Below are 144,179 nucleotides of genomic sequence, written 5' to 3' on the forward strand. Positions count from 1 at the left end.
GTGAACCTTAACATAAATTTATTGAGTTAAGAAAAAAGAAGTTTAACTTTTTCCCCAATCTTGGGGTTCTTTTTGCCTGCACCGTCTGAATTTCCGTGAATGTGTAAATGAAACAACACAAGAAAGTAGTCCTTGTGGTGTCCCTGACCTGACCAGAAACAAGTATCAGCAATAACATGAAAGAGCTCAGTTCTGAAGAACCCATCTAGTTTGGTTAATTTAAATAAGCATTTGAATTTTTCAGGTGCTTATTCAAATGAAATGTATTGATGGTATCATGTCATGAATGAAGACTATCATGTAAATTGTAGCTATCTATAGTACCTAATGGCCTGCCCTTCAGTTTTTAATGTATTTATCCTCACAAGATATCTGTGAGCTAGGAAAATGCTTCTGTCCCATCTTACGGACAAGGAACTGAAGCACTGTCTTGCCCCACATGGGAATACCCTAAATTCTCTGTGCAGCATTAAGGGCAAGATACTTAAACTACCGTTGAAATCCTTTAAAACATGTGGTTTAAATACAGCAGAATGTGTCTTGAGTGATATTTTTTTTTAAAATAACCTAATCAATAATCTGCAGAGTTGTCCTGAGTGAGCCAAATGCTGTTTAAGTCATGCTGGTGCAATTTCAGCACAGATAAATTGCCTTTTGTGGAGTTGTTCCAGATCTACATAAGTGAAACTGTGCAGTTTAGCCTATAAAGTTGGAGATTCTCTAGGATTGTTCTTACACTATATGCTTTACTTAATAAAGGTGACCTTATACACAGGTTGCACTACACATTTAAAGTAATAACACCTTGGTAATAACACCTCCATTATAAACAAAAGCAATAATGTGTCCCAGGGATTTCAGGGCTGGATTTTAATCTGCCAATGGGATAAATCAGAGTGGGGTTCTAATACCAAATCAAAATCAGTGCCTGTGGGCTTGTTTATCATGATGACCATTCCATTCAAATTCCCCAAAATCCATCCTGCAATGACATTATATAATAAGCCTATTCCCAGACACATTAATGCTCTGAATCAATTTACATCTGTTATTGTTACTATTATTTTTATTGTTTCATGGATTGTCATAGGGTTACGGGCAAACAGAAAAAATATAGTTGCAAAAGAGCTGCAGCTTTTGCTTCAGCCTCATTTAAATGCACGTTGCTGGAGAAATGTCACAGAGCCTTTTTTCAGAGACACCAAATCCTTTTATATAATTTAATTCTTTATTACAATAGACTATTTATCATTCTCATCATTTTATAGTCACTAAATATAGCCATTTTTCCTCTTTCAGAGTATTTATAACAATGTCAACAAAATGGACCCTATGTAACTGACCTTTAAAGGGTTTTTTTCCTTACCTTTCCCTTCCTTGAACAATTATATTTAACTTATTCCATCAGTTTTCCTATATCAGAGGCAATTTTTAGCAGATTCAATAACTATTCAGACAGAACAGTGTTCATGGCTACACTGCCTGTAATGCTGCAGTCTGAATATGATCCAGCATTTGAAATAAAAAACCTTCTAATAAGAGCATTTATTTTAATATTACTGTTAATGTGCTAAAAATATAAGAGCAAATAGACATTCTTTGTTGTGTTTTCTGGCTGCAAGTTTTGTTGCGAGACAGTAAAGAAGATTTCCCCATAGGCAGGGTGACTTTGACTGTCAAATAAAGAATGCGTCAGAAGGGCTTAAATGCTTGGGTAATATATGAACATAGACTGTAGGTATGTTTTTTGTACATACAGTTTAAGACATCTACAGCCTGGTTTTCCAAAGTACTGTGAAGTCAAATGGAAGATCTGGTTTCTCAGCAGTGCTGAAATCAAAACCAGGTTATTTTCAAATGGGCACCCTAATATCAAGAATAATGAAATAAGTAGCTACTCTTGAAAATGTTGGCCCTTTTATTTATCATGTATCACATGATTGATTAGAAGGCTGTGAACTGAAAGAAAACAATAGGGAATTGTGAGCAGGTCAGTCATGTGCAAATTGTACACTCAGCGTAGATTGTCTGAGTCAAGCACAGGCAACAGAAGGCCTGGGCTAAAGGGGCTCAGCTCTCCCAAATGTGAGGCAGCAGGTAGAGCTACAAGGCAGCCCAGCTATGGGCTCTGGGCAGCTGCAGCAGGGGTGGGGAGGAGGGCGCACACAAGCAGGATCACAGCCCAGTGTATGGATCACTAGCAGCACAGCAGGCAAGTACCAGTCTACTCTGAAGGGGAAGAGGCTTGGCAGGGCAGATTGAGGCCCCCACATTGAGAGAGGGAATGGGGCACAGGCAAGAGCAGGAGCTGGAGTGAATGGGCCCTCAGCTGGGTTGGGTCATGGGACAATCGGAGCCTGGGCAGCTCGTCCAGGGGTGCAGGGGGGTTCCTGCTACTGTGCACATCCCAGCAGAGACCCAGGGCCATGTGCCCCCCCAATTTGTGTGTGGGGTGGAGGCGGCTGCCATTGCATGTTGGGCTTTTCTCCCTGCTGCAGCTGCCCCAGGAGCAGCTCAATGCCACATGTCTGCCACTGCTGGGCTGCGCCATGTACCCTGCCCATCTGGAGGCGGGACGCACATGGCATTGTGCTGCTCCCGGGACAGCTGCAGCAGGGAGCAAAGCCCAGCATACAGTGGCAGCTGCCTCTGTCCCGCGCACAGATATGGGGGGAGCATGTGCCCCCTGGGCCTCTGCCGTGGTGCGCACAGGAGTAGGAGCCCCCCCGATGAGCCGCTCGGGCTCTGATTGTCCCTCCATCCAGCTCAGCCGGGGCCCCATTCACCCCAGACCCTGTCTCTGTCCCACTCTCTCCCTCACTGCTGTGGCCTTGATCTGCCCTCCCACAGCCTTTCCCCTTCCCCCACAGACTGATCTGCTGAGTGGTGGGGTGGGAGGGGGCACACATGCACTCAGCCTCCCCAAATTATTTTTTCTCCCCCTGCCTATGGATCTAGATCACTCACTAATCAAATATACCTTTGTGCTTTTTAAACCACATTGCTGCAAGCCATTTCCCTAACCCTGCAGTCCAGTCAGGTTAAATAACAACATCCAAGTGGAGTCCCACAGACACAAATGTCATTCTCATGGACATGGGATTCCAAGCAGGGAATGTGTTTTCAGATGAAGTAGAAGGAAGACTTCAGTGTTCTCCTGCTCATATATTTTAAATCAAAGACCATCTAGCTTGACTAAATGTTACATTCTCTCTTTTATGTGTAAAGCTCCATCCTTTAAAATTCCAGGAGGTAATTATCTATTTTCAGCTACTGCCTTCCTTTAATTGTTTGAGATCAAGCTTTTCAGGCTCTCTCAACTGTCTAGATATTTGATTAGACTGCTTTTGCAGACAGTAAATATCTGTGTTTTTAATCTGTTAAACAGGAAATGAATGGCTGTTCAACTGCTGCTGTACTCAAAACTAAAGTTCACAGAGAGAGTGTTGTTGAATAGCACAGTGTCATGTCACTACAGCAGGCTCATATGTATGATAGGCATAGTGCTAATATCAGTGATTTCTTAAAATGAATGCAAATTGTGAAATTTAAAAGAAATCAGAGTAATACAGCGTCAAGAATCATCCTACATTGACTGGATTTGTTGAAAGATGCTTAGTAGACCTAAGCTGGCATTAGAGGTGCGTTAACCGCGAACTCTGTGCCTAAGTATCCAGTCATTTGAACAGTCACTTGGATGTTTAACAAATACTGTTTTGATTGCATTAGAACAACTTTTAATTAAGAAACTAGGCTCCGTTTTACATATTTCCCAGTATTTCTTCATCTGCTTTGGGTTGTAAATACTGAAAAAAATAGGCTTTTTATGGTTTCTCATACTTCTGCAATGATATTCATTCAAACCAGAAAGGAGGAAGGCGCCTGAAATATAAATACATAAAGTTAACTAAATTCCTGATACATCAGCTGTTTATTTTGAATTTGGGGTAGTCTTAGTTCACCTAAAATATCTCAGCTATACCATAACATTTGCTTTCTGCAAATGGAAGAGCCCCTGTAACAGGCATCGATTCCGAGCCAAGTTGCGGCCCGCTCACCTGTTCCTGCGGCAACCGCCCGCCTTCTCGCCTGCCACGTCTTGATGTTAATTAATTAATTAGCGGGAGGCTGCCCATTATAATGCCCCGATGCCAGGGGGCGCTCTGCGGCTCCAACCTCCCCTAATACCGCAGCCCGAGCCTCACAGATGTAATTGCTGTTATCTCTATTCTTCCCCCTTTCGAGGGCTCACTGTGCTGCCCCCTTTCTGGGGCTCACTGTGCCCACCCTTGGGCTTAATCGCCCCTCTCTGGGGCTGGGGTCTATGCACCCCGTAACCTGGCTGTGCCCCGCTTGGGCTTACAAAATGGCCCCCTTCCTGGGAGCTCGCCCCACCCACGCTGGGGCTTCAGAAATGCCCTTCCCTAGGGCTGGGGTCTATACACCCCATATGCTGTGCCCTCCTGGGCGCCGGGGTCCCCACACACTGCTGTGGGTCCCTATGAGTAGGTTGCACCCTCCCTGGCGCCTAGGTTGCGCCCACACTAGCGCCGGGGTCCTCACTTTACCGTGAGCCCCCTATGAGGCCTCCTCCATCCCCTAATAGCCTCACCCAAACCACCGGTCTAATAAACAACACAAAGCACGAGCCCCTAGGCTGCAACATAACTATAAGCCGCCTGGCTACAACCACACTGCTCCAACATCTTGGAGCTGACTCTCAAGCAGTACCTGTGGTTGCTTCTCGCATCTCTCCTCCAGGAGCTTCTGGCTTCTGGCAGGGAACTCCCAGCTTGGCCTCAGCCCTGGGCTTTATGAGGGCCAGGCCCTGCCCCCTTCTGGCCAGCTAACTCCCATTAGTTGCCCCAGCGACCCGCAGCTGTGCCCATTATGTTCGGCCAGGGCTCTCTCTCCCTGGCAGTTTTCACTTCTTAGGAGCAAGGCACTGACGTGCCCTGTGACAGCCCCCTATCTTAGTTAAGAAGATATTTTCCTACCTGTATCATTAAGTACCTATTTAAAGTGTTTACCTGCTGGTTTACCTTTTAGCCATTCCATTTTTAGCATTTCCAGGAATAAGTTCATTGGACTAACTTATGAATCAACTGACACCTCATAAAAGCATATTGATTCCAACAAGGGTTGCAGGTCGCAAATTAGAATAATTTGGTTTCAAATATTATTGTTAGAATTAAGGCTGGTCACGTGGAACTGGGATGTCATTCTTTGGGTGTGTCTAAACTACAGTCACTGTGTGGACATACCTGAGTTAGCAATGAAGCATGCACTTCCAGCAGGGTAGCCATTGTATCTAGCTAGTGAGTGACTTGGAACCTGGATTCAGTGAATTTGAGCTCTGATTTTGGATCCTCAGTTTCTCTAGTGGGCAAAGAGTACTTATGTGAACACTCATCCACTGCAGCTCTAGCAGTGATTGTACAAAGCTTATCTCAGGTTAACTTCCTGAATATTTACTCAACTTTGGTTGTTTTTGAAATCCAAACGCTGCACTGCTGGGACTACTCAGCTAAGTACTGCAGTGTAAATATCCACTAAGCTGTTTTCTCTGCACAAATGATATTCTCAGGAGCCTGGTCACAGTGCCTTTGTTCATCCATGTGTTTTTTAAAATCAGACGTTGTAGGTGGATGTTGGCAAGAAACATGAATAGCCTACCTGTTTCCTATTTGTTTGATTGCTGTATTTACTGAGCTTGGCTTTCCTCAGTTGGACTATTCTGGACCTAGAGAGAACTGAGTCCAAGATAGCTACAGATCAAGCAAGCATACACAGAGAGAATTGAAAATATGCAGCATTATGGATTGAGCATAGGTCCAATTCATGCAATCAGAACTAAATTCTGTCGAGTGATACATGAATACAACTCCTATTTAGATCAGGAATCGCACACATGTATTTTCTGAATTTGCTATATGGTTTCTGAAAGGAGCGTTCCTCCTGGGACCCCAGCTTTCTCAAAGAAATTAACTGTGTGATGAAAATTCTGCTAAGACAGGTGAGTTACGTGTGACTTCCTTTAAAGTACGCTCACGCACCTCCTTCACTTTTCTGAGGGTTAATATTTAAACATAAAGCAAAGCTTATTTGCCTCTTCTGAAGTATTTTTAATAGTTTATTCTCAAGTATAAAAAAAAATATTATAACCAAACCTGATTCTTGTGTGCTTGTACCCAATTTGTTTCTGTGAATGCAGGTGGGAAAAAGCTCTGAGTACACCAAGCAGAGGAATGGACCTTATGAGCTCAGCCATTTTGTAAAACTAAAGTTTTAGCTGTGAACAGAGCCATTGCAGTAATATCCAGTATCCAGGATGACTCAGTTTCTCATATTTCTCTCCAACAATTGAGCCTTTTTATGTTGTAAACTCTTAGCAGCAGAAAGTAGATTTGTATAGTAGCTAGCATATGGTAGGGTCTCAATCCTTATGAGTTATAAAGATGATTCATAATTAAATGGCCCCTTTTACTTGAGGCATGTTCCTTGGTGGCAGCATACAGATTCATAGGGCTCCTATAAGGAGCTGCAAGGAGGCTGCTGTGATGCACTGTAATTACAGCACATTGGAGCAGACTCAATCACTATGGTAATTCCTGTGCTCCAGCAGACTCGATTAGTGGCAATTACCATGCTCCAGCAGACTGCAGTGTCACGTCTATCAGTGTCCCCATACTGAAAAATGGCAATGGGGTACTTTAAACTAAAGCTTGTTCAATGAGCTTTAGATCAAAGTGCCCTGCCACCATTTTTCAGTGCAGGAACACTGATACACGTGACACTCTGGGTACTTTTAATTAATTAAAGCGCCCCACCTCCCAGAGCATGCCTATAAATACTCATAGATTATAAGGCTAGAAGGGACCATCCTTTTTATGTAGACTAACTTCCTAATAACATAAGCCACATGACTTCCCTTAAGTAATTACTGTTTTAGAAAAATATTCCATTTTGATTTAAAATCTTCTAACGATAAAGAATCCAGTACAAACCTTCTTAAGCTGTTTCAATGGTTAATTATCCTGTTAAATATTTGCATATTATTTGCAGTCTAAAGTCAGCTTCCAGACTTCAGATCTCATTATACATATATTTTTGTTAGTCTGAAGAGCCTTCTGTTATAAAATTTCTTTTCTACATGTAGGTACTTAAAAATGATGTACAAGTTACCCCTTTTACCTTCTCTTTGTCACTGGTATTCTGTCACCTGCAATGGAGATCTTTTGGTTTCTGACTGAATTCAAGATAGTAGTTTTGCTCTGGGTTGAAAATTTGCTACTTCGGAGAGATCCTTTATCCTTATGCCATATAGTTGCTGTTAATGCAGGTACTCAAGCTAGATCTGGTCTGCAGAGGATTTAATTAGATTCATTGATTTATTGGGATACACCAAGAGCCTTGATAAGTAACTGTTCTTATTTTTTGTATAACCCTAATAATAAATAAATAAGTAAAAACCATGACTGTTAAAAATAATGGCCTAAGAGGGATAGAACCCCATACTGTATGCTTTACTTGGGGAAAAAACTTCCATTGAAGAGTTCAAGTTTAGGACCAACTTATAAAATTGCCAGGTGTCTATCTTTTAGGTTTCCCAAATATTTTAAGACACAGCCCAATCTTGAAATCATTTTGATTTCATCCTCCCCCAACACTTGCTAGCTAGTTATGAAAAGAAACCAGGCAGCAGACTATCCAGTGTCAAGTCTAATCAAGTCATATTTTTATACTGCAGTGCTCTTGTTCTAACATCATTGAAATTATGCATGATTTGCTGTGACAATATATTGGTCTACATGCCATCAAAGTCTCATCAAATTTCATCTCCTGTGTAAGTTTAAAAGGATTTTATTGAACAGTCCAGGTTCATCTGAGGAAAAATGCCAAGCATACATAACAAGCAGCCCTGAAAGTTTGTACTGAATTTCTCTTTAAAAGTGTATTCCTTAAATTAAGGGGAAAACATATTTAAAAAAAAAAAGATCTTTTTTGTGTTTTCTACTATATAGCTACATATATAGTTATATTTATACACAGCCTTCTAAGGGTCAGCTGTTTTTCTAATCAAATGTTTAACTCACTGGTTGAATCATTTGATTTTAGGAGTGCATTATCTCTTCTTCTATAGCACAAAATACAGAATTATTCTATAAAAGATAAGCAAAACTCCTCAAATGTAAACAGAAATTTGGAAATGTTTGGATTCAGTTCTCAATTTCTTGGTTCACTATGAGTCTAGGATTACAAAATGATCAATGATTTTTGCATATTTTGCTTGAGATTTTTTCAAAGAGCTTAGTTCTTTTGAAAATGTTTATTATCCACCACATGAAAATAAGGGTATTTTAGCACTCAAATTACCATTTACTGTTGACAGTTTTGGCCACTCTCTCTAACATTGTTTATAACATAATCAAAACAGTTTTTGTTTCTCTAGAATCAAAACCAGTCCCTTTCAGATTCTCAGTATATTGTTTCTTCTATTTGGACCCATGACAGAATAGGGAAAGAAATTATTAAAGAATATTTAAATACTTCAATGCATTAAAATCAGCAGGGTCTGAGGAAATTTACTGTAAAGTTCCTAAGGAACTGATTAAAACCATTTCTGAATAATTGAAAATTATTCTTGAGAAATCAGCTAAGACAGATACGTTTCTAAAGTACTGGAAAAGGCCAAACATTGAACACAGACATGCATTGTTCATGATAAGAGTGTTTAAATATGTAAGCAGCTATTATCAAGGTGATGGTTCCCCATATGTAACAAAGGTAGGACAGGTAGTATATGGCTTAGTTTGCAGTAGGAAAGATTTGGGCAGTGCTGTAGCAAGGCGGGGGTGAGGGGGAGGGAGGGGCAGGGCAGGGCAGGGGGGAATGAGGAGACTGCTGTGAGCGCCAAAGCAAAGGGGCGCCAACAGGCGCTGCCCAGCCAGGGTGGAGCACAGGATGAAGCTATGAGCAGTTCATTTGACGGGGTGTGGGTGTGCAAGTATGGGGGGAGGGCGGCCCCTGCCACTGTGTGCACTCCCAGGTAAGCATGAGGAGACATGTGCCCCCCAGATCTTTGCACAGGGCGAGGGCGGGCTGCCACTGCGGACTTTGCCCTGAGCATCAAACTTTGTTGCTACAGCACTGGATTTGGGTATGATAGAGCATTAGGAAAATCTTTCCAACCTTAAAGATAGTTAAGCACTGTAACATGTTACATAGGAAGCTTTTTGAATCCCAGTGGATGTTCATTTGGAACAGGTTAAATAAGAATAATTTAGAAGCCCCTTGTTCCTGCCTCAAAGCAGGTAATATATTAATGACCTCTTGAACTTCGAACCCTCACACTTCTTTGCTTTTCTCAGTTTTTGGGTATATTCCACATTAAACTCTCAAGGTAAGGTAAGGAGTGGTTGGTTATTTAGGTTTGTAAAATTAGAGTGTAATAAATATTCTGCACAGGGACATAGGATCTATACGAGTCTCTTGGGCCACTGAAATCCAGTCCCCTGTGTGCAAAACCAACCGTTTATTCCAAGATGCCTTTAAAAAGTGTTCAATCACACCCCCCATACACCACAACCACAAAATAAATTTTGAAAAAAAAAACAAAAAATGGCCTGCAGCATCCACAGGTAAGAAGTAAAGGAAACAAAGGTATTTTAAAGGCCTGGTACTGCTGCAATAGCAGGGAAGTAATTTGGTTAACTAGAGGATCCTAGGAATGGGACCAAACTTTATGCTACAGAGGAAAGCAAAAACAACTGTGTTAATTGTCAAATGAACCTGGCACAAGTTCCCCCCAACCCTATCCTGATCAGTTTGACCCTGAGTGGAAGAGCAGGACCCTCTAGCCAGGTATCTGAGAAGTTTCTAAGCAATAACAGGAGCACCAGTTCACCCCAGTCAAAACTTCCTCCCTTAGTTCCTGCTAGTATACTTCCTGCTAGTAAACCTCTTCATTGTGAAAAAGAGCCTCTAGCATATGCTCACAAAGTATCTATGAGGAGACAGTTTCCTTCCTGTCCCCTACAGATGACCAGAAGAAGCCCTGAATTGTGGAATTACTAGATACTGCCACAAAGAGAAAAAATTAACTTTCAGTTATAACATGGTAATTGCACGTACTTGAATCCACATATCATATACAATGAGTGTTCCAAGAACCAGCTGTGCTATCAGGTTATCCCTTCCATAAACTGATGGAAGTTTCATAAAACTTGAAGTGATTCAGATTCTTCCCTTCCCCCTGCCATAGCTGTGCTCAGAAGACCATTCCTGAACTGTACTTCTCTAACTATTAAGGAATCTTCTAATTTTCAAACTAATTTTCATAACCAATTGGTCCTTTGATATTGTACTAATTTTGTATTTAAATAGCTCTTCTCCCTCCCTGGTATTCACCCTGTGAATGTATTTCTAAAAAGTAATCTTATGCCCTTTCAATAATAACATGCAATGTATAATTAATAACATCATGTCTGTCTCATTCTCATCTCAAAAATTTACTTTCTCAATTTTTCACTTAATTAGCTTCTGAACCTTTGCAGTTTAAAATAAGCTCTTCCTCTGAACCAAAATAGTCTCAAATTACTAGTTTGGACTATTTTTTTTATCTGTGTGCTCACTTCTGTAACTCATGTTTTCTGCTCCAAGTGTTTCTCTGTAATACATCCTTTCTTAATGAGGTGAATTCCAGTCCTTTGACCCTTGGGAGTACTCCTTGCTGCTCTTCATAAAATCCCCTGTGCTATCACTGTGAAAAAGAAATATCTTCAAATTAAATTTCATCCCAATTACATAACTGATCTGTAATCCAGAACTCCTGGAATTAAGAGCAAGTTCATGCACTTTCTATTTTTTTGACACATGGCCTGAAACTGATTCTCTAGACTGCCTCTAGAATACCATGTCACCTTTTCAAATTTCTGGCTCATCTCACATTGAGCTCCTTCTTCTGGCATCCTAGCAACGTCGTAATAATGGCACGTGTTTGTCCTTTCTGAGGAACTAGCTGCAAGCTGGAGATTGTCTTTTATTTTAAATGTAGAGGTTTTTCATTGCATTTAATTTGCCCTCAATTAAAAGGGCAAATTCTGAACCTGTGAACACATCTACGCATGATGCTACATCACTATAGTGACATGCTATGGCAACGTAACATCCACAGGTGTCTACACATGACCAGCAGCTACTTTGCCATAGTGGCACACTCCCCTGTTATAGTGTGTGCTATGGCAAAGTAGCTGCTAAAAATAACTGTGTGCCACATGTATAGCACGGTATGGGCGGTTACTGCGTCGTGCTTTAGTACTTCCTTAGTATGTGTAGATGCATGTTGTACATATGTGTAGTACTTTTGGAAGTACTAAAGCATGGCACAGTTACAACATGCCATAGGGCAATGTGTAGACATGCCCTGTAAGAACTAACAATTATCTGACAGAATGGTGATAGCATGAGCAATTTCCTGCTCTTCCCATTCTTTTCTTTTTCTCCTATGACCTCTCATTTTGTTTTTCATCCATTTCCTTTTTTATAATCATCTGTTTCCCTCAGAACAGCACAATTAGTGGGCATTATAATGTGAAGTCACAGGTAGGCTACCCTTTAAACACTGAGTAGCTGGTGTCAGGAACCCAAAATAAGCCATGATTGCGTATATACAGTAGAATCATATAAAGTCAGGGTCGGAAAGGACCTCAAGAGGTCATCTAGTCCAACCCCCTGCTCAAAGCAGGGCCATCCCCAACTAGATCATCCCAATCAAAGCTTTGTCTACCTAGACATATATTGCGATCATCTGTCTTTTGGGGTTTATTCAAACTATGTGCTGCCTAGTAAGTACAGATGAATTTCTAGGAATCTGTACAGATAGAATAGAAACAAGGAAATAACCCCCTTTTTTTTAGTAAGGACAACAGATTTGGTTGTTTCTTTTATTAAGCTTTTATTTAGTTGAATGTTGCTTATATCTATTCAGCAAACTCACCACGCCTGGCAGTGGTGCCCTTCAACATACTGAGCTACTTGGGGCAGGCTACCTCTTAAATCAGAAGCAATGTGTATGGCTCTGCATGGTGCTTTGGGTGGGCTAATTAACACATCTGGGTGACAGCATCAATTAGCTTCCACCATGCTAATTAGCCCAGTTGAAATGCCACGCAGACTTATCTACATTGTTTCAAATTTAGGAGACACCCAGACCAGAGCCATGCAGCATGCTTCATATGGCCACAGTGGACCATCATAAAGGAATGATAACATTGCACATTTTTACAATATTCAGTGTTCGGTAGTTTCTAAAGATAGCATTTTGACACCTTATGGTTACCAAAGACACATGAAAAGAAAGCTAAGCTATATCTATTTAGGAGTTTTGGCTACATCAAGTGTATAGTCCAACTGGACAGTCTGGCCAGCCTTACTCTTTGTATGTAGAACATTTTAAACTGGGACAATGCCTACTAGTCCTCCAAAACTCCCTTCACTTTTCCTTACCAGATTAAATCTGTCTCATTCCCTGTGTGGCATGGATTGCTCTGACTGTATATCAGTCTGTGCCTGGCCTCTAATAGTTTGTGGGAAAAGATGGTTCAGGAAGAATGAGATTTGTTGGTTTTATGAGGTAATATTAGGTGTGCATTTCAAAGATATTATTGCACAAAGTCAGAGGAGATTTATGCATAAGATTCCTTTTTAGGAAAGAATAATTATGTTTCCTTTCTGCTTTATCCCCAATTTCACTTTTCATTAGCCTCATTACCATGTGCATTATAATATTTTTGTCGCAGGGCACCTCGGTGCTCTGCTCCTAGAGAGGAGAAACTGCCAGGGAGAGAGCCCTGGCAGAGCCAATTGAGCACAGCTGTGGGTTGCCGGAGCAACTAAGGGGAGCCAGCTGCCTGTAGGGGGCAGGGCCTGGCCCTTATAAAGCCCAGGGCTGAGGCCAGGCTGGCAGTTCTCTGCCAGCAGCTGGAGAGGCAGGAGCTCCCTCAGCCAAGATATGGGGAGAAGCCCAACTTGCAAGTACAGCTCATGATAGCCCTGAGAGGATTGGGCATTATGGTTTAGCCAGGGGGCTTTATGTTTGCGTTACAGCCAGGAGGCTTGAATTTGTTTAGCTCTGTTATTACAACTGGAGGCTTGGGTGAGGCTGTAGAGGATGGAGGAGGCCTCATAAAGGGCCCCATGGGAGTGTGGGGGCCCCAGTGCCCGAGGAGGGTGCAGTATCCTCATAGGGACCCCAGAGAGTGTGGGGTGCCCTAGCGCCAGTGAGGGCGCGGGCTAACGCCAGGAGGGCGCATTAATTTCATAGCGCCAGTGAAGGTGCAGCTTGCACGCCAGTGTGGGAGCGACTGGCGGCGAGGAGCGCGGCCAGTGGGTCGCGGGCACAACCAGTAGGTTGCAGATGGGGGACATAGACCCCGGATTGCGTGCGGGGTACATAGACCCCAGCCCCAGGGAGGGGTGATTACTGAGGAGCACCATATCGCATTATTGAGAAGCCCAGTGTGGGCACGGTGAGCCCCAAAGAGGGGGAGTGCTATACTGCATGATTGAGGAGCCCGAGAGAGGGGCCATACTGAGGAGCCTGAGAGGGGCGATATTCAAGGAGCCCAGAATGGGCGTGACGGACCCGGTGATAGGCCTGCCCCGCAGGAAACCCAGAAAAGGGCTAGGTGCTGCGGTTGTCCCCGGCAAAAGGGGATAGTAGCGCGGTGAGCCTGCACCAGAGAGGGCAGTAGTGCAGTAAGCCCAGAAGACCGGTGGCCAGAAAGGAAGTCCCAGAGCAGATGAGGGTCCCAGTGAGGGACATTGTGTTAGGAGGAGTCCTGGGAAGCGGGCGTGCGGACATGCCAACGTCTATTACATCTGCGAGGCTTGAGGCGTGGTATTAGGGGCTGGTAGGAGTCACGCATAGCCCATAAGGCTAGGGTGTCTGAGGAACACCCACCATATCAGGAGACCCCCAGGGGTCCCGGAACACACGGGGACAGAGGTCCCAAGTAGCCGTGCCCAGGGAGTCATAGGCAGCCTCCCTATTACATTTACCAACAAGACGTGGCGGGCGAGATTAAGAGGGTGCCTTGGGCAGGCCTGACACGGAGCGAGGGACCTCGAGGAGATCACGGCCCCCCGAGAGAGACCCTGCCGTGACAACTTTATTTTGCTTGAGGCACAGAGGATGTGTCTGCATGTGCATTGGATCCAGGGGCAGTTTCCTTGTGACTAAACTACTCATGAGTAAATGCTTCTGGGCAGGTGTCTGCACTTCCTGTGGTCTTGCAATGGGCTCCTGCTGCCACCAGGGGGAGCTCTAGGCTTCCCCTGGGTGCTAGCCTAGGGGTTGGCAGGGCGCACTGGGCCAGGAGACCATGCCAGGGCTGGGACATTTTACCCTGCCTGTGAGGGGCTACCTGCCCCCAGGGCAGGAACAATGTCCCCTGCCCCAGCAGCAGGGAGCTCCTGGCCCTGGCTCCCAAGTCAGGAGCAGGGGACTTGCAAAAAGAAGCAGGGGAGGGGCAGGTCCTACCCACTGCCCTTATCTGCCAGTGGAGTAGCCAGCAGCTAGCTCACTGCTAGCTGCCCACCAGCAAATTAGGGCAGGGGTCTGGGACCTACCCCACCCCTGCAGCTCTTTCCAACCCCTGTGACTCACTCACTTGATTGGGGCACAGGGCTGAGACCTACTCCTGACCAGGACAGATTCTAGCCCCAACTCCATGATCATTGGGTGGAGTCTGGAGGGCCTATTCTCCTCTCATCTCTGTGAGCATGGAGCTGGGTGGAGAGCAGGCTGGGTAGCCTGCTCCCTGCCCAGCTCTGTGCTCACAGAGATGAGCAGGGAACAGGCTCTCTAGCCTGTTCCCCACCCAGCTCCACAATCACAGAGCTGAGCAGGAAACAGGCTCCCTCGCCCCCCGCGGAGAGCTCCCAGTGCCAGCTCCATGACCACAGGGCTGGCGCTGGGAGATCCCTATTGCCCAGGGCCAGCTCCATTGTTGCGGGGCTGGCAAGGAAAGATAAGGATCTCCCAGCCTGAGCCCTGCAACCACAGAGATACGAATCTCCAGTCTCTGCTCCCAAATCATGATCTCAAAGCAGGGAGCTTGGAGTTCCTTGCTGCGGAGGCATAGTTCCCACCTGGGCTCTGGTGGTGGTGGTGGTGGAGCTTGCCCTGGCAGCAGGCAGCTCCCAGGAGCAGGGAGCAATTTCTTGCCCCCTGGTGGCTGGCTGACCAGGTGATTTGTTCCCAGTCAAGCAATTACTAACACAAGTTCTACTGCACAGTTAGCAATTGCAAGTAAATTTGCAACTTGCATTTGGAGGTAGCAAATTTATGCAGAATTAGTGAGGTTTACTATGCAGTAAGTTTATGCACATGCAGAAGCACATGCTTACAGCTCAATAAATGACACTACTGTGGAATAAAGCATCTTGTGTAGATGTACCCAGAGAGTATCAGGTACTAGTAATGAATGACCCTGAGTTCACTCTAAGGGAACTGCAAAGGCATTAGTTTTCAGTGACTAATAAATGATACGTCACATTCACAGGTTACTTTTTAAAGACATTTCAGACTTGTTTGAAAAAGCTTTTGCTGCAATCAGCAGATGATGCGAAGATATCAAAGTACTGTCTGTTTATTCATTTATGGTGCAGAATACAACTATCTCAAGAGAACTGGGCAGTGAACCCTCCCCACTTAGGCTCCTGTGACAATCTGGGAAGCTAGAAAATTCCTTGTGCTACTTACTAACTTATCCACAAATTAGACACTTAACATGAACCCCTCAAACCAATGCTGGTTACAGGAAAGAAAGTCCTATAGTATGGATAAAATGGTGCAGTGTGGTATTTAAACAAGGCATAGTAAGAAAGAGTAATAACTGAAATAATAGACCTATATGTATGCACATATATTGTCAAATTATGGCAAATTAAAAAAAAATGTGATAATTAGCAGTAGGTTAGCAAATCCTAAAAATGTATGAAATATTTTCCTTTTACTGTAGTATGGCAAGAGATAGTGCAGAAACTTCTGTGCATTTTCATGGCTTTTGTTTGGCCAGTTTTACAATGGCATTGATTCCAAACTGGTCAATTGGAGTTGTCATTGATTTTAGTGGGGCTGAGACTGCACTCTATGGGAGCATCCAGATGAGTGAGGACGTGCAGGTCTGCAGCTCCACACACCACACATGCAGGCATTCCCTGCACTGCTACTTTGCAGTGTGGGATTTTTTTTTTTGACCCTGGGAGATCCTGGGGTCAAAAAAACTCGTGCCAAAAAAAAGCGGGGTGGCCCATGTGGCAGTAGCATGTGCCATCCAAAACCGGAGCCTGGCCAGCCGGAGCCACATTCCAGCTTCTGGCCATGCTTCCTGCCATCTCTGCAGCTCCCAGAAATCCCCCAGGCCCCAGGTAAGGCCACTGGGGCCAGCACAGTTGCTGGCCTCAGTGTCCCCTACCCCAACTGGGGTAACTTGGCACATACCAGAGCTTGCGTGGCATAGGTGTTCCCCAGGGACAAGTAGCAGTGGCAGAAGGTGTGCTGCTGCTACTTGTCCTTGGGGAAACAAATGTTCCCGCTTGTCTGGATGTGCCCTACATGGATGATTGTTATTATGAATTGAAATCTTGGTGCTAACCCCTCCTCCAGTGAGCCAGGTCTTAGGCTAATAGGAATACTTTTTTTTCTGCTTTGCTGACTGAAGCAGCATAGAGGCAGTGTGATAAGCAAATGCTTGTTAAATCATGAATGGTTTTCCATAACATGTAAGTCTTTTGCAAACATTGGAACAAATAAGAGGGGAAAGGAGAATCATTTATATTTACAAGAGTCAAATGTGTGGCATTTATGGGGAAATATAATCCACAACTTCTGGACTCATATTTGAGTTGTAGAATGCTTAAAAACTCTGAGAAACTCATGTAATCTCAAATTCTATTGGATCTATTTATCTCTGCTCTTTCAGTACAGGCCAGATCACACGGAATAAAGGCATTTATTTATTTATTTTTATTTGGCTAACATGAGTCATTACACTTTCTGTTAATATTCATAGTAAACTGATAAAAGGTTAATGATACTTTTCTTAAACAACTCTACCTTCAGTCCTTATCTGTTGGCAAAGCATCAAGTACTTTTAAGTGAAAAGCCTTATTCAGGCATATGAATGGCAGAGGCATTAGCAAAGGTTGTGTGTTTTCCTTCCTCTTACATTTGCCTTCCTCCTTCCTACATTTGCCTCCAGAGGAGTAGGGGTGCACTGCTTTTAAACCTATCATTTACAAAATTCTGGATTTTCAAGCAAGTAGCTTTCTGATTTTCCACCAGTGTCCTGTTAATGGAAAATATCTTGTGTGCTATTTCATAGAAATATTTCAATTGTACACAATTTTGCAAATTCAACAGGCACATTTCATAATAAAACTTTATTAAAAAGTGTTTCTCCTACCCAGATGTACACTTTTTATCGTACATACGGTCTATGTATGAATCAGTTTATTTAGAAATTCCCTGCTGTTTAAATCATTCCATATTAGATCATTGTAGAGAGAGAGTTCCTGATTTGATCTAACACTGGCTTTACTCTTGTGTAACTTTTTTTTAATTCTGTGGGCTAACATGCAAATTACAGCATGGAACTGAGTCTATGGAAAGATGTTGCCAAATTAAGTGGATCAGCTATGACAGGATGTGATCTGGCACAGCTAACCCACATCACTGAGTGGAACAGATGTCACCTATTGTCCTGCAGGATTGAAACCCTGCTTCTCCCAGGAGCAACTATGAAGGGCCCAATGCTGTGGGATAACACTCACAGGACATCTTTGTAAATAGTGAAATCCTTGGTTTCCCCACTTGCAGAAGCATGCCAAGGAATTCCCCGCCATGTCCTGACTCAGATCACATCTCTGCAAACAGGTAAAGCTCAAGGTTTCTCTATTTGCAAATATGCATCCTGAGTCAGGGCACACAAGTGCAATAAGCATGCCTGGGGAAAACCCTGCTTAGGGATTCTCAGGGCAAGTGTCTGCAATGGGGGAACTCAGGCAGGTATGCCCAGGGCTTCAGGGGCTCAATCCTTTGTGCCCTAGGAATGGGAATTCCTGGGATGTGCAGAACTCCCTGAAGCCCTGGTAGTGCCTGTCTGAGGCAGCTGGAGATCTTAGGCAGCTCCAGGCTGCCCTTATTTTCCTGTTTTGAAGCAAACAGGGATCTGCTGCAAAAAAGCAGTATACATTTATACTACCTATTGTTGCTGCCACAATTTTTGGCATTTGTGGTGTGACAAGAGACAGACGTCTGTTTGCTTCACTTTCGTGCTGTTATAAAAAAAATTATGGCAGCACAAAGGTGACATCTGTTTCCAGCCTGAGAGCAGAATGAGATACTATCTCTCATTTTTACTTGCTTTGAAAGAGGTTGCCATTTCAAAGAATATATGTGCAGAATAATTTCAAATTGTGAGTAGCCAAGTAAGTGGTGTTGATTAAATCCTCCAGGATGGAAAGGAGGAATAATAGACTCCCATGTTTTTTTTACATTAGGTTTAAGTATTTTATAAAATTTTCAATCAGACTGTGAATGTAGGCATCACATTTATTGTGACTATCAATGTTCATTTTTAATCTCTACTAATATCGGACCAACGTGGGTTGTAAACTTCCAGGGGATCTGCTTCATTCCTACTGGGTCATAGAACTGAAGACTGGTTGATAACTTAGAATCATAGAAAATTAGGGTTTGAAGGGACCTAGGAGGTCATCTAGTCCAACCCCCTGCTCCAAGCAAGACAATCCCCAACTAAATCATGCCAGCCAGGGCTTTGTCAAGCTAGGCATTAAAAACCTCCAAGGATGGAGATTCCACCATCTCTCTAGATAACCTGTTCCAATTCTTCACCATCCTCCTAGTAAGGAAGTTTTTCCTAATATCCAAACTAAACCTCCCTTGATGCAACTTGAGATCACTGCTCCTTGACAGTAGAGTATTGCATGAAGAGTGACAATCACTCCTGTGAACAGTCACTGTAATGTCAGTGCAATCTATTATAAGTCATATTTTGAAGGCCTAAGAAGGACTTAAGTGGAACATCTGCCTTGTGCTGGCCCCAGAGCTGGCTTCTATCTATTGTGAGTGGAACAGGAAAATCAGTTAGTCAGTCTTCAGTTCATTTTAACAAAGTGAAAATGATAAAAATAGGGCAGGATACCTTAAGAATCTTGTAGGGGGAGAGAGGTGTCAGAGAAAAAGTCACAGCAACAGCCTCACAAGGCAATGTACAATCTACAGGTTTTTTTTTCTATTATTTTTGTCACTAGAAGACTACATTTCCACGCTGACCTGATTTAGGCCTTGAAATACCCATGCAACACCTAAAAGTAATTACTTTTTGAGCAGCACCCCTTTGATCTGTAAATCATCATATATAACCAACTGGCTCCCAGTACTAATATCTCATGAAAATAGGTATTTGTGTTTATGTGAAACAGGCTGTACAAACATTAGAGGAAAATATATGCATGACTCAGGTTGGAAGAACTGCTTGTACACAATATAAAACAAATACAATTACTTTAAAATGCATTTTCTTATTTATTAAAATATTTGAGATATTTATGACTTAAAAAATGAATGATCTCCCCAACCACCTCATTTGAGGTTGATAAAGTTGAACATCTAAATAGTAGGGCTGTGTGAAACGGCAGCTTTCCGTTTTACCAGCGTTTCGACATTTTGATGGAAGAGCGTTCCATTTCAAACTTTGTTTTGATTCAGAACAGCTGTTCCGTTCCGTTCCATCGAAACAGGGTCGAAACAGAAAAGCTGTTTCGATGTTTTGCCCATAGGATATAATAGGGAAAGTCAAAACAGCCTATAACACTGTCATTTCTGGCCTGATTTGGATGAAACTTGCAAGAATGGTAGCCCCTTCTGAGGGCATGAAGTCTGCCAAGCTTCAATGAGATAGGTGAAGAGGTTCAGGGAAACTGCACCCCAAATTTTTGAAAGCAAAACTCATGTCACATGTGTGCGTTAAGCCACAGTGGGGTCAAAATTGCAGGCATGCTAGCCCCTGATGAGGCCACAAAGCCTGCCAAGTTTTAAGGACATAGGTGCAGGGGTTTGGGGAAAACTGTACCTCAAAATGCAGATAAGCAAAACTCGTGACATGGGTGACAGTGTGTGTGGGCAGGGAGAAAGCTGCAGACATGCTAGCCCCTGCTGAGGCCACAAAGCCTGCCATCTTTCAAGGAGATAGGTACAGGGCTTCTGGGCTCTGGGGCCCTGCACCTCTAGTTGCTGACATGCAAAACTCATGTCATGGGTGCTTGTGCAACTGACTGTCTTAGGGCATTGGGAGGGGCGGAGGGGGGATACTGTAGGCCTGGCTGCTAGGCCCTGCTGTGGCCACAAAGCCTGCCAGCTGTTAAGGAGATGGGTGCAAGGGGGTTCTGGGGCCCTTCACAACTAGGGTGTCCAGGCTGTGGAATAAGCTCCTCCAGAGGTGGTGCAATCGCCTACTCTGGAAATCTTCAAGAGGAGACTAGACAGTCATCTTGCTGGGGTCACCTGACCCCCAATTCTCTTTCCTGCTTGGTGCAGGGGGCTGGTTTTACTGGAGATGCATCAATTGATGCATGCCAGGATATTGCTGGCCCTGCTGGCTACAGCATCACACTGCCAGCTCATGTTCATACTGTGGTCAATTATTACCCCCAGGTCTGTTGTGGCAAGTGACAGGGGATCTTTAGTCCTGCTGCCTGATGAGAGGCAGCAGTTGCATAAGCACCCATGTCACGAGTTTGCCTGTCAGCAGCCAGAGGTGCAGGGCCCCAGAACCCTACTGCACCTATCTCCTTAACAGCTGGCAGGCTTTGTGGCCACAGCAGGGCCTAGCAGGCCTACAGTTTTCACCCCCCTCTGCCTCAGGACAGACACAGTCCCACAAGCACCCATGACATGAGTTTTGCCTGTCAGCAGCTAGAGGTGCAGGGCCCCAGAACCCAGAAGCCCCTGCACCTACCTCCTTGACAGCTGGCAGGCTTCATGGCCTCAGCAGGGGCTAGCATGTCTGTAGCTTTCACCCTGCTGCACCTTAACTCACACAGTGTCATCCATGTCATGAGTTTTGCTTTTCCGCGGCTTGAGGTACAGTTTCCCCCAAACCACTGCACCCATCTCTTTGAAACATGGCAGGCTTTGTGGCCTCACCAGGGGCTAGCATGCCTGCAGTTTTGACCCCACTGTAGCTTAACATGTACATGTGACATGAGTTTTGCCTTCAAGACAGTGTCCCTGAACCCCCTGCACCTATCTTATTGAAGCTTGGCAGGCTTATGGCTTCAGAAGGGGCTACCATTCTTGCAAGTTTCATCCAAATCGGGCCAGAAATGACAAAATTACGGGCTGTTTCAACCTACCCCATTATAGCCAATGGGCAAAACATCAAAACAGCGAAACATTTCGACTTGCCTCGTTTTGTTTCGAGTCTGTTTTGACAATACCTGTTTCATTTCAACTTTGCTGTTTCAACCTTGAAATGAGTCGAAATAGTGTTGAAACAAAACTGGCAGCGAAATTTTGCACAGCCCTACTAAATAGGGGCTTGAAGACCCTAACCAAATGGTCTGGTTTTGAAAAGTGTTTAGTGTCTATGTGCTTCCATTTAAATCAATACCTATAGGAACCAGATAACTTACAAGTCTAAATAGCCACTTAAAAGTGTTTAGCTTGAGGTACCAAGCTTTGAATAATAAAATGCCCGCAAGAAAAAATAATTAGGACTGTTCTTAGTATTTGAAAATGAACGGAGGCTTTTAAAAGCTTGCAGAGGCACTTAACTCCAGCTACTGTGTATTTATTTAGGACTTGTTTATCCATAAGTAATACTGTACATTATATATAAATACTTAGTAACCACTGCTCAGTACTCTCTTGTGTAGATACAGCCACTGTGTAGTGAAAGAGACTCATTTAACTGTTATGTATTTAGTCTTTTGGCATGAAATAGCACAGATCACTAAGGAATAGCTGTGGGAAAACCAGATTTGGCAGTACTAATCTATGTGGTCCTTCTCTGGCTCTGTATTTTCTCATTGGTTCTGGCAGTTTGGGATCCAGAAGAGGGCTGGAATAATATTTAAGATTCAAACTGGGCCAAGTTGGGGATTTAACTTTGAATTCCTTTACTTCTGGTCTTGATCCAACTCTCTCTGAAGTAACAGGAAAGATTCATATTCATTTCAGTGGAGGTTGGGTCAGACCTTATGTCTGTTTCACTTGAATCCTTAGAGACAAATTCTTTGTGCAGCTAAATCCAGTCAACCTCCCTGAAATTGTGAGTTCTACTGCTGTTTCTAGGAGGAAAAATTGTCATGTAATATTTTTAATATTGTTTTGTGCTATTTTTATTTCCATTGCCCTGGTGTTTATAAACAGTACTGGCAGCTCACCAAGACAGTATTTCATTGGTTAGGATTTGGCTTCTTTATAACCTGTTACTTTGACTGTTTCTTGAGTGGTGGCAAGTCATTCCTATGTTATCTCCTCATATGAAAAAATACAGGAAGGTATTCAGGAAAAAGAAACATAGAGGGCCCTTACTGAAGTCTGATAGAGATTTCTATCTCTTGCACATTCATATGGACCCAGGCATAATGTGACCTTTAACCTTTCACTGTTGATTCTTTCCTTTAATTCATCTTTTTTTCCAATCTTATTTTGTCTCCATTTCTCTTCTTTGATAACATTTTTCTCTTCGTTTCTAATTGTTTATTTAAATCCCCCTTGACTGTTATTTTACCATTCTCTTAGATTGTTTGAATATTGCACACAAAGGTATATGCCATTTACACAACTGTATATCATTTATATCATTCAGTAAAGTGACATTTCCATTTTTAATGTGCAAACAAAAATATGTAATTAATTTTTCTAATGGTTTAAATGATTAGTGATTTGGCAGAAAGTCCAAATTAAAAGGCAAATCTCAAAATCTGACCTTGGCGCACTAAATATTGTTAATCTACCATGTGGATATTTTGTAGTGCACTTGATATTGGTTAAGTTGTTTCACATATTTATCATTACTTTAATTATAAATGTGTTGCTTATTGGTCTGACTGCTTAGTGGTTCTGCCTCTAATACTGAGTATAGTACACTCTCATAATGCATTCCATCCCACACTTATGCGTGGCTCAACTATGCCTTGGTAAACAGATTACCTACTGAGCAATTGTATCATGCAGCCAAGTTTCTCTTCAGGAAAACAGAAATATGAGAAAGATGCTAAGGAGTTGAATTTGGATCTTCTTGTAGAGATTTTGAGAAATGTGATCTTAGTTTTAAGAGGGAAAGTGGTAAGGTATGTGTATATGTACAGAAACAATATACTGCCTTTCCCCTGTATATTGTACATAAAATATTGTAGTGTCATAAATGGTTGTTCAGTCTTCAGTATTTGGCACTGGAACATGGCAGATGCAACACCCTTTTACAAGTTGCATTATCTTTTACAGGGTGCAGACAGTCAGTTCTAATGGCTGATGTGATAAGGAAATGAGAAGGATAAGCTGGCACTAGCTTATTTTAACTTTGGGTGGTACAAATATTTGTGACAGTAAAGCTACAGATGTCACATTTTTCCTGGGAGAAATCATTTCATCCTGAGACAGAATGCAATAGTTCAGACGCCCACATCCATTGTCTCGGGACAAACCCTAAAAAGGTTCATGAAATAAGACATGCTAACAGTTTGTCCAAGGTCATCACAAAAATTCGCCTGAACAGTAGTCCTGAGCTTGCATCATTGAATCAGTGGTATAAATGCAGCAGAGGATTCAGACAATCACTAAGCCCTGATTAGAAGGGCAATTTGTGCACATGCCAGTTCTAGGACTTTCCTGGTTTGGGACAAATACAGGCACAATTTGTCCTAGGGCAAATGCAACGTCTGATCCTACCCTGACATATCTCTTCTCCCTTTCCTTCCAGTGACTGCTGAGGTTGAGGCAGTGTTTGGCTTTTGAGGTCTTCCTGTACCTGCATGTTTATGTTGGATTGCCACCCCTGGTCTGGACCTAAATGTTTTGTCTTTGGGTGCACCCAGATGAGTGCGCATGTATGGTTTGCAGTGCCTCAAACCTGTTTGTAGCTCCAAAAACCACATGTGGCAAATGTGCAACTGTTTGCTGCGCTGCAAATTTACAGCATGGTGCCGGAATTTGATACTGGAATGTCCCAGTACCAACCCCCCCCCCCCCCCCCCAAAACCTGCTGTAAAAAACGATGTAGCTAACATGGTGGGAGCACGCACAATCAGAAACGGAGCCTGGTCATCCAGAGCCATGCTTTGCTTGCTGGCTAGGTTCTGTGCAGCTGAATTGGTGCCACTGCTGCCCCACGAGGCCCCCAAAACCCCAGGTAAGGTTGCTGGGACCAGCACAGGTGCTGGCTCCAGCCTCCCCTAACCTACTCAGGACAATTTGGCATGCACAAGAGCACACTTGCAGCGGGGTGTCCTGAAGCACAAAGCAGCAGCACAATTGCTGCTGCCTTTTGTGCCCCTGGGAACACATGCTTCTGCACATGGGAATGTGTCCTTTCAGTTAAGAGGCTTTTAACTAGCAGTGAATTCATTGGTAACTGGGAGGTCCTGTGAGGCACAAGGCAGCTCACAGGCCTACTTGGAATGCTATGAAAAGTAGAGATTTGAACAGACTGCTCTGTTAGTAGTTACTTTACTTTAAATTTTCTCTCACTTTTTTCTTCCTTTTGTGCGCTGCAAGTGTCTTTCTAGTACCATCAGACATATTGGATGTCTAAGGGGTAAATTCAGCAGTTAAAAAACAATTTTTCCAACTATTTACTTGGTCTAATAAAAGATTTACCCAAAGAACCTTGTCTGCCTATGTCTTTAGACCAGCACAGCTACAACCAACAACCCTAATGTTGTTTTAGGCATTATTGATGGTATGGCTTCTGCCATGTATTTTATTTATGCTTCTCCTGTGACCGTTTGAAAAAAAGTTTTGGAATATATTTGTACGTTTTCCAATTTGATCACAAAAATAATCCAGAGAGATTACTTAGTTTAATAATTTGTCATGCACCTGCTGCTGTAGCAAACAAGCATACTGCACAGAGCCATGAGCATCATTATAATCAGGAAAGTTAAGAAGGAAGAAAACAATTATACTCAACTCAATTTATCATTGAATTATACCTACTAATCTCAAACTTTAGTTTCCAACAATGTTTCAGAACCATGGGTAATGGAAACTACAGTGGCCTACTTGTGTAGTTATGTTAGAAGTTCATTCAATTAAACGTGGAAATGCTATCATTGGGATTAAATGCTAGAAAGAAAACACCACCTGATAAAGACATCCTAGCTTTCATGTCTCTGTGACCATTTGACTTAACAAGCAATTACTTCTGGTAATGCCAAGTAACTATATTCATTCATATGCTCATTATTGTGCTGTTACAGTTGTGTCTTCCACTGGAAATCCCTTGCCACTTGAGTCAGGCTACCAGGCTACAGAAATACACCAAACAGATTCCACTAGTTTCTACTTGTCAAGCACTTGGTTTTAATAAAGAAACAAATAATATAAGGGTGCATAAAGTGGGACCCAGGGGAAGGCAAAGACTATCAAGGTACAGAATATATGAGCAGCTGCTGTCACTAAAAATATAATTGCCTCAGTTAATTGAGGCTTTTTCATAGCAACCTACAAACTGTAAGGGAAGAAGATAGTCTGAATATGCCTTGTTGTTTGGATTCAACAATGCAATAGTATCTAGAAGTCCCTGCAGTAGTGGCAACAATAAATAAAGGGTTGTGTTGCTCAGTTTATCAGTTTACTTGATATAAACAAATAGGCAAGACCAAAAGTCTGTCAAGGTAAGGCTATTTGAATAGACATTTGAATACAGGTTCCCCTCGCCAACCATGGTTTTGCCACCCATGGTTATGAGTATCCATGGCTAATATTCTGTATGCCATTTTGGCTACCATGGTAGACAGTTTTGAGTAACCACAGTTTCCCATAGCCATGCATCAGCCTGCCAACCCCCTCGCCCTGTTCCTGCCTCTCCTTACCACCCCCCTACAACCCCTTGTTCCCCAGTGGGAGGTGGTCCCCAGCCCTGCTGGAGGTGTGTGAGGTGGCGGGGAGCTGCCCTACCCGTGGTGGCAGAGAACAGCATGCCCATTCACCACTGTTCCCTGCTACCTTGCTTCCCTCCCCCATGACCTGGCGCAGCAGGGAGCAGAGAATCCACATCTCCTTGCCCACCACTGCTCACCCGAGTGACGCACCTTCTGTGCCTGCCACTGGTTTGAGGGGCACAGCCCTGCACCGCTGCCCTCAGTGCAGCCCCATGTGCAGGGGGTGCATTGCCAGGGCAACATGGGGAGAACAGCGGTGAGCGAGGAGATCCCTGTGTAGCTTCTCTGCTCCTTGCTGCACTGGGTCATGGGGGAGGGAAGCAGGGTGGCAGGGAACAGCAGCCCTGGCTAGGCTGGGTTGTGGGACAGTCCAAGCCCGGCAGCTCATTCAGGAATGCAGGTGGGTGGCTCCCGTTGCTGCTAGGCTTGGATTGTCCCATGACCCGGCCCACCCAGAGCCCCATCCACAAGCTGCTGACCAGCCAATCATGAGCCACCAGAGGTGGGCACAAAAATCCCCCACCCCACCATTCAGATGGGTGGGAGCGGGGAAGTAGTGGTGTGTTGTGCAGGGCTTGCCAGCACATCCCTCCCCTTCCTCTCCCCTCAGCTTCTCTTCCCCCTTCCCCCAGGTAAGAGGCGAATGTGCCAGAGGAGATGCTGCTGCTGCACCCTGGGCATGCTCCATCCCCACCTGCTGGCATGTAGCCTCTATAATCTAAGTACCCCTGTATCCTGTCCAAGTGCTCCTACGCCTGGTTGACAACCCTGTGTACTAAAAGTAAGTAAAAATGATTTTTATACACTATACTGTACAGTATTCAAGTCCCTAACCCCATTTTTCCCATAAGCTTTTAGTTTTGCCAACCATGGTTTTGCCAACCATGAGAGCTTTCCACAACCTAACCCCCACAGTTGGTGAGGGAAACCTGTACCTCATTTACCCAAATCCAAGATGACTAGGAATTTAAGATGATCACCCCAGTAATTATATTCTGTATATGGAAAATATACAATTTTGTTATAATTTTCCTTGTATCTAATTATTGAAGGGTCATCTTAAATTTGTCCCCCCACCCCGCCCTCTGCTGAAGACAGGAAAACGACAACAGGGAGGCAAGCGTTGGGTGGGGGACAGGCAGCCTGACCCCACCCCTTGCCCCCATACACCTTGACTCTACCTGCTGCCTGCCCCCCACCACTTGGTCTCCTACAGCAGGGGTTTTCAACCTTTTTTTGGTCAGTGTACCTCTGGCAGCCAGCTGAGAAGTGGGGAGTCCCCTGGCAGCTGATCAACGATCAGGGGGGTTCCCCAGCAGCCAATGGATGACTGGGGGGCATGGTGGGGGGCAGGCCTGCATGCCTACATGGCGCATGACCGCAAAACCAGAAGTGCCAGCAGTGCATGGCGGCAAAACCAAGAGTGCCAGCGGCATGCAGAATGCCAGTGGTGTGTGGCAGCAGAAGCGGTGCAGTGCTGGTGGCCCCGCCGCCCGTTTCTCCATGCTGTGCGGGCCGGGCCCCAAGCCCGCCCTCGTCGCCATGTGCGGTGGTGATTCCGATCCCATTCTGGCCACCATGGGCGAACCGGGGTCGTACCGGACCCGTCTCCGGTGCGCACGGGCTGTGGCCGTCAGCCCAGACTCGCGGGGTGGGAAAACCGCGGGATGGTTTTGTGCACGTGAGTTAGAATTAGTCACGGAGGCGTAACGGTTGATTGAAAAGATTGTTTACTTACACCCAAAGATGGTATCGGTGTAGGCTGGATAAGTTTCCAGGCACAGCTCCCGCTTGAACCCTCGTTGGAGGACTCTGACAAAACGATTGCTCCCATGAAGTTTGCTAGGCTCCGCAGGTCCGGTCAAGTTGAATTTGAAAAGTTTCCCCGGAGCTATTCAGGCTCCGCGGGTCCGATAAGTTTTCCCCGGAGTTTGCTAGGCTCCGCGGGGTCCGAAATTATAGGAAAGGGATACGTCTAGGATTGCGCTCGGCGACAGGGAGAGGCGAGAAGCGAAAGCTCCATAGGCTCGGCTCTATTGCCTCTCTCTGCCTGCTTAGGGGAGGCGCGCCAGGTCCGCGAGGGTCCACAGCTCTTGGAGATCTTCACACACAATATCTCTCTCTCCTCCCTCCTCCAGCTTGGGCGGAAACTACCCAAGCCTTATGTACGGCTAGCAAGCCAATCGCTAGCCGCCACATGTGCCTAAATTAGAAGTCGGCCAATAACATGGCGTAGACTCTAATACAAAGGGCGGGAACTTCTTTGCGGTGAGCATCACTACGATGCAAAAGGAATGCACACTGCAAAGAAGCTGTAATTTGGCGGGAAATCCCCCGTTGCACCAGAGCTCTCTCTAGCAGCAGAGAACTCTACCGTGCAAAGAAAGCAACAAAAATGGCGGGAAATAATTTAGCGGTGCCGAAGCGCACACACAAACAAAAAATCACAACTTTGGGTTGTGACACATGCCACTTCCACATACCCCCTGGGACCTTCCCAAGTACCCCCAGGGATATGCGTACCCCCAGCTGACAACCCCTGCCCTACAGCCTTTGCCCCCTGGTTGTCCCTGCCACAAGGCCTGCAGCTCCTGCCACCTGGCCCCCTACCACTTGCCTCCCTTGCTTTCTGTCCCCCTGCTTAGGCCTGGCTCTCGCTATAGTTGCGCCCCCTGGTGCCTCTCCCCCACCACTTGCCACCCCTGCTGCTTACCCTCTCCCCTGTGTCTGCCCTCCTGAAGTGCCTAGAGCAGTGCTTCCCAAACTTTTCCTCACCATGACCCCATTTATGATCCCATTTCCTCAGCATGGCCCCTCACTCCCAATCCACTGTCTCCCAGGGCCAGGGCCTGCTGCCCCCTGCCACCCCACCCCCCAAGTAGTGCCTGAGCCCCAGCTGCCACCTGTGGGAGGTGGTGGCTGCTGCAGCCAGAGCAGAGTGCAGTGCCCAGCTTCCTTCCCACCATCCCCTGGAGGAGAGCCCATGGTGCAGGGGAGTATGAGGGCTGCCTGCTGTGGGCTTGGAGCTCCCCGTCTTGCTGCACTACCCCTGGAGGCTCCATGGCCCAGTGGATGGGACCCGGCATGGGAGGGAGCGCTGTGCCACTGTGGTTGCTAAGGTGAGGTGCCCCCTGCCCACCTGGCAGCAGTGTGGGGCACAACTCCATACCACTGCTACTGCTATGCCTCACCTTGGCAGCCAAGGTGGCATGGGGCAATAGGGTATTTTGGGAGGCTGTATATATGGGGGGAGTTATGGGGGGTGGGGTGTGGGGTGTGAGGGAGCGTGGGGAGTGTGGAGACCCCCTCCCCCCACACTTACCTCCATGGGGTACAGCCCCTCTGCCAGTGGCACCAGCATCAGCAGGCAGTGGACACTCATGGTCCTCACAGGTGCTGCCACCTGGCAGCATGCAGCTCCAGCCAGTGCTGCACATGGCAACAAGGAGCTCAGCCAGACTGGCCTGCCTTTATCATGCAGGGCTCCCCACACTGCATGTGCAGCTCCCAGCACTTGTGTGCCACCAGGGGAAGCCTGAGTGATGGAGCCTTCCCCTCCCCCTGCTGTGCAGGTCCTGGGAATCCACCACAAATGGAAGGGCACCTGTACCCTGCTTCCTGGTGGAGCCTCAGGACCTGCATGGCAGTGGGCAGGCAAGACAGCTAGCTCTATCACATGGGGCTTCCCTCAGTGGTGCATGAGTGCCGGGAGCTGCATGTGTACCATGGGAAACCCCACATGATAGAGGCAGGCCAGCCTGGCTGTGCTACTTGTCACCATGTGCATCACTGCCTAGAGCTACATGCTGCCAGATGGCAGCATCTGCATGGGCCATAAGCACTCTGAGTGCCTGCTGCTGCCACTAGTGGTGGGGACTGTGCACCACAGGAGGAGTGTGTTTGGGGGGGGGAGGGTCTACACCACCTTGACCCTCCCTTACACCCACATCCTGCTCACCCGGGCTCTGTACTCCTGCCACCTTCCTGGTCATGGGCTCTGTGCTACCACCGTCCCCAGGCCCATGCTCCTTGTCTCCACCCAGCTGCAGCTCTCCCTCTGTCTGCTCCCACTGCTGGGGCTGAAGCTGCAACTGAAGTTAAGTGGGGGGGAGAGGGCCTGGCACCAGGGCAGATGTGGCAGGCGAGGGAGGGCAGCATCAGTGGCTGGGGTAGAGGCAGCAGGTGAAGAGGCAGCAGCTGCACCTCCAAGTCTGAGCTTGAACAGGGATCAGGGTCAAAGCTGGAGCCAGAGGCAGTGCAAAATGACCTTGATATTTTGTTCAGCTCAGTAGGGAAGTCAGTACTCTTCAGTAGTGCATGAAAAGTATTTAATGTGCAACACTTAAGAAAGGGCTTACGGGAAATAAGTCAGGATCCAAAAGAGTCCATTTCAGCAAGGAAAAGGAATACACATTGGCTGGTACAAAATTATACTGCCATCAGCCTCTATTAAATACCAACAGTGCAATGAACAATAGCTCTGTGGCACTAACTTAAATTACAAGGTGTTATTGTGTTCTACGTGTTATAGAAATGTACTCAATAAAAGACAAGGTGGCACTTGTTGTACTAGGTTGTTGCTAATTCTCTTTTTGCATTGTCACTTGCCAGTCAAACTCTGGCTCTTCCATTCAGAGCTCAGCCAACAAGCTGCTCTCTCTGCCACCCCATATATCTAAGATTAATGGGAACTGTTTGAAATGTTTTTCTGCCTTTGCTGGAACATAAGTCAGGACAACAACCTTACTGCTTCACTGAAATACAAAGCTGTGTGACTGTTCACACAGACCTTCCAAGCAGTAAGAAATCTAATGGGGTGGGAAAATGTCATCTGGTAAGAACTTCCTTTGTAATATCCTTCAGTATTCCATGACAGCTGTTGAAAACAAAAGAGCTGACTGTAGTATGTCCTGCACCTGTGATCTCTGAAGCTGAGAAGTGTTCGCTTTGTTTGGAAGTGGAAGCCAAAGAAAACTCAGGTTGTATTAGTGATTAAGACAGTCTCTCCAAGTCAATATAACCCTGTGCTGCAGCTAGACTTTACTTCAAGGTCATACCTTTTTAGCTGATAGATGTACCATTTACTGTGAAGATAACCAAAGGCCCTAGCCACTTGACAACAAAAACAAAAAAACCACTTTGTTACTATTTCCAAGAGCTGATATTAAAGCTAAAACTACATGAAATATTCACCATGAATTCACGAGATCAAAGTCTATGATCAAGGTTGCTGGATTCATAAATCCTAACTCATGTCTGTGAAAGGTTTTGTAGATATGGACTGAGTCTTGAAGGTTACTGAAGAAGATGCTGCTGACATGTATGCCTAAACCCATCAGGATTGACCTTCATTGTATGACATGTCTGGTGAACCTAGGTCAATGTCCCCATATAAGTTCAGGGAAAACATGTGGCAATGGAAGACAAGAGATTTGAGGAGAAAAACATTACATGACCTCAGAGCTTCTCCCTCACACCTACAAATGTCCTCCTGGAACCATGAGTATACATCAAGTAGCTCTTTGAAAGCCATCCAACTTGTAACACTGGTTTCAGAGAAGCCTCTCTTAAAGATGGTCTCTAGAGCAGTTATTTGTATAGGGCTACAGAAGCACCTAGCACACCCACTCATATCTCCTCTACTTCCATGGCATTCAGTTAAGCTGAAAGAGCACAGAACATGGACTTATGGACACACCAATAAGAGTATTATTAAATTGGTGTGTAGTGCTTAATAATCAACAGTGAAGGAGAACAGCAAAATGAGAATAAAAGGCCCCAAAGTATAAAATTAGTAAGAATACTACTAAGAAAAAATAGTAATATGGGTCAAGAAAGGATGGAAAAAAGGAGAGAACAGAGAGAAGAGTTAGAAAATGAGTAGATAGTCAGAAAAAATAGATGGAGCCTGTAGAACTAAGATATGATTAAAAAGATTCATGCATGTACTAAACCACTATTGCTTTGTACCAATCCCCCACCTCCAAATTTCCAGACCCATAGCCTGCAGGCCAAATGACATGGTGCCATGTGCTATATCTGTCCGCTCCAGGGATTGACCACCCCCAGTCTAACCTATTAGGGCCATGTCCCCCATTACAGAGGAAGCAAACTCCCCAAACTCCCCTCCCCCCTGCCTTGCAGTGCTCTGTGACATTCTGACCCTGGGCTGAAATTCTTTTCTGTCCCCAAATATGGCAGTTGATCTGACCCTAAGCTGAGGGGCAAGACACTCTAGCCAGAAATCTCTAGGGTTAAGCCTCAGCAGGAGCATTGACACATCCCAATGAAAATCCCCAGCCTTGGCTACAGCCAACACCACAATTTTCCCGAGGAAGGTGAAACCCCTACCTTCCTGGCCCTGTGTAGCTATCAGTGAAGCCCAGAAGCCTAGGAAATACCCATAGTAGAGCATAGGTATAGCTACTCCTAGATCATCCCTGACCAATGCTTGTCCAGCCTTTTCTTGAACACCTCCAGTGATGGACATTCCACAGCTACCCTGTCTGTGACACTGCTGGTTTACAGATAGGCAGGCAGATTCTTCTTTGAGAATCTCTGGCAGGACAGGATGGGGGGCTGCCAGGGGTAAGGCTGGAGATTGGCTGTCAGGGCACTAAGGTGTGGGGGTGAGTCGGGGACTCCTGGTTGGGGCAACATAATGTAAAAACCATTGCTGAAGTTAAGCAGGGTTGCCAAACCCGTGAAGATTCTTTTTACTGATAATCTGAAAACTTTTTACTGATAACCAAACTTTTTTGCTATTGTGATATTAAACCCCTAAATCTGAACACAGTCCTTGTCTAGGACCTGGAAAAAGGGTTACCTTCAAAGTATGTAAAACATATGATGTCACAGGTGGTGGTTGGTACAAACATCTCATTAAAAAAAGTCTGGCCATCATCAAAAGCACAAAAAAAAAATTTCTTGGGTGGCAACCCTGTTCTTGATATCCAAACTAAATCTACTTTGCTACAACTTTAAGCCATTGGTCTACATTCTGCTCTTTTCAGTGAGAGAGTAACAGTATTTTCCCTCTTCTTTCCCTCCCTTCTGCCAACCAGCCAGGCATTGCTATTTTCTATTTGTGTTTTTGATTACTCTTCCCAAGGTGTACCACCTTGTGTTTATCAGTTGGGCTGTGCGAAGCTTCAGATCTGGAGAAGATTCAGATGCTTTGGACGCTAAAGCAGCATGTCTCGATTGAAGTGCTGGCTTCTTTAAGCTTTCCGAAGTGGTTTGGAGCTTCCGAACTGCTTCAGAAAAGCTTCGGCGCTGCTTTGGAGATCCGGCCATAGGGTATAATGGGGAATCAATGAAATATCTATAACTTTGTTGTGTTTTGTCTGATTTGGATGAAACATGCCAGGATGGTATCCTTTTCTGAGTGCATGACACTTGCTGAGTTTCAAAGAGATAGGTGCAGGGGCTTCTGGATTCTCAGGCCCTGCACCTCTAGCTGCTGACAAGCAAAACTTGTGATATGGGTGCTTGTGCAACTGTGTCTGTCTTGGGGCAGGGCGGAGGGGGGAGGAACTACTGCAGGCCTAGCTGCTAGGCTACTGTGTTACCAGTTACCAATCAATCATGATTCACTCAGGGACCAACTCAATACACAGTAGCTAGCTAATGTAACATGTTAATTAGCAAGGATTAACACCTACAAAACCACAAATTAAAGAGAGGAAATAATCAATACAGATAATCAACTGCCCCAAGACAGAGACAGTCAGTTGCACAAGCACCCATGGCATGAGTTTGCTGACAGATAACAGGCATGAGTTGTCTGTCAGCAGCTAGGGGTGCAGGGTCCCAGACCCCTCTGCACCTATCTCCTTAACAGCTGGCAGGCTTCATGGCCTCAGCAGGGGCTAGCAGGCCTATAGTTTTCACCCTGCTGTGTCTTAACACACACAGGGTCATCTATGTCACGAGTTTTGCCTGTTAGCAGCCAGAGGTGCAGGGCCCCAGAAGCCAGACTCCCCCTGCATCTGTCTCCTTGAAACTTGGCAGAGTTTGTGGCCTCAGCAGAGGTAACTACCCCTGCAGTTTTCACCCCACTGTGGTGTAACATATACACGTGACATGAGTTTTGCTTTCAAGAATTTGGGGTGCAGTTTCCCTGAACTCCCCAAATCTATCTCCTTGAAACTTGGCAGGCTTTGTGGCCTTACCAGGGGCTATCATCCCTGCAGTTTTTACCCCATGGTGGCTTAATGCACACACGACATGAGTTTTGCTTTCATGAATTTGGGGTGCAGTTTCCCCCAAACCCCTGCACCTATCTCCTTGAAATTTGGCAGACCTCATGCTCTTAGCAGAGGCTACCTCCCCTGCAAAAAAAATCATCCAAATCAGACAGAAAACAACAAAGTTATAGATATTTCATTGATTCCCCATTATACCCCATGGGTGGATCTCTGAAGCAGCCCCTAAGCTTCGGGGTCTATTCGGCCGAATCGAAGCAGGAAACCGATCCAGAGCTCCAAATTGAATCACTGGCATGTGAAGCAGCTGGATCTGAAGCTGAATCAAATAGCTGCCTATTCGCACAGGCCTATTTATCAGCATTGAACTTCATACTGTTAGCTCCAGCCCAGCTTTCAAATCCATCAAGATCCTCCTGAATTGCACTCTTGTCCTCCAACATGTTCACAATCTGTCCCAGGTAGTGTCATTTGCAAGTTTGCTCAAGAACCAAACTATTCCAGCATCCAAACTCTCTTCTCCAGTAGCCAACTCTCTATTCCAGCATCCATTTGTTAGTAAACAGAAATCTTGGTGTTCTGGAAAGAAAGGAGAAAGGTATAAACCACCTTTAGAATACTAAGTAGAGACAGTCTGTTCTTACTTCTCTATCTCTTGACACCAATCTGAATTTGGAGCAAATCTGAGAAGAAACCAATGTAATTGTCAACATCTGAAGTCATCTTTAATGTGTAACAAAGACCCATAGAGATTTCCTGACAATGCAGTTTGTTTGCAGAGACTGGTGGGAATCAGAAAGAAAAGGTTTTTTGTTTTTTTTTTTTTCCTTTGTAAAGTGAAATCATGCTGAGCTCAAACAGAAATGGGGTTTTTCTTTGATTTAGCTTGTGATCTCTTTGGGAAAATAGGCTACTTGAAGCTCTGGGGTTCCCTAAACCAGCAAATGGAATAGTTCTGTATGTCACTTTTAAATTGCTATATCATTTGGTTTTAAGTTTGTTACTTTAAGGATATACAATAGTCATTTGATTTGATTTCAGTGCTATCAGATAATTCTCTTTACAAACTAGGCATAGCAGTTGATGAATAGACCTCAGCTGTGCACCACTAAAAAAGAAACAATAAAAACCAGGAAGGTAAAACTTTTATGATAAATATGGGAACAGTAAGTCAGTTGTTTGCGTAGCCACTTATCAATGTAATAATAAATGTCACATACAAGCCCAAATTTAATCCCACTCCCCATTTTTTAGTTTAGTGATAAATGCCCATTGGCAGTTATATAACTGAGAACAGTGAGCATTGTTCAATAAATTATGAAGAAAACAAACTCAGGCATATGCAAGATGAGTTTAGCTGCGTGGGAGAGAAGTTTTCCTTCTCTCTCCAGTTCAGCAAAATAATTTCCTGTTGAGCAAAGCACATTAAGCAGGAGATTATTTATTTAAAATTAAAGTTTTGATTCATTCCTTTGTTGTCTTGAAGATTTTTGTGTAGGATTTCAACTAAAATGAATGTACCAAATCTTCCCTTGAGGTATTTGCATGCAAATTCTTCTGCAGCTAGTGACAGATATGTATGTTTACTGGGTGCATCTACACCAGATGCTACTGTGCAGTGATTACTGCACATTTACTTGGTACTTGCATTAGCAAGTACTAACTACATGTGCGGTAACTGGACTTACTGCTCAGTAGTGTCAGCAAATGTCTTTTAGATGATGGTACTGCACAGTAGCCTAATAATACTGTGCAGTAGTGTATTAGCATTGTCCATACTGTGACATACTACTGCGCAGTATTTTTCAGCTAGTGCATAGTCAGCATCTCATGTAGACATGCCCACTGAAACCAGTATTTGGCCCACTGGGAGTTTCCTGTATGGACACATGGCAAGGCCTTTTTTGCCATTGAAGTCAAACTTCGATGATATGGGAATTTATACACATTTTCTTTCTCAAGTTCTTGAGCATATAGATTTGTGTGAGGTTCAGAAGTCAGAAGAGATTGTGCATATCCTCTTCTCATGGCAAATTACCACACTTAGTCTGCATTTTTTTCTCAGAAAAGCTGACACATAGTGTTATTATTATTGTAAGTGACTGGTCCCCTTCCCTGCTGGGACTAGGTTTTTTTTAGAAATACTCTGGCCTGTGGTTGTATGGAAAAATGACTGTGGCCTGCAGGACAGATCACAGTGCCACTAACAGTCTGAAGAATTAACTACAAACACAATTCTTTGAAAATTGTAGTTTGAAAAGAAACTAATATGATAAAATTTTAAAGAGAAAAATACAGCATCTGAGTATTTGATTGACCTATTTGAATGTATTCTTCTCAGTTGGTGACAAGGGCCAGATACAGACATGACACTTTTATTAGTATAAAATCAATAAAGCTCATATACATTTCCTGGTGTTGTTCCTGGGATTTTTTTCTGGATCTGCCAGATCCAAAGTCATGTCTATGGCAAGGGGCTTTGTACTGGAGCCACTGCATAGGATGGAGGCAGTCATCTAGTCATGAAAGAGTCTTAGGATGGTCATAAATTTCCCCAAGCAGCCAATATTCTATAAGATCTTCCATAGAGCCTCATGGTTAATAGAGTTGAAGACTGATGACTGATGAGATCATCAGATCCACCCCACAGCATCCAGTAAGAAAAGCACTTGCCAGTCTGCCGACCTCTGAAGAAGTCCACCAGCAGATAAGACAGATCTCTCCCCGGAGGCAGAAAAATGACAAAAACAGAAGGAAAGAAAACAAGACTGAGAAATCTGCAGGTCGACTCTCCCTTTAACCACCACCTGTGACATCTGCCAGGGAATCTGTGGCTCTAGGATTGGCCTTCTTAGTCAACAATGGACTCATCTACAACTCTTTACTTGACCTGGGGGCAGCATTCCCTCTAAGCTGTGTGGCATGCATGGCCGCGCAGGTGCGCTTATGCCACAATGCTAGGTGCACCTGTACGGCTGCGCATGCCATGTAGCTTAGAGGGGACACTGCCTGTGGGAATGATCATCCTTAATCATGAAGGATCTCAGCCAACAACTGGTATAAGTGACTGGAAATCAGTGTGTACCCATAACAGGACAGAAGTTCAGTGAACACAGATTAGTTTAAAAATGGCAAAACCCAGCCTGAAATTTGCCCCTCTCCCCGCAAAGGGTGAAGAACTGTTCTGTTTGCTACTGATCTGAACTGTGCTGCTTACAGAAAACAGCGTAACGTAGATCAATTTCACCTTGGGCTTTTTGAATGTCTGTACCTAGCGAAGAAGTAGCACTCCTGCACACCTTATGTTCTGTTTGTTTAAGGTACTAAGCAAGCTTCTTTGTTTAATTCCCACAAGACAAAGTTTACGCTTCTCAGTCTTAGATCCACACCTAGCCTGAAGTTGGACAAAAATAAAAAGTTACAGAAACCAACTGGGGGCTGTGGCTTCTGGATCTGTAGCTAATCACACCCTTTGTCCCCTCTCCCCAAACAATTTCACCTTCACCCATTGCTGCCAGGAATCTACCCTGAGTTGAACTGCACTTCAGCTTGTCTGTGCAAGTCTAAAAAGTTCTACATTTGCACAGCCCTTATGTATACACATTGGCCTTAAATGATAAAACCACTGGCTGCAGAACTAGCAGGTGTTTGTGGGTCCTGCAACTCTTCAAAATGGTGTGCCAGCACTGCACACCTAGAATTACAGCACATGGCCTGGCTTCATCAGAGCAGATGTATGTTTGCTGGCTAGTCCCAGAAGTACTGAGAGATGGGGGATGGTCCTTCCAGTTGCTTCCTGGAGATTCCAGAGGATTACTGGATTATTAGAGAACAAGCCCAAGTACTTTCTAGGCATGTCTACACGTGTCCCTATGGTGCCTTTGTTACTGCGCCATCATTTAGTACTTCCTTTTGGAAGTAGCAAATGATGGCACAGTAACAGCCCAAACTGCTCTGGGCGCACTGTGCATGGTTATTTTTAGCAGCTACGTTACCATAGCAACATGCTATAATGAGGGAGCGCTTTGCTACGGTAACACAGCGTCATGTGTAGATGTGCCCTCTGTTGACCTCAGTGGGAGATTATCACTGACTATCTAATTCCATGAAAATCTCCCATAATAAGACAGAGATCATGAGAATCTGGGTCCTGATAGGGTCTCCTGCATCTCTCCATAACAGAAACATTATGCACAAGATAGTAGTGTGTCTAGATAGTTGTACAGTGTGTAAATCAGCCTCCTGTCAATCTGTTATATTTAAAGGTCCAGTTTTTTCATTTGTCTTTTTGGAAAAAATCAATTTATATTTTAATCTATATTTAACCTAAAAAATTTAATCTTTTCTGCCTTTTACTCATCCTTTACCATCCAATAAGACAGAAGGCAGGGCAGGTGGAACCATAGGGCACCTATATATGAGCACGGAGGTTGCTCCGACGTCCTGGAATTCCAGCACGTCAGAGCGGACTCGATTCATTGAATCTGCTGGAGCCCGGCAATTACCACACTCCAGTAGCCTCCTTGTGACTCATGTATCAGTGTCCCTGTGTCTAAAAATGGGGGAGGGGGGCACTTAAACTAAATCTCATTGAACAAGTTTTAGTTCAAGCACCCCCAGAGCCATTTTTAAGTGCAGGGGCGCTGATGCACAAGGTGTAGCGGCACTTTAATTAGAGCAGCTCCTGGAGCTGCTCTAATTAAAGTGCTGCTCCCACTCCCCCACACCCCTGGAGCCCATATACAAGTGCCAATAAGAGACCTAGTGGTTGAAAGAAGCATAAGCGTTTGTAGGCAACAGCCTACACGTACTCCCTTCTGAAACTGCAGACAGAACAAAATTCATTCCTCCATGAGTTTCCTGGTTTTGGGGGGGCAGGGGTTGGAATTAATGGGGGAAGGAATCTGAATTCAACATGCAAGTCAGACATGGTAAACTCTGGTCACTTGATAACTATACAGACAGATGGACAAACCTGTATTTATTCATGAGGACCTGTTTGCAGGTTGGTCCTGTAATTTTCCTCAGGGAAAAAAAATGTTTACACAAAAAGTTTAGGCAATAACTGCAAAGAGTAGGGTGGGCCCACAGGCCTAGTTATAACAACAAAGAAACTGAAAACATAAGAAGCTGGACTTTGATTATGGTTTTTTTCCCAAAGCAAATACTTTTTTTTAAAACTCAAATGTAGTGGAGATTACATTTTGTGTTTATCACTGCCACTTACAAATGGATATTTACTTCCTTTAAATAGTGTCTTTGATACAGAGCCCTCTTATTAAACCTAAAGATAAATAAAGCAGCATGTGCTGCAAGGGTGATATAAAGTGGAAACATATAGAACACTTCAACAAAGCTAGTGTGAGGTAGTGTTATATAAAAAGAGCCTTCTTTTATCACTGAACTTTCCTAAGTATTTATTAGGCCCTCACCACACCTCATCAGTGTGATTCTGATTATTGTATTTACGTGCATGGCTTTCTATAGTAAGTTAGAAGCAAGAAGGACACTTTGTGGCTGAAAGCTTGTCTAACTTCTTTCCCCCCTATACAGTTGGTCCAATAAAACATATCATGAAAAACCTATCATAAAATGAAAAAATGTATCACAGAAGAACTAGGGGTCACAAAATGAAACTAATGAAAACTAGCAAGAGGAAATTCTTTTCCACACAGTAAGCAATGAAAGTGTGGAACTCAATGCCACCAGGTGTTGTGGAAGCTGACAGTTTAACCAGGTTCAAAAAGGGATTGGGTAAATTCTTTGACGAAAGGGGCAGCAGTAGCTATTGAGCATGGAAGTTAGAATCAGAATCCAAACAGCCTCTGAATCAGAACTTCCTAGACCTAAAATGCTGGGGGTTGCAAGTGAGAGAGGAACAGTGGAAAAAACCCTGGCCAGCCCCAGTTCACTGTTCCTTTCAGCATTCACTCTATGGACTGTATGACACGCCTTTTGATATGCCATTCTGGACAGTGGGTCAAAGCCCACCAAGTAGAGCTATAAGTCCCCCTTCCACTGTATTACACAGGATACTGGGCAAGATGGACTTATGGACTGACCCAGTAAATGGAAGTTGTTATGTTCTTAACCTTTGCTTTTCACATATTTCCTGGACCATAGCTACTACAGCAACACTTCACCCCCACTTTCTGCACAATGATAATAATTGATTTGTCTTACTATTGGATTAATATTACAAGAGATTTACTCTAGTTCAACACCATTGAAATTGAATGATATAACTGGGCATGTCTACATGAGATGCTAACTGCACAGTCGCTAATAACTTCACAAGACGCTAATAACACTGAGCAATAGAGCACCACAGGGCAGACAGTGCTAATATGCTACTGTGCAGTATTATTAGGCTACTGTGCAGTAGCATCACTGAGACGGCATTCACCAGTACTGCCATGCAGTAACTCTGGTTAATGTGCATTTATCTAGTACTTGGTTATACAACTGCTAAATTAAATGCACAGTAACCACTGTGCATTAATGAATGTGTAGACATGAACAACATAACCGAGAGGAAATTTGAATATTTGGTCCAGGTATCTAGCATCTTTACTATGACTGAAGAGAGTAACAGAATAAAAGAAATGTGAGAGGCAAGGATTTCTTTGGGTGATATGTTTATTGGACCAACTGGATATCTGGGATAGAGTTAGACACGTTTTCAAATTCTTCTTCAGGTCTTTCATTCAAAAGCTTGTCTAACACTATCCCAGGTATGCAGTTAATCCAATAAAAGAAATCACTCAAAGAAATCCTTGCCTATCGCATTTCTTTTATCCTATTACTCTGTTCAGGCATAATGGAGTTGCTAGATACCTGGACCACGGATTCTAGTTTCTGAAACTCAATTCCTGGACCATAGGGCTACCGCATCACTCTGACACAACTAGAATAAAAGGTAGAAATGTTTACACTAGCTTACTCTCTCAAGAATGAAATGCAAACAGGCTAATTTGCCCCCTTTCAATATTTTTGCCAATAATTCATTGATATAAGGATTCTTGCCTTTTCATTTACAATACATAAAACAAATCTATATTTTTTAATAATAGGACATGGATGCTTGGGAGGCTAACTATCAAATGAATGATCAATCTGGTACCAGTACTTTCAGATTTGAAGCTGAATGGCAAGTCCAGAAGTATTTAATAATTTAGCATTTAATATAGTAATTAATGATATGTAGTAATTGCAGTATTTATTAATTGTGGTTCAACTTTACAGTAATCGTTGACTTTCATTAATTAACAAAGATAGTAAGTATTAGATAAAACAATCTCATAAACCCATTACTTTTGTTATTTATTTACTAAGAACAATCCATGTGCTTACCATTGTACAATCTGAAGATAAAGATACGGTCTCTGAACCAAAGAGATAATAAATACTTAGAAATTACAATAACAATCACTACATAAAACTTTAAGATAGACCAAAATACAGAAGACATGTAAATCATGAATTTTCAATATTAGATACATAAGGTTACATAAGATTACATCCATCAGGATACATGTGGTATTTATAACATTTCACATGCAAATGGCTGGATCATATCTAGCTACTAACTTGCTTGTACAATTACATAAACTGGATTTACAATTCAGTAACCAGACAAGACTATCAGGCACATTTTGTGTATGTAAAATTGTACATGCCTAATTTTGAAAATATGAGCATCCATCAAATATGTTTTCTGGTCATTTGATGGCCCAGTGTCAAAACCATGTAGATTTTTAAAATTATTATGTTGTTTAGCCACTACTAGGCTTTGCCAAAAGGGGATATATTTGTGGTGTTATATAGTCATTCATTCTGAATCACAGATTATGTTTAGGAGTCATAAATCATTTTCTTCATAATATAAGACATAGTAACTAGCAAATGAATGATTAATGTAGTATTTGTAAAATTTGGGCTGAATGCCATATCCAGAAGTATTAGAGGGTGCTAGTACATGTGACGATCGTCACCATATACAGATGACAAAAATTTCCTTTGTGTGGTTTAATATCATCACATAATGCATGTGTGAGATGTTTGGGGGTTTCAAATGAGTTTGCAACACTGCAAACTAAACACATCCCCATGTAGTTTAGTTTGCAATGCTGCAAATTGCAACAGAGCAGCTGGCAGCTTACCTCACAGCCATGGGAGAAGCAGGCAGTCTCTGCCCCAAAAAAGGATCAGGCCTTTTGCCATTTCTCCCTTAAGTAGGTGCCTGGCAGCTGCAGGTGCCTGCTGAAGACAGAAGTGACAAGTATTCCCCGTTGACCTCCCCTAATAAATTTCATAGATTCATAGATTCATAGATGTTAGGGTCGGAAGGGACCTCAATAGATCATCGAGTCCAACCCCCTGCATAGGCAGGAAAGAGTGCTGGGTCTAGATGACCCCAGCTAGATGCATATCCAACCTCCTCTTGAAGACCCCCAGGGTAGGGGAGAGCACCACCTCCCTTGGGAGCCCGTTCCAGACCCTGGCCACTCTAACTGTGAAGAAGTTCTTCCTAATGTCTAGTCTAAATCTGCTCTCTGCTAGCTTGTGGCCATTATTTCTTGTAACCCCCGGGGGTGCCTTGGTGAATAAAACCTCACCAATTCCCTTCTGTGCCCCTGTGATGAACTTATAGGCAGCCACAAGGGCGCCTCTCAACCTTCTCTTGAGGAGGCTGAAAAGGTCCAAGTTCTCTAGTCTCTCCTCTTAGGGCTTGGCCTGCAAGCCCTTAACCATACGAGTGGCCCTTCTCTGGACCCTCTCCAGGTTGTCCGCATCCCTCTTGAAGTGCGGTGCCCAGAATTGCACGCAGTACTCCAACTGCGGTCTGACCAGCGCCTGATAGACGAGAAGTATCACCTCTTTGGATCTATTCGTCATGCATCTGCTGATGCACGATAAAGTGCCATTGGCTTTTCTGATGGCTTCGTCACACTGCCGACTCATGTTCATCTTGGAGTCCACTAGGACTCCAAGATCCCTTTCCGCTTCCGTGCCACCCAGCAGGTCATTTCCTAGGCAGTAGGTATGCTGGACATTTTTCCTCCCCAGGTGCAGCACTTTACATTTCTCCTTGTTGAATTGCATTTTGTTGTCTTCTGCCCACTTGTCCAACCTGTCCACGTCTGCTTGTAGCTGTTCCCTGCCCTCTGGTGTGTCCACTTCTCCCCACAGTTTTGTGTCATCCGCAAACTTGGACAAAGTACACTTCACTCCCTTGTCCAAGTCGCTGACAAAGACATTAAAGAGTATCGGTCCAAGAACCGAGCCCTGCGGGACCCCACTGCCCACACCCTTCCAGGTCGAAACCGACCCATCCACCACGACTCTCTGGGTGCGACCCTTTAGCCAATTCGCCACCCACCGGACTGTGTAGTCATCCAAGTCACAGCCTCTTAACTTGTTCACCAGTATGGGGTGGGATACCGTATTGAAGGCCTTCCTGAAGTCTAAGTATACGACATCCACCCCTACTCCTGTGTCCAGGCATTTCATAACCTGGTCATAAAAAGAGACTAGATTAGTCAGGCATGATCTGCCTGCTACGAACCCGTGCTGGTTTCCCCTCAGCATAATTTGTCCTGCCGGGCTCTCGTAAATGTGATCCTTGATAATTTTTTCAAAGACTTTGCCAAGGATGGAGGTGAGACTGACTGGCCTATAGTTGCCCAGGTCCTCCTTCCTCCCCTTCTTGAAAATGGGGACCACATTGGCCCTTTTCCAGTCCTCCGGGACTTGGCCCGTGCGCCACGAGCGTTCAAATATTCCCGCCAGTGGCTGTGCAATGACGTCGGCCAGTGCCTTCAGCACCCTCGGATGGAGCTCATCCAGGCCTGCTGACTTAAAGGCATCCAGTTCCTCCAAGTGACTTTGCACCATCTCAGGGTCTACGCATGGTAGTCTGGCACCTTGCTGCTGCCTCTCTACAATCCCAGTGAGAGACTTGTCTTGCCCCTCTCTTAGGAACACTGAGGACATTTAGGAACACTTAGGAACATCTATAGGCGGCCACAAGATCTCCCCTCAGCTGTCTCTTCTGAAGGCTGAAAAAATTCAGCTCTCTCAACCTCCTCCCATAGGGTCTATCATGAAGGCCTCTAATCATGCGAGTGGCCCTCCTCTGGACCCTCTCGAGATTCCCTGCATCCCTCTTGAAGTGTGGCGCCCAAAACTGGACACAGTACTCCAACTGCGACCTGACCAGTGCTGCATAGAGGGGGAGCATCACCTCCTTCGTTCTATTAATCATGCACAACAAGGTGCAATTGGCCTTGTTGATGGCCTTGTTACACTGCCAGCTCATGTTCATATCTTGGAGTCAATTATGACTCCAAGATCCCTCTCTGCCTCTGAGCTGCTGAGAAGGACACTCCCTAACCTATAGGTGTGCTGGGGGTTCCTCCTTCCCAGATGGAGTACCTTACATTTATCTTTATTAAACTGCATCCTATTTCTCTCTGCCCTTTGATCCAAACTGTCCAGGTCAGCCTGAATCTGCTCCCTGCCCTCCGGTGTACTAACTTTGCCCCATAACTTGGTATCATCAGCGAACTTGGAGAGGGTGCTCTCCACTCCCTCGTCCAAATTACTGATGAAGATATTAAATAATATCAGTCCAAGGACCAAACCCTGCGGGGCCCCACTACCCACCTCCTTCCAGGCCGAGAAGGAACCATCCACCACCACTCTCTGGATGTGGTCCTTAAGCCAGTTGGCCACCCACCTGACCATGTAGGCATCCACTCCACAGTCTGCTAGCTACCCAATGAGGATAGGGTGCGAAACTGTGTCGAAGGCCTTCCTAAAGTCCAGGAAGATGACATCAGCCTCGGCTCCCGTATCCAGGTAGTGTGTGACCCGGTCATAAAAGGCTACAAGGTTTGTCAGGCAGGATCTACCTGTGACAAACCCGTGCTGGTTTCCCCTCAACATCATTTCCCCTGATGGGCCTGCACAAATGTGCTCTTTGATTATTTTCTCTAGCCTTTACCCAGGAATAGAGGTAAGACTGACTGGTCTGAAGTTACCCGGCTCATCCCTTCTCCCTTTCTTGAAAATGGGCACCACATTGGCCCTTCTCCAGTCCTCAGGGACCTGGCTGGAGCACCATGAGTGCTCGAACAGCTGTGCAAGTGGCTCAGCTATGACACTGGCCAATTCTTTCAGCAGCCGTGGAAGGAGGTCATCTGGGCCTGCTGACTTGTACCCATTCAGCTCCTCCAGGAGCTCCTTAACTATTTCAGAACTAACCGTAGGCGGACTTGTGCCATGTGGACATCCATCAATGATTGAGGCGTGGGAATTGGCTTGGTCGGTACATAGAAATACTGAAGCAAAGAACTCATTGAAGATCTCTGCTTTTTTCCCCGCATCAGCCACCAACTGTCCTGATTTGTCCAGGGGCCCTATGTTGCTTTGAGCTTTCCTTTTGCCCACTATATACCCGAAGAAGGACTTTTTATTGTCCTTGATTGTTGAAGCCAGCCTGAGCTCAAGCCCCACCTTGGCCTGTCTAACTGATTCCCTGCAATAGCACGCCAGGGAGATATATTCCTCCTTGGTGGCTGCTCCCTGCTTCCATTGCTTATACATCTCTTTCTGTGCCCCCAGACTCTCCTGGAGTTCCCTGTTCAGCCAAGGGGGCTTTTTTGCCCCCTTACCTCCCTTCCTACGTAATGGGATAGGCTCCTTTTGAGCCCCAAGGATCACTCCCTTGAGATACCTCCAACCCTCATGGACCCCCATTTGTTCTATGTTCTTGAGTTGCATCCCCTCACTAACTAGTCTTCTAAGCTTGCTAAAGTTGGCCCTTCTGAAGTCCAACACCTTAGCCCCACTAGTTACTTTACCCACCCTTCGCTGGATAGTGAACTTGACCAAGTGATGGTCACTATCTCCCAGGCTACCATGAACTCGCGTGTGCCCCACAAGAACATCCCCTGTTGCTAAGACCAGGTCAAGCAAGGCGCTACCCCTGGTGGAACTAGGCACCACCTGGGTTAGGTGGAGGTCCTGCACACAGTGTAAGAACCTCCATGAGCGGCTTGTTTTGGCTGTCTGCTCCTCCCAGCAGATATCTGGGTAGTTTAGATCTCCCATGACCACTGCCTCCCTCACCTGTGTGGCGTCTGCTAGCTGCCCGGAGAATACTTCATCTAGGTCTTGATCCTGTTGAGGAGGCCTGTAGTAGACCCCCACAACCAAGTCCTTTTCCCCTGCCCCCCCCCCCGGATCCTGACCCACAATGCCTTGGTGTTCCCCTCCACCCCCGCCTTAATGGTGGAAGATGTATATTGCTCCTTAACATAAAGTGCTACCCCCCACCTTTTTTCCCCACTCTGTCATGCCTATACAACCTATACCCCCCAATGCCTACTGCCCAGTCATGTGTAGAATCCCATCATGTTTTGGTTAGTCTGACTAGGTCATACTGGGTGCTAGCAAGCAAGAGTGTGAGTTCCTCTTGCTTGTTCCCCATACTCCTGACAATTGTATAAAGACATTTTAGTCCCCCAAAGGGGGCTCTTGGTGCCCCTGTGCCTTGATGGCATGTGTTCCCTTTATTACTTACCTGGTGTGGTCTGGTGCCTTGTTTATGGCTTACCAACCCCTTAATACTTACCTGGTGCGATCTGGCATCTTGTTTGTCGTTTACCAACCCTGGGCTCTCTTCGACCACCGGTTCCAACCCCCTTCGAGCCTAGTTTAAAGCTATTCGGATGAGATCAGCCAGCCTGTGGGTGAACAGATACTTACCTCTGGGAGAGAGATGAAGATCATCATCTCCCAGGAAGCCTCCTCCCTGGAAGTGCTGGTCATGGCTGTAGAATACGAAGCTCTCCTGAAGACACCAGCTCTGGAGCCGCCAGTTGACTTCCTTGATGCGGGCACCCTGGCGTTTCCAGCTGCTGCCAACCGGAAGGATGGGAGAAAATACAACCTGTGCTTCAGTCTTCTTGAGGCTGTCTCCCAGTTCATGGAAGTCCTTCATGATATGGTCAGGGCTGGTCCTAGCTACATCGTTGGTTCCCACATGGACAAGGACCATGGGGTAGTAGTCATAGGGCTTAATGAGAGCAGGAATCACCTCAGTTATGTCCCTGATCTTAGCTCCAGGCATGCAGGAGACTTCTTTCACCATAGGATCCGGATGACAGATCGGCCTCTCCATGCCTCTCAGGATCGAGTCACCCACCACAATCACTCGGCATTTCTTCTTCTGCCTGGGCAGTGATCCCCCAGCCTGCCTGGTAGGGGCTACAGGAATCACCTCCTCTGCAGGAAAATACTCCTCCTCTGTCTTCTCCATGGTTGTCAGGGCCCCATATCTGTTCCCCACACACAATGGGGTAGCAGACACCGAGCCCCGCCGCCTGAATCCAGAGGTGATTGTCCTCCACTCCCCTGCTGCAGACTCCTCATGTGGAGTTTCACCCGTGGGCATCTGGAGCTGTAAGGAATGGAAATACCCGTCAATCACAGTCTCATCATCCCTGATCCCCCTTAGCCTGCTCACTGCCTCCTGGAGTTCCCTCACCTGCTCCTCCAAGGCCCAAAGGTGGGCACATGAGGGACAGGCAAGGGGGCTCCCCCCCTTCCCTGATGGCAGGGTCACTGCCAGGCCACCCCTACAGACAGGGGGGCAGGGCTTTGTCCGAGTGGACACCTCAGAGGAACCATGGGTGGGCAGTGCCATCTAAGCTGCAGCTGCATCCCGTGCTCTTACCTTAGCTGCTTTTACTTTAGCTGCTGAGCTTCAAGTCATCATCGCTCTTGCTAGGTGCTCCTTCTTGTCGCTTACTCTTTGTGCGCCCACCTCATGCAAACACCTGCGCAAACACATGTGTGCCCTTACAGAGCGCGCCTGTTTGCGCACTCTGTTCGCGCACGGCTCGGGAGCACGGCTCCCTGCCCGGCTCAGCAAAGAGGGATCCGGGGGCTGTGCCAGCTCCTGCCCCACTTACCTTCGGGGGGGTCAGCTGCTGCTGCCCCCGCTGTTGCTTCTCAGCCTCCACTGCCTCAGGTACGTTGCAGGGGGCACACGTGTGCTGAGAGCCCACAAGTGTACCCAGTCAGCCTCCTCTCCTTCGTACTGCACCCAACTGCACTTGGATCTGGCTGGGTGCTACCTCTGAGCTGAGGCAGCCCCCAGTCTGCTAGCAGCCCACCCAGGCATCCCCAGGGGGCACCACCACCATGGAAGGAAGGACCAGAGCTCTCCGCAGCTCAGGAGCCACTTGGGCCACTGGCAGCTTGTCCCCCCCCTCCCCCCCTGCCATGGGAGAGGCAGGCAGACTCTGTGGGGGAAAAAAAGGATCAGGCCCCTCACTGTAACATGACAGAAAAGTTGAAATGGCAGGTTTCAATTAAAAATCCAGCATTTCAGTTTAAGGGGCATAAAATAAAACCCTGGGGATTAAACCCCCATCATGTGTACAAGCACCCTTTAACTGACCATTTAATAGAGTACCATATTCAAGACTTTTTTTTCCTTCCATTTAACATAGGGATAAAAACCCCTCATCCTGGATTCCAGTGCAAGGCACCAGGGTGGGGGGGAGGAGGGGGTGGGCAGCTGCTCTGAATCTAGCACCAGCTCTACCTGGGACTGGTCCATAGCCACAGCTGGTAGCTGCCCCACCACTGCCTCTGCTTCCCCACCTCTGCCCCCCTGGATGCTTTAGTCCTTCATCCTTCCCCCCCCCGCAAAGCCTCTGCTCCCCTGTCTGCCCCCATGCAACCTCCAGCTCCCGACTCCCCACCACCTCTTCCCTCATCTCCCCTCAACCTGAAGCCTCTCTCCCCTCCCCCCCTGCCACTTACCCTTGGGTCCAGCTCTAGAGCTGTAGGCTGTGCTTCCATTCCAGTCTGGGCCATGAAGCTGTGGCTCCAGTCCTGCCCCATCACAATTGGAGGATATGGGAGGAATGGGGATCTGAAACTTTGGGAGTGGTAGGCACAGAGGAACAAGTGGTGGAGGTGGACAGGTAGCAGGGACAAGGTGTGTGGGGGACAAGGAGCTGGGGTAAAGCTGATTGACTCCACTCCACCTGCCTCCTCCACTCCCTGCTCTCCTACTGCCTCCTCCACTGCCTAATCCACTACTGCCCCCCCATTTCCTGTCTTCCTGCCACTACATTCCTCATTGCAGTGTCAGGAGGGATGAATTTGAGATGACCATTTAATAATTAGATACTATGCATAGAAAATTATAACAGTTATAATTTTTCCATGTATAGAATCTAAATATTCAGGGGTCATTTTTAATTCAGAGTCATCTTGGCTTCAGATAAGTACAGTCATTAATTTTAGTAATTGTGGTTCAAATTTACTTTACATTTACTTTCATTTTCATTAATTAACAAAGACAGGACAATTTAGGGTACCAAAACAACCATGTTCGTTATGGTGTGCATATGTATACATAAATGCACACTCACACAAACATTATGACATATGGCATGTATAGTACCACGTACTATCTTGCACATTTATATTGCTCAAAAGATAATAGCAACTAAATGAAAGACAACATTACCTAGTGGTAATTCCATGTATTGGGATTAAAGAACTAGTTTTTAAATAAATATTTGATAGCTTTATGTCTTACATAATACCTAACATACTTGACATGGAATCCTGGCCCAAATGAAGCTGATATCAAAATGACATCTTCAGGCAAAATATAATGGATAAAATCCTGCTCCATTGAGTCAGTGGGAGTTTTGCCACTTACTGCATTGGCAACAGAAATGTATCCCTTATGAACATTGGGACATAGGATTTATTGCTGTGCCACGGTTCACTGGTTCATGTAGCTTAGTATTTTGCATCTATCAGTTTTCAATAACACATGCTTCTGAGGAAAGTGTAACTTAGTCAACTGTGCAACACTGTAGGGGCATCTACATGTGCACATTTAATGCACATTAGCCCAATTTAAGGTGCCTTAAGGATATGCGTCTACACATGCTTACCCTTAATGCACCTTAAAAATAGTGAATTTAGGCTAATAACTCCTAAATTTGATACCTGCAAAAGCAGGTATCAAATTTAGGCACATTAAAGCATGTGCAGATATATTAAAGAGCATTAATGCAGTGACTTTAAACTCCCCTTCCCCAGGGCTGGGCTGCCTCTCTGGTAGCCCCTACCTGCAGCTGCAGGCTACAAAAACCTATGGCCATTTTGTTCCCTGGGGCACACTTTGTAGGATCTTGCAAATTGAAGGTCCTGTTTGCCCCCTGGACAGGACACAGGCTTTTGCTTCTAGTCCTGTCCACTAGCCAGAAATCCTGCTTGGCTACAGGTGAGTGTTGCAAAGGGCTGCAGCCTGCTCCTCCCCTGCCCAGCCCTGGGATCTCCCCAGGGCTGCTGGCTGGGTGTCTCTAGCAGCAGGGCCAGCACCCGCTCCCTGCTGCTTCTCACCCCCAGCAGTGTCTACTGTGCCACATTTGCCTCTGCTGTGCAGCTTCGAGTCCTTAGCTGTGCCCCTGTGCTGGGTGCTGCAACCAGCTCACCAGGGCGAGCCACACAGGGAAAGCTACACAGGGGCCTAGAGCTGGCGTGGGACATGATGTCCTCCTTGTCCTCCTTGTCAAGGACCAGCCCCACCTGTGTGTGCATGCTGAAGCCCCCCACCCGGGGGCCCAACTGGAGCCAGGAGGAGGTACATAACCTCTTGGTGCTCTGGGGCAGTGCAGAGGCAGTTTGCACAGGGCGTACGCTCAAAAACCCACATTTATGAGACCCTGTTGGCAGGATGCATGAGAGAGGCCACTCCTAGATGGTGCACAAGTGCTGTGTGAAGATCCAGATTTGCAGGCACAGTGGGTGGCCATGACCAACCACAACTGTCAGTCCGGTCATGCCGCAAGACCACACTCTTCATGTGGCAGCTGATCAACATTTTAGGGCAGCAGGGTCAGCACCATGGCCAACAGAACTATGGGGTGCTGGCTGTCACTTGCAACTGGCTCTGGCTTCAACATAGCTTCCAAGCACTGGCAGCCATGTGGCTGGAGGTCGTGTGTGTGTCGTCCCCTCTCCCCTTCCTCCCATGGCCACAGGGGCACACAGCAGGGCTGGAGCGACTCAGATTAGTCCCAAGTCCCAACACATGTAGACACCTGCCAAAAATCACTTAATGTGCATTAGCTTAATGCTCATTACATTTAAGTGTGCTTATTTGCACATCTAGACATGCCCTGTAAGTACAGGAGTAATTTTTTCTGATCCCTGTATTGAGCAGCTTATGCCCTAAGCATTTCAATTTGATCATACTATAAAAATATTCAGAATACAGCATAAACTCAATTCCTCGTTTCACATTCAGAAATGTCTTATTACAATAATCAATTGTTATTTTTTAGGGAGACAAGGTAAATGTATCACAAGGCAAATGTGATATCTTTCATTAAACCAATTAAATAATTGGAAAAATTGTTCTTTACAAACTTTCAGGCACAAACAACCTTCTTCCGGCATAGGCAAAAATGCTTGCAACAAACAATTTTTTCAACTATTTAATTGGTCTAATAAAAGATATCACATCTACCCAAAGGAACTTGTCTGCCTGTGTCCTTAGACCAACACAGCTACAACCAACAGCACTCCTTTGTTAAATATCCAGTGTTCTACATGCAGTACTTTTATCTCTCACTACCACATAACCACACCATAAATCCTATGCAGATGTCTTGTTAAATTACACCTATGTAAATGGTAAGTATTGCTTTGTAAACAAACTGCTCCTGTTTTGCATTTTAAAACTGAAAATGTGTTGTACTGCTTAGATGGTTTCATTTATTCTGTGTGATCTTTAATTAGGATCATTTACAAATCAAGAGGCAATGACACTTTTATTTTTTATGATAATAGAATCTCTAAGAAAATAAAATTATTTTATTTGTCTCAAGGTTAGAGAATAATTATCTGGCTTCTTGTTACTGATGTATCTACACACGTCATAAACAACAATGGAATTAGCTCTCAGCATGTCACTCATGTATTGTTACACCATGTTACAGATGGGGAGAGATTAAGGGCCATAATTTTCTATTCTTATTAACTTTAATAACGAAATGTGTGTGGGGGGGGGGGAGGGGACTTTGTGAAATTGTGGGGGGCAGTAGGTGTATGTGTGGTTTGGACCTCAGGGAGTGGGGAGAGGTTCCCCGCTTGCCCTGGCAGGATGTGGAGTACCCAGGGTCAGGAGTAAGGGGCAGCAGCAGGGCTGAGGGGGCTGTTGCTTGGGATTGAGGGAACACACATACACACACAGTATCCAACAGGTAAGTCTGGGGAGGGGCAGTGGCAGGGGGAGAGAGAAGGGCAGGAGGGGCAGGTCAGTGCCCCCATGGTGATGGAAGGAGTGGGGCAGGGGCAGGGGCTGGGGTTAATGGGGCCTGGGGCTGGGGCAGGTCATGGGACGGAGCTGCAGGTGGCTCATCCAGAGGCACAGGGAGGTCACCGCTCCCTGCCACTGTACTCACCCCTGGGGAAGGCATGGGGGGCATGTGCCCCCTGGATTTGTGCAGAGGGCAGAGGTGGGCTGTCTGCTGTGGGCTGGGACTCTATGCCTTGCCGTCTTTGCCCCAGGAGCCATGCGCTGGCCACGCTGCACATTCCATGCCCGCCCAGTGGCAGGAGACACAACATGGCATCGTGTAGCTCCTGGAGCAAAGGCAGCAGGGTGCAGAGCCCCAGCCCACAGTGGGCATCCTGCTTCTGCCCTGTGCCACAAATCTGGGGGGACATATGCTCCTATGACTCCCCTGGGGGTGCACACAGTGGTGGGGAGCCACGTCCTGTTGTCTTCTCCCCCCTCCCCCCCGTACCCTGGATGAGCCACCCACAGCTCCGTCTCACAACCTGCCCTGGGGAGCCCCATTTACCCCAGCCCTGCTCCACTCCCACCTTCACCATGGGGGCCTTGATCTGTCTTGATCTTGATCTGTAAAATGTCTTGGGCTACTTTTCCTTAATGTCAGGGACTGTCCTCAGGACCAGGTTCCATCGCTTTTACTTCTATTGAGTAGTATCCATGAGCACACAAACAAGTTATTATGAAGTATGTGAGTATGGGACTTTACAGTGCGCCAGCTGTTCTTTGCCAAGTGTCTGGGTCACAGCTAGGTAAACTTGCCCTTACTGATCTCTTAGCCCATACCCTAAGGAAATTACAGGATGGAAATAAGGGTGGTAGAATCCCGCCCTTGAGGAAACTGCCTAGTTTCAGACAGGAAAGCTAAGACTGACTTGGAAACTGAACCCAGAACCAGTGAGCCTAGTCCTGTCCACATAATGGGTTTTCCTCTTATCTCATGTCTTTGATACGCCGTTGAGCTATTTAATTTTCCTATAGAGAATCCAGTTCACAGTTTAATTTGTTTTTGTTATGCTATAAATATATAATGGCAAACTAAGCAGACTGTGATGAAGAAGCATAAACACTCTGTCAGTCTATATCTGCTCACTTTAAAGGTTGCATGAAGATTTGTGAACTCTTTTTTTTTCCTGTGAATACTTTATGCCTATACAGTGCTGTATGTGTTTATCTTGCCAGGCAGAAAGTGTTCACACATAAAGAAGAATACATCTAGGAATGTCAGACATAAGATTCATTCCCATGCTTTATTTATCTATGAAATTCTTAGCATAGCACAATTTCTGACAAACGGGCAGATATCAATGATGATGGTTTTTTGATCTGCCAGCTTCAGTTAAGTGATAACACTGAATAGTTTTTCTTTCCAAGTAAATAGTATTATTGATAGGAGCTAGACTGACAGATCTAGAGACAAAAGTTATCTCATAGATTGTAGTAACTTTCAATTTCTATTAATTTGTTTCACTCCTGTGTTGAAGAGATTGTTTGGTTGGTAGTTTATGTCCTACCCTCACTCAGGATCTGATTTTGTTGCATTTGAAGTCATTGATAACACTTCTTTTAACTACAGTCAGAGGGGCAGGCCCTCAGTAGCTAGGGCTTTGTGGCCCATTACACTTGGGTCATATTAACTCCACTTAAAATGCTGGGGTGCCTATACATGTGCTCAAGGGTGGGATGGAGCCATTTTAATTAGAGCGGCTCCCCAACAGCTGCTTTAATTAAAATGACTCTCCATCATTTGTATTAAGGCCCGCTACCCTACATTTAAAAATGGTCACTGGGCACTTTAAATAAGGCCCATTCAATGAGCTTAATTAAAGCAGCCTCTCGGCCATTTTACAATGCACCAATACGTGTGACGCTGAGGTGATGTTGTAGTATTCTAATTAGAACACAGAACAGACTTGATTAATTGAGTCTGTTCCAATGCATTCTAATTAGAATGCAAACCAGCACGTCTATAGGCAGCCTAGCTAGTGTGCGAGTGTTCAAGCAGTAAAACATATATTAAATCCCCTTATATAGAAGCACAGTTAGTATGATTCACAGGAGAAGCATTTCCAGAAGGTATTAAATAACATGCATTCAGCTTTTGTAGGGGTGTTAGTACACTTAGTATTGCATTTAGACAATACTAACTCTGTGGGATGTTACATGGTATTAAAATTGGGACATGCTGTGAGAAGTTGCACATTAAGGGCATTTATACAAGTGCTCTGGAAGTGGGGGTGGGGGCACTTTAATTTTAGAGCGACTCCGAGAGTTGGTCTAATTAAAGTGCTTGGATCATCATATGTATCAGTGTCCCACATTTGAAAAAGGCAGAAGGGGTGCTTTAACTAAAGCTTGTCAAACAAGCTTTAGTTAAAGTGCCCCCACCTTCATTTTTCAGCACAGGGATGCTGATTCAAGTGATGCTGCAGTCTACTGGAGCATGGTATTTACCACACTAGAGCAGACTGAATTAATCAAGTCTTATTGGATGCACTGGAATTGCAGTGCGTTGGAGCAGCCTCGCTGCACATATATAGGCACTCTAAGGGTTCATACCATTTCTTGCCTTCACAACTCTGACTTGCCACTAGAGGCTAGAGAGCAGGGCTGTGGCTAGGATCCAGTACCCCTGGACTCTGTCTCTGCTCTGGATCCGGTATGGTGGGGCATTGGAGAGTGGGTAGAGGCAGAAGCATGAAGCTGGGCAGTAAAGAGGCATGGGAGCTGTGGCTTCCTTCCACAGACCGCTGGGTTCTTGTCTTGGGGTGCAATGTAGTAGGATAGGGCTGTTCTGCTATTCTCTACTGAACCCTGCTAATCTGATCCCAGGCTGCCTGACCCAGTCTCAGCCACCTGCACCCAGTCTTCCTCAGAGAGGACTGTGCCTTCCACCCCAAGCTGGGCAAAAACTGCAGACAAGTTCAATTAACCTTGGTTACTTAAGGTTAATTGAAGTTTTCCCATGTCGCTTGACCTATTTCCCTGCTAAGTATCACTTGTTTTTCCCAGCCAGGCAGCGTCATGGGGGCTGTGGCTTCCCTCTGCACGCTCCATTCCTAACCTGGGGTTGGGAGGGAGGGAGAGAGCTGTTAAACCCCAGCATGGAGGCCCCAGGGTTTAACACGGTGGGAACATGGAACTGCAGGGAGCAGGGAAGCATGCTTCCTCATAGCTCTGTACTACTGCTGCACTAAAACCCAACAGCTCTGCTCCCATCACAGAACTGTTGGGTTATGGAGCCACGTGGAACAGGGCAGTATGCCATAGCCCCTATGCCTCTCCACCTCCAATCTCCATGCTCTGACTGCTGCAACTTCCTTCTGGCAGTGGCAGGGCCTCACCTGTTTCTGGGAAGTAGTACTCCTTGCGTAGTAGAGTTTGGGAGGGTAGAAAGTTTATTCATAGAGCAGGAGTGAGGGAGAGTTAGAAGCAGTGTGTCCTGGGATGCTGGAAGATTGCAGATTGCTTGTTTTATCTCCATGGAGTAGACTGAAGTTACCATAATACAAGCTGGGTAATACAGCCCAGAGTTAACCCTTGCCTAAAATGGCATAACTTCAAGATGCTCAGAGGACACTTAACACAAGTTAATGAGATATAACGTGCAGATGTTCACATTGTAAGCGCTCTTAGTATGATCTAAGTGTAATGTGTACCTTCATCTTGGTACTGCTCCACAGAGATTATATGAGCAGTGTTCACTGACTGGTGTAGTGCCAGGGCTGAGACCAACAAACAACACTTGTGTCAGTCCCAGCCCTGGCCCCATAGGAGGCTGGGACTGACATATAGCTCTTTGTTGGTACCAATAGTGATAGTTGTGCCTGGGTGGTTAAGGAAATGGATTAGAAATCCATTGGGGTCTCCCTGCACAGGTTTTAATCCGGCTGACTATGGGTGCACCTGCGGTGCTTGGCTTCAGAAAGAACAAGGAGCAACGGTCTCAAATTGCAGCAAGGGAAGTTTAGGTTAGATATTAGAAAAACTCTCTCATGAGGAGGGTAGTGAAGCATTGGAACAGGTTAGCCAGAGAGGTGGTACAATCTCCACCCAAGGCTAGATAAAGCCTTGGCTGGGATGATGTAGATGGGGATGGTTCTGCTTTGAGCAGGAAGTTGGACTAGATGACCTCCTGAGGTCCCTTTCAACCCTAATTTTCTGTAATTTTGTGACCCCACCAGAGCTGGTTTGAGACCCTGGTAGGGCCTGGGATTGGCAAACAGCTGTTTGTTGACCACACAGCTAGCTCCAGCCCTGTCCAGACTGTAGTAAACATTACCATGCAACTGCTCAGAACAAGTTCTATCTTGTAGTAATGCTTACAATAAATAAAACATGTCCTTACTCATTTTGCAAGTTTTGAGCTAGATTTTGCAATGGAAGCATCTGTCCACCAGCAAACATCCTAAATGACTGATGTATATCCTAAAGGTCTGCAAATGTCCCATCAGATTGGAATGAGTTACAGCTTCTAGCCACAGTAGACTTAGACCAGAGTTATATCAATGATCTAGTAGTACCATATTGAATGCCACTGTCCAAGCTCTGAGGTATTTTGTCTACTTTCAGAAAGAAAACCTGGAAGTCATATGACACATTCAGGTCTTATGCATGTATGCAATGATTTTACCTTAGATGTGGTGGAAACAAGGAATAAGCATGAGAGAAAAGAGAGGCAATTACTTTTATTTTCTGTGACAAGCAATAGAATTTATGGTTAGTCATTATTCTTATTCATCTACAGAATATAAGAGGAAATTGTTAACTGTGAAACTTCCTCTACCTTTATCTTTTCTAATCTCATGACCTCCATCTTCACACACTCACATTGTATATGATATAATTCCCATCCTACTCAGCTTGTTAAATATTTACTTTGAAGCCTTCCATGAAATTGTGGTCTGAAATGACATACAATCTGCTTAACCCAAATAACAATTTGAATGTAGTCTTTAAATGCCAGCAGTACAAAGTTCCACAGGCTCAGTTTTCATTTACATTATGGCATAGACTAAATGAGTCGAGCCAGACTACTGGAGCTTCAGAACTATTTCACAAGCACCAATAATGGTGTTGATTTGAAATCACCCATCTCTACCTTTGAAAGATGGTGGAGTCCAATTAGAATCACTGTTAGTGGCTGTCAAAACTGTGATCCTACCTGATATCTCTGTTGGACAGGTGTTGCTGTTTTAGTTTCCATCATGCAGCCAAAACGCATAAACTGTAATAGCTACCTGTAGGTTCTGTGAAAATCTCTGGCAAATTTTGACTAGATTTAAAAAGAAGCCCAAAGTCATGGGAAACTGTAAGTCCATCCACACTGTTGATTTACAACATCATTTTCAGCGTACTTCTCATTTTCTCTTTATATCTTCCATATCAGTAAATCTGTATTCTGTCATCTTTGAAGCCAATCCATTGCTGCAAGTCACACACACAAACTCGTTTCCTTTCAGCTCTGCTGTTGTAATCCTCACATTTACTTAGTTAACTGATTTATTTAGATAGTTTTAAAGAACCTGTTCCTGCTTCTAGAACATCAGTTATAAAACAAAGCACTATTCACACAACATAAATTTCAGTAGTATTCCCAGGTTTCAGTGCTGCAAACTGTTTCAAATTCAAAGTTCACTGCTTGTCTTCTCACTTGGTAACAGGAATCATATCCTCAGGTGCATGTGAGCTTTCCCCCTTGTATCCTATGCTTTACTGGGGACCAATTCATCATTTAGCACAAGTTAGAGCAACTTCAGGGCCCACTGCACTGGCTCAGGACTGCCAAAACATACTGCACTGCAGTCACACACTTTCCCACCCCGGCCATAGCAGGAGCAGCTGAGCAGCTGCCCCAAACATCCTCTGACGGCAGGGGCACAGAAGCAGAAACTGAGCAGGAGAAAGGCTTAGTCTCAGGAAATTATCATTTCCACCCTCCAGGAATCTTTGCTGATGTGTTTATTTCATCATCCAGTGCAAAAACCGTTCTTTGACCCTCAAAATATTTATTGGAGTTAACCTTGGACCCGTTGTATTAGCTACACCTGTGTCTGTTCTGTAGTTCTTTCCTTTATTTTTCAAACTCTAGACTTACTTCTGAGTGATCACCTCCTCTCAGTGGTGAATCATTCTCTCACATGGCCCTCACTAGAGAACTCTCTTCATCTAAATGGCTCTCAATCTATTTTCATGTCTCATATGATAATCCATCCTTTTCCCTGCTCTATGACTTCTTGTCATAGTCATACACATTTTCACCAGGGAAGCAATTGCCTCCTACTACCTGAGTCACCAAGTTTCCCTGACTTAGTCATTTTTCCTGAAATCTCTTATGTATTTCCCTTTTCCTTCTCAGCTGGCATGCTGTACTTTATTTGAATTTGCTTATATAGGTAGTAATTAGATCTACTTAGGCTTCTGGCATAGGTTTTATGTATTATGTACATCAGTCATTTTGAGGCTATGGCCTCTTGGACCTACTAGACTACCTCCTGAGAGGTTTTACTGGTGTTCTAAGGAGAAGTGTCTACTTGGTCACATGGTTCTAAGTTCTGCTTCTGCTGTCTACCTCCTAAATCAGAAGTGGGCAAAATATCATCTGTGGGCTGGATCTGGTCCACCAAGGGGTTCTCTCTGGACTGCAGTCAGTCTCTAGGCCCTTCCCAGCTCAGGCATGGGGGATAGCCTGGGCTATGGCATGTGCAGCCAGTCCAATAGCCCCTGGGTGCATGGCAGGGTAGGGGTGGTGTAGTACCCACACTCAGCTTCCTGGCAGCCCCCATAGTGGTAGTAGTCCCTTCTGGCTGCCACTGCCAGGGACACTGCCACCACTGGATCCAGCCCTGCTGCCTGGGCACCTCAGTCCATCCTCCCTGCACCCACTGCTGGGAGTGCTATATGGAGCAGGTGGGCAGGGTCACCATGGAGACTGGTCCAGGACCACTGCAGGCAGGTTGCTCTCAGCCAGTTGCATGGGATGGAGCTGCAGGCAGGTGGGGAGGGGTGTCTAGGAGTAGGACAGGTGGGCAGGGGCCAGGGCCAGGATCACAGGGCAGTGACAGTGCAGGGTCAGGGCCTAGGGCAGAACTGCAATCTGCTCCCTGCACATCCCTGCTTGCAGAACTGGCACCTGTCACAGAAACAAGCAGGGAGTAGATCATGGCTCTGCCCCAGCCCCTGGCCCCGTGCTGTCACTGCCCTGTGATCCTGGCCTCAGCCCCAACCCCAGCCCTACCTACCTGCCCCAGTCCTAGATGCTGTTCCCTGCCTACCTTGGTCTTCATAAAGACCCCAACCACACACCTGCTCTGTCTGGCACCCTCAGTGGTAGGTGTGGGGTTGATGGACCCAGAGCTATAGATAGAATAGGATCAATTGCCCCGACCCTGCTGTGCTGGGCTGGGTCAGCACCCAGCCCTCCTGGCCCACAGCAGTTCTCCAAAACTCCTTAAGGGTCCTCCAGCCCAAATAATTGCTCACCTAAATTGTCCTAAATTTGCCAACAAGAACACAACATTCATGATATGCTTTTCATGTGAACAATTAATGCCATTGCAAAAGTGATGTTGTTTCCTGTAAGACTGGTTGTGCTTTTTGCAATTGCAAATGAGAAGGGAGGTGGACTGTCTGTTAGGATGTGGTCCACACTATTAAAATGTTAGGAAATCCTATGCTATGCAAAGCTATTTTGGATGCAGTGTCAAGGATGAAAGGGAACCTCTGAGAAGCTAATATCTTGAAAGGTCTATCAGAAGGGAGCTCTGCCGCGTATGTGAAAATGCATATGGTACCCAGCCCTTTTGGTCTGTTCACAGAGCTGTTATGACACAGTTGTAGGTCTGGATAAAGTCATTATGAAAATGTCTCTGATAATTAAAATGACACACCAATTTAAGAAGATTAATGTCATGACCTATGGATACAGAAATTTTAGGAACAAAGCAAGCTAATATTTAGAAAGCTCTATCCAGCTGTGTCAAAGAAAAACCAGGTTGTACATTCCAAAAATAAACTGAACAGTTTTACAATGCTTATTTGAGCACAAAGTTCCTCCCACTGTTTGCTATTATAAAAGAAAACTGCAGGAAGTTTTTCTCTCTTGGTTGCCTATGGTTTTTTCCCTTGTGAGTTGGCAAATTCAGATATTCAAGTGTAGATTTCTTATAAATTTAAAATGAACATTGGCCAGATTCAACTCCTCCCTCTTTTGAAGGCTTTTTTAATGCTTTTTCAGTTTCTTAATTTTAGCATACTTGTCAGTCTTCTTCAGACCCAATACAGAATATAACCCATCCATATTAGAATAAAACTTCCATTGTTTTATTTCTAAGAACTAACATTTTGACACATACTAGAAACATGTCTAAGTAAAGTAGTTCAAAGGAACACAGGAAAGAGGAAAACAAATCTTAGAAGAAGAATTAAAGAACAAAAACTAAAAGCGAGAAAGCTGTTGCCCAATCATCATGCAAGCACCAGCTTTATCTCACTTCTGTCTTCTTGTCTTTTCTCACCTGACTCTTCATGTCTGTTCTTTTATCAATGTACTCTGCAAGAGGGCAAAGCTGCTATAAACTAATGTTTCTATAACAAAGGGCAAATGTTTAGTACTAGTGCTATATTGTGTAGTTCCTGAAGGATTTCAAAATGCTTTGCCAATTGATACATAAACGATTCGCTAGGCTAACTTCCATGCCAAGTGAAAGGCAGCCACATCCTGGGAGAAAACATGGCAAGTTTTCATCAGCAACCAGAAATATTACAGAAGGGTTTAGGACATGATGTGAAGGTTATTTTATCCATAAGATATTTAATTAACCAAGGTGAAGTTTGACAGGAAACCAGGACTCAAATAAATTATTCCTGGACACAGAACAAAAGGATTATTAACATCCTTAGTTTTGCAAGTCATCAGAAGTCAAGCAGTAATCACATGTCTGGGCATTAGTTTAAAGCTGACTCAGACTGCTCACCTTCTGAGTCACCCATGCTGTTCCTGCAACATCTACATATTTACAGTACTGGAAGACTACAATCCAAGTACAGCAACCTGCTTAGCTTGTGAAATGGGACAGAAATGTAACATAAGGCAGCATAACATTGGGCTAGATCTACAGGGCCAAAATCCTACCTCCTTTACAGTGACAATTTTTTTCCTGCATATTGCTGCTATTACCAGGAAAGAAAATTAGGTTGAAATAAGGAAATTGTTCCTAACTATTACTGATTTAGGCTAGAATCTACAGACCCACTTATCTGGATAGACTTCTTCAGAACAATCAGCTTTTTATATATAGTATCAGTGTCAGGACAAACACTGCCTAGCCTATTGGAGCCAATACCAGTAATGAGGTATATGTGGCTCAAAGGAGTCTGTGAAATCTAATTAATATGGAAGAAAATTAAGCCAAAATATAGTTACCTGGAAGCACCTGTGGCTAGCATCTACCTGGGCTCCTTTATCTAAATCAGTTTGCATTATGAATGACTAGTTACTGGGTTCAATGAAGAAATTACTGGATGAAACTCTATGGGATGTATTGGAGAGTTCTGAATTTAAAAAGGACCTCTATGGGGTTTTTTCTTCTCTCTTTCATATGTACACACATTTTTGTTAAAGCATTGATTGTGCATGTTTTTGGTAGTTGTTGTTCAATGGTCATATTAGGAAATCAATATTATCATCTTCAGAATAGCTTGTAATAAAGGGTCCTTTTGGCATATTTATGAATCTATCAATTATTTTTCAGGAATGGTAATATGTATGGTCTGGAGCTTCCATGCTTGAGAGTTCCTGGTCTTCTAATTTCTGGACATCCTAACATGCCTGAACTGAAGACTAAGCTTGTTTTATTTCACGCTGCTTGAAAAACCCTTCTTTTGTTTGTAGAGCTCTTCTTACTTCAATACTGCCAGTGGAGATGTCAAGAGGAATTCTCAGTGCAAACAAAACAGCATCAAAAGTATTGAGTCACTGGTAGTCGCCAAGAGCTATAGTCTTATTTCCAGCGCAAGCTGTACATCGAGTCAGAAAGAAAGAAAAAAGTGTTGAGAAGCAGCCAAAGAGGCAAATTTGTAAAACTTTTCTGCTTAATTTGGTATTATTGGCATTTGCTTTGTAAAGATAGATTGGTAAAATTAAATGCATTTGTATGTGAAGAAATCAAGAAGAAATGCAAGCTGCTCTACCTTGGGAGAAAAAACCTGCTTCCTAGTTATAGGCTCAGCAGTGCTATACTCACTAGCACCATGACAAACATAGACTTGGGGGTCATGACTGACCACAAGATAAACATGAGCCACCAATGCAATGCCACAGCTGGCAAAGTAAATAAAACTCTGGCTTGTATCTACTGATGCATCTCAAGCAAGACCCAAGAAGTCATCCTCCTGCTTTACTCGGCATTGGTGAGGCTGCAGCTGGAGTACTGCATCCAGTTATGGGCTCCACAATTCAGAAAGGACATGGAAGAGTTTGTGAGAGTCCGGAGGAGAGCCATGCACGTGATTAGAGGTCAAGGGAACGTGCCTTGGTGGTAGCCTGTAAATAGATAAGGGGTGTGCATGAGGAGCTGTGAGAACATCTGTTCACCAGGGCACCCCAAGGGAAGACAAGGTTTAACAGTCACAAACTGCTGGAAGATGGTTTTAGACTGGACACAAAGAAAAACTTCTTTACAGTCCAAGTCTCCAGACTCAGTCTGGAATAGACTCCCCCCGGAAGTGGTGCAAGCACCTACTCTGGATACCTTTAAGAAATGCTTGGACATTTATCTTGCTGGGGTGATCTGACCCCAGCTGACTTCCTGCCCCTTGGGCAGGGGGCTGAACTTGATAATCTCGCAAGGTCCCTTCCAGCCCTAATGTCTATGAAATCTATGTATCCAGTTAATTCCCAACAGGTTCCAAGCAGTTGCTGTTATGCACCAATTATTCAGCAGAGAAGAAATGTATTTTGCATTTGATAGAATCTTAATATCAGGCAGGATTCAGAGTATGAATTAAATCATTTCTTCAGCTTCTGTGGTCAAAGAATTTTATCTTTTCAAACGTTTGGGAACTTGAACTTGGGAAGCTGCAGAGACAGAAATCTCTCTTCAGGTGAAGAGTTTGGAAGAACAGGAAATTAGACTATTTCCCCCAAGAAACTTTAGGTAAATCATAATTTCAGCCTGAGTATCAGATCTACTCTTACTATCTATGTTTCTTAGCAGGAGGCAAATATATCTTTAATATGTTTCTTTGCCGGTAAAGATTTTCTGTTTCTGTACACTGTAAGCTTCTATCTGTCTTTAACCAATTTGCCTCAGGCTCTACAGGGGACCCAAACATCCAGGGGCACAGGGAACTGGAAACATGAGCTCATGGCATACATTGTGAAAGCAGGGCGTAACCGTGCTGCTGCCTCTTCCCCCAGATCTGCCCTGGGGCGGGGAGGGTGGCAGGTGGAAGAGAGAGGTGGTGGGGGGATAATAAGAAAGGAATACAACAAAGAGCTACATTTTAAATTCAAGTCTCTCAAATACATAATGAGCAACAACAACACTTAAAAATAAATAAATCTGTATTATAAATCTGATAGCTTATCAAAAAGCACAGATCTGGCCAGGGAGCAGGAGCTCTTGATAGGGGAGACCTTCCTGCCACTACTGCCCCTAGGCAAGCCTGGCTCCTTGCACTGCCACTCACAGAAACCCTAGCTGGAAAGGGGCAGGAATGGGCCTGGGGCTCCTCCTCTAAGGAAGCAGGGTGTAGACAGTCTGCCTTAATGCAGAGACCTGGGGCTGGGTCAAAGGGCAGGAACCATATACCAAAACCAGAGGGAAATCCAGAAGCAGAGTCCAGAACACAGTTCAGAGTTAGGATCTGGGGATCAAGTGCCAAGTACCAGTCCAAAGGGCAATCCACATGGCAAAGTCCAAAAACAGAGCAAAACTAGGGTCAAGAGCCAGGAAACAGGTCCACAAGGAAATCCAAAGCTGAAGTCCAGAAATAAATTTTTAAAAAGGGTCGGGAACCAGGACCCTTGCCACAGCAGAACTGTTAAGTGGCCAGCAAGCCCAGGGTCCCAGCTGATGTTATATGGATAGCCAGCACTGCCAGCAGCCAGTCAGGATGCTCGCTGTTCCTAAACAGGGACAGAGTTCCTTAGCTGAGGTTTACAGCAGGTATGCCTGCTGAGGTATGTGGCCCAGGCTGATCTGCCTGATCAGAGTCCCTGACACTTCCTGCCCCGAAATCAGCTGGGAATAATAGCAGCAGCAGGTGGGTCCCCTGCTTCATGTACCCAGAGGTAAGCCCTGCTGGAAAGGACGAAGAGGGAGTGGGAAGGGAGAGGAGGTGCCTCTTTTGGAGGGGAGGGGGTACCAAGAATGCGTGTATGGCAGGGAACTTACCTGCTTCAGAGACACAAAAAAGTTCCTGGCACCTGCTGCCCAACTCCATCTGTCTTCTGGGGAGTACGGGGTGGTTGCAACCACCCCTAAGCCACTGGTGGCATCTCCTGCACCCTCATTTTTTGTTTCAGTGGCAGGGTTAAAAAAACAGTGCAAACAGGAAATACATATTTTTAAAAGTAGTATTTAATTTTGCAGCTTCTGGTCTTGATCATTTTCCATTGAAAAAGTGCTTTGATTTAGCAAGCAGTTATAGTCAGAAAGAGCTATTTTACCTCCATTGTCTATGATAGATTGATGAAAGGTATGAAGCTGGCAAATATTGTGTGATTCAGCTTCATATATCTGTGTTACAGTTCTAAATAACAATAAAAGGACCTTTAAAGGAAATGGTATTTTTGAGAACTGTGGAAAAACAAGTAGGATAATAGAAAGAGAAAAAGGATGGGAGAAAAAAATAGAAAAGCTTTTGGACTGATAGAGCCAAACACTTCATTACAGCCTCTACATCCTCCACCAGGTTTAGTGTTATTTGGCTAGATGGCCTTTCATGCTGTACTCTAAGCATAGGTCTCTGACTATCTCTTTATTATGGTGTGACAAAAACACTTTCCATTTCTGGGCCCAATTTTAGATTTTGTAAACAAAAGGAAAGTTTTATAAAGCCCAGAGCAGAAATTCAATTTCACTTCAAATATATATATATAATACCATGTCACTGGGAAACCAAGTGCGACAGCACTCAACAGGTTTGTGAAAGGCACAATGTAGGACAGACCAGTCTTATTTCATTGAAATCAAAAAAGCGTAACTTGATGAAGCCTGTGTCAATGAAGGCAGGCAAGCAGCTGCCTTGAGATACAGAATATATTGAAAAAACCCTCTTATCCCTAAATAAGGAGAAAGATAGGGAGGGGGGAAAAGGTCCTAAAATTGTCATACCAAGTTGCCTTGTGTGCAGTAAGAACTTAGGTTGGGAGAAGGCATAAAGGAAAAAGATGTCATCCTAGCCCAAATGCTAAAAACCCATCTGGCTTTCTAGAACCACAAGAGATGAGAGGAATTAGAAAAGGAACAGAAAGAAAAGAAGCCCTGAAAAGGGTCTTTGAGGCACAGATAGGCGGCAGAGCAACCTAATGAATAAGTGTTCTGTCTCTAGCCAAGGGAGGCTGGTTGAAGGGCCCTGGGACATTTACTGTGCAGTTGACTAATTAACCATTCAGTAAATGTTTCAGCATCTACACGTGCACCCCTATTAGGGCACATAAAACCGTTCTTGTCCTACCCTGCTGAGGAGTTTTTTTCGTACACAGCAGGGCACATGTAGACACTGACCCAGCTGGTTGGGGCATGAGGGTGCTTCAGTGAGAGGGATGCCTGCAGGCTAGCCCTACACTTAAGCATCCTCATGCCCCAGCCAGCCCCTCCGCAGCACACTGAGCCCAGTTGGAGTAGCCCCAGGCTGGCAGGGTGACCCCCGGAGCCCCCTGCCACCCAGGGCTGCTGCAACCTGGCTCAATGTGTTGTGGTCTGGGCACACGTGTAAACTGCGCACTTTGGAGCTTCCCAGGAGCAATAAACTCCGCAGTTTATTGCTGTATATTAATGGCTCATGTAGATGTGCCACCTGAGAAGCAGAAAGGGGTAGGAGGAGGGGTGGAGCTGTAGTGCACCCTATGGAGAAATCCATGTTTACCTCCAGTAGAAGGTAAAATCTACTTTTACTCTGTTTTCCATGGGAAATGGAAAACCTGGATCCCTGGTCATCAGCATATTGATGACACCTCACTCCAAATCTCCATACAATCTCTAATGTACACATTGTACAGCGGACGGACCGAGGGGAGGGAAGAGGGTGACAAGATGGAGCCCTAGAGGACCCTACAGGAAAGGTGCAAAGGTGATGAAGAGCATTCACCTATCACTACCCTGTGGCTTCTTCCTGCTAGGGAAGAGCAGGACCAATTTAGAGCAGTCCTGCAAACACCCACCAGGTCAGGTAAAACACTTTATCAGCACCTCACAGTCAATTGTATCAAAAGCTGCTGAAAGATCTGGTAAGATCTTCAGGGCACAATTTACCCTGTTGATCTCTAGAGTTCTGGACTCCCATGAGTCTCCAGGGTCAGCATGTCAGTGGGCACAGAATTCAAGTGTGGATTAAAAATCCAGTTTAATTCACATGAAAAAAAAAAAGACTCTGGTATACTGACCAATGTGAATCTAAAGTAAATGCACTGAAGTCAATTGCTCTAGATGCAGTGGAGCACTTAAAACAAAATTCAGTTCAGAATAAATATCTCAATCGATGGGCACATCTACATATTAAATTAGTGCACTTCAATAAACTCTGGCCCCATTTGTGTCACTTTGTATTGCTCCTGGGTGCAGCATCTTCATGTGCACCTGGGACAGCAGCACACTGAGCTGGGGCAGAGTAGCCCTGGCTGGCAGGGGGCCAGGGGGATCAGCCTGCCCATCTGGGGCTGCTCCGTCCGGGCTCAGTGTGCTGCAGAGGGGCTGGCTGGGGCACAAGAGTGCTACAGTGTGGGGCTAGCCAGCAGGCAGCCCCTGCACTGTAGCACCCTCATATACCAGTAAGCCCTGGTCACCGTCTACACGTGTATTGCAATGGTGTCAATTACAGTGGAGTCGCATCTTCGCGGGAGTTAGGTTCTAAAGTCAGCGCGTAAGGTGAAAATCGCGTATAGTCAAAATTACCTGGTCCCAGCTTGGCGACTGGTGCCTCCTGGGTCTGGCGGGCACCCAGGGTCCCTCTGTAGCCGATCTGATTGCCGAGGGGGGGCGGGGGGGCCCTCAGCGTGCTCCCTGGAGGACCTGGAAGTGGACCGGAATGACGGGCGGAATCGCCTGCACCATTTAAATGGTTATTTTTCTCTTTTTTTTTTTTGCCAAGCACGTATAGTTGAATTCTTGTAAGTTAAATGCATGTATGATGCGACTCCACTGTACTCTGCTGTAGGATAGTACTTGTCCTAGACAGTACTATCCTAGGGTGGAGTTAATTAGTTTACTACATCTGAACAGTGTCGCATGTGTAGGTGGTGATGCTTTACTGTGGAGATAATTAGTCAACTCCTCAGTAAAGCGAATATGTGGATGCACCATTTTGTCTAGAAGTGACAGATGAAATCTTGCTCCAATGAAAGTCAGTGAAAAATTTGCCTTTGACTTCAACTGAGCCAGAATTTTACCCAAAGTATTTTGATTTCTTTCTGCTCATTGAGTTGTCATGAAGATACTCTCTCAGGGTCTTAATGCTTTTTTTCCACCTGAATCTAGAAGCACAGACAGAAAACTGAAGCAATGAGAAAAAAGTCTGAAGTGTTTCATGTGTTGGAAATGCTTTGAGTTCTACTTTCAAATGAAGACTACATTTGATTTTCACACTAATGCTGAAAATATATTGTGTGTAGGGGTAACATTACTCACATGACTAATCTTGTTGTGCTCAGCCCAAATGCATAACAAAATCCAAATCTGTAAGTATTTTACAGGATAACAGACATTTGTGTGATCTCTGAGACACTGCTATGCTGAACTCCAGACATGGATAATTTTATATTAGATGATTCCCAGTTCCAGTTCCAAGCTTACAGCTACAGCAGAGGAAATGTTATTATGAAAGAGTTAGATAAATATTTGGGCTATTTACATGCTGATATCAATAGAGGCTTTCAAAGCAGGAATGTAAAAGCTTCTCTTACAAAAGAAAAATCAATGCTCAAGGCAAAGATTTCTTAGTTGGAAGTGACTGACCTTTATTTAAAAGTGTCACCTTTCCCTTGAATATATATCACAAGGCTTGAGATCTTAGTAGATATCAGGTTTAAACCGCAACACACCAGAGTTTCTGCAGTATTTTACCTTCCTGATTCTGATGTGTCCAACTACATTTTCAAAGCTAGTTATAAACATTGTCAATGTTTATGCACCAGCATAGCTCCATTGCAGCCCCTGTGCCAACAGGAGTTGCATAAACACTTGTTTGAGTGCAAACCCCTCTTTTACCTAAACAGAAGCACATGCACAGTGATGTGTATCATTGTTTATGCAGGTAATCACTCACGTATGCAGTGAAACTCATATGTGGTCACTGTATGTACATATATGTGGTGTATAATTGAGAAACTGATATTTTTTGTTATAATACGTAATATAATCAGAAGAGATGATAAACTTCTTTATGAAGGGACAATGATACAGTTAAAATGCAAGGAATTAAATTGCCTTCAAAGATGACTGGAACTGGTATTGTAAAATTATTTGTGGATTGTAAAGTATTCAGAATGTTCCTTCGGAAGAACTGCTGTGACTAGCATTATTGGACCAGGTTCTGTCTTTTGAGGAGCTGAATGACCTGCAGGCAATGCTGCTGATGCTCAGACTAGAGCCTATAGGTTAAATAAGATTTCACAGAGTCCTACTGTGCAGCCAACAATTGGCAATCTTTAATAAACTCCAGGACAGATAGAATAAGGCTGAGATCTGCACTATGTGGATTTCTGAGGCAGCATCACCATCCTGGAAGCAGTGCCACTGTATTCTTGTCCGCTTTATGTAATATGGGTGCAGCTTTCTAGCTCTTGTACAGGTTGCCAAGCTGGTCGTATTTAGGGCAAAATTTGGATGCCCCTGCCATATGCAATCTTTACTTTAATATTGCAGAGATCTATAAAGTGGTAAGTACAATTTGTAAATACTGAGTTATTATGCATCTATGGGAAACAGGATAAAGGAAAGCACCTTGACACCCTGCCTTTCCCACTTGTGAAGAGTACTCAAGTGCTATCTATTTGATTTTCTATCAATGTACTTGGAGCTTTCTAAGCTAGAATAAGTAGTGTTGATGACACAGGAGATGTTTGTTCTGTCCTATTTAATATTCCTGTTTATTCTGTAGTTGCATTATTTGCATAAGGGTATTTAAGAAAGCTGTGTAGCAGATTGCCTGTTCTCATTTATTGCCTTCCCAAGGTCTCTCTCGTAACTACCCCTGTACCTTTGCAGACCACTGCAGTCTAAATTAAAGTTTTGTCTTAGCATGTTCAGTGGCTACAGAACAACACTGAGTGAGGGTGTAATGCCTTGGCTCTAGAATATTTTTGCCATTTCAATTTCTTGCCAGCACCGATGAGTGAAACAAATTTAAGTGTTACTTCCCACATCTACACGAGACGCTGACTGTGCAGTAGCCCGTGACTAACGCACAGCAGTGTCTCATGGCAGGAAGCGTGATGCAGCACTACTGTGAAGTAGTCTTGGGCTACTGTGCAGTCAACATTACAAAAAAGCTGTTTGGCAACGTTACTGCACATTAACTCTGGTTACTGCACAGTTTATACAAGCACTAAATGACTGCACAGTAATAACTGCAAAGTCAGCATCTCATGTAGATGTGGCCACAGTTTAAGAATCAGCAGAGGTGGTGTCAGGGGCATTGAGCACTGAGGTCAACCTCACTAGCAGATTGCTGAGAATAGGGGTAAAATACTAAGGGCCAAGGCTGGAAAAGTAGGTGGGGGCAGAAATTACAGACATCCTCGACAACAGTGACTAGATGCTTCTGTTGGATGTGCTGAATAAGGTATTAATTGAGGGGCTCAAGAGGGATGATATAATGTATTGACTATTATTTGTATGTTTAACCCTCTCCCCCCCAGAAAAAACCCTAGTCTTCCAGATTTCTGTGGATGCAGGGAACATTACATTTATTTTTTAGCATATAGGCGGGATTGACTCTTCTACCCCTCAGCTATTATCAGCTGTTGGTGGGGCCTTTGACTTTCTCTCCCTCTCCCAGTCAGTTTTCTGTATCTGATAACTACCATAATTCAGGAATGACTAGTAGAAGTTAACAACTATACCACAGTTCATGAACGGCGTGTGCCTCCAGAGGCTGGGGGGGCACGGCGAGTTCCTGTAGGTGGCGGTGGCACTGTCAACAGCAGGAGCATGGTGGCAGCAAGTGGGGAGGCCCTGCAGGAGGCCGCGGTGCTGTCAGCGGCCAGGGGGGTGGCAAGCAGTGACTGCCCACATGTGCTGCTGGCAGTGTCAGTGGTGCCTTTTCTCAGGGGGTGCACGTGCACTCGCATGTACCCCCTATATGTCACCAGTGCCACAGTTTATAGGTTTTAAAGCAACAAAGTTATGTGAACATACAGTGTAACCACAACCTTAATTTAGCCAGCCACATTAGGGGAACTGGTCAGCTGAATTATTCCAGGGAAGGCACAGTCAAGTGAATCTATTTTGCCTCCCTTTGTCTTTTAGATGGAAAAGACCAACTAGCCAACGTTTCTTTGCTTTAATTGTAGGAAGTTCAGAATAACTCTCTCTGGACCAGGGATGGGCAAAATACAGCCCAGGTGCTGGATCTGACCCACCAAGCACTTTCATTGGTCTGTGGGCGCCCACCAACAAGTTGTACCCTGCCCCACTCTTCCACCCACAAAGATGGGAGCAAGGTGCCCATGTATAAACACACTCCCCACCATACTCTATTGAGCCTCATTCCCACCATCGTAGGTGGAAGGGCCCAGCCTGACCAGCAGACAGCTTCCACGCGGTGCTGTTGCTGCCACTGATGCAGGTACTGGAGACCTGTTTGGCTTCCCTGGAGTCCTGCTAGCTCCGGGCAACTGGTAGGGAAGTGGTGGAGGTGGAGCTGCAGTTGTGTGGGAGCATGGAGCATAGGCCTAGTGGCAACACAGAGCCCATGCCCAAGGGGGCAGCAGCAGCACAGAGCTTGAATAGGTAGTGTGTGGGTGTGAGGGTGGGTGGAGGGTTATGGAGATCCCCCCAAAACTCTCCCTATGGTGTGCAGCCTAAGCAGGCAGCAGCAGCAGAAGCAGGTGGCAGTGCTCAGGGCACTCATACCTAGTGCTGGTGCCCAGCAATGTGTGGCTCCAGCTAGCGCTGCACATCGTGGTGAGGAATGCAGCCCTCACTGAGCCATCTCTATTGCTGGTACCCCATGCCACACATATGCAGCCTCCTTACCTGCTCAGCAGGGAGAGAAGCCCCACACACTGGAGCTGGTTGACTTCCCCGCCTACCATGGGGGGAAGGTGGAGGGAAGTGTGGGGAGTGCTGGCGATAGAGATGGCCCAGAGGGGGCTGCATGCCTCGCCACGATGTGCAGCACTGGCTGGAGCCATGCGCCACCAGGCATGTGCACCCCCACCTGCTGCCATGTCACAAGGGGAGTGTGGAGGTCCCCCACCCCTCACACCCCACAAATGCCACATAGCCACACCCTACCCCCACAACCTCCAACATATACACAATTCTCCCAACATACCCTATGGCCCCCACATACACAGACATACCCCCTTACAACCTTCTACACATACCCTCACACCCAACCATACACACACCCCACATGATATAGAAGACTAAGAATTAGTTTGAGTTACTATGCAATCACCTCTATATACAGTACACAAACACAAATCTTGACAAAAATATTTTTTGTAATAAAATTAAAATATATTGTAGTAGGAGTTTGACTTGGTGTTTAATTTGTGGTTTCTTTCTGGTTCTAAGATGGCAACCCCACCCCTCCTCCCAAAAGGACTATTTCTGAGGGGCAAAGGAAGGGACTTCTAGTGGCAAAGGTCAGGGGTTACTGGTGGTGACCAGGGAGTAGGACAACTGTCAAGGGGTGGGCCTACCTATGCAGCCCTCAAAAGCTCATCAAAATTTGTTAAGCGGCCTTCCACCCAAACTAATTTCCCGCCCCTGCTCTGAATTATTCATTTCTTGGTTGCATTTGGTATATTTTATGACAAGGATATCTGTAGTAGTATAAGTTCCCTGAGACAGAGACCTTGCGATACAAACCTCTGCTTATCCTGGCTGTCCCTAAGGATGCCTTTAGTTATAAGCACTTCCTTTGTCCGGGAAATCTGTAGACCATTCTTAATCACACCAAAATGTGCCCCATTTCAAGAAGTCCTCTCTTGATACTAGTATGGATACCAATCATAATCTTGACTTACATTTAAGTTTTGTGAAATTGAATTGGTTTACAGTACTTATTAAAAATACTAGCCAATTGCCCATCAAGAATGATGGGGTCAGGGGAGTGGGCAGAGACAGAGCCCCATGCCCCTGTCTGGGCCCACTCCCCGCTTCCCTCCTGCTGCTTCAGGTTCGGGCCCACTCCTCACCTCCGCACCACAGTGGCAGGAGGAGGGAAGGAGTGGGCCCAGGCCTGATGCAGGGGACGACCAGTTCTGAGGGTGGGGAGAAGTTGGCTGGCCGCAGCGGGGGAGGGGAGAGCAGCAGGCCTGGGCTGACCCAGCAGTGGTAGGGGGATGGGAGGAGTGGGCCTGGGGCCAACTCAGGGGAGGAGAGGGTGGTGGAGGAGTGGGCCCAGGCCTGAGGTTGAGAGAAGGCCCACTCCTCTACTCCCCCTGCTGCTGCTGCATTGGGCTGCATTTGGCCGGGCCCACTGCTCCTCCCCCACTGCTGGAGCAGGCCAGCTTCCCCCCCCGCCATGTGGGCTAGGTCCTCACCCCCACCCCTAACGTCAGGCCCAGGCCCACTCTTCCCCTACTTGCTTCACTACCACTGCTGCTGAAGTGTGCCCACTTGTGGCAAAGTGGGGCTCCCTGCCTAGCCACAGTACTAGGTTCCTCACTTGCCTTTGGGCACACCACCCACCTGACACTCCTGCCATGTCTTGTTCTTAATTAATTAATTAATTTATTTATTTATTTAATTAATTAAGGCGGGAAGCTGCCCATTTTTATGCCCCAATGCCAGGGGGGGCTGTCTGCAGTTCTGTACCTCCCCTACACTGCAGCCCATGCCTCACAGATGGCATCCAGCTGTTAATATTATTAATCACACCAGCCCCACACTGGGCTCCAGAATCCTCCGCTCAGGACCCCTCTTTGATCCCTCCATTCAGGCAGCCTATCCCGCCCTCATTCAGGGCTGCCTAGCTTCCTGAATCATTTCCCCTCTCGGGCGTGGTCCCCCCAGGACCTTTGGCCACACAGGCCCTGGCATCACCTCCAAGGCCAGGTGGAACCCCAGGCCCTTAGCTCTGGGTGTCCCTCGTGACAGCCCCCTGGCCCTTTTGACCAGTCTGGTCCTGGCCCCAGCACTGACCAGTCAAGGCTATTCTAAAATCAGGCCTCCAAGCCCCTAGCCCCACTTTTGGTCTTGGGTCTGCCTTCTGGCCCTATTCAGGGTTAACCCACCTGGTTGTGGGAGCTGGGGTTAAGGCACCCCAACCCACCTTTCACTGGGGTGGCAACTGGCCTGGCATTTCCTGGGGACCCCTGCACCACTGAGAGCCCCACCCACTCCCAGCAGGGTGCAGTTTTAGGCCATGCCCAGCACCAGGAGCCTCCAGACCATCCCCTACAGCTCCTCCCTTACCTCCAGAATGTTATGGAACCTCACAGCCAGGTGATGGTGCTGCCTGGGCAACCAGCAGCAAACTGTCCTGTTTATATGGGTGGCCAGAGCTCTAAAACGGCTGTCACAATCAGGCACCTGCCAGCTGCTTGGCCTAGGTCTTAAAGTGGCAGGCACTAACAGTGCCCCGCCACACACCTCCCCACTTAAAATGGTAACCGGGGGAGGTTTCCCCTGCTGCTCCTCCAAAGCAGGCTCCTCTCAGAGCCTGTGAGAGCCCTCAAGTGGCGAGCACCCCCAAAGTTGTTCGCCACACACCTCACCCTTGGAATGAGATCTGGAGGGCTTCACTTGGCTGCCTTTCCTGCTGGGCTTTGCCCCAGTCTACAGCAGCCCCTGCCATGTGGCAAGCACCCCAAAGGTGCTCCGCCACACCGCTCCTCCCCTCACCCACGGTGGGCCCACTCCTCCCCCCACCGCCACCGTGTCGGCCAACATCATCCCTGCAGGCAACAACAACAGAAGAGGGGAGGGGCGAGTTGAGGCCAGCACCGGTGGCCTCCCCCTCCCCCATGGTGTCCCAACCCCGTTCCCCCCCCTGCACCACCACCGCCACCACCTCCAAGTATCATGGGTGGGGGGCAAGGCCAGCTTTGGTGGCCTCGCCCTCCCCCCTACTCCATCATCACCACCTTCAGAGAACAGGGCAGGGCGGGAAAGGCCAGTACTGCTGGCCTCACACCCCTCCCCCCATTCCGTTCACTTAATTGCCACCACCTCCAGGGAGGAGGGGAGCAAGGCCAGCTGCACTGGCTTAAGCCCCCCCCCCCCCCCGATCCCCTTTTTTCCACGCTATCATGGCAGTGCTCTGCTGCACTGCCACCTCCTGTCCGAATGCTTATTTGCACTCTGATTGGTTGTTTCAGTCAGCCTATCAGAGTGCAAATAAAGTGTTATGGACAGACAGACAGGCAGATTAAGGCTTTTATAATATTAGTATAAACATTTATGATACCTGTAGAGATGAATAGGTATAAGTCTGGGTTTAGGCCTTTTCTTCTTTAAGGATTGAATACATATTGGTTAAAATCTTGAACAATCTCCTTAGTTTAATTGTGACTACTGAGCCATTTTTATTATTCTGGACCATATCAGTAATTTTAATATAATTGAGCATGAGTTGTTGCATCACTGACTATGGGGATATGGTGGGTATATCCCAAACCAATCCACAGTGATTCCTGCCAGATGTAGAAAACAGGAATCAGTTTTTGGTGATGAATAAAACTGTGTCTTCCATCAGGAATTTTAAAAGGAGCATATTTAAGAGTTCCTTCTAGTTTTTATATTATTAAACCAATATGTATGTGTCCATGTGGTAAAATGTCTCTAAACAAGGAGTAGATTGTTATCGATATAGTGTGGGCATATCTACACAAGATGTTTACTGTGGAGCTGACTAATTTGCTCTGCAGTAAATATCTCAGCATAAATACTAGTACTATGCTGCTGAAGAGGGGTTTTTTTTGTGTGCAGCAGTACACATGTAAACACTGACCCAGCTGGCTGGAGCACAAAGGTGCTTCACTGTGGGGGCTCCCTGCCAGCAAGCCCCATGCTGAAGTATCCTTGTGTCCCAGCCAGCCCCTCCTCAGCATATTGAGCTGGGAGGAACAACCTGGGCTGGCAGGCTGACCCCCTAAGCCCCCTGCCAGCCAGGGCTGCTGAGAGCTGGCTCAATATGCTTCAGTCTGGGTGCATGTGTAAATGGCATATGTAGGAGCTTTAATGTGCCTAGTGTTGCATAGGTGAATATCTCTTTCCCTGGAATCCTGCCAACTTAATCTCTTCTCTGAACCTGTAATTGCATGACAAGACCAACCATATGTGATGAGTTCACTTTGTTGTTAACCAAAATCAGACAGAAATATTGGTGGTAAGTAAAGGTAATTATCAAAAGGAAAATGTTCCTTCCATGGTATTCCACTTACTAAAGGGACAAATTAAGAAGCAGTAAACCTCATTGAGAACTTTGATGGAATTCTTTTATGTTGGCCTTTCCACAGACAGCCATGTGGATGTGTGGATAACAGACACAAAGATATACAGAGGATATTACAGCCTTGCATTCCTCATGATGGCCTGATCTCTCATTAGGGCTCTGACCTAAAGCTCACTGAGTGACCCACTGAGCCACTCTTTCCATTGATTTCAATGGGATTTTAATCAGTTTTTTTAGAGTCCTAGAAATTCCTTAATCAAATGTGTTTTCAGTCATATAGGGTGCCTACAGTTTTTCCCTGAGGACCTACTATCAATAAAGTGCAGGAGGCAGTAGTTACAAAGAGAAGAATTTTGAATGTGGAAGGCCTAAATATAGCTTCAGTAACTAGAAACAGAAGTAAAGCACATGAGAAAGGGAGCAGAAGTCATAGAAAACAGGAACTGGTTGAGCATCAGGATTTAAAAGGTGGAAACACTAACCATATGCTCACTGAAAACACTGGTCTGTTTTAAGAGGGCTTCTTTGTTTGGGGGTGGATTAAAATAGGCTTCTCTGATATATGGGAACAAAGCCAGTACAGTTACAATATGATTTAGCCTAGCCAGGTTAGACTAATCTGCAAAGATTGAATCAATTCAGGCTCAGGCTTTTCGAATGTCTGTCCCTAGCCTCTGAGACCCACAGGCAGCACAGGGAACTAGATATAGCTGTATGGGCTGGCTCTGGCCTGCTGGGAACTAGCTTTGACACCCCTGTTTAAAAGCATAGTTTTGAGCATGCAGCACAAAAAAAGGCATTAAAAAAGTAGGTTGGGATCTTCAAAACTCATTAATAATTGTTAATGATTTTTGGAGGCTTTACCCTTGTGAAAAATGGGCCCAATTAAAAGATTCCTGTTGGGTACTCAGAGGACTGAAAATCACTAGTCTTCTTTGAAAACCTGGTTCTATATTCTGTTTTCGACTTTACCTAAGCTACCTAGGTACTTTTGGGCCCAGATCCCCAGCTCTGATGGATTTCATTGGGAGTTAGACACCTACATATGTTTTAGGACTTTCGCCTTTGGGATCAATGATGGACTGGGCCTAGATAGTTTCTTCTTCCCTGACAGTGCAGGCATACATGAGATAACCAGAACCTACCTAAAAGCTCTGGAATGCAGTTATTTATAGCATATGGCATAACCTTTATTCTGTCTCTCTTGCTTTACAGCATGTTTGTGCCAGCTGTAGAGAAGTGATTGTAATCTCCCTAGTGCTTGTGCACTAGAACTGGGTCGAGTCCATCATCTCCAGCTTTAAACTGTTCAGCACCAGTTATAGTTTATGACATTCACTGTATTTTCTTATGCATAGCACTTGTATTATGCATTTCCTTCATTTTTAATGAAATGGTTGAGAAGCTTCTGTAGCCACTTCTGGAAAGGAACATACTGTTTACAACAGCTGGGCCCACATCACATATTTTTCATCTTTCTTCTCCTTCTTACTATATTGCTCAGAGAACTAGATTCAAACAGGAGTTTTGTTTTTAGACAGTTCATCTGGTCCCACTGCTTATTTCTGAGGTCATAATCCTCTGCTTTGGACTGAGGTCAGTTGAGGTCATAATCCTCTCTTGCTAAAGGAGGTCCCTAGAGGTTAGGATCACTTTGTAGCACTGCAGTCATTTTTGCAGAAGCCTTTTAGATATCATATACGGGATTCCATTTGCAAGTGGGGAGAGCAGCAGGAATTGTTCATCTCTTAGGAATCAAAACCCTGCTTCAAAATGCATGGATATGAAACCGTGATGCCTTCATTTCCTATGAATGCACTTTTAAATTTCTAGAATTCTGGGCCCAAAGGATCTTTGCCTTGCTCTTTGTGGAGGCATTTACAGTGAATGCTAAATGCTACCCTGATGATTTTATGTCCACTTTAAACTCACTTTGCAGTGGCATAATGTACTGCAAAGTAACTGATCAGGTACTCTATATACTGCAGGATGGCATCCTGGCCTACATGCATGAGGACAAGGGTTAACCAAAGCTGCAGTGAACCATTCATAACCGAATAACCAAGACCACACTGGTCCTACAGCTATTTGTGTTTGGTGCTAGGATTTGTGGAGGCATATCTCAGAATTCTTGGCATGGAGTGCCAGAGCAGTTAATGTAGTAGTTAATATATTTTGCTGTGGCTACAGAGGCATGAGTTAGAGCCCTGCTCCAGACTTGCAGTAGAGGCCACTTCCAGTTGCCTCAAATGTAAATGGGTACTTGATTGTTTGGGCTGCAGAATTCAAAATATCCAGATGTAATTCTCGTCATCTCACTCCCTTGCATGGCTTCATCTGCAGAAACGGAGCTGCCAAGCTCAGGTGGACCTTTGAATTAGGTTCTTAGTGCCTCACAGTGTGAATCCACTCTAGAAACTGGTTTGTGTTCTACTGCTGGAAAACCTATCTGTTATTCCTGATAGCAGTGGGGTTAACTGTGACCCATCTGTCTTCTGACATCTATCCATTTCAAATGGGACCACTGGTTGCTCTACTTCTGCTTGTTGGTGAATTGTTTAGGAAGCTGGATACATATTTAGTGAGATTTTGATTCACATACATCAGCAACGACCATTTTTTCTCAGAGATGTTGCAGAGAACACTTATTGTTTTATAAAACCTATTGTTGTTTGGATATGGAAAAATAAAACAATGAACAAACATGTTGTGATGAATACAGAATCACATGTTATACAAAAGCAGAACATGCTTAAATACTTTGAAAGTTTTGCATTAGATTTCAGAGGACTAAATGTATCTGTTTACAGTTAAAAAGCTGTGACATTCTTGTTGTTCATGCACTTAGATGCCTAATCATGCAAAGCAGCTCACAAGCACCAGTGGCTTTGCATTATTGGAAGTAGAGATATTTTATATGTTAAAAATGCAGGCTCTTGATCAACACACCACATAGCTCAGCTCCTTTGTTTGAGTCTCTTCCCCTTCAGGGGTAGCTCAATAGTAGTGCCAATGCCCTGAGATGTGGAGAAGAGGAAAGCAGATTCTCCAGGTGGGTATGCATATCTGTTCCACTGGGGATACGTGAATATTCTTTATGTCCTCATAGAATGTCAAGGATACATGAATGTCGGACACTGAATATGCAGTGTGAGCTAACATGGATTTATTAGATGAGGGCCCCAATTATCCACTGAATCCAAGCTGAAAAAAAAGTTTTCTGTAATCAAAAGTTCTGCGACCATTTTGGTAATGTTATCCATAAAACTGTTGAATGATCATTTCATGAAAAGTTTTCATGATGGGCCCACTTTTCAGTTTTGCAAAATGGAAAAAATTGAAAATTTCCGTGATTGTTAAATTTATTTCTTAAACTAGAAATATAAAATCCCCACTCCCAAAGGCATATTGCAGAGCCATGTGTACAGTCAGAAATATGACTCAGGCTGTGTTATCCATGTGTTTAGAAAGCAAGACAAAAGGTTATTAAAAGCCAAAATGCTTCTTTCCTCATTTCAGCAGGCAAGGGCATGATTTGATTAACAACTTGACTATGTAGATGCTTTATCCAAGCTGAAATTAAGCTACTACCTGTTGAAACACAGCAAGAAAGAATATGCCAGCTCTTGATTGCATTTTCACCTGTGTTTTAGATTTGGCTATTTCTAAATTAACCACTGGACAAGAGAAAGGGCAGCTTTTCTTCTCAATTTCTTGGATTCACTCCAATTGCACATACAGTGCCTAAAACAATGGGCCCCAATCTAGGTAAGATCTCTAGGTATTACTGAGGTAGAGGTGATGCTTCTAATTTACCACAACCTTTTCATGCAGAAGGGTGTTGCCTGGATTGTCTGGGGCTTGCCCACAGGAGAGAGCTGCCGTCTGCCAGAGGAAAATTATTTTAATTGTGAGTGGGCCATGAATTAAAGTTGCTAAACAATGTACTGATGTCAGAGGATATGATGTAAAGTGCATTGAAGTTACTGAGGAGACTTTGCATTCATTTCACTAGGTATTAAATCAAGATCTAAATCAGTACATCTTCTGGCTGTCTTGGCCATGTTCCTCCTGTGGCCAGTTCTGCCCACTTCTGGGGTCGCACAGGTCAGTTCCAGGCCTCCAGAGTGAAAAAAGGACTTAGATTTAATGGAAAAATCAAGTGCCTAATCTTTTGGTTTACACTGCAGAAACAGTGCTCTCCCAGCCCTGTCAGTTCATTCCCCAGAACTCTGGATACTAATGCAAATGAGTAGGATGGAATCCAGCCTGTCTGTGGTAGTACAACTACCTCCTCTCTTGTTATGGTATAAAATTAAAATGAGTTGCTGGCTTTTGGCTTTATTGGCTAGTGGGGCAGTAAAGGCATATGGTAAATTTTGTGTCCCCCATGTTTTTCAATTGCTCCATTATGACAGCATGTATAACCTACTGGATGTTAGAGCCATTTGGGCTGCACAGTTGTTCCTATTGAAGTGACTATGACAAGCCATTGTGGTCGTCTGGATGACATTAAAGACATTGCCTAGGGTAATGGGAAGATTATAATCTATGCCCACAAAGCTGCAATTGGTAGCATTGTGTTTTGATGCCTTGTTGACAAGTCGTGTTACTTTGGTATGTGGATCCATTCACTTTTATTTTGAAACGGTGCCCCACAGCTGCCTGTGGAGCTGACAGTAACAGAAATTCTATTCGATTGCTAATATAGAACGATGTTATAAAAGATAAATGTTATTTATCTTTTATCTTTTATGTCCTTATTTATCTTTTATGTTATAAAATATAAGCAAGGATTCCTATCTGCCTAATTAGGCTGCCCTAATGCGCAATAGTGAAAACAGGACAGGACACTTTTTTAGTGACAGGAGGGCTGGCAGGAGTCCTGGGGGTCAGCCCTGGGCTCTGGGTGGCACTGTTGGGCTGTGGAGGGACTGGCTGAAGTATGAGGGTGCTAAAGTGTAGGGCTAGGCAGCGGGCAGCCCCCTCCCCTGCACTTTAGCACCCTTGTGCTCTAACAAGCCCGTCTCTCTACATGTGCATTTCGCTGCATTTAATTGCTTCGGCGAAGGATAGTACTGTCCTGAACAGTACTATCTTATGACAGTGTTAATTAATTTACTACACCCTAGTACCAGCACATATGTAGATAATAACACTTTACAGCAGAACTAATTAATCAACTCTGCAGTAAAGTGCACATGTAGATGCACGCATTAAGAACTACACTAATGCTCTGAGTCGCATGAATTTGATCAGGGGGTTGGACTAGATGAAATCCTGAGGCCCATTCCAACCCTAATTTTCTATGATTCTGTGAGTTAGTTCATAAGGGGTGTGTGTAGATGAAACAGGGGCCCTAAATTGAAGCAATGGGTTTTTAAAAACACCGCTTCAATTTAGAGTGAAGTAAACCCCCCTGTCATGTACATCCGTGTCTTACCTGCCTCTCTGCTGGTGGGGAGAAGAGGGTGAGCTGCCAGCGGGCAGAGCAGTCCCTGGGCTGTGGAGGCAGGGCTGGTGGCTTGGGCGGTCCTGGGAGGCACCACAGCCGCGGGGGGAAGGACCAGGTCCCCACACAAGTCATGCAGGCAGGCAGGCTTCAGGGGGAAAACAAAAATAGATCAGGTTCTCCACTTTTTTTTTCCCCTTCGGTGGAGCCTGCCTTTCTGTGCTGCTGCCTGCGCAGTACCTGAGCCACACAGAGCCCAGTGCTTCACTCCACGGCTGTAAGGCAGCAAACTAAAACTCCTCGGAGGTGTTTTAGTTTGCTGCGCCCCAAAGTCATTTAAGGTGCATAACCTGCCGAATGTGCTACAGTGGCTGGAATTAATGTGCAATACACCACTGACGCGTACAAATACCAACACCATTAGAGCAGTGCAAAAGCATTTAACCTGCTTTAAAGTGTCATGCACACATGCCCCTTGTTTTATCTACACACACTCAAAGAATTTAATAATGTGCTTTATTAATTATACCACATCCAGATACTCAGTACCTCAAAAGGCCAAAGCTTCTATATAATAAGTTAATTCTTGAAGGTAAAAGAGAAGAAATGGAGTCAAAAAGTATCCTGCTGTTTACTTAAGTTTTCCAAGCCAAGTGCTGTTTTCTTGAGCCTTCTTTTAGCAACTGGAAGAGCTGTGCTATTGACAAAGGATACAAGGATTTCTTGTTGCTGTTAATTTTACTTTAATTAAAGATAAGTATAATGCTTTTGAAATCTAACTGCATGCATCAAAAGCAGTAATAAACTACATAATAGACCACCCACTGTTCAGTGTCATTGACTTAACAGAATGGATAATATACTGTAGTTCCCCACATTCCATTTATACTCCCTGGGTTTCTGCAGGTCAGACACAATCTGAGCATATTCATGTATAATGTTTTCACCTAAAGAGAAATTCTGTAGATTGAACAGATTCTGCTCTCCCCACTTTTTTTAGTCCTACCAGCACTATCTGTGCCCAGATTTGTATGTTACTTGAGCTGAAACTTAAAGAATTCCCATTTCACAGCCATCTGTATTTTGCAGGCCTCACATGTGGGCAATTTGCCATTAATTTAGGCATGCTCAGGAAAGGTTTTCATGTGAAGCAGCAGTAGGCTGCTACTATTGTGAGTCATTAACATATTGAATGCTATTATATACTAATGTATAATGTTAGAATAGTAATGGCACATACACTAAATGGTTCAGGGTATGGTACTCTTTTTAAAACATGTATTTCAAGTGTTCAGCAATAGAGCACTTGCAAGAACAGTGTAACCTGCATAGCAACTGCTTAATCAAAAGAACATGTTCTTTCTTTCTTTTTTTTTAATCCTCTACTCCAGTTACAGCATTTCTAGTAATTCATCCTGCTCAAAAAGATTTCACTAACTTTTTAAATTCCTTTCACCTTCAGCGTGTCTAGAATTGGATACCAAATACAGTTAATTCCCAGGAGAATGTGAGGTACTAGCTAGACTGCAACTTTAGGCCTGTAGCTAAGAGCTGACAACAGAGTACCTATGCCTGGATCTGATTTATGCAAATGGCATGGGTTTACATTTAACCACAACTTAAACCCTCTATTTGATTACCCTTTGTACTTTGGAAGTTACAGTATTGTCACTGGAGTCTCTAATGGGTTCCTCAGAATTTATATATCTATCCCTCCCAACGTTCTACCATATCCAGTCATAAATACACATTTCTGTTACAGCCAAAGTTCTTGAACTGTACTCTGGAATATAGTGGGTGTGTCTACACAAGACTCTAAATGCACAGTAGACTAATTCTACTGCACATTAGTGCAGCAGGCAAGAACTGTGTTAATGTACTAATGCACAGTAGAATTAGTCTACTGCGCATTAACTTCACAAAAAAGTGTGCGCTGGCTCTTCTGTGCAGTAGAGCTGTTTACTGCGCATTGCATTAGTACCTGTTATTATAGGTAATAAATGTTATGCACAGTAACTACAGTACATTAAGGCATGTATAGACGTGCCCAGTGAGTCAAAAATTTTCATATATTTTCTCCAAAGATGAATTGCTAGTTTTACAAGACAAAATTAAACACTATTTAGAAGCATTTAAAAGTAACTTTTAAGCCTTGGTAAACAATAAAAAAAAACTATAACCATGAAGCTCAGGACTCTAATGGTACTAGGGATGATTAAATTTAGCAGTTAATTTCTCAAGTATTAGTATCAGAAGTATTATATCCTATGGAATTGTAATAGTCATTATTGTACCCTATGGAAGTAGTAATAGTCATTACCTTGTGTATTTAGCCTGCTGCAAGTTTAGATTCTGAACATTTTTATTTCTCTGTGTCCAAAAGGTAGGAAACCCATGCCATTTGACACTGAATAACAGGATATGATATACTATGTGCCTGTCTCTAAGGTTAGGGACAGACATTACTCATAAACTGGCTTAAGTGATCAGAAACTGGTTTAAACCTGTAACAGAACAGACATTCAGTGCATATAAACCAGTTTGAAAATGGCTGAAACTAGTTTGAGATAAACCTGGTTGACTGTAGTATCAGACTTAGCTGACTTGGGTCAAGCCAATTTATGCAATGTCTGTCCCAGACCCCTTCCTGGTTTAACTTAAACTAGAGTCCCCCAGCATCCCAGATGCTTTGCAGCCCTGGGCAGGGGTCTCTGCTCCAGAGGACAGGCTGACCCCACCCCTCTGCTCCCTATCTGGAGCTCCGGCCAAGACTACAGACACAGCAGTGTCTGCCTGGCTTCCCCTTGCTCTATCCCACACCCTGCACCACTCAGTGATCAAGCAGGGATTTCCCCCACTCCCCTCTCCCACAGCACGGACCATAACCAGCATGTGGTATGCTAGCTAATGCTGAGAGATGTCTGTGTAAGTCAGATAGGACAAAGGCAGACAGGACAGTGTCCATTTAGGGTTTTTTGGAGCTAATCAACAGGTAGCTGGTAATGTCCCTCTGTTTCTTCCTTGAATCATAGAATCATAGAATCATAGAAGTAGGGTCAGAAGGGACCTTGTAGATCTTCAAGTCTGACCCCCTGCCTGGGCAGGAGAGAAACTGGGCTCAAGTGACCCCAGCCATGTAGGCATCGAGCCGCTTCTTAAAGACCCCCAGAGTAGGAGCCAGAACCACTTCCCTTGACCTGCCATCCCTAGATCATGTGGGTGGCCCTCCTCTGGACTCTCTCAATGTTGTCCACATCCCTCTTGAAGTGGGGTGCCCAGAACTGGACACAGTATTCCAGCTGTGGCCTGACCAGTGTTACGTAGAGGGGGAGGATCACCTCCTTGGCCCTACTTGAGATGCACCTGTGGATGAACGATAGGGTCCGGTTAGCCCTGCCGACCGTGACCTCACATTGTCGGCCCATGTTCATCTTGGAGTCAATGATTAGCTCTCAAAAAGGGAGTTTCCCATCTTATAAGTGTGTTGCCGGTTACTACTGCCCAAGTGCAGCACCCTGCACTTGTCCGTATTGAAACGCATCCTGTTTTTGTCAGCCCACCCTTGCAATCTATCCAGGTCTTTCTGCAGTGTTTCCCTCCCTGCTAGCGTGCCCACCTCACCCCAGATTTTGGTATCATCAGCGAATTTGAACAGGTTGCTTTTCACCCCATCGTCCAAATTGCTGATAAAGAAATTGAACAGCGCGGGCCCAAGGCCCAAGCCCTTGGAAAAATGTTGTTTAAGAAGACCTTGAATTAACGAGAATGGCTTTTGTTTTCTTGATGGGGTGCTAAATGCTATCAACTCCCTGTGTAACTAAATGGTGTATAACTCCCTGCTGGCTCCCTTGCTGGTCAGGAGCAGTGAGAGGGGGAATCTCTCCCTAATCAAAGTGTCCTGCCAGGGCCTGGCCACGTCCCCCCTCAGCTCAGCACTGCAGAAGGGAAGGGAGGAGTGCTTCAGTTCCCCCTGACCTCTAGCTTGAGCCACTGTAGGCATGTGCCTGCATTTCTTCAGTCTAGAGGGGATGCCTGGGTGGTTACAAACTGGTTCAGAGCTAGCCAGGTTAGACTAACCTGTAAAGATTGAATCAATTCAGGCTCAGGCTTTTTGAATGTCTGCTCCTAGCCTAACTGAAGCATATTAGCTTATCATCCCTAGATTTAAGTATGCCCCAGCATAGTAAGTAGTTATAAATGTGAGAACCTTCTTCTGTGTCACCTTTTGAAAAGCATTTCTGTTATCAAACCTGTTCCACTCTCTTACTTGTTCTCAGCTCACTTTAAGTTTTTCAGTATGGGGGTGCATTATGTTTGGCACATTGCAGAGTGCTCTGTAGAGACCTACAGTGCTGTATAATATATCATTTTTAATAATAGCAATAATGATAATAGACCCAGGGATCACAAGTCAATACCTTTTACCTGTGTTATATCTGTTGAGAAAAAAGAAAATGTTACCCTTAATACCAACTCTGTTTCCACTTCACCAGCAATGTATTTCTGGTAGTGAAGGTGAAAATTTTTAGGCCACATAAAATCTGAAAAGACTTAGAAATAGGGTGAAACCATCATTAAAAAATTTCTTGTGTATGGTAGTTACCTGATCAAATGCTTAACAAAATACTGTGCATTAGAATTTTGATGTTACATTTCCTGTTGTAACGCTCATTAATAATAGTGAATGCACAGTCATTTGACTTTGAATAATAATATATCCTTTATGTGGGTCTAGCTTAATGAATTTTATAGTAGTATCAAGTGTGCAGTTGGCCTCAGACGAATATAAAGGATAATTACACCAAACCATTAATCACTGAACCTTCTACAGCCAGGGCCAAATATTTTATTTCTATTTATAAATCCAGGCCAAAAGAAATAGTTTAGATAATGCTGAATAATATTCAGTCTATATAAAGACCATCTAAAAAAATATTCACAAACCCAGCAGCCTTCTGCATCTTCACAGCCGCCCGTACAAACAGAAATGCATCATCTTCTCACCCTCCCAGATATTTGTGGGAAAAAGACTTTACAATACACTGAGTGAGACAACAGAGCTGGACTCCTCAAACTCTACCCATGAGTTCTAAAGCTGAAGCTCCTGCCATCCATTCAAAACTGAAGGGCTCAGACTTGACCCTGCCTTTTTATCACAGCTGCAGAAATAGCAAAAAGGGAGAGAGAGAGTCTTTTAAACTGGCAGGATTATAAACCTGTAATGATAGCCCCATTTAGCAGTGACCTTGGACAAGTCACTTTACCTCCCTGTTCCTTTGTTATCCATCTAAGCCATTGCTTAATCTTGCATTTCCTCTGGACAGAATAGCATCTCTCATTCAGTGTGTGTACAGCACCTAGCAAAACAGTGCCCTAATCTCACTTGGAACTGCTGTAAAAGTAACAATCTGGATTTCCAGTAGATTTAGTGAGAGCCAGATACCAGGAATTGCAGAACACAGTGTGCATTGTGGTATATGTCACGACCCAGTGATTTTGGTGCCTCGGCACTATGGAATTTTCTTGTCACCTGAGAGCCTCTTGCACAGCAAGGGTTTTTGCTGCATAAAGAACCCACGTGCAGGAGAGAGTTCCCGCCAATTTGCAGCTGTCTTTGCAGGATGCATTTTCTCTTTGCAGCACAGAAGTGCACGGTGCAAAGAGTTCCCGCCATTCAGATGTAAATTTGTGTCCCGCTATTGGCTAGTGCTAAATTATTCACACGTGGCAGCCGGTAATTGGCTTGTTGGCCATTTAAAAACTAGCGCGAGTTCCGCCCAAGTCGAAGAGCTTTGAGCACGCTGCAGAGTGCCTCGAAAGAGATCTGACTTGCGGCTAGCTGGTCGATAGACTGATCACCTATCGATCCTTCTTCCCATTGCCGAATGCAGTCCCAGACGTACCCTTTTCCTGCCAGCTTGAGTTATGGACGGATTTACTGGCATTGGCCTCGCCAGCTGGAGCAACTCACATTGTTGTCCAGACGACCGAACCATTTCCGTCGCAGCCACCCGCAACGTAAGTAAAGTTTTTTACAACCATTAAACCTCATCTGCCTCTCCATTCACCAGCCCGCCCTGACGAACAAGTAATTTCTGAATCACCTCGAGTTGGTTCAGCTCGGCCGAGACATGGCGACGAGGATGGGATTAAAGGGCATGGTGATGGAGAAGAACTTAATTGGGTGCTGCCCCTGGCGCACCGGGAACTGCCACGTAGAGAACGCTAACGATCTATGGGCGCATATCGCTTACTACCAGGCGGTAGAAGGGGAGGAAAGAAGTATTGATGGTTACTTCTCTGTAAAAAGAGAAGAGACCATAATGAAAGAATGGAGAACAAAGCTATCCCTTGGGGAGTTCGGATGCATAATGGGGAGCGACCGGGTTTATTATGGGCCCCCGGAGGAAACATCAACCATATCCCTAGCCGGGGTGAAAGCGCGGAAGGCAGAAAAGCTGACCCCCCACTCAGGAGTTCGCCCAATGCACCCGATACTTAAAGGAGGGGGGGGAACCCACCCCCGCGGACTGGTTCAACTGTCTGGATTTGGTGCCTGAGTCGCGGGGCCATGAGCTCCTCGTTCAGCTACGGGAGGATTTGGAAACTAAGGGCCGTCACAAGCCGAAGTGGGGTCTAATTAAATGGAAAAAAGGAAAGATGATAAATGTGCTGTTCCGTGCAGTAACGGGCCTATTAAGGGACTACGCGAATTTGGAGGCTCAGATGCATACTGTGGGAAAGGAGTCGCTGGAGCAGACAGCAAAGGGCTCCGGAACAGCGTTTGTTAAAAGTGCCAGCCGCATGGTGCTGTTAGCAGAAAATGGCGCTGAAAGAAGCGCGAGCTACCCGGGGAACCCGGAAAGGAGGGGCGGAGTTTTGGAAGACCCGGTGGGGATCCCCCTGGTGACTCCACCTCCTGAGGTGACGTCATTCCCTGCAACCACTCCTCTTTACCACGGGGAGGGGGCAATGGGAGGAGGGATATACCCAACGCTCCCAGATACAGAATTTAACCCTCTCTCTGCCGCAGCTTACCCGATAGCTGTGACAAAGCATGTCAAGGATGAAGAAGGTACCACACGTACCACTGTTATCTCTCGCACACACACCAGACCAGAGATACAAGAGCTTTGCAAAGAATCCAAAATAAGGCCGGAAGAAACCTTGGCCATGTGGTTAGGAAGACTGATAGTGGAATTTGGATCCGACACTCTGGATAAGGAAGAAGCGAGTGCCCTGACACGACAAGCAGCGTGGAGCAGAGGGCGCACTACTGATTTGAATGTGGTCACGGACAGTGCCCACTGGCCCATCCTGCTCCCGGCGCTTGTGGTAGGACAGGTAACCCACAAATTTCACACTTGGCACGAGGGTTGCCCTAAGAAGGCTACAGCAGAACAACTTCTCCTGCCTTTAGTTGGAGTGTCGTATCTCTCATGGAGCCCAAGAACAAATCCAATGGGACTAACAGCAGTCCAGCGTAAAGAGAGATGGGCTCATCATCACCTATCGGACCCCGGGTCAATTCCAACGCCCTTGGAAGCCATAGATGCCTGCGTGGAGGTGTATGGAGGAGCGAATGCTGTTACACTCCGACTCTTCTTGAACCCGATGGCAGGTCAACCAGTGGGAAATCTTTTAGGCCATCTCCCACGATTGCAGGCACTTATGAAGCAAGGTGAGGAAGCTTCTAATGACACAAGGGATCGACCTTCAGCGTACCTGGCTGCAATGTTGAGGTCTAGGCGTCAAGGGTATACCCCTCAGCGAGAGCCATGGAGGTCACCTCCAAGGACCCCAAAAGAAAGAACCTCAAAGGAAAGAACTCTGAAGGAAAGAACTATGTTCGGATTTCTTCTCGCTTACTCCGGACTAACAAAGGCTCAATTGAGACTTTTGGGAGACAAGGCCCAGGCCAGTATGGCTGAAGCATTGGGATTTAATTTTGAGGATCCATCAAAAAACGAGTAATGGCTGGCGGCTCCGCCGGCAGCCTTCCCCAACTCAGACCTGATCCTACTGATTCTCGACCATACGCTGAACTCACTGTTTACAACCCTACCGATCTGGATGACCAACAACAGGTATTCTTTCTTCTTGATACTGGAGCTCAGACCAATGTGATTACCTCAATGATACCTCATCAAAAGACCACCAAGACGATCAAGGTACAAGGGCTTAATGCTATCGCCGTCACAATGAAGGTCAAGTTTTGGGTTCAGGACCACCGATATCCCCTAGAGGCCGTTCTAGGGGGCATCAACATTTTAGGAATCCCGGGGATAAAAACGCTTGACCTCAAGGAACAAGTGCTACAGGCATTACCCGTAATTATCCCAGAGCAGGACTGGCATCGACCAACGCTTCGTGACACTTCCACCTGGCAATATCGGCCAATCCCAACTAAGGATTCTCTAAAACAGTCCCTTACTAACCTTCTGCAGCGACTCGAGCAACGAGGCTGTATTAAGACTGTAACGGCCAGCACCTACCTATCATCAGGATGGGGAGCTGCAAAACCTGGGAAGCCCAATGAAGCCCAGTTGGTCGTGGACTATAGAGAAGTCAACAAAAGATGCCAAGTACTTCAACAACCTAATCCGTCTACTTTGCCACAGTGTATGTTTGAGATGGCACAGTTCCAGCAAAGTCAATGGGTCGGAGTTACATTAGATCTGAAAAATATGTTCTTTTCTATCCCAATAACTGACCCGGAAGGAATACTGAATATGTGTATTGATGGCATCATGTACAGGTGGACAGTTTGTCCGCAAGGATATCGCAACGCTCCATCATTAGCCACTGGTGCCATGAATAACACCCTGAAGAATTTTTGAGCCTTGCACTCGCTTCCCCCAGAAAAAGAATTAAAAATTTGGAGTTATGTGGATGATATTGCCATCATGGGTCGCGATAGCTCTTTAGTTGCCAGTGTAGTAAACCAACTAGTTGCTCACCTTCAAAGTGAGGGATGGACAATCAACGAGGAAAAGTCAAGCCTACATCCTGTAGATGACATTATGTTCCTTGGCACTCGATACATCGGTTCCATCCGTCACGGAGTCTCGCATGAAGGTCCTAACATCGATCCGCTAAAAACATTCCACCCTGTCACTAAGAGGCATTTTCAACAGCTTTTGGGTCATTTAAATTGGTATTGACATTATGTTGAACCCAGCAATTTGGCACTCCTCACTAAATTACAGCGACAGATTCGTGACAAGTCCCAAAAGTCCACGCTTTGGACGGAAAAGGATCAGCAGAATCTGCTTTGCCTGCTAACCACAGTCAAAGGTACACAACTCCATGCCATCGATCTGGGTGAGTCACTAACCGTAACCTTTGGATTCACCACCAACCATGTGTGGGCTGTCGTGCACAACCCCCGCGATGAGCTAGTATACACGGCCCATAAGACGCTTCAAGCGGTACAACATAGATATGGAGCTATAGGAAAGATTCTCCTAGCCGAACAACTGGTGGAGCCGTTAGCAAGGGGGCATGGGACGTTATGCGCTCCTGGTGCCACATTATTACCCTTGCTGGACGCGGGAAGAATCGACCCACATTTTCAAGGGGAGTCTAAGACCTGGAATATGCTAGTACTAACCCACTGTTATAATTGGCATTGTTGGAAGTTGGAAGACACGGTACCTGATCCAAGCCCAGAAGATGAGGAAAAGGTTCCTACGCTGTATGGAACTTCAGCCTCAGCGTGGATGGCCTCAGATGGAACCTCCCGACATGAAGGAGGCTATGGATACTACTGTAAAGCTTGTCATGATAAGGGAATTTTCCAAGCCGACCCAGATGATAATTCGTCCCAAAAATGTGAATTATTAGAATTCCTGAAGGTACTAGAACATTGTTTGATGTATCATAACGATACACTCCCAGTTCCGATCATCACAATTGATTCGCAGTATATCTATAAAATTCTTACTGGTATAGCTTCTCCCACCGAGAACGTGGATGATTGGCGAGACATCTGGAGGACGTTAACTAGATTTGTGCGCCTTCCATTGATTAGGCACACTAAGTCCCATCGTCCAGATACTGATCCAGTGCATGAGGTTATTGATAAGCTCTTGGAGGATCCACTCCGGACTGATATAGCTTTGCCTGTCACATCTACCACTGATCCTGAGGCAAATCCATTTCTCGCGTGGCTTCACGAAAATTGGGGTCACCAAGGACCACGGGCTTGTCATCAACGTTGGTGCCGAACCATTACAGAGCTGGCCTCATATGGAGCCCGGCGGGATTGGGAAAAGGTAGCTCAGGCTTGTGGGACGTGTGCTAAAGAGAAGTGTCATAAAACCAAGCATCAGATCGGGGCTTTCGATTCTTCACAGTTTCAGGCAGGAAAAGTTTGGCAGGTAGATTTACTGGGACCCCTCCCAGGGTCTAAACCGCCAAATAAAGGACTAGTTGTGGTTGATTTGGGGACCAAACAGTTACAGGTTATTCCCTTACGAAAAAGCAATGCCACTGCTGTTATTGCTGCCTTAACTGCTGTGTTTGCCGCCTGGCAACCCCCTCATGAAATTCAGTCTGATGGAGGACCTCCGTTCAACTCTAATGCTCTGGATAAATTTGCTCGTCTTCACAACGTGGCATGGCATCTTCATCTGCCATACCACCCGCAGTCCAACGGCGTTGTGGAGAGACACATAGTTCTATACAAGGAGCAGCTTCGCCTTAGAGGAGGAGGGACGTTTAAAAATTGGACTAAATTCAATCACGATGTCCTTATTTCACTAAACACTGCTAAACCGTTATGGGACAAAGCTAATGTCCAGAAACCCCCACCTTGGGAGCCCAAGTTCCAACCTGATGAGTTAGTGTGGATTTCAATACCTCACCCTCATCAGTCTCACCCACAAGTTCACAAAGGGACAGTTCAACGGCCGGGACAGTATCCCAACACCTATTCTGTCCAACTGGAAGAGAAGCCTGATTGTCCTCCTATTATTGTTCATCACAACTGGATGACTCGCCGTTCCGACATTCACCCAGTATCCTTACAGTAAAGCCAATTGTGATTCTTTCTTGTTTTGTTTTGTCTTGTTGTTCTGTTTTTTTTCACAGGTTTGACCCCAGCAAAAGCGGTAATTCACAACTATCTGATTATGAGACCAGACTGCAGTCCATTCGAAGCCAGAAAGTGATAGTTGTGAGGGAGGCACTGAGATGGCAAAGAACCCATCTGCTCAGGACTTGTTATGGCACTATTTTTATTTTGTTAAGTGTTTACTGACATTGTCTGCTATAGGAGAAGATGAACCGAAGTGGCTGTTCTCCAATCAGACGATGGTCAACAGTTGTTATTATGTGTTCAAAGTTATTTGTTTATATATATATATATTGGTTGTGAAGGCTTTGCCAAGTCAGTGAATCCTCTAACAAAGATGCCGTATGATGTGCTCATGTGTCGAAAATTCCAGTTGTGCCGTCGGCAAGGGGGCATGTCACGACCCAGTGATTTTGGTGCCTCGGCACTATGGAATTTTCTTGTCACCTGAGAGCCTCTTGCACAGCAAGGGTTTTTGCTGCATAAAGAACCCGCGTGCAGGAGAGAGTTCCCGCCAATCTGCAGCTGTCTTTGCAGGATGCATTTTCTCTTTGCAGCACAGAAGTGCACGGTGCAAAGAGGTCCCGCCATTCGGATGTAAATTTGTGTCCCGCTATTGGCTAGTGCTAAATTATTCACATGTGGCGGCCAGCAATTGGCTTGCTGGCTGTTTAAAAACTAGCGCAAGTTCCGCCCAAGTCGAAGAGCTTTGAGCACGCTGCAGAGTGCCTCGAAAGAGATCTGACTTGCGGCTAGCTGGTCGATAGACTGATCACCTATCGATCCTTCTTCCCGTCGCCGAACGCAGTCCCAGACGTAACCTTTTCCCACCGGCTTGAGTTACGGATGGATTTACTGGCATTGGCCTCGCCAGCTGGAGCAACTCACATTGTTATCCAGACGACCGAACCGTTTCTGTCGCAGCCACCCGCAACGTAAGTAAAGTTTTTTACAACCATTAAACTTCATCTGCCTCTCCATTCACCAGCCCACCCTGACAAACGAGTAATTTCTGAATCCCCTAGAGTCGGTTCAGCCCAGCCGAGACAGTGTACTGAGGAAGAAGTAAGAAAACCAAGTTATCTGTTGTAGCTGAAGGAGGGTGACTATGCTCTATTGACAAGCTACTCTGAAATTCTGGACCAAGCTCATTTGTTGGCAATTGTGGCACTTGTTTGGAGTAAATGGCTTCTACTGGCTCAAAGAAAATGCTTTTCTAACTTTTCAACTTTTCTATTGACTCCTCTGTGAAATCCTATGAAATAAGAACTTTCATTTCTACCCAGGAGAACTTTTACAATATTTCCTCCAATGCCTGATATAGGGTGTTTGTGCCTGAAAGCTTGCAATTAAAGACATTTTTTTGCAAAAAACTTGTTGGTCTAATAAAAGATATCATCTTTACTGTGAGTCCTGATTGCCTTTTCCTCTAGACCAATATGGCTACAACCTGGATACCTGACACATGGAAGATATCAAATTTTAGCCGATTTTTTAAAATGAAATCTTCATATTTTCCCAAGCAGGAAGCAACTGTGATCACCTGAAACCTGAGATCCTGCTCCTGGCTTTCTATCAAGGTAATGTGCATCATCACAGATCCTCACAGGAGGTGAGAGGCTTCATACCAGCTATGAACTGACCGCCCAGAGGAGTTTTCCATATATTGACTCCTCTGTGAAATGCTATGAAATATGAAATTTCATTTCTACCCAGAAGAACTTTTACAATCCTTTCTCCAATGCCTGATGAAGGGTGTTTGGACCCGAAAGCTTGCAATTAAGAATTTTTTTGGCAAAAATATTGTTGGTCTAATAAAAGATACCATCTCTACTACAAGTCCTGATTGCCTTTTCTAACTTTTATTCTTTTGCTGTTGTCATGCAAAAACTAAAGGCAATGAACAAAAACTCGTCATGACAGAAGAGATAGGGAATGACTGTCCAGATATACTGCGCAGATATGCTTCAACTTACTTTCTGTTTTGTGGTAGTAGTAGTTGAGAACAGGGAGGAGTGAATGCACACAGCTGGCTTTCCAGATAACACATGTGGCCTTAGAGGACCTTTGGAAAAATATAGCAAGTAATACTACATAGTTGTGGGGGAGAAGGTACTTTTATTTTTTCCGAGTTAGGTTTTTTAGTATTATTACGTTGTTTTATTGTGACTTTAAGGAAACAGACTTGATGGGGAAAAGGAATATGCAAATCAGCAGTATCTGATCTGATCAGTATACTGATTTGAGCTCTGTGAATGGAGTTCCTCCATGTGTGGACCAGCTATAATTGAAGTCCTCGTGCTCTCTAAACTGCAGGAACTGCTCCTTCTTGTGCTCTTTTTTCCATTAGTGTCCCAAAACATGGCAAAAAAGGAGTGGTTCTTGAAAGGAGCAGCCTGTAGTTCATGAGAATAATGCCTGCCCACCTCTTTTGGGATGACTTACATACCAAGAGGATACAGAATGAATTTAGGAAGCATACAGCCTACAGTTGTGATCTGTACAGAATAAAGGATGGAAGGATAAGGGAAAGCTTCATGTACTCCTTCATAGTACCTAGACAGGGAAACCTCCAGTCTGAATCTAGATATAAAATGCTTTCCATCTTCCAAGTAATTTGCAAAAAAAGTCATGAATGTGGATCTGTGGTACGTTGTTCCAGCATTGCAAACTGTTCTGACTCAGCATTAAAGTTTAATCTGTTGAACATTTAGGGCCCATATACTAGCAATGACAGGCCCTATAAAAGTAATAACTGAAACAAAACAAAAGGCAATGGTAGTTTTTCTTGAGTAAGAATGGATGGGCTACTGAGCTATTGAGCAGGTGTTGGGAAAAATGTATCTTTTAAACTAACAGTTAACTTGGCCTTCTAAAGTTGTATTGACTTTTTAAAAATTGTTATTATTATATAAACATTTGTGGAGTGGGTTAGGTTGAGAAGACTGTGACTTAAAGGGGCAAATTTTCACTCTTGGTGGAATAAAATTTTAAGCTGTGTGATTGCCCTGGCTATCAAAAAGCCGAGTGTTGACATATTTACTTACCACAACTGTTACTATTATACCAGTTGCTTAAAAATTAGAAATATCATTGATAGTATGTATAATGTTTTATTACTCATAAATTAATAATTCTCTAAGCTATTACATAGTGAAGTAGACATAGCTACATAAAATTTTAATTTCACTCTTGAAACTCCTATCCCTACATTTACCATAAGCATTCCTCTCAGTCACTATTAAGACCTTAAAAAGGAATTATAATTGTAGGAGGTAGAAAAAGAACATGTTTCTGGAGCCTTGTCTTTTTAGTGGCTCTTATTACACTTTTTTTTTCAGTCAAGCCAGCATTTACATTTTAAATGCACTTCGTAGAAAATGGCCGGTATCAAGTATCTAATTTGCACAGAGCAAAAGTAGTTTACCGCATCTGGTCATTGTAGAAAAAACATCCAGGACATTTCGTTTATTTGTTGGCTGGTTCCAGTTCTGGGTAAATTCGGATAAGAGACAGCTTGTAACGAACAACTTCTCTGACTTCTTGGAAAGTTAGTATACGGGACACACATTTGGAAAATACTGCTAATGTATGCAGAGGTGAATGACGGTATCTTCTGGTTCTGTTACGTCCTTAGTTAGGTTTTCAGTGTTTCATCAGTTTTAGCTATATATGGGAAACCCTGTTCATATATTATCTGCTTCCTACAGATATTTAGTGGGGTTTTCAGTGTTCCTTGACACTTTTTTTATAGTGAAGAGACATCAGGGAACTCTCTGGAAAGTTTTCCTTTACCATTCTTTCCTCTAGCCCAAGACCTAATGTAAAATGGGCCTGCTTCATCATTCGTAGCTCCAGACTCCATTAGATGGCTTTTACATCCCCTATGGTATGCTTCCTCTGCTAGGCAAATTATTGGGATGCTATATTAGGTATAAATCTGGTCAGTCCAAGGAAAAAAGAAAGGAAATCATAATAAACCAAATAGAGGTGACTGTATGAACACTGGCTGTGTATAATATTAGCTACTTCACCCTCAAGTCATATAACACAATTTCTGTAACTTTTCTACGCCTCAGGCAATGTTTCAAAGCTTTTGCTTTCAAAAATGGCCTATCTGTCTGTCTCTACATGATGTACATACATCCAGAAGCAGAGGGAGGATGGATGAAAGTTGACAGTTCCTCTGAGGATATATTCTAGGGAACATCTAGAGACAGCAGGCTAAATTCTGCCCTCTCTTACACAGTTTAAATCCATTAGGCTAAATCACACCCTGTTCTAAGCAGGAGGCTATTTTCTTCACTTGAATTTACACTCCCTTAAGGGTTCAGTTTGGTTGTGGGTGTCAGAGTGGGCCATAGTGGTATAAATAATAGCAGCCTCTGGCACCTCTCTGGGCACATCTACACATGCTCTTGGCTGCAAAGTAACCACTGTTACTGCACAGTCCCAGTGGCACACAGGTTATTTATGACCTTACTATGCAGTAGTGTTGGCATTGCAGTTCATGCCCACTGACCCTACATCACTGTACTAATGAGCTACATTGCCATAGCTCATCACTATGGCAATGTGGCATCTTATGTAGATATGCCCTCTGCTCACTATTTAACAATTTGATTTATTCTGAAACATAGTTAGGGTCACCTCTTCTGCAGCAGTGGAAATAATAAGAAGAAGGACTCATAAAAGATTATTTAAAAGAAGGTGAATATCTTTTGCCTTGCAAATCTGCTATGCTGCCCATTGATTCTTCTGATCTTGGCTCCAGCAATTCAGTTGTTGAGATATCAAATCCAATGTGCTCTACTCCTTGGTGGACCAGGGCCAGTTCTGCTGTAGCAAAATGCTGTCTACACATTGTTACAAAAATTTGGTGCATAAAGATGAGGTCCTCAATCTAGCACCCAATCCAAATAGTGGGGTGAGGTGCTGGGCATTTGGGTGGGATGACCCTTGCTGCAAAAAGGCTGTGAATCACCCTTTTTTGGAACCTAAGACACAGCTCTTACAGAAATTTCCCATGGAGTTCAATAGAGAATGAATACTGCCCTATGGATTTTGGAATCACCCAAGTATATCTCTAATAGTGAATTCTATCCTTACCTTACAATTCTGTGGGATAGTTCAAGAACCATATCGAATGGAAAGTAAAAAAGGGGAAAGGGAACAATTTCCAGGATGGTGATTAATCAGTTTAGGAAAGGGATTATGTGAACATGGTTGCCCACAATAGCAGGGGATTGCATTCAGCGATCAAGGAGGCCCCTTCCCTTCCCATATTTCTATTAAATAATTCTCTTCTCAGTTATATAAGATTCATAGATTCATAAATGCTCGGGTCAGAAGAGAACTCAACAGATCATAGAGTCCGACCCCCTGCCCAGCCAGATGCCTATCTAGCCTGAAAGACCAAAAATCCAAATAACATCTTATACCACTCTGTCACAGCAAACAGACTGTAGCATAAGTGTAACTGTAATTTACATGAACTTTTACTGACAAGTAAAAATTTGCACCCTATTTCTACCCCTAATTTGTTCAGATGCAGCTTCCAACCACTGGATCTTCTTAGGACTTCAAAAGAACTGAGAACTCAAACCTGCCAAATTTTAATATATGTTCCACAGGGTCTGATTGATCTTCTACATAATAAAGTCTCTAGAGTTTTTTCCAGGAGGGAATGCCTAGAATGCTATATTGTCTCCAAAATATCTCCCAGGGCTTAGGATATCCTTGATCCTTAGGTAGGATCAAGGATCTGCATGGGAACATGTATTCTGACCCATCCATACCCACTCCCTCCTCCAGGGATTTTGCACAGTGAAATTTCATGGTGACCAATACCATATTTAAAGCTCCAGGTAGTCTTCTCCTTCTACGTACATAACTGCTAGGGCCAGGCGTACAATCTGGCCTTTTGTGTTTACCTGTGCTGAAAAATGGGCTATACATTCCCATTTCCTATTTCTACTCTAATGCTCTTGGGTTGCTTGCTTGTAACAATGAAGACATCTAGAAAGGGGTGAAAACTCCTTTTTTATTTAATTTGGTTTTATTTGAATCACAAATAGTAGTTACAGCAGTCAGAGGGAAGTCCTCAGTGCAGAAAGCTCTGCAAAGCCTAGAAACCACTTAAGTTTTATCTTTGGAAGACTTTAAGTGTAGTAGAGAGGCTGGAAGGAATGTCTATGCAGAGAAGAATTTAATCTGAGCTAGACCAGGAGTTTGCCCAGGAACTGGCTGAGGCAGCTTGCTCCAGGACCATGGTTGTCATGGGTGACTTCAATTACCCAGACATCTCGTGGGAGGATCGCTCAGCAAAATCTGAGCGGTCGCAGAGCTTCCTCTCGTGCGTGGATGGCCTCTACCTGACTCAAGAAGTCTATGGGCCAACGAGAGGCAAAGCGCTGCTCGACCTGGTGCTGGCTACTGGGGAGGACCTAGTCGGCGACCTAGTGATCGATGGGAAGCTGGGTGACAGCGACCACGAGCTGATCACCTTCACCATCCGCCGAAAAGCTGGCAAGTCGGTCAGCAACACGCAAGTCCTTGACTTCAGAAAAGCCGACTTTGACAAGCTCAGGAGGCTTGTCAGTGAGGCCCTAAGGGACTGTGACTGCAGGGAGAGGGGAGTTCAAGAAGAGTGGTTGCTCCTCAAGGGAGCGATCCTCAATGCACAAACTAAGTCTATTCCATCTCGGAGGAAAGGCAGCAAGAGGGCACAGCAGCCCCCCTGGCTCTCCAGGGACCTAGCAGACCTCCTGAGGCTAAAAAGAAAGGCCTACAAAGGATGGAGGATGGGAGTCACCTCCAAGGAGGATTATTCTGCACTGGTCCGGTCCTGTAGGGAGCAGACCAGGAAAGCCAAGGCTGCAACTGAACTCCAGCTAGCTTTGAGCATCAAGGACAATAAAAAGTCCTTTTTCAGATATGTGGGGAGCCGGAGGAAAAGCAGGGGCAACGTTGGACCCCTGCTGAACCAGATGGGGCAACTGACAACTGACGCCCAGGAAAAAGCCAACCTATTAAATAGGTACTTTGCGTCGGTCTTTCATCAGCCCCATGGGACGCCTGTGCCTGCTACAGGGCCAGGAAGTCCAGGTGAGGGTGATCCCCTGCCCTCCATTAATGCTGACTTTGTGAAGGAACATCTTGAGAAGCTGGATACCTTCAAGTCAGCCGGCCCTGACAATCTTCACCCCAGGGTACTCAAGGAGCTGGCGAGCATCATAGCCCAGCCTCTAGCGCGGATCTTTGAAAACTCTTGGCGCTCTGGTGTAGTGCCCGAAGACTGGAAGAAGGCCAACGTGGTGCCTATCTTCAAGAAAGGGAGGAAAGTGGATCCGGCTAACTATAGGCCCATCAGCCTGACTTCTATCCCGGGGAAGATCTTAGAAAAGTTTATTAAGGAGGCCACCCTTAATGGACTGGCCGACGCCATCATCTTAAGGGATAGCCAGCACGGGTTTGTTGCGGGTAGGTCTTGCTTGACCAATCTCATTTCCTTCTACGACCAGGTGACCTATCACCTGGACAAGGGAGATGAGATTGATGTCATATATCTTGACTTCAAAAAAGCCTTCGATCTGGTGTCCCATGATCGTCTCTTGGAGAAACTGGCCAATTGTCGCCTTGGGTCCCCCACGATCCACTGGCTGGAAAATTGGCTCCGGGGTCGGACCCAGAGGGTAGTAATTGATGGAAGTCACTCATCGTGGTGTCCTGTGACCAGTGGGGTCCCCCAGGGCTCTGTCCTTGGACCCATACTGTTCAACATCTTCATTAACGATGTGGACACTGGAGTCAGAAGCGGACTGGCCAAGTTCGCCGATGACACCAAACTTTGGGGCAAAGCATCCACGCCGGAAGACAGGCGGGTGATCCAGGCTGACCTGGACAGGCTCAGCAAGTGGGCGGATGAGAATCTGATGGTGTTCAACGCCGATAAATGCAAGGTTCTCCACCTTGGGAAAAAAACCCGCAGCATCCTTATAGGCTCAGCAGTGCTATGTTGGTTAGCACTATGGAAGAAAGAGACTTGGGGGTCATCATTGACCACAAGATGAACATGAGCCTGCAATGCGATGCTGCGGCTAGTAAAGCGACCAAAACGCTGGCTTGCATCCATAGATGCTTCTCAAGCAAATCCCGGGAGGTCATTCTCCCCCTGTACTCGGCCTTAGTGAGGCCGCAGCTGGAGTACTGCGTCCAGTTTTGGGCTGCACAATTCAAAAAGGATGTGGAGAAGCTTGAGAGAGTCCAGAGAAGAGCCACGCGCATGATCAGGGGTCAGGGAAGCAGAACCTACGATGACAGGCTGAGAGCCCTGGGGCTCTTTAGCCTGGAAAAGAGCAGGCTCAGGGGTGATCTGATGGCCACCTACAAGTTTATCAGGGGTGATCACCAGTATCTAGGGGAACGTTTGTTCACCAGAGCGCCCCAAGGGATGACGAGGACGAATGGTCACAAACTACTACAAGATCGTTTCAGGCTGGACATAAGGAATGAGCCCCCAAGGTCTGGAACAGCCTGCCGCCGGAGGTTGTTCAAGCGCCTTCATTGAACACCTTCAAGATGAAACTGGATGCTTATCTTGCTGGGATCCTATGACCCCAGCTGACGTCCTGCCCTTTGGGCAGGGGGCTGGACTCGATGATCTTCCGAGGTCCCTTCCAGCCCTAATGTCTATGAAATCTATGAAATCTTCAATAAATGATAAAAAAGAGTGATTATTATCCCCCTGGACCTTGGTAAGGTCTGACACACAGTAAATCATGTTTCCACATCAAAGAATCTAGCAACAGACCAGCCTTAAATACAGGAGAGCTGAAGGTAATTAAAGGACACAGATTGCTTCCAGCTGTGTTCCATCATTTTGTTATCATTATTTCTTTGATTTGTGGGATGAAGGTGAAAGATGGCTTTGTTTGTATCTTACTCAATATCCATAGTCCTTCAGCATGAAGAAAGAAATAGAAATATGAGACTAAGAAAACTACTGTTACCATCTAGCAATGAAATAGCTAGTGAATTTACAGCTGGTTAAAAAATGTCTTCCACAGATCATTGACCCCATTACCACTGCACTGACAGGAAGTGCCAGAAGCACAGCTGTCCCCTCACTTTTAAGAGCCAGAGCTGGAAGCCAGAAGAAACGAATGAAGAGTTGCACACTTTTGCCCATGAATGTGTGAGTCAAAGGGAACATAGTGAAGTGTATGTCCTTTCCTTCTGACAAACAGAGAGCTCAGGAACTGGAAAAGAATATGAGAAGCCAGAGTTTTTTCCCTGCCAGCAGCAACAGTCATTAAAGCCAGAGTCTATAGAAAAGGTATGAAACACAAAGGATTACTATATGTTTTTTTAACACAGAAATATCTGGAACCAATACAGGGACCTAAAACTATTGCAGGGTGGTACTTTAGAGACAAGCTGGTTCAGCGAGGCAAAAAGTTTTGTAGGCAACAACCTGCTTCATCAGATGCTGTATCTGGTGGCCAGGAAGTAATCATGTGGCATTATGATACCTTGACTGTGGCTGAAGAATGAGTGCATCTGAGCATAATCAGCGGACACATTTCTATAAGTGGAGACTCAACGCATTTATTAATGAAGCATATAAGAGACAAAGTATTTGGGTACAGCCTGTGGGAGAGGTAAACTGCATCCTATGTTATATCAAGCTCTTGGGAAAAACAGCAGCACACAACAGAGGAGGTTGAGGGTTGGCAGTCTACATCCCACAGAGCCATTGAATTCAGACTGTGGACCTGGGGGCTTTAGTAGTGTTCAGCAGCATTTGGTGATGGGAACTTTGCCTGTTCTCTGCTGCAACTGACAGAGAGGGGCTTCTTGCTTCCCCCCTCTGAAGCAGGGAGAAATGGTAGTGGTGGCAGTGGCTGGGTCCTAGTGCCATCCCAAGTTGGTCCAGATCTGGGTCATTTTGACAAAAAGGTCGTTGACTCTAGTATACAACTTGCACAAGTGACTATTAGGAATTATTTTTTTAATTCTTGGGTTTTTGTGTGCTTTTATTCTTACTACAAAGGAGGGGAATAGATTTTTTTATGATTTGGTGTAGGCTTTGTGTGTGGTTGAGGGGCAATAAACTTATGTATATAATGTGTGCATGCCTATATTTCATTCACTTAACCATGTGGTTGCCTATTTGGTTGAGTACAAACGCTTGGTGGTATATATCAGTATTTGTGTGTGACTTGATCCTTGTCACATTTCTAATGTCGGTGTCAAAGCAACTTTGATTGGGTTAAATATTACTTCCACACCACTGCGTCACCTGATTCACTCTCCCTGAGGTCATGCATGTTATGCTGAAACCCCAACGTCCCCATATCAAAAGCAGCTATGCAAACAGTATGATCTTGATTCTGTAAGGCAAACACAAGACTGATTCAGGGAAGATGCTTTGGTAACACTTAAAGCTTGCTGATTGGATTCTTTATGGTGCATGTATGTAGTATACCAAATGAGAGACTTAGGTGAAAATGCTGCTGTGAGAGGAGTATGGTACAAAAAGCCTTTATTCTATTGCCCACTTAACTCCCTTTTGTCAGCTAATAAACTGTTACTGAGAGCTTTTTTGCTATTGCACTAAGGGATCTGGGAAACTGAGTTAAAATATTAGTCCTACATTATCAAGCAGACCTAATAATATAGACCTAGAGTAGCATAAACCATCAGTTAGTTTTCCCAGCAACTTTTCTTTGTTGTAAATAGCATGGACCTTCTCAAATAGCTCTAAACTTCTTCCTAATTGGAAAAGAGAAATTGCCAGGACTCTGTAATACCAAATGTTGGACAGTTTACAGGCTGCAAAAGATGCCTATGAAATATTCTTTAAGAGGTACTAAAGCGTTACTCACTCACTGACAAAGTACTTTTTTTGCATTTGTCTCAGCAGAACTTAATGAGCTCCTATGCCTTTTTTCTGACTACAGTGTTCTGAATTAGGTGAGCTATATGCATTAATTGTACTCTGATTATTAATATAACCCAACCCATTAACTCATTTGTATTGTACTTATTCATTTAGCAAGTCCTGACTCCTCCTAAGCAGAGCACATCAGCATATTAGTGTTGTGCATGCTTTGAACTTAATACAATAGTTGACTGTTTACGTGACTTGGGAAGATGGGTGGTGTACGTGCTTCTGTTGGTTTCTGGTGACTTTACACACTGAAATAACTTTTACTTACTTTTAATAAGTTAAAAACATTGATGAAACCCCAATTGCAGAAAACAGGGTTTCTTTTTTTCTTTTTGGTGACAATGATTGCATTTAAGACGACACATACTGCACTGTGTAGGTAGGGTGCATTTTCTTTCCCTTAGTTCATGCTTTGGAACAAAAGTAAGCATAAAAGAGAGATTCTCAGCTGTTGTCAACTGCTGTAGTTCCACTGACCTCAGATTGTAGGTTTAATCACCTTAAAATACTCAGCTGGTACGATTTTGTCTTGTGCATCTAATGCTGGTGATAATACAATGGTTTGAACAATGCATTCTAAGGCAGACCCCTAGCTGGTGTAAACTGTCAAAGCTCCACTATTGTATTTGCCCGGAATACTGTATTTATCACGGGCCAAGTCCTGACAATGCTACCAGATGGGTGTGACCTATTGCCCTGTCTGGGTCTATACTCACAAAGTAAAGAGCAGTGCAGGATAGGAACCTCTATGTAGAGACCACTGAGCTGCTCTGCAGCTACTTGTCTGTTCTCCACAGAAATGTGGTCTATACCCCTACACTGCTATATTGGTAACAGAGTATCTCAGGGATACAGGACCTGGTCTAAAGCTTGTGTGGTTAGTTTAAATCTTTCCACTGACGTCAACAGGCTTTGAGTCAGTTTTCAGCATGCTGATATTTACTCCTCAGACCTGAATAAGTTGGTCCAATAAAATATATCATCCTAAGAAATCTTTGCCTCCTGCATAATTCCTGGACCATCATGGTTGCAACTTCACTCTAACATCACAGTATTATTTCTAATAGGAAAGATCCAGTTGCTGTAGTCCTGATACAATCTTGATCCTTTTCTTTCTTAGAGATTTCTCTGAGAGAGAATGTGTCAGGCCTAGATGATAAGCCCCTATGTAAGTTTGTCCTTTTTTATTTTTAATAATGTCTTGAAGACAAAGACTATCTCTCTCCTTACACTTGCCTCTGTCCATCACCTTTTATTTTGTTTTTAAAGTAATGCTTGAAATTTAGTTAAATATCAGACATGGATCTTCCAAAGCTTTTTCTCCTATGTTCGTTAGGCATCTTAGTCTATCCATTTAGACAGTCGTTCCTTGAATATTAGCAATTATGGGAATTACAAAAGACTTGGAAAGCCTCCTGTTTCACTAACAATGTATAAAATCCATATAATTGATGTTGTTATCCTTGTGATGCATATGGGCAACTCCCATTAACTTTTTTATGAATCGTAGCATGTACCAACAGATTAAGCTTCTTTACAACTCAGTTCTTGGTATTCAAAATCTTTGTTTTAATCTTCAAAGACATTCATAAATTTGACCCCAACTCCTTAAGAAAGCATCTCTCTGTCCCCTTGATTTTATTTTTCTTTTCTTGGCAATTGTATTCCTCAGGAAGTATGAAATTGTCAGTCTCAAAAATGCGAAAGAAACATAACTTTCTCAGAGGGTAGCCCAAGGTTGTCAAGCACGTAGCTCACCACAAGAGGAAACCAGACATTATCACAAACTTTGAGAACAACCTTCTTTCAGAGGAAAGTGCTAACCACACATCTATATCTGAGTGTTCCTATAGTCACAAGAAAAAAACAGCAATGAAAATAATACATAAGGAAAAAAAATAAAATTAGAGGTTCATAACTGCTTTTGGAGGGATACGAAGGTGCATGGGTACTTTGTTAATAAATGCCGCAGAAAGCTCTGATTTCTTCCATCTGTATTAAATTGAACCTCTCTGGAATGAATTATTTGGAGTACTGTGTTCAGTTTTGGGCCTCCCACTACAGAAAGGATATGGACAAATTGGAGAGAGTCCAGCAGAGGGCAACAAAAATGGTGAAGGGGCTGGGGTACATGACTTAGGAGGACAAGTTGAGGGAACCAAGTTTATTTAGTTTAGAGAGGAGAAGACTGAGAGGGAATTTAACAGCAGCCTTCAACTACCTGAAGGGAGGTTCAAAAGAGGATGGAGCTAGACTGTTCTTAGTGGTGGCAGATGACAGAACAAGGTGCAGTGCTCTCAAGTTGCAGCAAGGAAAGTTGGGTTAGATGTTAGGAAGAATTTTCTCACTAGGAAGGTAGTAAAACACTGGAGCAGGTTACCCAGAGAAGTGGTGGAAGCTCCATCCTTGGAGGTTTTCAAGACCCAGGTAGGCAAAGCATTGGCTGGGGATGATTTAGTTGGGGGTGGTCCTGCTTTGAGCAGGGAGTTGGACTAGATGACCTCCTGAGGTCCCTTTCAACCCTCATTTCCTATGATTCTATGATTTGTGGAGGAAGAAGATGCAGCTGGCAGCTCCTTCCTCCCCCCCCCCCCTCCGCCCCTTCACTGGGGATCAATGCAAGATAAGGGATACACCTAAGCAGTCTCATAACTAGGGCAGGGTGACTGGGGCAGCAGCCCTGGGCACCAACTGAGGAAGGGGGGTGAAAAATAATAGCTGCTGCCACAGACACAGGCGTGCCAGCAGTACAGTGGCAGTTGGAAGTTAGCACTGTCCTCATGTATCCCACTGTCTCAGGCACCCAGCTGGATTGTTATGCCTCTGCACATGAAACCTTTGGAAAGCCTGACTAATTTCAATACCCTACTCCCCATCCCCAGTGCCTATGCCCAAAAAGAGGCATACTTATTGCCTTGAGGTTGTAGCCAGATCCTCTGTCACCTACATGCTAGAAAGGAGTATATGCTGCTCGTTTTGCAGAGGACAGGATTTCAACCAAGTATTCTACCTAGACCTCTCTGAGTTCCACTACCCTATGCTGCTCTGTCTCTTGGGTCCCTGCTGGTGTGGTTTCTTGAATGTGGCTCTTCATTGTAAGGGCAACATTTTGGCATAAACCAAGTTGGTTGTCTTATTTTTGGCTAGTTTATTCACCTCTAAGAGCAGACTTCCTGCATTTCTTACATTCTGAAACCTTGTTTTCCTACCCAATCATGATGGGCTATCTCTTATTGCTTTCCACTCTGGGTAGTTTGGGCAGATTTTATTTTGAGTAAGTGTGAACGTGAATGTGTCCGTTTCATGGCATGCACTGCAAACAAAGATGATGGAGGCACCAGATTTTGGGAAGCAATACATCTCCACCCAGACTCTGACCAGGCTGACTCCTTGTTTTTAGCCTTTACAGTTTCAAGCAGCAGAAGCAAACAATGAAACTTTGAAAGTAAAATGAATCATTTTATAAATGGCATCATCACAAATTCCATCAAACTCCAGTTGTGTAACAGTATACATTAGAGACTTAATTTCTTTATGTATATTACAGGGGTGTAGGTTGTAGCTGTGTTGGTCTAAGGACATAGGCAGACAAGGTTCCTTGGGTGAACCTGATATCTTTTATTAGACCAACCCAAATAGTTGGAGAATATTTATTAAGCAAGCTTCCGGGTTCAAAAACCCTTCGTCAGGCTAAGGAAGTTTCAGCAGTTGGTGTGTGCTCTTCCTGGATGGAATGAAAAGTAAAGAAGCCAGCCGGTGGGCTGGTATGCATACAAGACACGTAGTCAGTGAAAATGTAGATTGAGGAGTCAGTGGGTGAGAGCAGGGGAGGGGGGTGGGAAGAGAGAAAAGGGGGATGAAAGTGGAGAGATACCCTGGGAGTCAGATGTCAGGCAGGTTATGTGTCATAAATCCAATGTCTATATTTAGTCCGTGATTTTTAGTATCCAGGAGGTTGATGAAGTGGAGTTCATAGGCTCATCTCTGGGAAGTGTTTTGTAGGTTTCCTTTGAGGATCAGGACTGAGAGATTGGAGAGAGAGTGGCTTTCTTGTGAGAAATGTGCCTCCACAGGTAATTGGGTATTTCTGTCTTTGATAGATTTCTGGTGTGCGTTCATTCTGGCACGCAGTTGTTGTTTGGTCTCTCCTACGTATTTTCCATCAGGGCATTTGGTGCATTGGATGAGATATATTCTATTTCTGGAGGTGCAGCTGTAAGATCCTGGGATGCTGATGGCTTTGTTGTGTGGTGTAGTAATTGTGGTGGAGATGTGTTGGCAGGTTTTGCTTTATGTATATTATACCCTCTATAGCCTGAAGAAGTGTTAAATCCAAGATTCTTTTATTTCAATAGGATCACAGACATGATTACAGCAGGCCTCAGAGGGTAGTCAGTGAGGAAATGTAACTTGAATTCAAATCTTTAGGGGTGCACCAATAAAAATCAGCTATCAGTATCGGCCTCAAAAATCTTTAAGGAGGCATATCGGCCAATACCAATTTGATTTCTGATACCCAGCCCAGAAGCTTGAAGAGCAGCATCCAGCTGTTAAGTCTGTTGCGGTGGAAGGAGAGTGGGGAGGGAAGGGGCATGGGTGGTGCAGATCAAGGCTCCTACAGTGAAGGAGGGAGTGGGGCTGGGGTAGGGGCTGGGGCAGGTGCTGCCCATCCAGGGTGGGGCACAGGATGGAGCTGCAGCTTGTCCGGGGGTTGCAGGGAGGCGGGGTGACTCCCACCACTGCATGCACTCCAGAACAGCATGGGGGACATGTGCCCCTGGATGTGTACTGGGCAGGGTGGGGTGGGTTGCTACTGCAGACTAGGGCTGGGGTTGTGCTGGGCTCTTCCTGGCAGGGGCTGGACCAGGCTGCACTTGGGACAGGATGGGCAGCAGCGCTGGTGGGGGGCTGCAGAGGGGGCTGCAGCCACCCCAAAATTTGCTGTAACCCCTCTAGCCTCCCCTCCCAGTGCTGCCACTGCCCCACCCAGTCCCCCACCAGGAAGAGCCTGGCACAGCACTGGCCCCAGCATGCAGTGGCAGCCCACCCCACCTTGTACTCAGATCTGGGGGACCATTTCCCCCCATACTCTCCCAGAGTGCGTGCATTGGCGGGAGCTGACCCCTACCCCACACCCCCCAGACGATCCCTGGCTCTGTTCTGTACCCTGCCCTGGCTCAGCAATGTCTGCCTCAGCCCCACTCCTTCCCTCACCATAGGGGCCTTGATCTGCCCCGTCCCTCCACCCTCCCTTTCCACCACAACAAACTTACCAGCTGGATGCAGCTCTCCTCACTACCGGGCTCCTCACTGCTTACATGCTACACTGCAGCTGCGCACATGCACGGGGCATTTATTAGCCACATCAGGCAAAAAAAGCCAATTTCCAATACACCAGAGTAAAATATATGTAACATAGTATGGGAGAAATCTTGGCTGCATTGAACCCAATGGTAGAAAACCTAAATTATTTTCAATAGGGCAGGATCTCACCTTGTATTCATATGCAATTCATGAAGTCCATTGACATTAAACTTTTGGAGTGGTGCAAAGGAAGACTGATGTGAATATTCAGAATACATTAGTCTTACTTCAAAATGGAGCATTAAATCACTCCTATGCAGAGCCCAAGTGCAAGACCTTCGCAACAGAAACATGTAAATGTATGAACGAGCCAAACTATAAAGTATCTTAAAATGAAAAAGATCTAACTGCCTGCCTATCTTTTTCATCCATGTTTTGGTTTGTGGAGAATTCTTTGTAATCCCCATAATCTCAGTAAGGGGAGAGGTGTAAGAATGATCTCTTTGTTAAGCAAAGCAATCAACTTCAGTATAGGGTTTTTTTAAATAAGCATTACAACAATGGGGAATGGGAGGAGAAGGAGTTTTGAAAAGTCAAGAAAAAATAACATTTAAGAAAATGTATAGGAGACTACCTTTGAAAGGTAATGCAAAACAAAAGAGGACAAAAGAAAGTGTTGGATTTTCTTAGCCTCCATCTTTTAATACTGGGTATCAAATTTATTTCTTGAATAAAGTTAGGTTGAAATATTGGCAGGAAATAGAGTACTTCTAGGATATACCATCTGCAGCTGTGGGAAGTAACTCAGATGGGGAGCAAATAGAACCACAGGTACAGAGTTTATGAAAGAGAAGAGGGAAAAAACAGTGAACAATTGATTTCAATAGGGTCAGGAGTAGTACAGGGAAAGAGCATTTCTCAGAACAGACTATGCCGTACATGGCATGCTTTAAACTAGCTTCACCAGGGGATGGGGCCACAGGGGGACACAAGGTCACTTTCCAGCCAAGACAGGTGATGAGCACAAGAAGTACCCAGGTAAGTGACAGAGGTCTGGGTAGTCCTAGGATCAAGGGGTGGTGCAAGCACCCATAGGAGGCCTTAAATGCCTCTACACTAATGTTCGTAGTATGGGGAACAAGCAGGAGGAACTTGCCCTCCGGCTAACTAGCAGAAAGCCGGACATAGTAAGGCTCACTGAAACCTGGTGGGATTCAACCCATGATTGGGCGGTAAACATTAGGGGCTACAGACTGTACAGGTGGGAAAGGCAGGGGTGTGGCACTCCATGTCAAAGGCAATACACATCCTCAACAAAGAGGAGGGGGTCAGAGGAGGGGCACACTGAAGTGCTCTGGGTAAGAATACAAGGGGGTCATGGGGAAAGGGACTTAACAGTGGGGGTCTACTATAGACCACCAGAACAGCGGGAAGAGCTGGACCAAGAATTCTCATGTCGGCTCACGGAGGCAGTTAAGTCAAGGGATGTGGTCGTCATGGGTGACCTAAACTACCCGCACATCTCCTGGGAGGAGCAGTCGGCCAGGTCGGATCACTCACGTAGGTTCCTAGCCAAGATACAGGACCTCCACCTAGCCCAGGAGATGCGCAGGTCCACCAGGGGAAATGCCTTGCTGGACCTGGTCCTGGCCACAGGTGATGACCTGGTGAGGGGACTGTGGGTTCTCAACCACCTGGACGATAGCGATCATTGCCTACTGGAATTCACTATCCAGTGCAGGGTGTCAAAGACCTGCAGCAGGGCAGTAGCTCTTGACTTCAGGAGGGCTGATTTCAATGAGCTAAGGAGATTAGTAGGAGAAGCACTGAGGTCCTGGAGGGTAGGGAAGTTGGGAGTCTAAGACGAGTGGTCGTTCCTTAAGGAGACAGTCCTCCAACCCCAAAGGGTGACAGTCCCAACACGAATCAAAGGGGGAAAGCGTGCTCAAAAGCCCCCATGGCTCGCCAAAGGCATTCAGGAATGTCTGAAAACTAAAAAGGAGGTGTACATCTGGTGGAAGAGAAGGGCTATCGCCAAGGAGGATTATACCTCCGTTGCTCGAGACTGTAGGGGGGCTGTTAGGAAGGCTAAGGTGGAGATGGAACTGGGACTAGCAACCAGGATCAAAGGTAACAAGTTCTTTTTTAAATACATAGGGAGTAAAAAGAAGGCACTGGGTAACCTGCAGGACACGCTTGGCAATCTGGTGGTTGCACAGACGGTAAAGCTGACCTCTTTAACAAATTCTTTGCCTCCATTTTTCTGAGCAGAGACCAGGACATCTCCCCTACCAGGATTCCGGATGAACTCAGGAGAGGCACTAACAGGCCTAGGGTCAGGGAGGAGCTATTTAGGGAACTTCTGGTGGGGCTGGACGTGTTTAAATCAGCAGGTCTAGATGGTCTCCACCCCAGGATGCTGAGGGAATTTGGCAGGGGTCATTGAGGGGCCCCTGGCACGGCTTTATGAGCACTCGTGGTGCTCTGGCCAGGTGCCAGAGGACTGGAAAAAGGCCAATGTGGTCCCCATTTTCAAAACAGGGCGGAAGGAAGACCCAGGTAACTATAGGGCCGTTAGTTTTACCTAGGTCCTTGGGAAGCTCTTTGAGAAAATTATCCAGGAGCACATCTGCGAGGGACCAGCAGGGGAGATTATGCTCAGGGGCAACCAACATGGGTTCATTAGGGGCAGGTCCTGTCAGACCAACCTGGTTGCCTTTTACGATCAGGTCACAAAATCCTTAGGTGCAGGTGTTGCAGTGGACGTAGTCTTTCTGGACTTCAGGAAGGCCTTTGACACTGTCTCTCACCCCATTCTTATTAAAAAACTAGGCAACTGTGGCATTGATGCCTATACAGTCACATGGGTTGCAAATTGGCTAGAGGGCTGCACCCAGAGAGTAGTGGTGGACAGGTCATTTTTGACCTGGAGGAATGTGGGCAGTGGAGTCCCCCAGGGCTCGGTCTTCAGGCCCATACTGTTCAACATCTTTATCAGCGACTTGGGCAAGGAGGTGAAAAGCACCTTGTTCAAATTTGCAGATGACACTAAGATATGGGGAGAGGTGGACATGCTAGAAGGGAGGGATAGGCTATGACTATATCTGGACAGGTTACAGGGGTGGGCGGATGAGAATAGGATGGGATTCAATACTGACAAGTGCAGGGTACTGCACCTAGGGAGAAAGAACCAGCAGCATATCTACAGGCTGGGGAACTCCCTTCTCATCGGCACAGAGGCAGAAAGGGATCTTGGAGTCATTGATTCCAAGATGAACATGGGCCGCCAATGTGAGAATGCAGTCAGTAAGGCTAGCTGCACCTTATCATGCATCCACAGATGCATCACGAGCAGAACCAAGGAGGTGATCCTCCCCCTCTATGAGACATTGGTCAGGCCGCAGTTGGAGTAATGTGTCCAGTTCTGGGCACTGCACTTTAGGAGGGATGTGGCCAGCATTGAGAGGGTCCAGAGGAGGGCCACTTCCATGGTCAGGGGGCAGCAGGGCAGGCCCTGTGAGGAAAGGCTACAGGACCTGACCCTGTTCAGCCTCCACAAGAGAAGGCTGAGAGGGGAGCTGGTGGCCATCTATAAACTTACCAGGGGGGACTAGCAGGCAATGGGAGAGTCCCTGTTCCCCCGAGCACTACTGGGAGTAAGAAGGAATAATGGCCATAAGTTGACAGAGAGTAGGTTCAGGCTAGATATCAGGAGGCACTACTTCACAGGGTGGCTAGGATCTGGAACTAACTTCCAAGGGAAGTCGTGCTCGATTCTACCTTGGGGGTCTTCAAAAGGAGGGTAGATAATTACCTAGCGAGGGTCATTTGATCCCAGCATTCATTCCTGCCCATGGCAGGGGGTCAGAATTTATGATCTGCTCAGGTCCCTTCTGACCCGAACAACTATGAAACTATGAGTTCCTGGAAAATGGTGTATAACTCAAATTTGCAGAAAGGGATCCTACTTTACCATGTAACAAATAGGGATACATTCCAAGACCTCAACTGTACTGACCCCCCAGACCCATTTCTACCACTTTTACAAGCCAATTTGGTACTGACCAACAGCATACAATACACACAAGCACAGGGCACTATCATAATGGGGATGGCAACTACAGAAACACGTGTTGCAGACAATGAGCGAGAAGCACAGATCCACACAGGAGACTATGTTTTGGTATTTTGGTGCACGTCACTCCCACAATGCACCGGACAAAGCAGCTGTGTGAGGGCTTCCACCACACCGATTGTATAAGAGTTAATTTACCTCACATTTAATGAATTTTTGACATAAAAAGGGTCATCATGTAAGAGTGAATTTGTACATAAAGAACCTGCATAAAGTGAGGGTATTTGAACCATGATTCCTGAATTTGCCTATCTAGCTCCATCTTGGTAGGTGTCCTAGGAAAAACATAGAAAATTGTCTAGACATATCAGACATCTAATAACTATAGTAATGCAGAAGAGAATGAAGAAGACTCTCTTAACATTTCTAAAAGTCCAATGAAAGCATCCATAGAGCTGCAATAATGCATGTGGAGACAAAGACCTTAAGGCCCCAAGGCTAGGGACAGACATTCAAAACATCTAAGCCTGAACTGATTCAACCTTTGCAGGTTAGTTTAACCTGTCTAGGTTGAACTGGTTTCCAACCATACAGACATTCCTTCTGGACTGATGAAATTCAGGCACATGCCTGCAGCGGCTCAGGCTGGAAGCCGGGGGATGCTAGAGCAGCCCTCTCTTCCCTTGCTGAACTGAGATGAGTGGGGCATGGCCAGGTCCCAGAAGGAGGCTCTGATTAGGGAGGGGTGTAAACCCTTAGCCTGCCTGCAGTCCCAGGCTTTCCCCAGCTCACCGCTCAAGGGGTGGGAGTGTTGCCAGCCCCCAGCTAGCACTGAGGCAAAGGGGGGGGGGTGCAGTGCATGCATCTGTTGATGATACAGAGCTTTTCAGTCTCCCTCCCTGCTTCTGTATACTGTCTGCAGCAAACTGACAGGCAAGTAAGCTGGGGGGTGAGGGGGCTGATAAGTGTCACCCCATCTCAGTGTTTATCACCCTATTAAGGACACAGAGGGACATTACCAGCTACCTGTTGATTTGACCAGGGAGCCAGTATGTTGTCTGCAAGCTAATATACAGATACCTTCTCTGCAAGGCAGAAGGGAGGGGGGAATTCCTGCTTACCAGGGAGCGGTGAGGGGGAGGAGGGGAGCAACCAGCTCTTAAACAGCTTTTCCAAGGAAGGACATTAATCTACCTGTTGAATAGCTCCAAAAAGCATATCTGCCTCTTGGCTTCCACAGCACAGACTGTAGCCAGCATGTGGCCTGCTAGCTAATGCTGAGGTGTCTGTGAGGGATGGGAGAATGCCTGCTTAGCACAGAGGAAGGGAGGAGGGGAGCAGAAGCCAGGCAGATGCCTCCAGAGACTGAAGATCTCCAGTGAGGCAGAAGAGGGGTGGGGCCAGCCCTGCTGTGGAGCAGAGAGCTCTGCCCAGCCAGAGAGTATGCTGGGGTGCTGGGGACTCTGATTTATCTTAAACCAGCAAGGGGTCTGGGAAAGACATTGCATAAACCAGTTTGACCTAAATCAGTTAAGTCTGATAAACTTGGTTGAACGTAGTATTTCAAACTGGTTTCAGCCATTTTAAAACTGGTTTATATGCACTATACATCTGTTCTGTTACAGGTTTAAACCAGTTTCTGATCACTCAAACCAGTTTATGTGTAATGTCTGTCCCTAGCCCAAATGCCTTTGGGCTGCATTCACATGAATGTTTAGCTCCCCTTAACATCTACCTTGCAGCCTCAGACTGAATGAAAACTTCACTTCTTTTGTGGAGTTTGTCTCTTTACATATGGAATATACAGTTCTCCTATTTGCAGGCCTTGATTAATTGAGCTGGATAATTAATAAATTTACTGGAAAAAATGGAATTAAAAAAAACACCTGTGAAATCAGCTTGAATTTGGTGGAGGGTTTTGACAGAAAGCATGGGAAAAAATTTGAAAATGTCAAAACCATTTCAGTTTAACATTCTCAAAATGAAACGTTCCATTTCTGCAATTCCTAAATGCTTTGGTTTTTATTTTAAAGGAACTGTTTCACTTTTATCTTAAAATTGCATCTTTGTTTAAAATTAAAATAAAATAAGAGTTAAATCACCCCAAAATAAAACATTTCACTATGGGTTAAAACAACTGTTTCAAGTTGACTCAATGACATTTTAAGTTTGTTAGTTTCTCTAAGAAAAATCCTGTTTCTGTTAAACCCAAATTGATTGTGGCCAAAGACCTGCCTCATTCATCCTGCTCTATTAATTAGTGATGTCACTTGGAAGTACAACTGTCACTGGTTGAAATCTTATTTATAATTTACATTCTCATGATAATGAAAAACTGTCAACAAGACCAAAATTTGTGTTGTATTGTGAATGTTTAATAAGAAGTGTTCCCTCAAATTATTAAAACCCTTAAAGAACCAACCTTTGCTTGTTTTGTCAGTAAACAAGACATTTCTGTAATGGTGTTGTGAAAAAATGTTTTCACCTTTTTATAACGTATTACAAAAAAAAATAATAAAAAATGGGTCCATTTCAAACTCTGTGAAATCAAAACGACTTTCTAGTTTTAAAATTTGGATGAAAATATTACTTCATTTTTCAGGCTGCTCTAGCTATAACCTGAGCTCCAGATGGGAAGGTGGAATATTTTATTAAGGCCTGATCTTCAGATCCACAGAGCACCTCTTTGTTAACTCAGAGAGAAGCACATACATTTTTGCTTTGCTGAATTACAGTCTACAGCTTCCCTTGTAATACAATACACCAGTTTTTGTTTTGGGGGAATTTCTCCCTCCTCCAATTTCACAGCTCCACTCACCATTCTTAACCAGCACTGTGCTTCCTTTTCTCTTCAGACCTAAAGAATAATAATTTGCATTCTAAAGCTTGTCTGACTTATCCCAACTATGCAATTGGTCCAATAGATGATATCAACCAAAAAATCCTTGCTTCTCTCATGGTTTTTTTTTTACATTGGTAAAAAAGACCTTGGAGTCAGCACTCAGTGGGAGGGGGAAGGGACAGCTCCAGCTTGGATTACAACCTTATCTAACATCATTTAGATGCTTCAGATCATGACAAGGTCCTTGGACAAAGAGGAAAGAGAGAGGATGATATTTCAAATGTAAGAAAAAAGGCAGGGTGGGGGTTTTTTTTAGGTGGAGAAGGGGCAGAGAGAGGGGACCTGTGAAATGTTAGACAGCATTTATCTATGATTAAAAACTCAAGGAAGAACGAAACTAAATATTATGGTCTTTGCACTTAACCTTCACATCTAATCTTCATATAACTTTAAATGCACATAAAACTACATGTGGTAATTAGAATGGGCTGTTTTACACACACGAGTAATCCCACTGAGTTTGCAGGACTACTCTCTTAGCCTGGGTACAGCTATTACACTTTTACCAATATTGGGGTTACCATATGTCCGGGTTTTCCTGTATGTGTCCTCTTTTTTGGCCCCCTGTCCTTGTGTCCAGGCAGGTTCTTAAAATGTGAGCAAATGTCTGGGTTTTTGCTTTGCCTCCACTTTTCCTGGGCATGAGCAGCTTGGATGCTTGGGACTGGGAGCAGTGGGCAAAGTGATTGGTTGTTGGGGGTCACATGCTCTGCATGCAGGCCCGTGTGTGTGTGTGAGTGAGTGTGCTCATGCATGTGTGCACAGGAGTTGCGTGAGAAGTAGGACTGGGGGGACAGCATACTCTGGGTCAGGAGTGAGGGGCACCAGCAGCACTTGGGGGCAGGGGGCTGCGGGTAGGCAGTGAGGGGCACTGGCAAGGCTGTGAGGGGCAAGGGCTTAGGAATATGGGGCAGAATCGGGACACAGGCATATCACTGCCCCCACCCCATAATCATATACTCCCCCCCCCCCCCCCACAGGTCCTTTTTTGATTCTGGAAATATAGTAACCCTGACCAATATGGCTAGGGACACAAGTTACACGCTCTTCCCCCAGGGGACCCCAGGTGGAGTGATGCAGCCCCTGTCAGGACCCCTCCCTTCTCACTGCTCCAGGGGCAGGGGTGTGGTCAGATGCCAGCCTCCATGGCCCCCTAAAGCGACGGTGTCAGGGAGGAGGTTTGTTCCCCCCTCCTTCCCTTCTCCCACTAGGGGACCACAGCTGGGGTCTGCCAGCCTCAGCCGTTCACCCCCAGTCAAGCAGACCCCAGCTGGAGTTCCCCAGGGGGAAAGAGGAAGGACGGGGGGAATAAATTACCATTCTTGCCCCTACACATCAGGGTGCCATGCTGACTGGCATGTGGTCATACCCACCACTGGCCACTCCACCTGCCACTGGAGCAGCAAAGCGGGGAGGGGGGGCAGACCCTGACAAGGGCAGCAGCCCCTGCTTTGGTGTCCTGGGGAGCACAAGCCTCTTCCCAATGCGGGGCTGTGCTGTGGGCAGGTGTGGGACAGGCTAAGCTGCCGCAACGTACTCAGAGCAAGCAGTGGTGGCAGTGCTGGGAGGGGTGGCTATGGGGGCTAAGCCAAATTTTGGGGTGGCCATACCCCCCAAAACCCACTAGTTCAGCTCTGCCCACCTTAATCCTGCCCACAGCACAGCCCCCACACTGGGTAGAGACTTGTGCTCCCCAGGACACCATGACCGGGGCTGCTAACCCTGTCAGGGTCCCGCTCCCCTCACTACTCCAGGGGCAGGGGTGTGACCAGATGCTGGCCAGCATGGCCCCCCAAGGCAAAGGGGCAGGGAGGGGGTTTATTCCTCCATCCCTTCCCGCGGGGACCCCCAGTCAGGATCTACCTGGCCAGGGGTGAGCAGCAGAGGTGGCAGCTGGACCTGGCAGATAGCCAGGATTTTTTCTTAACTCTTGGATAGGCACAAAACTCATCAGATATCTTATGTCTATTTAAACTTCTAAAGTTTGAGAAGTTAGCAGTGAGGGGGAAAGCCATCTCTTTTCTTTGAGGTAGATTAGACAGGTTGCCTGAACAACTGAAATATAGTAAGCATTTATTTGGGGGGCGGGGGGGGGGAAATAGTTGTGGAGAGGGAGGGACAAAGATGTTAAAGTTTGCTCGGGGTACTGATTTTATCCTTCATTACTGCAGTGAAGCTGCAGGGTGTGAGTAAGCATTAGCAGTGTGCTAGTGAACTGTTTTTATTCTTTAAGCTCCTGAGGTAAATTAGACAATGTGTCAAAATTTGCTGATTCAAAAGTGCAAATGCCAACAGAATTTTCCAGAGCTTTTTGTAGGTATCTTAGCCCTGAAGTTACACAATAAATTAGATTAGAGCGTAAAGATGTCATTGCTATTTTTTTTATTTTTTTTTAGTAACATTCATGGGCAAGACCTAGGAGTCAGCACTCTGTTGCAGGGAAGGGAGAGCTGCATCTCAGATTACAACCTTGAGTGACATTCAGATTCTGCAGATATTGGCAAGGTCTTCAGAGAAATAGTAGGGAGGGTTGATATATACTGTGCCTGTTGAAATAGACTCCAACATCCTGCTACCAGTTCGGCATGATGTGGAGCAATAAGGGGGACACATTTACTACAACTATATGACACTGGGTAGGAAAATGATGTAGCTATCAAACTGGATCAGCACCATTCTCCTTAGCTGCCTGGGCCTCATTAATGTGAAGGGCATGAAGAGCATAATTGCAACCACTGGGCCTTCGTATATGCCACGGGGGTTTACTTCGGTTTAATTCTCCCTAACTTGAAGTGGTGGGTCTTTAAGAACACCATTCCAAGTTAGGGTGAAGTAAACCCCTGTGTCATCTATACAAGGGTTGGGCATGACCCTTACCTGCCTCTCCGGTGGCGGGAAGAGTGGGTAAGCTGCCGGCAAGCCAAGTGGTCCCTGAACTGGGGGTGGGGGGAGGCTAGTGCTCCGCTCTGTGGCAGTGACAGCGCCCCCCGCCTGCAAGTACCTGGCCGGAGCGGTCCGGGAGAGCACCACAGCTGTGGAGGGAAGCACTGGGCCCCTGCACAGCTCAGGCAGGCAGGCTCCTGGGTAAAAAAAACCCCCAAAAACCAGGCTCACCGCTTTTTTACTTCAGTGGAGTCTCCCTGCACAGGTTTCCCCCGGTCTGCCTGCACAGCCCCTGAGATGCACGGGGCCTGGTGTTTCCCTCTGCAGCAAATGAAACCACTTCAGAGATGTTTTATTTTGCTGCATCCCAAAGTCATTTAATATGCATTATGCTGCTGACACGTGCAAACAGCTGCTCTGTTAAAGCGGTACATAAGGGTATTAAGCCACTTTAAAGGCCAATTTTGTGCTGTGTACAACTGGCCACTGAGGCTATACAAAAGAGTATCACTGGAGAGCAGTACACTCAGACTTACACTGCTTCCATGCCTTCTCTGCAAGTCATGAAAAAGTTTTACAGATGTCAGTCAATTATGATTTTACTAACCAGGGAAAACTGAAGTGTGAAGTGACTTGCCCCAAATCGTCAGCAAGTCTGTGGTAGATCAAGAAGCTGAAGGTAAATCTACTGAATCACAATCCTCTGCTTTGTCCACAAGTCCACCTTCCCCTCAGATATGGCCTCTAATGCATATAGTCACATTAACCAACCTTCTGTACACCATTATAATAGGCATTGTTCTTGAAAATTTGAGCATGTAAGGTGGAGTGGTGCGCTTTCTCTTTAATGTGTGCTGTATCTGATAATGCTTTCTGATGACTAGTTTCAGTTACTGTGGGAGGCATATCTTCAGCTCCCTGTGTTTACATTCTCAACAGTAATGCTGTATTAAGACATTTTACCCACCCATTAAATTAGGCATACAGTGAGTAACTGCTCTGACTGACTGTACCCAGTCCTGGGTTGAATTATAATGGGGAGCTGCCACTGTTTAAAAGATAAGAAATTACTTTTTGCTGTCATCATTGTTCCTTACACATAGAAATCTTATGAGCTCAAAAAGCCCTCTAGGAGCATTTTTTTCCCCCCCCCCTGGAAAATGATCAGTTGAAATTGGAATAAATCTAGTGGAAATCTGCAAGAAATCAGCAAGGAGGCTGTTGCACTTTCTGTCTTAAATTTTACAAAGCAAAGACTTCATAATACGTAAGCCTAGATTGGGTCTTACAAACAAAGGGTTCACAGAACATGCAGACAAGCTTGCATTTGCTTCCTGCTTCTCTTAGAGTAGATTTGTATACAAATCCCAAAGGTTTCCTCCATAAAAGAAAATAGTAAGTGGACTATAAAAAGAAATCCTTCCATGTGGAATTTTGGGTTTAGGGCCTTGTTATACCTATTGGGTGCATCTACATGTGTCATGAAGGTGAAATGATAAACTTTGGTGCAGTTTGCGCTGGAGCCATCTGCTCTCAAACACAGCTTGTACATGTGTGCTGTAGACTTCAGCAATTTGAGCCAGGGAGGAGCATTCCCAGGCTGGCAGAGGGTTTGGGGGATCAGCCTTAGGCTCCAGGTGGTGGCAGTGAAGGGGCTGGCTAGGGCACAAAGACACTAAAGTGCAGGGCTAGGTGGCAGGCAGCGCCTGCACTTCAGCATGCTTGTGCTCCAGCCAGCCCCTGTCACCATCCACACATGCATTTCAGCAGAGTTAAGTATGTACGTACACACACACACACACACACACACACCCCCTGCCCCCCATAGACTTACCTGTATCCAGCTGCCAGGCTGCTCCCACCCTTTGCCTGGCTACAAGCCAACCAGGTGTGGGTACCTTGCCCCCATTTGACCAGCCCCAAGTAGCATCTTGCTAGGGTAAGCTGGGAGGTGCCAGGAAAATCTTTCAACTTTGAAGCTGAGTTGATCAAAATTTTGGACATTTGATTGTATTTAAAAAAAAAAAACACCTGGAATGAGATTGGAGGATCTAAGAGGAGAGCATAGCTGGGAAAACATGGATATATGGTAACTCTAGCCTGGAGATTCATTGGTTTGGTGCATTTTTTTTCTTTTCTTTCTTTGCATAGTGCCCTTGTTAGTCATAATGATATCTTCGGTTGGGCCACAGGACACTGAACCAGGCCAAGGATTAAATGAAAGGCAACTGACCGAACACAAATTTCAACTGAGTGGCAGCTCAGATAAAGATCCCTCTAGGCCAGGGTTTGGCAATGTTTTTGGGCAAAGTATCAAAAACACCCATAATCTCGACTTGTTAGTGTGCCAGGAGCAGACAGCAGGAAAGTCGTGAGGGGCCCAATCCTTGTTATAGCAGTGCTATGAGGCACACAATGCAAGCAAAATGCCTTTGAGTTCCACACTCTGGCACCCGTGCCAGGGGTTACCTTCCCTTGCGCTGGGCAACAGCAATCATTTCAGTGGTGGCTATACAGTGTAGTGCTGGCTGAAATTTTTCAACAACCTGCTTTCCCAATAAAATATAGTGCTTTGTTTAAAAAATGTCTGGGCTGGTGGTGGGGGGAGATATTATTTTAACCAATGAAACAAGCGTCCATTCCAAAGACAAATTCTCAAAGAAAATTTTTATTGAAGGTTTTGCCAATAAAGCAGGTTGATGCATACATTTTCCATGCAAAATTATGCAGTGTACACTTGTTCAAGCTATTCTTTTATTGATCTTTTGGTTTTATTATGATCAGTATCATTAGGGCACAATATATAGGTGGTATAAAATAAACCAAAAAACATAGCAGACCTCTCATTACTGAGAGTCATATCATAAAGCTAGAATTTACTACTCCAGTGTCTGTAGGTGTAATGGAATCAAAAGGTCTCTTTTATTTTATTATTAAAGAAAAATGGAGCGAGATCCACAACTGGTGTGAATCAGGTTAACTCTTTTGAAGTTAATGGCTTGATATTGATTTAACTTGGACAGGGTTCTGGCCCATAGATGCTTGGTGCAAATTGCTCTGGGGCGCGATTTATTTTTGCTGTAGTTTTTAACACAGCAGATGTTACTTGACTATTTCTTCAAGTTGTGAGCTGTTGTGTAACTCCATTTGCTTATACAAGGCACATAGCATGGAGTATGGCCATTTGCAATTAAGTGGTAGGTCTCCACTAACCCATGCTGTGGATTTAAGGTTTTGCACAATGTTTTGGCTTACACAGCAGGGAACTGTCATTCCTTGGTCTATGTCCAGCCTTCCTTCTTCGTTTAGCCACTTTCATCTTGCATTTTCATACCAAACTCCAGGACCCCTTATTTGTTAGTGCCAGCTTTAGGACAGCCAGTCACTCCCTACCTCATTCTTGCTGCCTTCTAGAACTTCAGAATGTGCCCCCTCTTCAAAATTTGGGAAAGGTGGTAGAATGCTTGACTGGGCAACAGCTCAGACTAACAGGCTACAGAAGAGAATAGAATTTAGTCATTTTCAAGGCAGGAGGAGGGGAAAATCTTCCCTCTCCTGTTGTGGTGGGCCCCACAGTAACCCTCAAGGCAGATTTTAAGACTTATTATAATAGCTGGGAACCTTCAGGGCTTCCCAAACAATTCCATAAAATGGAATGAAACCCCATAGTTCTTAAGGTGTACTTTGAGTTTTCTCAAGCCATGTCAAAAGCTACCTGCCCCACAGGCTAAGGGCTGCTTTAATATAATAAGAGAAGTTTTACCGTCTTTGCCCTACAGGAGGTTTTGGCAATTTCTTGCCCAACCACATGAAGTTGAGATTGTTGGGGCCTGTAGCTCTGCCTGACAAATACCTCTGAAGAAAGATGGAGTGAGATACCGATGAATCTTGTCCCTTCCTCTGGGTCTTCAGGAAGGAGTACTCGTTGCGGGGGGAGGGAGAACATTAGGCTCAAACACACAGTTCTAACTTATAATTTACAATCTAGCTCCATTTTCATGCTGCATTAGTTTATCAGCAAACTATCTTTTCATTTTTAGACTGAGAGATTAAAGACAGTGAACTGCTCATGCATGTAGTCAGCATCTATATGATATGCTGAGCTGCCCAAATACAATCCATTTTCACGCTAGCAAGAGAAACACATTTTTCAAGACTTTCTAGTCCTTATCTTAGAGTTGAGCATTTCTGTGCTTTGACAGGATACTGTTCTAATAAGGTTATAGTGTAGTAGGGAGCTACAGCAAAGTTATGTCAAGGAGATTTTTATTAAATTGTAAGACAGTACGCTACATCCACGCAACCAAATGCTGACAAAGATGAAACCCCTTTCTTATCCTACATGGTACAATGTTGGGATAATAGTATTTATGATATACCAGGTTTTCCACAGTTCTTAAATGAGCTCTAGCAATTGAGAATCTTGCAAAGACTCTGACAATGAGGAAACTTTGTAGGATGATTAGAATATTGGGTTTTATTTAAAATATCTGTAAGATATATGAACTGATTAGCCTATGAGATAGGTTTGCCACATAATAAGCTATGCAACCTTTACTTTGGATTTCTGTGAACTGTACTGAAAACTCTACAGGTTCTTCTATTTTCAATATATGACAAGTATGCATTATATACTGGGTTCCAGATGAAATAATATAGGAAGCATGCTCATTCTTACACAAAGTGGCTTGACTTTGGTCTCCTCAGAACAATGTAAGAATGATCTAAAAATAGGCTACCTCACTTATTTCATATCTTTTGTTGTCTTCCAAGTTAAAAATGACCTCATTTTAGAATCCTAGCAAAGTAGGGCTGGAAAGTGCCTCAAGAAGTCGTCTAATCCAGTCCCTTGTTTAAAGCAGGATCATCCCTAATTAAACCATCTCAGTCAAGTGTTTGTCTACTTTCAAATATAGAGATTCCACAGTCTCTCTAGGTTAGCTGTTCCAGTGCTTAACCACCTTCATAATGAAAAAGTTCTTCCTAATATCCAACCTAAATTTCTGTTGCTGTAATTTAGGGCCATTCCTCCAAGTCCTGTCCCCTGAGGCCACAGAAAATAGTCCATCATCATCCACTTCAGATATCAAATCCCCTCTCAGTCTTTTCTTCTCCAGACTAAATAATCCCAGCTCTTGCAATCTGTCCTTGTAATAAACCATGTTTCCTAGACTTCTAATTATTCTTGTTGCTCTGCTGGACACTTTTTTTAATTTGTCCACCTGTTTCTTGAAGTGTGGTCCCCGCACCTGAACACAGTGTGCCAGTGAGACCTTGCCAATGCTTAATAGAGCAGAAGAATTACTTCCCTTGTTTGGCCAGGCATGACTTTCTCTTGATGAATGAACATTGGATGTTTCTGATCACCTTATTCTCCCCTAAATGTTTAGAAATAGATCTCTTGATGACATTCTCCATGATCTTTTCAAGTATGGAAATTAGATTCGTCTGTAATTCTCCGGAGCCGCCTCCTTTTCTTTTCGGAAAGATGGGCACTGTATTAGCCCTTTTCTAGTGGTTTGGGACCTCATCTGATCTTCACAAGTTCTCAAAAATCACAGCCAATGACTCTGAAATTACCTCAGCTAATTTCTTGAGTGCTCTAAGAGGCATCTTCTCCCTCATCCTTGCTGCTTGTTATCTGTTATTCTTGTTATCTGTTAGCTGACCTTATTTGAATTGCCACTTCTTTTTAATTCTCATAATTATCTTTGTATGCTGCATGTTATTGCAATAGCAACGGAACAGTATGAAGGATTTGTACCATAAACTTCAAACTATTGAAAAAAATGTAATGAGGCACTGGGGTTCCACAGACTGACCATTGCCATATTATAGTAGCATGCTTGAACAATCTACCTCTTCTTGTTATTTGCTATTGTTGTTGTTTCTTTCTTTAACCATACACATTCTTCCCTTCTGGCAGTACTCATGTAGACTAGTTCATTTTCAAGTTTTGAGCAGAAACTGGTCTTTTAGAGTAGCTCCTATATTCTTGGCTGCCTGCTGAAGTTTGTCACGATGCTGAGACATCAGCATGATGATATGACTGCCACCGTGGAAGATCTGTAACCGATGCCTTCTACATCTGGACCGGGGTCAAACAAGTTTGAGTGATCTTCCCCCACCCTGTTCACCATCTACCTGACCATCATCATCCACCTCATCCAAAATGATCTACCATCTGGTGTCATTATCCAGTATCGACTGGATGGGAAGCTTTTCAATTTTGGGAGCTTCTGAGCAAAAATGAAACTCACCACCAAGGACGTCCAAACCTTCAGGTTGCAGATGATTGCTGCATGATGGGTCACACTGCACAGGATGTGCAGACAACCCCAGATCTCCTCAATGTTTCGTATAAGAGACTTGGTCTGTCCTTGAAGGTCACCAAGATGAAGGTTCTCCACCAACCCTCCCCAGACCAGCTGAACATCCCCCGCACTATCTATGTAGGCAGGGAGGCTCTGGAGTATGTGGAGCACTTGCTGTATCTTGGCACCCACCTCTCTCAATGAGCTACCTTCAATGAAGAAGTCCAGCACTGAGTCAACTGAGCCAGTGCTGCCTTCTTCAAGCTGCAACAATGTGTCTTTGAAAATAGAGATTTTCAGAAGTCAATGAAGGTTCTGGTTTATAAGGCTGTTGTGCTGAACACCATCCTCTACTGCAGTGAAGCCTGGACCATCCATTGATGCCACATTTTAGATGTTTGAGAGCTTTCATTAGCGATGCTTGCATCAAATCCTGGGAATCAAATGGGAGGACTGCCAGACTAGCGTGAACGTCCTCCATGAAGCTGCATCCACCAGCATCAGAGCCTTGTTCTTGAGAAATCAACTCCAATGGAAGGGCCACTGCGTCTGGATGTCCGAGAACTGTCTCCCTCACCAGATTCTCTTCTCCCAGCTCTTCATTGGCCAACACTCAAAGGGCAGCCAAGGGAAATGGTACAAAGACATGCTCAAGGTCACTTTCAAGAATGGAGGCATTGACACCAATGGGTGGGAGGAGCAAGCTGCTGACCATTCAGCGTGGCACCACCTAGTCCACCAAGACACGTGCCACTTCGAGGCCCAATAACTCGGTACCAAGGCAGAATGGCAGTGGCGGAGGAAGGAGAAGGAGACCAACCCGGGGCTGCGAACCCCACTCCCCCTTGCACCAACACGCCCCCATTGCCAAAGAATGTATGCATCCAGAATTGGGCTCCTCAGTCACTTGAGGACCCATCAAGCTTGATGGACTGTCATCCTCAACTTCAAGGGACCGCTGTTGATGATATTCTACCATTATCTGTTTTGTTTCATGAGTCTTCCCTAGCTTGAGTGCAATGGAAAACTTCACACTGAGTTGAGTAAGAGTTGAATCAGGCCCTACAATACTTTCCTTCAGAATAGAAATGCAAGGGAACATTTTTACATACTTCAGTATTACAGTTAAATGGGTTAAAATAATAATATGTTTCTGATTATTCTTTGATTTCAGACAGCATGCATAAGTAATCATTTACAGTCTTTTACCTTATCAAAGAAAGACAGCAGAATTTAAATCTTTTTGTGTATTCAAGAGACTGTTTATATCCTATTATTTACGCCTTAGTTACTGGGTATTCTTTTTGTGATTACTTCATCATTACAGACTATCACCTTTTATGATGATTTAATGTTGATCCCACATTGCTGAATTTAATAGGAGCTCTTGGAGCAGGATTGGGACTTTAATGAAATCTTTAAGGTGGGCCTAATTTAAATCTAACCTTCTTTCTTTACAAAGTTTGCATATGAGAAGTTCACTTTTATTATCTCCTGTGGGGACTGTGTATTGCAGCAATTTTCCTAAACTTATCCAAAGTAAAAAGGAGTAGTTGATGCCAGAGGTCCCAGGGCATTAAAATTCTATTATAATAGATCAAGATGTATATTAATTGCAAGTGTCCAAGTATTTGTTTGGCTTTACTAAAAGTTTCATAGGTATATAACTTCATTCTCTAATCTTGAGAACACTTTATCTTGGTTAATTTCCAGCTCATACAGGGGAGCTGCAATGCTAAAGGGAAACAAAAAGGCCTTTTAGAAAGAAAGATTAAAGACATACTTAAACTGCATACCTAAGTCAGCTTCTATTTTCCACCCTAAGCAGTCCCTATTGTGAGATTTTATTATAGTGATGGAACCCAATTATATGCTATCACAGACTAGCGACCCCAACAGTAAGACTTGCCACTCAGTCATATTTATCCAGAATGCTACTTCAAAGATCATTTTCCTGGTCTATCACTTTGACCAGCTAAACTCTTTTTCCATTATTTACTTCCGCTACTGCCTCTGCCTTCTCTACTACATCCAGTATAAATTATTTGTTTTCACTCTTCAGGCCCTCATAGACTATCTTCACCCAGGGGTGGATCCACAATTTGGCAAAGTGGGGTACACCAGCAACCCCCCCCCTACTGCAGGGGTGGCTGTACCCCTGTTCCCAACCTTCCCCCCCACCCCATTGTAATGGACACATCCCACTGGGGTAGCCTCTGGGGACTTTAAACAAACATGTAAGAACCACCACCTTCCCTTCCATGTGCAGAGAGAGGCACAGCCCTCTCCTTTCTCTTCCCACCCCTCCCTCCCCATGACTTCTGCTGGTAATGCTTTCTGCACTGTTTGGAGGGCATGGGAACTTCAAGGCTGCTCCTGCTTGCTCCAGTTGGGGTACATGTGGGCTGGAAACAGTAACAGCTGTAGCAGTGGGATGGGCAGGGAGTGATTTCCCCCACCCTGCCTGGTCCCCCAGAGAAGGCATGGGAAAAATGAACCCCCTGCCCATTGCCTCTTCTGCTTTCACTGGTCCCATCAGAGCCCACCCTAGGAGCAGCTTTGAAGCTTTATCTTGTCCCAGATGGGGGTGAGGGAAGGAAAGGGGAGTGAGTGGTGGCAGCAGCAGAAGAGGGAGTGGAAGGGTAGGACAGAGAAGGGAAGGTTCCTGAGCATGAAGGGGAAGGAGGGGAAGTCTTACATGCTTTTGAGACTTTAAAAAGTCTCAAGGATCCTGGGCAGGATCCAGTCCAAAAGCTGTGCCAGTGTACCTCCTCTGGAACTGCCCCTAGCTTCACCCTATAGATCATCTCCCATGCAGCATCAAAAGATTTACTTCAGCCTCTGTTCAGCTCATGATCCCATCCTCCTTTGCTTATTTGTTAAATTTATACAGAATCACAAATTTGGAAAGGACCTCAAGGGCCATTTAGTCAGACCCCTGAAGAGATGCACCCTCTGAACAGATTTGCTGTTCCTAATCTATCCCAAGCAGGTTCTTATCCCGTTTCTTATTGAAAACCTCTAAGGACGGAAACGTCACAATTTCCTTTAGGTCGCCTATTTATTTGTGCTATTGTTCTCACAGGAAGTTTTTGGTTGTTTTTTTTCCCCCTGAAAGTTAATCTAAATCTGTGTTGCTCCATTGTAAACCCATTGCCATGTGTTCTGCCCTACATGGCAATGGAGAACAATGGTTTCTTGATCTTCTTTATGGCAGCCTTTCAAATATTTGAAAATTGCTATCTTGTTCTTCCTTAATTTTCTTTTCTCCAAAATAAACAGAGCTAGCACTATTGCACTCTTCTCCTGTGGCTGACTTTCCAATGCCTTTATCATTTCTGTTGCTTGCCTCTGGACTTTCTCTAGTTTCTCTACATCCTTATAATGTGTTACCCAAAACTAGATGAAATTATTTCATATGAGGCCTAACAAATCCTGAATAGAGTGGTACTATCACTTCCTATATCTTGGATTATAATTCTGTTAATGCAACACAAGACTGCATTTGCTTTTCTTGTGAGAGCATCTCATTGCTGGTTTATGTTGTTTGTGACCCATCTTAAACTCGAGATCCTTCTCAGCCGTGTTATTGCCACCCCCATTATCCCCCATTCTATGTTTATTTTCTCCTAAAGTATAGCACTTTACATTTGGCTTTGGGGAACTTCATTTTGCCATCTGTAACCCAGTTCTCCAGTTCATCACTGTCATTTTCCACTTGATCTTACCCTCCAAAATGTCTAAAATACTTCCCATTTTTATCTTCTGAGAAGCTTAAATATAACAGGATCCAGAACTGATCCAGAATGTGGAGCCTCACTTGTGGTCTCCTGTCTATCTGACATCAATCTACTAATAGTTATTCTTTGCTTATGGTTAATGAGCTAGATAGGTTTCTACCAAGTAGAAATTATATCTAGCTCACAATTTCTCCAGTTTTGTTTTCAAAAGGTCCTGTGGGAATGTATCAAAAGGTATGGACAACTGTATACTTGGAGCAGCTTCAAGAGCAGAGAAAGAGATAGAGGTTTCTTGTGAGCATGCAGCAACTGTTACACTGAAACTATTACATGTGCACCAGCCTGTAGTAATGCAAGTGTAGCAAAACTGCTCCAACTTTAACCCTCTGTCATCCAGGATTAAAATTGGAGCAGTTAAGCTCACTTGTGTCACTACAAGGTCATGTACACATAGCAGTTACAGTGTAAAAGCTGCTGGATACTCGGGTAGCAGCTCTCCCTCCTACTTCAGTCCTTTCATCCACCAAAAGAGCTTCCCTTTCACAACAAGCTGGTTTGTCATGATTTCTTATTAACAAATCCATACTCACTGCTAGTGATTATCCCTTCCTTCTCCAGATATTACACACTGTTCTAATTTGACTGTTCTTCTAATTTGTTCTGGTAATTTCCCAGGTGTCAAAGTCAGGCTGACTAGTCTAGCCTATAATAACTTGTGTCCTCTTCTCTTTTCAAAATGACATCTTCTTACTCTCTCGGAGGCCGCCCTGTGTACTTGGGAGAGCTTCTTGCAAAGCTAGCTCATTATCTCCCATGAATTATCTATATTAGCTTCTATGCCTACAAAAAATCTTGACAGTGGGGGCATCTACAATTGAAATTAAGGCAACATAATAAACTCTGGAGGAGTTCATGCTGAAGTCAACTGCTCCTGGGCTCAGTGTCTACACATGCACCCATAACAGCACCAATTGAACTGGGGCAGAGCAGGCTCCTGGCTAGCTGGGCCCCAGTCTCTGTCTACACGTGTTTTGGTGCAGTAAAGTACTCCACCATAAGAAAGTTCTGGCCCCAACAGTGCTATCCTACAGCAGAGTTAATTAGTTTATATAGCACATATAGACTGTGACACTTTGCTGCAAAACTAATTAGTCAACTGCTGTAAAGCGCACTTGTCGATGCACCCAGTGGGTAGGCTGCCGATGTGGTGAGTTCACTCCCTATCATGTTGACCAGCACAGTCTCCTTGTACTCCCCCACCTGTCTGTGTCCATCTGTTTTCTCTTATTTGATATAGATATTAACACCTTTGGGGTTGGATCCCTCTTTTTGTCTGTGTGTGTACAGGGCCTATTACACTGGGTTCTAGGTGCTCTGCTAATACAAATACATTTAAAAAAAGGCAATTGTGGAGTTCTGCCCTGCCCATGACCCCCATTCAAGAAAATGGAAGCTCTGTTTGTATTAAGGATTTCAGCTGTGTGTGTGTATATGTATGTGTGTAGCCACATATAAAATATTGACCTTACAATTCTCCAGACTTTGGGCACCTGGGAATGATTACATGGTAGAGCATATGATGATCTCAGTAAAGTGCCCTTGAGGAAAGTAGTGGGAAAGACTGTGGTGAGTGTATGCTAGGGGCTGTATTTGGGACCTGCACAAAAATTAACCTTTAATCTCTAGTCCAGAAAGAATAAAATAGGCAGATCCGTGTGTGTGCACGTGTGCATGCATGTGGAAAAGTAGGAGACATACTAGCTCAGAGCAAAAGGAAAAGGAGAAATATGCAATAAGAGAAGAGATCTGAAAGTTTTGCTTGCAGTTTGTCTTGTTAAAAAAATATAATGTATATTTGCTTTCTTGTATATATGTTCCAGACCAGAACATCAACTACATTTATTGGTGTTTGTTTATATCCACAGTTTTGTTTTGGGTCAAACTTAATCTATCTTATATTATCACCAAACACCATAATAGTTAGGCACCAGTGTTGGTGTGGTGCAGTATAAAGATTTTTATCAGACTGAATGCTATTTCAAATGCATGCCAAAAATCTTGTTTATATGACATGCACCATCCTGCACTTCCTCCATGCCACATACTTCACAGAAAATCTATTTTAGGAATATATTAGTATTTTAAGTTTCCATGTATTCTAATTTTTGTACCTCTGCCTGTTTTGCCAAACTGTTTTGGGGTACTATGTACCAATTCAACATGCCTCACATAGAGAAAAATGATAATGCATACATATTTACATTTCTAACCTGCAATGGCTTTGCACATATAATGTTGCAGTTTCAAAGTTTGATTACTTCTGAATAGGGATAGAAAATCTGCAGTTTCTAGCTCTTGTGGGCCATATGATATTGCACCTTGAGATACATGATTTTTCTTGTTACCCATACATGGCAGTAATATTTTGTTAAAAATTAAAAATGCCAATTTTTTTTATGTATTGTTTAAGACCATTTTTGTAGTTTGCATTTTGAGATCCGTTGAATGATAGTAATATCTATTGACTGAATTGTTAACTACATTGACAATAAAGAAAAACCAGCAGAAAGAGGTAGCCAATGACTATACAGTTTGCTGAGCTTCCAACCCCCTTATATTCACCAGCCACATAACTTCTCCAACTGGAAGTGGGCAGTTTCTGGTGAAAAATGTAAACATCCATTTGAATACAGCAGTATTTACATCAATGGTATTTGAAATTATTTTGTTCTCTGCAGATACTCAGATGAGACAGTTTTTGTTTCCAGATATGTTTCAGGAAAGAGGATCTCATGAATGTTTGTGCCAATCTGAATTTGTTTTAATCCTGGATATGTTTGTACAGCTGTCTTGAAAGCTGTGTGGGAATTACTACAGTCCTATGACTGAAGTGAACTGAATAGCAGATTATGAATAAATACTCAAAGAAACAATGCAAGCAGTATCTTTTAGCTTCAGATATCCTAGGTGCCATGTTGTCTCTCGTGAAAGCAGAGACCAGCCCACCTGGATCCTCAGAGCAACAAGAGTCTAAGAGTAAGATTCCTTTCCTAAGTAACTATCCTGGACATAAGAATCTGTGCCCATCATGCCCCCTATTTTAAAGATGCCAGTTTGGAATGGGTAATGAAGCTGACTGGAATTTCCCTCATGTTGGTAGTTATTATTGAATCATTTATATTGCAGTAATGCCCCAGTTGGAACTGTGTTATGTACTATGTGACACACAAGAAGACAGTCACTGCTTTAAAAGGCTTGCAATCTAAGATAAAATGTGACCTTTGAAGGGCATGGAGAATGAGAGAGAGAAATGAACAAATATAGTTATATTTATGTGCACACTTGTATTTTTTTAAAGTTATTAGAAATAAATTAAGTGAACCCACAGAATTGTTCCCACACATGTATTGAGCAACCCTCTTATACACTGATCTGAAATTTTTATCCTGGTTTTTCAAGATATGCATTAGTGTGTGTGGTAGTTCACTATAATGGTACAATAGCTCTAACTTGTTGGGTTCATACTGCTCAATAGGCAAATGATGATTTATGTTCTTTGAAAGGTTTCTTATTTGTTGGTTCCAATTGATCCTGACTTCAGAAAGTTCCCTTGTAAGGAAAGGTACATATGAGCAATTTATCCTGGATTAAGAAGGGGTGAACATTTATTTTAAGGGATAGAAAGTGCATAAGCATGCGCATCAGTTCTTCTTAAATATGGTAAAGTCTCATGGCACTTCTCTCTTACCTTACTGTAAATTGTCCATATTCTAAGTGCCTATGATATACAGTGTTTTAACCTCTTATGTTATCACTTTACAACAGTTAGCAGCTAAGGCTGGGTCAAGAAACCTTTCGGCCTTGTGTCTTATCAAAATAGCAAGAAGTCCAATGAGATAAGTTTTTAGTTCCTGGATACATAATGAGCCAATTAATCAAGACTGTTAGAGATTTCAGAGAAAAATGGACTCTAGACGCTGTACTTCTGCTGTATTAAATCAGGGCAAAAAAGAATCAGGAAGTTATTCTGGATCACATTATAAATCAAGAGTGAGATGCTGTTAAAAATATTCAATCTCATTTATGTATGTATTTATGGCTGTGTCAAAGCCAAAGGTGGTAATTATATTGCTTTTAATTGATGCTGGTGAGGCCTCACTTGAGTACTGTGTCTAGTTTGGGATAGTACTCCTAAGAAAAGATGAGCACTTGTAAGAAAGAATTGTGTTTGTTCAGTTTAGAAAAGAGAAGATTGAATGGAGACATTATAATAATCTTCCATGTACTGGAGGTATGTTATCAAGAGGGCCCCTGGTTTTCTCTGTTTAAGAATTGCACATTCTCTGATAAACTAAATTATCTCATAAAAAAATCCCAAATCTGCAATTAAAATGAAGCGCCACTATATAGACATACATACATACATGCATATGGCACCCCCTGCCTGACCACCTTCCTCCAGCTCCTTCCAGCTCCTTGCAGGTTGGAACTCGCCAGCCTGCAGAAAGCACTTTGCAAAATGGAAAATCCATGTGTTTCTCCATTTAAACTGAGAAAAATGCAAATTTCTCATTTTAAGGGAAAATCCATTTTCTTTTTCATTTTTCTGTGGGGAAACAGAAAACCCGGATCCCTGGTTATCAAGAAACTAGTGACCAACTGTTCTTTCAGGCCACTGGGGGAAGAAAGGATTCAGTTTGCTTAATTTGAAGAAAAAAAGAAAGAAGAAAAGATTTAGGTTGGATATTAGGAAAACTTTCTAACTGTTAGATGGATAAAGAATGGAAATGGGTTATATCAGGAAAGTTCAAAACATCATTCTTTGGAGGTTTCTAGAACTGGTTAGATATGTATTCAATGAGGACAGTCTAGGCATACTTGACCCTGCCTCTGGTTGGACAAGAAGATTTCTTGAGAGCCTTTCCAAGCCTATATCTCTGAAATTCTATGATGCTAAAGAATAGCATCTAAGTGGATTTGGAAACAGCTGGATTTCTTTTTTCTCACACTTCTTGTTGTGTAAACTTCCTTTCTGTTGTAAAGATTCATATTTATAATGATACTATGGGTATAGAGAGACTCTTTGAACTTTCTTCCTGCTCAAGGAATTTTTCCCACTGCTTTATCTTTTGGGACAAATTTGCACTGCCCTCTCCTTCATCTGCACCTCGTTGTCAGGAACACAGTTTTATCCAGCCTCAAACCACACAATTCATTCACAGTTGCAGGAGTAGAACAATAAACTTCTGAGTAGTAAACTCCAGAAGCCTGGAAAATAGAGGTAAAGTAAATCTGGTGGCTGCAAAAAAGAGAGATAGTTGGAAAAAATGTACCAATGCTGTACTTCAGCTTTTTTAAAGTAGGGCAAAAAAAGAGTCTGGAAGTTATTATGGATCACAGATTATGAGACAAGAGAAAGATGCTGGGTTAGGCTAAGGCCTATGCGAAACAAGCAGCCATTTGAAGCCAGGCTGTAAAATCCATGTGCATTCCTGGGCATCTTCCAGAGGTGAATGCTGGTTTAATGGGTTGGTTGTCAAGAAAGCTGTCTCCTGCACAAGAGTTTCACTCTTATGGCTAATAGAGTGCTTATTTCAGTGGAACATACCTGTCATAAAAGATTATGATCAAACAGGCTTAGGGAGTCCTTCAGGTGACTCGGTTCCAGAGTACTTGAAAGATAAAAACTGAGTCCTGAACACAAGGTGGTATTCAGTGGGGAGCCAGTTAAGCCTTAAGCACTGGGATGATACCCTTTCAATAGCCTGCTATATTCTGAGCCTAAAAAACTTGAGCTTTTTTAGGATCAATGGTTTCATATTTTCATACAACAAATTTCAGTAAACATTCCTGAAACTCATCAACATGAGGATCGCCATTGCTAATTCCACGTGGAAGAGGAGTGGCTAAACCAGAAATGTAAAGGAAATGTTCATAGTCCTATCTATTTGAGTGTTCTGAAATGCAAGTAATAATTTGTAATGTTCACTTAGGATTTTTTGGTGGAGGAGGGATGGATATTTGTCAAGAAGTAGGAACAGTTGAAAGGAAGGAAAACAGTCATTTTAAAGTAGACTATGTTTCATTCAAAAAAATTGAACAAAGAAATTCTATTAGCTCTAATTAGAGCCTAATCTAGGTACAAAAATGTGGTATCGAAATAATTGATATAGAACAGCTGCCTTTAAAAGACTAATGCCATTACTAATTCTTCCCTAGAGTTTGTAAATTATTCAACTTCAGTAGAGTGAATCACTTGCATTACTTACTGCTCTGTTTGGCAGCCAAACAGCATATGACTATCTCCTGGGACTGTGTCCCATGGCAGCCGGTGTTCCTATCCCAATTGGAAGCCTTAGCTAAAATAAGGAACGCTACATCTGTAACAAAACTGCATTCTCCAAAATGTCCTCCAAAATAAAACTCTATAAATATAGAAAACCTTAGGGCTTATATGTGGGAGGTGTGGGAAACTGGAATAGTTGGGGAAGAATCTTTAAAAATATTAGTAGGTCAGTGATGGAACCAAAACAAAATTTAGTCAACAGAAGAGTTTTATGCGGTTTGTTTCCCTTTTTTTTTTTTCTTATTCCTGCCAGGATACACAAACTACATCTGTGTAGTAATAAGTACATCAATACAGAAAAAGAGGCACAGTACAATTGTACAAGGCGCTCTTAAGGCCCTGTTAGAATACTGTGTAGTTTTGGGCCCCAGCATTCAAAAAAATAAATTAGACTGGAACACATTCCAAAAAAAAAAAAAAAAAAAAGGTCACAAAGATGGTTAAGGGAATAGACATCTTTTCGTATGAAAGATTAAAGGGGTTTGTCTTGTTTAGTCTAGCAAAATGGAGACTGAGCAGGGATGTAGTTGCTTTTTACAAGTACATTTGTGGGGTGGATGTTAGGGAAGAAGAGGAGCATTTAGGCTAAAAATATTGGTATAAGGACAAATGACTACGAATTAGCTATGGATAAATTTAGAAGAAAATTTATATGTAGTGGAGAAATGAAGTTTTGGAATGGTATTCCAAGCATTGCTTTAAAACTGAATTAAGTAAGTTTGTGGAAGGAACGATATAATGGGGCAGGGAGTTCTGGCTCATCAATAAATGTCTGAGAGTTGGAGTTATTTGCAGCCCTCCGGCTGTAGTGCAAAGGAGATCTTGTAATGTGAAAGGTGACTGGTACTCCTATAAATGTTACTGGTTTCTTCTTGTTTTGGAGGCGGGGGGAGTTTGAGGGTGAGGGGAGAAACATTGGTGGGAAGGCCGGTTTCCTTCTGAGGCAGTGGGGCATTGGCTGTTGCTAAGTCTGGGTGGGGAGTGGGTATTCAGTGTGCCAGTGCTCCTGTTGGTACTTAGAGGAGAGACAGGGAGAATCCAAAGGTTTTTGGCCTTCTCCTTAGGGTGATGCCAATCATCAAATTTTGTATCCAAAATAAATGTTTCTCCTATGTCAGACTGTCATGGATGGTGGGTGGTTTTGTCTTCTTCTGTACCTTGGGGAATAAGTTTTCTCCTAGGCTCTTCTGATCAAATATAAATAAACTATTTCCTTTCATTTCTAGGTTTTGATAGTGCAGTTTTCTCCCTGACTCTTTATCTATAGCATGTTACATCTATGGCATTTGGAGTACTGGGTCTTGTCACTGTGGATGATGGTTTTACAGTAGAGACTTTGGAGATCCCTTGGCTTAACAATTGCCTAGGAATGCAAGGAAATAGATTCAGTGGCCCAGGAGGCCTCTTTTACTCCTATGTTCCTATTGGCTTGACATAACTGTAATGGCTTGATACTATCATTGTTTTCTTTTAAGTCTAATGAAACTTCTTCCATCCTAGAAATTAACGTAGTAGGGGCTTTTAGCTATGAACTATATTCTCTGTTAATGAGAAAAAATGAAGTAATTCTGAGAGATTAGGTTAGCAGGATTCCTGTGAGAGCTGGATCTTGAGAGGTGCTGCATGCCTGTGTCTCCCACCAGTACTCTTTCAGAATTTGGCGTACAGGTAGAAGTGGGTTTGAAGCATTGCAGAAGTTTGTTCTAAATGAGCTGGTAGAGCTAGAAAAAAAATGCTTACCAAATTATGACAGACCTGACTAAGGCAGTACTATTTCCTAATGAGAATGACCCATATGTATTGGGGTCAGCTGTCTCTTTATCATTTTATAACTAAGAGGTTCTGCTTTATAGTATTTCTTCATACATGGTGAAAACCACAGTCATATGTTATTTCTCCTGTGAAGTAATCCTTTCACAGTTTTCTTGAAATGTCTGACTAGATGGGTAATCAGTGAGACCATATCTCTGGCTACTCTTGCACAGGATTGTGTGAAACTACCTAACCCAGTGAACTGGAATGAGATTAATTCTTGGTCTTCTGACTCTGTCCTTTATTGACTTGATCCGTGTTCTGTGCTTGATGGGTTGCTCTCTCTCTATTCTTCTCCTGTGACAGCACATACTGGACTCGGAGTTCTATTTGAAATTAAATGAATTGCTGTTGCTTTCGTTCAGTTCATTTGGTAAATGGAAGCCACTTTGGAATGTGTTCAAACTGTCCTTGTTGCCCTTGGATCTCCTTTTATTTCCATGGTGGCCCTAACTGAATGATGTGATTCATGGATAGAATGCAGATGGGACAGAGAACAGAGAAGTGTTAATTCTTGCTCAGAGACTGTTCTTCAGCTCTCAACCTTTGTTCCAAAAATTTAAGCCAGTTGCTTGTTCAAAACCAAAATAAGACTACTGCAAATAGTAATATTTTGACACTGTTCCTCTGCTGCTTCAGCTTGAACCTCGTTATAGCAGACCCTGCTTTCTCTAACCCACCTTTCTATATTACCAACTGCTGAGATTTATCTAATGTGTGTCAGTTTGTAATGACCCCTGGAGGCTGCTTCACCAATTAGGATGACTGGAGCACAATTAACTCTGAATCTCCAAACCCTTGTCCGTTGTAAGCCAAGGAGGAGGCTGGCTAAGAGACAACTTTGAGGACTCTGTTATAACAAGGGAACTGACAGGGATGATGATGAGGGTCTATTTTCTTTAGAAAATGTTGGGGGGTGATTTGTAGGAAAAAATGGCAAAAGAACAGACATGTTTGTAGTTTTAGTGAAATATTTTGCAAATAAAAGCTTAATTCATTTTTAAGAAAAATATGCTGCAAATGGATTTTTCATAGGAAAAAATCTCTTTTCCAAACAGTTGGAGTGCATATTAAAGAGATGTGTTGATTTGTTTACTGCTTTTTTCTTCTGATAGACATTTTATTTCTGTTTTGAAGCTGATGGATTTCCCTCTTATGAAGGAAGCTTTCTGGCTGTTTAGCATCTGAATGGATGTTTGATACAATATGTGTCCTTACATGTTTTTTTTACAAGCTTTTGAAAGAGTCAGTGTATTTGGGGCAGAGCCAGCCTAGCTTTCTTTCCTCTGGTATAGGGGAAGATTTACCAGGTTCATTGGAAAATGCGGAAAGGGTGGGGACAATTTAGGTCAAATTTAGAGGTAATTAATAAGTTTTGTGTGTTACACCTCAGTGAGTGGGTGTAAATTACACTGCACAGGCTAGGCTTTGGCACTCCTGGCTCCTACCGCCTGATTATTCCAGGGAAGATGCAGGATCTATTATATGTGTATATTGAAAGAGCACACGCTGTGGTTCTGTGTCTAAAATTTGAGACTTCTAGCTGGTAATGCAGTAGTAATACAGTAGGTAGCTCATTAGTTTTTCATCACTGAGCTCTTTGACAGGCAGATCGTTGTCTTGCCAAGTGCTGACACTAGTGCTGCAGAGAAATTTCCCAGGAGGATGATAACCATTGTCTTCATGGGGTACTTAGTAATCAGGTAGACTATCTCAGAATTATCTAGTCTGTAAATAAATAAATAAATAAATAAAGACACCTTAATATAGTGAAGTTCACTTCAATATGCATGTATAATTAGCTAGGTCCCTGACACTTGTATTATAATGCCATTAGAATCATAGAAAGCTAGGGTTGGAAGGGACCTTAGGAGGTCATTTAGTCCAACCCCCTGCTCAAAGCAGGACCATCCACAACTAGATTATCCCAGCCAAAATTTTGTCTAGGCAGGTTTTGAAAACCTCCAAGGATGGAGATTCAGCCACCTTTCTGGGCAACCTGTTCCAGTGTTTTACCACCCTCCTAGTGAGAAAATTCTTCCTAATATCTAACCTAAACTTCCCTTGCTGCAACTTGAGACCATTGCTCCTTGTTCTGTCACTGGCCACCACTAAGAACAGTTTAGCTCCATCCTCTTTCTAACCCTACTTCAGGTAGTTGAAGGCTGCTATTAAGTCCCCTCTCAGTCTCCTCTTCTCCAGACTAAATAAGCCCAATTTCCTCAGTCTTCCTTCATAAGTCATATCCTCCAAGCCCAACATTATTTTTGTTGCCCTCCACTGGACTTCTTTCAATTTGTCCACATCCTTTCTGTGGGGGGGGGGGGGGGGGAGGGGGCAAAACTGAACACAGTACTGCAGATGTGGCCTTACTAGTGCTGAATAGAGGGGAATAATCACTTCCCTTGACCTACTGGCAACACACCTACCAATGCAGCCCAGTATGCCGTTAGCCTTCTTGGCAACAAGAGCACACTCCTGGCTCATATTCAGCTTATTGTCCACTGTAACCCCCAGGTCCTTTTCTGCAGAGTTGCTGTCCAGCCAGTCAGCCCCCAGCCTGCACCAGTGCGTGGGATTGTTCTGTCCTAAGTGCAGGACTTGGCACTTGTCCTTGTTGAACCCCATAAGATTCCTTTTGGCCCAATCCTCCAATCTGTCTAGGTCCCTCTGAATCCTAGCCCTACACTCCAGCATATCCAACCAGTCCCCCAGTTTCTGTCATCTGCAGACTTGCTAAGGGTGCACTCTATGCCACCTTCCAGATCATTGATGAAGACATTGAACAAAACCAGCCCCAGGACTGACCCCTGGGGCACTCCACTTGATACTGGCTGCCAACTAGACATCAAGTCATTGATTACTACTCTCTGAGCTTTACGCTCCAACCAGTTTTCTATCCACCTTACAGTCCATTCATCCAGCTCATACTCTTACTTTGCCTGTGAAAATGTTGTGGGAGACCGCATCAAAAGCCTTGCTAAAATCAAGGTACACCACATCCACTGGTCTCCCCACATCCACAGAGCCAGTCATCTCATCATAGAAGGCAATCAGGTTGGTCAGGCATGACTGGATCCATGCTGACTGTTCCTAATCACCTTTTTCTCCTCCAGGTGCTGACAAATGGATTCCTTGAGGACCTGTTGTATGATTTTCCCAGGGACTGAGGTGAGGCTGACTGGTCTGTAGTTCCCTGGATCCTCCTTTTTCCCTTTCTTAAATATGGGCACTGTGTTTGCCCTTTTCCAATCATCTGGGACCTTTCCTGATAGCCATGAGTTTTCAAAGATGATGGCCAATAGGTTTGAAATCACATCAGCCAACTTCCTCAGCACCCTCAGGCTCATCCCATCTGGCTCCATGGACTTAGAAAAGCTGGACATGTACAAGTAGTCCCTAATCCATTCTTTCACAACTGAGGGTTGCTCACCTCTTCCCCAAACTGTGCTTCCTGATCAGTCGTCTGGGAGCTGATCTTGCCTGTGAAGGCTAAGACAAAGGCAGCATTGAGCACTTCAGCCTTTTCTGCATCCTCTGTCACAAGGTTGCCTCCCCCATTCAGTAAGGGACTCACATTTTCCTCGATTCTCCTCTTTCTACTGACATACTTGTAGAAACCTTCTCATTACCCTTCACATCCCTTGCTAGCTGCAACTCCAATTGTGCTTTGGCCTTCCTGACTTCATCCCTGCATGACCGAGCAATGCTCTTGTATTCTTCCCTAGTTATTTGTCCAAGTTTCCACTTCTTATAAACTTCCTCTTTGTGATTTAATTACCAACTTCTTCATGGAAGAGGTCAAAGCCAATTTGATTTTACTGTTTTGCTCCTGGGTTCTTCAGATTTCATCCTGGGACCATCATAGAGCTAATAAATATATTGCAATTTTTTCAAACTAATAGAAGATCAACTCTATGCCTTTAAACTTCTAAGTACATCTGAAGAAGTGCCACGTGTTGTTTTAAAAATGCCTCTGGAGACATAAAGGATGACCAAAATAGATAATCTTGCTTGGATTATAATATTGGAAAAAAATATAGGAAGATGTGATCAAATGCTATGCTGTTCTAATGAAAAATTTGTGCCCATTGCTAATGGGATTCCAATGAGTAATTTTATTTCTGGCCTGAAGAGAAAAAAGTCACTTCCCTGTGACTCAGGGCTGGCTTGCATGGCTGTGTGAGGGCATAAGGAGGGTTATTTCTTATGTTGCCTATTCAGATCACAGGTACTAGCCCATGTAGGTAACCAGAATCTGTAGGGCTTCTTTATCCTTCATCCCATCAAAGCAGGTGTGATGGGACAGGCCTTTCTGATGCACAAGGAAATGTGTATGTGAGCCCACACAGAAACTGTTAGTCCACTCTTTTATTAGAGGGGGTTACTAAGTGTGCAGCAAAAGAGTTCTTGGGTCAACTAATACAAAAAAAGGGACAGGAGCAAGGATTAAAGGTTAATAACAAGTGCCCCAAGAGGGGTTGGGATGGGATAGGAAGGTGACAGAGACTTAGCTTCAATAGTACCCTGTGGTCACAGTCTGACAAACCTTCTATGCTTGTCAGGGATAGCCTAGTTATCAGGAATAACCAGAAACCAGATTGTGACTCAGTTTACTCCAGGAGCAGCATAACAATGCTCAGGTCTTATGATAAAGCCTTAATCATGTCTTTTGTTGGTAGCTGAAATGTGTAACTATTATGATTGTTAAGAACCTTGGAACTATAGAGTATTTTTATAGTTTGTTTGATTATAAATCGCTATACAGAAGCCTAAGAGTTACTTCACTTGTACAGGGTCCTCTAGGAGTATGGTAATGGACAACAGGTGCAGATAACCCCAACCTGCTATATTTGACACAAGTCCTTTTAAAATTCAGCTGTCTCCCACACACCAACTCTTTGTGTAGGTAGGCTGGTGACTCCTATATGATGAGAGGCAAACTTGTTGCCTTGAAAGCAGCCCTTACAGAGAGGGTAAGCAAGAGAGACTATGGAAACAGTTTGTAACATGCTCCCCTATACTGGGCTTTAAGATGATCAGAGTCTGCTTCTTGGGGTAAAATAGTTTGGTTGGATAGCTGCACTACCAGAGATATGCTGTTTCTAGTTATGTCCATCCGGTAATGCACTGTGCAGTGTAGACATAGGCCAGGTACAGACATTACACTTTGACTGGTATAAGTGATTGGGAACCAGTCTACCTGTGACAGAACAGAAGTTCAGCATACATAGACCAGTTTTAAAATGGTGGAACCCGGTCTAAAGGTATTTTTACATGTGCTCCTGATGCGGGGCTGGGCACTTTTAATTAGTGATCTGTGCTAATTAAAAGTGCCAGGCGCTGTGTCGGGAGCATGTGTATCTGCAGCGCAGTGTACCTCCGTGCTGAGAAAATGGCAGCAGCATGCTTTGAACTAAAGCACATCGAATGTGTTTTAGTTTAAAGGGCACCACCGCCATTTTCTCAATGCGGGCACACACCACCATTGATATACGCGACTTGCAAGGGTGCCAGAGCATGCCAATTTATGTGCTCCAGCAGACTCAGTTAATCTACTTGATTAATCAAGTCTGCTCCAACACGCTGGATTTCCAGTGTGTTGGAGCAGGCTTGCCACATGTGTGCAAGTGCTCTAAGATTTGCCACCTGCCCCCACCAAATAGCGAATGTGTGTTCTGTTTGCTACTGGTTTAAACTATACTGCTTGCAGAAAACCATGTAACTTAGATCAATTTTGCCTTGGGCTTTTTGAATGTCTGTACGTAGCCATAGTCTTCAAGCACCCACATGAGTAGGTTGTGCAGAGAAACTAGTGCACTCTAAACCCCCACCCCCCATCCCCCCAGCTTGCTGCACAGAATAATTTACCTGTGCAGACACACCCTGAGAGAGGAGCCAGAGTACACTTCTGATTTGTAACAATAAATAAATGCCTCTAAAAAGTCTTCCACAGCCAACCTAAATAAAACAAATCAAGTGAAAAAAATTGAATGCTGGTTTTTCTTAGAAATCTGTATTGAGTGATTCTTACCTCTGTCCCCCAACACACATGCACACACACACATGCGCGCGCACACACACACACACACACACACACACACACACAGCTTTCATGGTAATGTTTACTATGGTCTCTAACACGTACAACTCACTGATGGGCAGTCCCATCCTTGGCACTGCACCAGAGTCTTGAAATATCTAGTACGGTGCTGGGGTTGGGAATGACAATAAGCTGATTGTCAGTCCTAGACCTGGACCCTCCAGGACTGCAGGTGCCTGGCTTTTAACTTGATCCTGACAAGTGAAATCAGACAAGTGAAAGATCCAGGATCTTTCCTCCTGACGTGGGTCCTTCCTCATCTGACCTGGAGACTTGGTACAGCACAGAAGTCCCTGGCTGAGGTCATGGCTGGGTAAAGACTTAAGATTGCTCATATTATCTCTGTGGAGCAGGTTGATGGTAGCTGAACATGTATTCCTTAATACAATCTGGAGATATTCCTCACACAAAAAGGCCTAACTTTGCAATGATACAGACACACGTAGCTTGTGTTTTATGGCTTAAATGAGCAGACACTTGTGTTTTAAGTGCAGTTAAAGTATAACATGCTTTTAAGTATAACATGCTTCATAGCCCATACAGGGAGTTGGGAAGTTACAACTATATAGAGGCTAGCCAGGGTGAATTTTTGGATGCTGAAGGGCATATACA

This window comes from Alligator mississippiensis, chromosome 3 (assembly GCF_030867095.1).
Source record: "Alligator mississippiensis isolate rAllMis1 chromosome 3, rAllMis1, whole genome shotgun sequence".
Lineage (NCBI taxonomy): Eukaryota > Metazoa > Chordata > Crocodylia > Alligatoridae > Alligator > Alligator mississippiensis.